The 124,571-nt window shown below is 39.2% G+C and overlaps 8 protein-coding genes and 1 long non-coding RNA gene across 15 annotated transcripts; 4 read left to right on the forward strand and 5 right to left on the reverse strand.

The window, feature by feature from the left end:
• Positions 1 to 1,941: 1,941 nt before the first annotated feature.
• LOC132955205 (mucin-13-like) lies at positions 1,942 to 9,479 on the forward strand. Of its 3 annotated transcripts, XM_061027961.1 has the most exons (12): positions 1,945 to 2,133; positions 3,571 to 3,639; positions 3,766 to 3,852; positions 3,974 to 4,096; positions 4,920 to 5,026; positions 5,238 to 5,296; positions 5,436 to 5,608; positions 5,964 to 6,092; positions 6,233 to 6,275; positions 6,444 to 6,481; positions 7,687 to 7,980; positions 8,359 to 9,479. In XM_061027961.1, the coding sequence occupies exons 1-11, from the start codon at positions 2,079 to 2,081 to the stop codon at positions 7,872 to 7,874; spliced, it is 1,071 nt and encodes a 356-aa protein (XP_060883944.1). In that variant the 5' UTR covers positions 1,945 to 2,078; the 3' UTR covers positions 7,875 to 7,980; positions 8,359 to 9,479. The 3 variants fall into 3 exon arrangements, with proteins under 3 accessions (XP_060883945.1, XP_060883944.1, XP_060883943.1); XM_061027960.1 differs by lacking the exon at positions 3,571 to 3,639 and having other exon boundaries at positions 1,945 to 2,127; positions 3,649 to 3,852; XM_061027962.1 differs by lacking the exons at positions 3,571 to 3,639; positions 5,964 to 6,092 and having other exon boundaries at positions 1,942 to 2,127; positions 3,649 to 3,852.
• Positions 6,489 to 6,876, forward strand: LOC132955206 (uncharacterized). Its single transcript, XR_009665906.1, has 2 exons — positions 6,489 to 6,690; positions 6,734 to 6,876. It is a non-coding gene; the product is annotated as an uncharacterized LOC132955206 (long non-coding RNA).
• Positions 9,480 to 11,198: 1,719 nt separating the features above from the next.
• lrp2b (low density lipoprotein receptor-related protein 2b) lies at positions 11,199 to 55,797 on the forward strand. Its single transcript, XM_061027956.1, has 81 exons — positions 11,199 to 11,280; positions 12,192 to 12,302; positions 12,386 to 12,508; positions 13,032 to 13,148; positions 13,365 to 13,475; positions 14,403 to 14,519; positions 15,143 to 15,259; positions 15,581 to 15,724; positions 16,252 to 16,368; positions 16,697 to 16,825; positions 17,669 to 17,838; positions 18,074 to 18,297; positions 18,871 to 19,077; positions 19,661 to 19,863; positions 20,043 to 20,183; positions 20,504 to 20,713; positions 20,848 to 21,040; positions 21,262 to 21,387; positions 21,510 to 21,640; positions 22,681 to 22,818; positions 22,964 to 23,245; positions 23,348 to 23,590; positions 23,713 to 23,835; positions 24,800 to 24,916; positions 25,195 to 25,572; positions 25,866 to 26,114; positions 26,388 to 26,596; positions 26,770 to 26,954; positions 27,111 to 27,339; positions 27,729 to 27,906; positions 28,154 to 28,282; positions 28,496 to 28,662; positions 28,770 to 28,913; positions 29,274 to 29,383; positions 29,779 to 29,956; positions 30,142 to 30,355; positions 31,295 to 31,531; positions 31,654 to 31,842; positions 32,051 to 32,523; positions 33,748 to 34,195; positions 34,336 to 34,501; positions 34,602 to 34,760; positions 34,858 to 35,147; positions 35,553 to 35,756; positions 35,917 to 36,159; positions 36,343 to 36,468; positions 36,632 to 36,751; positions 37,313 to 37,444; positions 37,674 to 37,875; positions 37,950 to 38,245; positions 39,090 to 39,606; positions 39,698 to 39,853; positions 40,688 to 40,858; positions 40,964 to 41,187; positions 41,273 to 41,450; positions 42,485 to 42,681; positions 42,873 to 43,118; positions 43,588 to 43,716; positions 43,973 to 44,092; positions 44,446 to 44,562; positions 44,655 to 44,771; positions 45,260 to 45,397; positions 45,592 to 45,714; positions 47,636 to 47,764; positions 49,361 to 49,492; positions 49,660 to 49,785; positions 50,096 to 50,239; positions 50,335 to 50,500; positions 50,595 to 50,723; positions 50,977 to 51,197; positions 51,310 to 51,492; positions 51,576 to 51,695; positions 52,170 to 52,257; positions 52,437 to 52,501; positions 52,627 to 52,798; positions 52,977 to 53,040; positions 53,928 to 54,059; positions 54,518 to 54,607; positions 54,839 to 54,913; positions 55,037 to 55,093; positions 55,451 to 55,797. Exons 1-81 carry the CDS (start codon positions 11,214 to 11,216, stop codon positions 55,487 to 55,489), a joined length of 13,881 nt encoding a protein of 4,626 aa, XP_060883939.1. The 5' UTR covers positions 11,199 to 11,213; the 3' UTR covers positions 55,490 to 55,797.
• A 2,367-nt stretch (positions 55,798 to 58,164) lies between these two features.
• LOC132955202 (MAGUK p55 subfamily member 3-like) lies at positions 58,165 to 77,668 on the forward strand. Of its 2 annotated transcripts, XM_061027957.1 has the most exons (20): positions 58,165 to 58,452; positions 63,352 to 63,498; positions 63,952 to 64,070; positions 65,268 to 65,345; positions 65,507 to 65,587; positions 66,159 to 66,296; positions 67,156 to 67,237; positions 67,677 to 67,762; positions 67,847 to 67,921; positions 68,770 to 68,966; positions 69,078 to 69,142; positions 70,349 to 70,366; positions 70,653 to 70,694; positions 72,720 to 72,785; positions 72,940 to 73,098; positions 73,358 to 73,438; positions 74,747 to 74,840; positions 75,001 to 75,109; positions 75,536 to 75,655; positions 76,947 to 77,668. In XM_061027957.1, exons 2-20 carry the CDS (start codon positions 63,462 to 63,464, stop codon positions 77,124 to 77,126), a joined length of 1,827 nt encoding a protein of 608 aa, XP_060883940.1. In that variant the 5' UTR covers positions 58,165 to 58,452; positions 63,352 to 63,461; the 3' UTR covers positions 77,127 to 77,668. The 2 variants fall into 2 exon arrangements, with proteins under 2 accessions (XP_060883940.1, XP_060883941.1); XM_061027958.1 differs by lacking the exon at positions 72,720 to 72,785 and having other exon boundaries at positions 58,167 to 58,452.
• A 1-nt stretch (position 77,669) lies between these two features.
• On the reverse strand, positions 77,670 to 81,217 carry psmc5 (proteasome 26S subunit, ATPase 5). The gene is made up of 12 exons (XM_061027959.1): positions 81,135 to 81,217; positions 80,247 to 80,318; positions 80,085 to 80,154; positions 79,893 to 79,990; positions 79,750 to 79,806; positions 79,373 to 79,603; positions 78,979 to 79,105; positions 78,699 to 78,889; positions 78,407 to 78,505; positions 78,203 to 78,313; positions 78,024 to 78,110; positions 77,670 to 77,841 (listed from the first exon to the last, which is right to left on the reverse strand). Exons 1-12 carry the CDS (start codon positions 81,156 to 81,158, stop codon positions 77,788 to 77,790), a joined length of 1,221 nt encoding a protein of 406 aa, XP_060883942.1. The 5' UTR covers positions 81,159 to 81,217; the 3' UTR covers positions 77,670 to 77,787.
• Positions 81,218 to 81,773: 556 nt separating this feature from the next.
• Positions 81,774 to 91,953, reverse strand: smarcd2 (SWI/SNF related, matrix associated, actin dependent regulator of chromatin, subfamily d, member 2). Its single transcript, XM_061027609.1, has 13 exons — positions 91,423 to 91,953; positions 89,709 to 89,920; positions 88,221 to 88,263; positions 88,002 to 88,124; positions 86,884 to 87,003; positions 86,117 to 86,212; positions 85,231 to 85,332; positions 84,969 to 85,130; positions 84,681 to 84,778; positions 84,156 to 84,291; positions 83,922 to 84,044; positions 83,066 to 83,167; positions 81,774 to 82,981 (listed from the first exon to the last, which is right to left on the reverse strand). Exons 1-13 carry the CDS (start codon positions 91,570 to 91,572, stop codon positions 82,928 to 82,930), a joined length of 1,521 nt encoding a protein of 506 aa, XP_060883592.1. The 5' UTR covers positions 91,573 to 91,953; the 3' UTR covers positions 81,774 to 82,927.
• A 1,431-nt stretch (positions 91,954 to 93,384) lies between these two features.
• On the reverse strand, positions 93,385 to 97,509 carry atxn7l3b (ataxin 7 like 3b). 3 transcript variants are annotated; one of them, XM_061028384.1, is made up of 9 exons: positions 97,422 to 97,509; positions 96,811 to 96,858; positions 96,553 to 96,676; positions 96,250 to 96,382; positions 95,962 to 96,133; positions 95,644 to 95,744; positions 95,508 to 95,530; positions 95,225 to 95,270; positions 93,385 to 94,294 (listed from the first exon to the last, which is right to left on the reverse strand). In XM_061028384.1, exons 3-9 carry the CDS (start codon positions 96,601 to 96,603, stop codon positions 94,215 to 94,217), a joined length of 606 nt encoding a protein of 201 aa, XP_060884367.1. In that variant the 5' UTR covers positions 96,604 to 96,676; positions 96,811 to 96,858; positions 97,422 to 97,509; the 3' UTR covers positions 93,385 to 94,214. The 3 variants fall into 3 exon arrangements, with proteins under 3 accessions (XP_060884367.1, XP_060884368.1, XP_060884369.1); XM_061028385.1 differs by having other exon boundaries at positions 93,385 to 94,311; XM_061028386.1 differs by having other exon boundaries at positions 94,187 to 94,325; positions 95,224 to 95,270.
• A 791-nt stretch (positions 97,510 to 98,300) lies between these two features.
• Positions 98,301 to 103,857, reverse strand: LOC132955600 (nucleolar transcription factor 1-like). Its single transcript, XM_061028509.1, has 16 exons — positions 103,569 to 103,857; positions 103,307 to 103,482; positions 102,716 to 102,802; positions 102,445 to 102,600; positions 102,290 to 102,354; positions 102,116 to 102,188; positions 101,842 to 101,891; positions 100,794 to 100,935; positions 100,626 to 100,667; positions 100,484 to 100,543; positions 100,230 to 100,297; positions 99,924 to 100,116; positions 99,782 to 99,829; positions 99,600 to 99,665; positions 99,097 to 99,159; positions 98,301 to 99,001 (listed from the first exon to the last, which is right to left on the reverse strand). The coding sequence occupies exons 1-16, from the start codon at positions 103,600 to 103,602 to the stop codon at positions 98,948 to 98,950; spliced, it is 1,377 nt and encodes a 458-aa protein (XP_060884492.1). The 5' UTR covers positions 103,603 to 103,857; the 3' UTR covers positions 98,301 to 98,947.
• Positions 103,858 to 104,743: 886 nt separating this feature from the next.
• On the reverse strand, positions 104,744 to 117,140 carry slc4a1b (solute carrier family 4 member 1b (Diego blood group)). Of its 2 annotated transcripts, XM_061028648.1 has the most exons (19): positions 117,036 to 117,120; positions 115,721 to 115,766; positions 113,265 to 113,286; positions 112,896 to 113,067; positions 112,365 to 112,500; positions 111,766 to 111,835; positions 111,166 to 111,208; positions 110,766 to 110,950; positions 109,578 to 109,788; positions 109,272 to 109,475; positions 108,506 to 108,654; positions 108,153 to 108,347; positions 107,804 to 108,052; positions 107,596 to 107,685; positions 107,231 to 107,397; positions 106,892 to 107,133; positions 106,622 to 106,791; positions 105,537 to 105,710; positions 104,744 to 105,434 (listed from the first exon to the last, which is right to left on the reverse strand). In XM_061028648.1, the coding sequence occupies exons 3-19, from the start codon at positions 113,268 to 113,270 to the stop codon at positions 105,354 to 105,356; spliced, it is 2,544 nt and encodes an 847-aa protein (XP_060884631.1). In that variant the 5' UTR covers positions 113,271 to 113,286; positions 115,721 to 115,766; positions 117,036 to 117,120; the 3' UTR covers positions 104,744 to 105,353. The 2 variants fall into 2 exon arrangements, with proteins under 2 accessions (XP_060884631.1, XP_060884632.1); XM_061028649.1 differs by lacking the exon at positions 113,265 to 113,286 and having other exon boundaries at positions 117,036 to 117,140.
• Between the last annotated feature and the right edge of the window lie 7,431 nt (positions 117,141 to 124,571).

Raw genomic sequence — 124,571 nt, forward strand, 5'->3', positions numbered from 1 at the left:
ATGACTCAGATGAGCTGAACTGTCGTGAGTATTACAACCAATCAGCCGGACAGAAACTATTTTGTGGAAATTTAGAAACTCTATATATGTGTTTTTCTTTGTGTCAGCACCTCAACAATGCACCTCGCAAGAATTTAAGTGTGTGACGAGCGGTGAATGCATCTCTTCGGGATTTGTCTGCGATGGAGAGGAAGACTGCTCAGATGGCTCAGATGAACAAAGAACCTGTGGTACGCAGACTGTGCTGTTTAGGCCAGACTGAAAATATGAAACAATTGTCTTCAGGAAGATGTTATACACTCAAACACTTTGACTTGTCAATGAACAAGTAATGTGATTTTCAAAATCTCAATTCATTTCTCCTGGAAATTCGCTCAAAGTGTTAGGTATTTCATTATTTGTGTATCAGATGCTCAGTGCTCATGTTCACAAAATGTTCAGAGTTAAATCATCAGATGGTTTTTAAAATTTTAATTTTAAAATGGAGCATTATCTAAATAATTAAACAAATTGCACACAACATGATGCAATAAATATTTTCTTTTTTTAGAAAACAAATTAATGTAAATCCTAGTTATACTGTTATTTACTATTAAAACATTTTTAACAGGCAAACACATTATAATCCAAACATGGTCCTTTAATCCTTTGCTGAGGTTAAATTATGCCCTTATAGCACATTAAACATTCCATATAACAAGGATTATGCCCAATAGAGCCATTATATTGAAACAAAACCCACTAAAATGGTTTTTGGTTCAGGTGGGCGGACCTGCAGCCCAGACCAGTTCACTTGTCGGGAAGGCCAGTGTATCACCGGCAAATACAGATGTGACCATGTGAAAGACTGCGTGGAAACAGCTTCTTCTGGGGTGTTGTGGGGGCCTTTTAAAACCTGTGAAAAAAACAGAGTATATGAGTTGTCTCAAGGTTGTTCAATAAATTCATAAACTCTTGGAGGAATGTTATCTTTGACCCTCCTTTTCCTCATTGCCCCATATTAGTAACTTATGCAGCCTAATGCGGAGACGTACATTATAATCAGAGATTTTTATTCTAAAAAGAAACTGAACCTTGGATGTAATACATATTTTTTCAATGATAAAGCTGAATTCTACTGTTTTTGTTTTGTTTTGTTATCTGTAGATTTGAGCAAACTCTGTTAAAAACATTTACAGCTGCGGAGATAAAGTTCAGTCAGGAAATATGTTCGTGCCACTTGTGTTTAGTGTGTGATATCACGCTATCATAATAACGTTTGTCTGTTAATGTTCTCCTCTGATTTGGAACAGAGTCTTGACTTGAGTGGATTATATTCATATAATCTTAACATTTATTACTTACTGGCAGAGGCCGATGCTTCCTGTTGTGTTTCTCATCAGTTGGGTCCAATATAAATCCAGATATTAATATAATTTTGTTTAGCTTTTATGGTTTTCAAATTTATCCAAATTGGTCCAACTGTTGCTCTAACTGGTTGCATGAGTGTTAGCAATAACTGTGAACAACATTAATAACATGAATTTAAATAATAGTGCTGAATGCTATGTGAAAAATGACCTGAAGATGTATCATGTGAAAGAATAATTTCAAGCTGCAGATCTTTTGGTATATCTGGCGATTGCAGGCATTACAAATAATAATAAAGAAATAGTCATTGATGGTCTTGTTTGCTTTTCTGGGTCATAAAGAGGCTTCAGGATTCACTTCAGTCTGTTTCATAACCTTTTTAAAAACGTCTCACAGGAGCTTTAATATGATTATTTTGTCAACATTATCTCAACTCATATTTCATGGTAATTTGTAGAGGGTTCATGGGGATTTATTCAACAGAAAGTAAAGTGATTTAACCATGTCTATGTCATGGAAGACTACTAAACCCATTCTTCTTTTCTTTTCTGACATGTACTTTAGCACAGTGCCGCCCTCTGAGGAGTGACTAATGATTAAAACATCCAGATGAGGACACCTCAGCTCTAAACAGCCAAGGTTTTAACGCGAGTGGTGAGCCATCCACTCACAGTCCTGATTGGCTTTTTTCCCCCTGTGTTTACATTTAATCCTTAAATTTTATTCCAATGGCTCCAAACTTCAAACTCTTCTCACTCATTTGGCTAGTTGCAGCCTGTCTTGGTAAGTAAGCCCTTAAGATTTTATTTAACCTTAAATGCTAAATTATTTCAAATCTAGATTTGTTAGATACAAATCTCTGAAAAGGAAATTGTACAGGTGATTAGAAGTTTGGGGGTTGTGTGTTTTTTTAAATTACATCTTTAGATAGATAGATACTTTATTGATCCCAAGGGAAATTCAAAGCATCCAGTAGAAGGTACAAGACGTACATGACATGAAACATTTGTTACAAGGAGCTACTGGATAGGCGGCCACTCGCGTCGGCGCTGGAAGTTATAATATTGTTATATAATATATAATATATAATATAGTTTAAAATCAAGATAACAATTAATTATTCAAGTAATTCCTGACAACCATTTTTACCTGACAGTTTGGTTTGGTGCAGATAATTTAAATTACCTTATGACCATTTTTGCTCACCTACCTTTCTTTCTAAGTCTGTTGCAGTCAGGGAAGTCTCCCTCTCTTCCCCGTAACACCTCTTGTCTGGTTAATGCTTTACTTAAAGTCCTAAATGAGCTCAGGGAGACTGTTACAGGAAGGGTGAGGGACCTGTTTTTTGTTTCCAGGCTCATGAATGGGCAAAAATCATGTAATCTGGATACTTTAAAAGGACGTACACATACAAGTGTGTTTTAGTTTTAATGAATTGTTGGACAGTTTTCTCAAACAATAATTCAACCTGAATTTGGAAATTATTCATCTCCAACCCGTTTTGGCATGAATTACAGGATTGAGACAGTCCGATCATGATCTTAATGTCTTCCAAATCTTGATTTTTACCTCAGTACAAATATGTACATGTGCCTGTTATTGGGTTTAAAAAACAAAAAAAAGAACATCAGTGTGTTAATTCTTTCAATGCATAGTCTCAGCTTTATTGAATGCAACACTGGATTGTCCCATTACCTCCTGTTGGTGCCAGAAGGCTGCAACGTATTAAAGGAGAAACTCTGATAACAATGAAACCAGTGGATCTGTTATTCGGGCTATATGTAGGAGTAAAACATAACATTCCACTATTCTCAGCTTTAAACACAGTGAACAGTCTGGTTTTTTTCTCACAATTTTTATATAAGATATGGCAGGGGTTAAGCCCCCCCAGGATCTGCCCTTTGTTAGACTGTACAAAATTGTACCTTGGCTTCTGTTTAGGATGAGGCTAAACTTTCATTGTTTGTTTTCAAACAATCAGTATAATTTCTTCCTCTCATCTATGATGTCTTATAGATTGCATTGCCAATGCAAGAAAAATCTGTTAAATATGTTATTTTAGTGCAGTAGTATTTTCCTTCTGTTTAATTTGTCAGTATGTCACATTCAGCAGTGGATGAAAAAACTATTGGCAGGTTATCAATGATCAGTGCTACAATTTGCTGCTATAGCCATCCTTTCCTCAAGCAACAACTGAAGCTGATGTGTGTCCATCCACAGCACCTCAAGCGACATCAGCTGCTGATGGTACACCAGTCCCACCACCTCAAGAAACAACAGCCGCTGATGGTACACCAGTCCCAACACCTCAAGCAACAACAGCCGCTGATGGTACACCAGTCCCACCACCTCAAGCAACAACAGAAGCTAATGGTACACTAGTCCCAACATCGCAAGAAACAACGGCAGGTCCAGGTGGTTCATCGGCAACACCTCAAGTAACACCAGATCGTCCATCCACAAAACCACCATTAACACCAGCTCCAACAAAACCACTTCCAGGTATATTTTCCATAGTCAAAAAACTGAAAATTTCAGTTTCCAAGGTGTCATTATTTTATGTTCTTATATAGCGCTGCAGACACTTATTGTTATCTGTATTTTTTCCCCTTTGCCTTCAAAGGCCCATGTGAGTCAAACCCATGCGGCGATGGTAGCACCTGTGTACCTCGTTTCAATCAAATGTTTGAATGCCTGTGTTTGCCTGGTAGGGTTTACAATAAAGACAGCAGCACTTGTGAGAGTGGTAAGTTTTTTCTTTTCTGCATACCACTTTTATGACGTTGATACTCAATGCAAAAGTTTTTGAAGAACACTTAATACAAAACCAAAGTGTATGTATCTTTGGGATATTAGAATATTTGGACAAACAGGAGAAGTGATTTCTCATATGTCCCCAGCAGTCATTTTGATGGAAGCTTATTTATGTGAACCTGTTGGTATCAGAATGTACAAAATTGAAGCAACTTTAGAGGACCTGTGCTACATTAGTCAATATCTTAAATACTGATGGTTATGCAAAATGTTTGGCAGTATCAAAAATTATTATTAAGGAAGATGTTAGACACAATTTTTCTGGTACATCTCCAAAGCCCAAGCTAGGAGACAGTTAGCCTAGTTTAGAATTACGGTGATAGTTTAGGTGTGCTTAACTATTGTGTTTACCATTTTATTTTACACTGTTACAAGTTTGGTAAAATAAAGTGCAATATCTTTGGTGATAACACTCCAGTGAGATGTCTTCATGTAATTGAAGGGGTTTTTGAGGCTTAGTGCAAGATAGCATACCCCCTTGTTGGAGTCTAGACCGGTGTTGGTGCTGGTGCGCTAAGACTGAAAAGAAAAACAGCTAGCCTGCCTCTGCTTAGAGGTCAGAAAATTACAACCATAATGCTAGGCTAAATTGCTGCTAGTTCTTGCCATATATAAATAGGACAGACATGAGTGGGTTCTTCTCATCTACCTATCAGCAACAACAAAAAAAGTGATCAAATGTATTTCCAAGTTGTTGTATATCCTTTCAAAAATGAATCTGACTATACTTCTTCCGACTATATTTCCTGTTTTAGCCAAGGTTTTCCCTGGACAACTGACCCTGACAAACAAGTACAATTCAAACCATGCAGACCCCACATCAGAAGACTTTCTGAATGTGTCTAAAGGCGTTGTTACAGAGGTTGGCAATTATTTCACTCCTCTTTAATCCACTGTGTGTTTATAAGGACAACCACTACAGTATAACAGTGCTTGTGCATCATACTTAGCTGACATAGGTAGTAAACCTGATTTGTGTTGTGATAAATGTACCATGTTGCTGCACAATATCTTTGAAAGTAATTTCATTCAAGTGAGCCTGAACACAATTATGTTTTCTTTCCAAAACACAGCTGGACGATGTTTTTAAGTCAACTACTGGCTACTCTAAATCTATAGTGCTGAAACTGAAGTAAGTGACTGATGATGGGTTTTTTATACCATCTGACTGTCTCTCCATCCAGAACAATACTTCTTGCATTACACTTAATTCCAAAGAACCTAAAAATTACAGAATATGATAATCATTACATGTATTTTTTTCCATAAAGGTCCACTAGTAGTGTCAGAGTGTGGTTCAGGGCGACGTCAGGTATCTTGGCTGAAGTAGAGAACATCTTTGAGCCAGCAGCTGTCATTGATACTAAAACAATTACAGAAACATTGAAAAAGGCGATTAAAGACTCATCTAAAGACTCTATCCTGAATGGGGCAGCTTTTAAAGGTAAGTTTTTTTACTCATATTCAGGTAGTAAGTCTGGGCATTTTGCTTGATGCTGGGAGTTATCTATGAAAAATTCAAGCAAGACATAGATTTTCTTTAAGAAAGACACAAATGAATAGTTTTGATGTGTTGTTGCAGTATAGTCTGAAATAAATTAACATTGACCCATATCAAGTATCAAACTAATTATGATAGAGAGGGGGCATTTTACATTGTTTTAACATTGTCAAGATATTTACTGTTTTTTAAATCACTATTTGAGCTAATAAATGCATTAACGTTTTTGTTGTGTGCGTATTGTATGCCTTATTTGCGTTAGATACTGTATGTTAATCTTATTTTCCTGTATTTAAAGAGGATGACCTGTGTACTTCAAAACCTTGTGATGTGGAAACCACTGATTGCACTGGCAAGGATGGATCTTTTGACTGTTCATGTAAGGACGACTACATTAAGACGAGCTACAGCGACAGAGTATGCGTTGGTAAGGAGGGCATTAGTGAGTGGAAGTGAGACAGAGAGAGAAAGAATGTGTCTGTGTGTCAGTGAGTGTGTGTGTCACAGAATGTAACAACCTTCCTTGGACTAAACTACAAACTATCTCCACTTTTTCTACTTTTGCAGCTTGTCCCAGTGGGCAAAAAGCTGGGCCCAGTGGTTGTGTCGCGTAAGTACTTCAGTGTCATATCATCTGTTCAAAAGGTTAAAATTATCTAGTCAGATTTTCAAAAGTCTAATGCCAAGCATAGTAAGGAGGTAAAAGCCAAGAGAGATGTTAATATGCTCTGTGTTTATAGAGAGTGAAATTGTAAAATGAATGATCTTTTTTTTCCAGTTGTACATTTGGTTATTCTGGCTTAAACTGCAATGAATGTGAGTATACAGTACAGTATGTTTGAATATGAATGAAAAAAAAACCAAACACAAGATGATATTAAAGTGAATCAGTTATGCCTCGTCATAAGGGACTTAATAACTTAAAGTTCCTGTGAGAAACTTTCAGTTTGTGTTGATTTTGGCGCCCCTTGTGGACAGAGCAGTATGTCTAATCTCTATGTTGATATTGTCCTGTACACATGAGTGTCTATTTTATTCCAAAAAAGTCATCCTGATTTATTTTAACAGTCAAATTTCTCACTCATTCTGTACATTTTCTGTAGATAATATAAAACAATGCTTTTTCTTCAGCGTGCTGTCAATTTTCCTGTCTGACATCTACCCTGTGTCAGCAGTTTCAGGCATTAAAAGTTACAATATAAGAAAAATAACCCCTGTCACTTATCGTTTTGTTTGTTTTTGGAGCACATAAAGTGACATTAGTATTAATTTCAGTTTCTTTCATCACCAGCTATAATTTCCATATAGGAGCTTTAAGCTTTCCAAATGTAACTTTCTCCCGACATTCCCTAAAAAAAATCATGCTCATATGCAAAACCTGGCAAATGCAATACACGATCCTGCTGAAATATTTCAACTTATAAAATATCAAAATTGTCAAATTTGATCACATTAGAAGTGAAGGTTTAAATTGCTGTCAGAGACTTTTGCTCCTTTAGAATGAAGATGTTTAACATGAAAATCCTGGACTGCACGGGTCCTTAATATACAATTTTCAGTATTTCAGTGTAGGTCACATGGTTTCTACACTAATACACTTGAATAAAGGGAAGGTAATTTATCTACAAGTCTTCTTTGACTTTTAAAATAAACTCTCTTAAACTCTTTTGAGACCACTACAAATATTTAATGTGTAAAATAGAATGTCATATAAAACTTGGATCTCCTTTTTATGGGTTCTTTTTTAAACAGTTAACAGATTAAAATGAATTCTTGAGTCTCTTTATTACAATTACAAGAGCAAACCAGACCATCAGTGACATGATCAACTCTTTCTTAATGCCTTTTGATGCCTTAAACCACTGAAGCCAGCCAGACAAAGTGAATAACTACCAAAACAGCCTTCATTTACATTTAACTCTTGATTAGTGATACATTTGGCTGTTAAAAGAGAGCAGGATGAGATTGTTTTGAACCTGGCAAAGCCATGTTATTGATCTCCTTGTCTTGTGTTGTTTTAGCATGGCAACTTGCGCTGGTAGTCGTGTCTGTTGTTGTAGGACTGCTGCTCATCTCAGCCATTGTTATGGTTGTATTGGCACGCAGGTACGTTTTCCATCTACTCATTAAACAATTTGTCATTACTTTTTCATCTCTGTCATGTTTTTGTCATATTCTCTCTTCTTCATGCAAGTCATTAACCTTTTAACACCTATGCCTTCCTGAACCGCAGAATGAGCATGAGATGCAGGACCAACATGTAGATGACTCCTAGCAGCAGCCGGCAAAACCTGGTCCCTAATGGGAGGAACCCGGTTAGTATAGCCTTTATCACAAATGCACAAAACTCCTGAAAATGTCACAAAGTTTTTGGATTGATATGCATTTGCAAACGTAAACGACCAAATCTTTCACCCTAACAGCTCTCTTGTACATTTTTTTTTACAAGAAGTTGGGGTTACGCAATGTGAAAACACAGCAGGTCAAATTCAGGAAAATTAATTTGGAGTATGTGATAGCTGTGGCCCTGGGCCTTATAGTACATCTAAGCAATCCCCGCTCCTGAACATTTTGACATTTTCAGGAGCCTACATGTGAAAAGTTATTTTGCCTCTGTTTGTGTTGGATATTGGTCGGTTAATATTTGTTTTGCACTTTACTAATCAAAACTAAATATACTCCTTTCATTGTAGCGGCTCTATGATGACCCTGACGACATAAACCCATACACACAGGCTCGATCCCAGAACAACCCGTACGCCCAGAATCGCCCTCAGAACAACCCGTACTCCGCCAAGGAGGGGTACACCAACCCTTACGTCACCAATGACAATGGAAGACGGTTATATTAATAAGGGTTAAATAACACAACCTCTTTAATTCCTTATTATAGCATTATGTATACAGAAACATGAATTAGATGTCCTTTCACCACAATGACTCGCAGAGCTTGAATGTAACTGTGATCAATTATAAGCTTCCAACAGTCATTTCAATTGTTTCCATGACACATGTACTGAACATCTGAAACTTTGGGATTTGGAAAAATGCAGGCCTATTCAAAGGTGTCAGTCAAACCTGAATTAAACTCAGGGACCAGTATATTTAAGATATAACTATTTTGTCCAGTTAATATCTTGCTCGTCAGTGAATTTACTAGATATCACTTTATATGTCAAATGTTTACGCTGTGTCATTATGTGTAACTCATTAACTCATCTTATTGTGAAGGAGACGAGTTTCTTAAAGTCTGATCAAATATTGTTCAAATGTTCATTATCTATCTATCTATCTATCTATCTATCTATCTATCTATCTATCTATATATCTATCTATCTATCTATCTGTCTATCTATCTATCTATCTATATATCTATCTATCTATCTATCTGTCTGTCTATCTATCTATCTATCTATCTATCTATCTATCTATCTATCTATCTATCTATCTATCTATCTGTCTATCTATCTATCTATCTATCTATCTATCTATCTATCTGTCTGTCTGTTTGTGTAAAAAGTTTATTATATTAAAAATGTTTGTTCTTCTTTTTTTGTATTTCTAAGATATATATTGTGTCGATTTTCATTTTGATTAATACTTAAGTATTATTCAACACCAATAAAATAAAGTTATAGGAAATATTTGATAGCTTATTGTACTGCCTTCATGTTATACACTTCTTATATAAGATAGTCATGTACGGATGTATTGATCAAACATCAATATTTCAATTTAATGTATTTAATCAATAAATATGTCTTATTAATGTGAAAGGATAAGTGATTATTTGAATAAATTACTATCTCCATTACTGAGCAACTTGTCTCTCGATATGTATTATTATTAATATTAATAGCATTATTAGTATCATTATTATTATTATTATTATTATTATTATAAGTATTATTAGTATCATTATTATTATTATAAGTATTATTAGGATCATTATTATTATTATTATAAGTATTTTTAGTATCATTATTATTATTATTATTATAAGTATTATTAGTATCATTATTATTATTATTATTATTATTATTATAAGTATTATTAGGATCATTATTATTATTATTATTATTATTATTGTTATTATAATAAGTATTATTAGGATCATTATTATTATTATTATTATAATAAGTATTAGTTTCTTTTTAAAATTATTAGTCAAATATGTTACCCTGCCCCAATCTGTCTATTTGATTGAAGAGTGAAGTGTGTCTTCTTTGTTGCTACCACTGGAGGGCGCTAACTTTTAACTCACAAACCGTAAAATAGTTCAAAGGAATGAGTAAAGGGTCGCTTTATGTTTATAAGTCTACATCATGAAAGAGTCTATAAACCTGATATCTTTCATTTCATGAAAAAACAGACAAACATCTTTTTAATTCATAAATTATTACTGGGTTTCTATTTTGGACCACTGTGCTTTTGAGAACAACAGTTTATATTCACAGTGTTCCAATGAAAAGAAGAGACATTGAGTCAAGTTGAGGTGATGTGTGACTAAATGCCCTTTAACCTGCTGCATCAGAGTAACACTACAGCAACCAGCAACAATAGCATGTTGTTTGAATGTTACATCTGAAATGTTCAACTTGTTGAATGTCTGACAATTTGTTTTAGGGATGAGGATAAAACTGACTGCAAAGAATTTTCATTATGCCCTTTACTCTTGCAGCATTTCCAATAAACAAGCAAAGCAGTTTTACTTTGGCAAGGTCACACGGGCTTAAATGCCATAAAGAGATAAATAGAAACTACTAATAAGGATTCTCAATATAATGTCTCAGATACGTGGCAATGGTTTGATACTAGCATACCGCATATAGTATTTCTAAATTTATAACAGCATCACTGTCCACCTTAAACACATATGTCGCAGTTGTGAATAACATCTTGAACTAAAACAATGCATGCTGAATCAAATCAAAGATGAATCCTTTAGCATTTAAAAATGTATTTACAAAAAACTTAACTACAATAATACTATGATAAAATGATTGCAGGAATATTGTATTTGGCAGCAATTAATTTACAGCAAGTCAAATATGCAAAGCATGCCTAATGTTTCCAGAGCTTAAAACAATAAAACATTTGGATATAAATGGTTACCTAAGAAGTCTTTAACAAAGCAGCACTGATGGAAAACTGGTGAAAAACCTGCGTTAGGTTATCAAATAAAAAATGCAGGTCACTTGTGTGGAATTTCTAATCAAGACAAAATAATAAAACAATATTGTCTTGGTTTCAGAGAAAGACAGTTTGATCTTCCAGCTACATTGTTACACATAAATGGGTGGTTACTTTTTCTTGCTGATGTAGACAAACATAGCAAAAGGTGAAAGTTAATCTTAGATGAGTTTTATGTAAAGGAGCGAGCCATAAAAAGCTGTAATCCTCCCTGTCACATTGTTGGTCTGCTGGTTTCTCCATGGTCATACATCTCAATCCCAAAGTCAGTGTCTGTCCGAGAGCTCATTTGGATAAGCAGGCTCAGATTTAGCATGAGCGTACAAAATTTGTCAAACTAACACCCAAATTAATTATGGGCCTTAACGGTCTCCACCTTCTATGTCTTCTACTGGTGTCTCAAGGGATTCAGCTTACTCAAGGTATGTGCTTATTCTTGATTTCACATTCAAATGTTTTTTTTCTTTACTTAAAACTTTGTTGAACTACGTATTGAGAGTGGAATAAGACTATAACAATTTTTAAAATAATGTGTTTTTGAACCATTATAGTGCTATTTCAAACACAATATGTACTTTTAAATGTTTAATAAATAACAAATAGGTAGATATAGACTTTCTGAGGTATAGTATAAGGGTTCATGCAAATGTGGCAATTGAGTATTTTGACACTCATTTTAAATAAATAATTACAATGGTGTACATTATAAAAACAATTAAGCAATCACTGGAAATTAAAATCGATTTAAAAAGTGTGCTCAAGCATGAAATGTAAATATGTATTGTGCAGAAAGTAATGGTAAAAGTGTTGCTATTTCAAAGTCTTTGATTACCGCTGTTATAGAAACATTACATTTACAGTACCTTAACTCATTTTTTCACATTTTAAGTCATAAAAGAAGCTATGAATGCAGAAAGATGGTCTATATACAAAGCACATCCCTGTATGCTTATTCAGACATATACTGTATTGCCAGTGAAGGGTTGTATCCTCCAAGGTCATAAGATTGACTGGGATTTCATGGTGAAGATTTAACTATCGTTTAATGGCCAAATCACATGTTTTAAGGTTCAAATGTTACACAGAGCGTGTCACTACAGGTGTCATAAACAAAGTAACTCATTTGTCAAGGAAACAGTAAAATACACTTTATTTTCAATTACATGGACATCTGACATGTTAAAGTGGCCCCCACATGATTTAAACCACTTTGGAGGTGTGAATGACCTCTTGGACTAAAACAATGAATGTTGAGCTTAATCAAAGTCCCTAAAAGATGAATGCTGATGTATGTTATAATGTACCATTCTGTCTTTGTGTTTGTATTTGTCAGGAAGTTGTGGTAGTACAGAGTTTCAATGCACGAGCGGACAATGCATCGACATAGCTTGGAGATGTGATGGTACTAAAGACTGCACAGATGACTCAGATGAGCTGAACTGTCGTGAGTATTACAACCAATCAGCCGGACAGAAACTATTTTGTGGAAATTTAGAAACTCTATATATGTGTTTTTCTTTGTGTCAGCACCTCAACAATGCACCTCGCAAGAATTTAAGTGTGTGACGAGCGGTGAATGCATCTCTTCGGGATTTGTCTGCGATGGAGAGGAAGACTGCTCAGATGGCTCAGATGAACAAAGAACCTGTGGTACGCAGACTGTGCTGTTTAGGCCAGACTGAAAATATGAAACAATTGTCCTCAGGAAGATGTTATACACTCAAACACTTTGACTTGTCAATGAACAAGTAATGTGATTTTCAAAATCTCAATTCAGTGTTAGGTATTTCATTATTTGTGTATCAGATGCTCCTTGCTCATGTTCACAAAATGTTCAGAGTTAAATCATCAGATGGTTTTAAAAAAAATTATTTTAAAATGGAGCATTATCTAAATAATTAAACAAATTGCACACAACATGATGCAATAAATATTTTCTTTTTTTAGAAAACAAATTAATGTAAATCCTAGTTATACTGTTATTTACTATTGACTGTAAATGGAAACATTTTTTTTAACAGGCAAACACATTATAATCCAAACATGGTCCTTTAATCCTTTGCTGAGGTTAAATTATGCCCTTATAGCACATTAAACATTCCATATAACAAGGATTATGCCCAATAGAGCCATTATATTGAAACAAAACCCACTAAAATGGTTTTTGGTTCAGGTGGGCGGACCTGCAGCCCAGACCAGTTCACTTGTCGGGAAGGCCAGTGTATCACCGGCAAATACAGATGTGACCATGTGAAAGACTGCGTGGACAACTCTGATGAGAACAACTGCAGTAAGAGTTTTTCAATTACAATGGATTCAACAGATTACTAATCTAATGGTATTCAGATGTAAGTCCAAGATTCACAAATCTGTACTTTACTGTCAAATGTTTTTTTTATTTCTATTTTCTGTAATAATTACAGGTTTCAATGATCGTTTTATTTTCTTTGTCAGCAGAAAATCTATTGTCCTTCTACTTAACAAAGTGAGCCTGTATTTTTTGCAGATTATCCACAGTGCACTGAGAAGACTTGTGCCAATGGGGCCTGTTACAACCATTCCCAGCACTGTAATGGGCTACAGAACTGCAGAGATGGCTCTGATGAATTCAATTGCAGTAAGTAGACATGATCATTGTATACTTAGCTGTGATGGTTTTGTAGATCATTAAGAATATGCCAGTTTTGTTTTGTAACACTTAAAAACAAAAACTTAAACTTACCTTTAAATACAGTGGTATAGGAGTAAATGTTTAATCTGTTGACTAAAGCATTTTTAGACAAAATGATGGTAAATTGAGTTCCATCAAATCCTGTGTGCTGCAACTATATTACCATTTTAATCATAAACATTTAAATTTAAAGTGAGGATGATCTAATTAAGAACAAGAAGTTATTGTTATTGTAGGGCCTGTTTAAATTGCTTTATTACTTTTCATAAAACTTAACTTATACCCATACATTTCAACACAAGTATCTGCACTTTCTAATCAAATTTTCAAAAAAGACTGTTTTCTTTAGCCATCTAGCTTTATACCATTGAGGAGTTATTGAGTCATTGTTACAACTAATCATTATGATCATAGTGATAATGATTTATAATGATTATGAATTATGTTATTATCATTATTATTATTGTTTTGTTATAATTATTATAATTATTATTATCTTTATTATTAGTTGTATTAGTGTATGATATTTTTTTAAGACACTCATGTTTTGCGTTGTAGGTGCAGAAATCCTACTTCCGCTCGCCATCTTTATGTGATTTTATCTCAGCTAACGTCCTAAACAAATTGTTTTTGAGCAGCAGAATAAACATTTCATATTATAAAACAGTCACTCACGACTCTGTTGTATCAGGGACCTGTGATAGCTGAGCTGTAAGTAATATCAAATGATGTCTGTGGTGTATATAATAGCACAAATTTATTTCCTTAAATTTTGCTATATGAAATTCAAACTTAATAATGTTGCTTTGTTCTAGGCTACCTAGAAACTTCTTTTTGACCAGCTGTTTACCAGTCACTGCGTTTTATTTTCAGCCACACAGCACTGTCCAATTCATCAGTTTGAGTGTACGAATGGTTACTGTATTCCACATTCCTTTGTGTGTGACCACTACGATGACTGTGGGGACAGCAGTGACGAACAAGGCTGTGGTAAGGAAAGCAACACTGACAGTTCATCCATGAAATTATCTTCAATTTTAGTAGGCTATGTATTTAGATCTAGGTTGACAGTGTTACCTTGTAAAAAAAAAAAAAACAGAGTTAAGCCTATTCATGAAAGAAAAAGAAAAAGAATTGTAGTATCTCTAACTCAAAATGTATTTCTCAAAATGTTGATATTCAGACTTCTTATACTGTAATTTTGATGCAACTTCCAACCGTATTCAGTATTCACATTGTTTATTTTAAACCCAGGTAACAGTCTTTAAACATTGGCAGTAGTTGCAAACTAAAAGTTGAATGCATTTGCCTTTTTAGTTACAGTGGGTGGTTATTTCTTTTGAAGAGATACAACTGTAACTTTTTAGATTTTGATAATCTGGCAATGAACCAAAAACCATAGCATACTGTACATCTCAGCTGTTGGTTATTGGAAGTCCTTTCTGTAGTCAAACTTTGTAAAGGATCATTATACTTCATCATAAGTTATTTATTATCTTTAAAAAATAATGTACATTCTGCCATCTGCTTTATTGTTTTAAAACAATCATAAATGATTGTCAGGTTTTTGTCAGAAACCAAAACAAACATTGTTGTATCTTTTTATTTGTTAGTTTACCAAAGCTGTAGCGGCAGTGAGTTCACATGCTCCAGTGGTCGTTGTATTCCTCAGCGCTGGGTGTGCGACCAGTTTAACGACTGTGGGGACTACAGTGACGAGAGGGGATGTGGTAAGAAAACTTACTAGAGAATACACATTAAAAGATATTTTAAAGACTTGATAACAATTTTAGATTTCTATACTTGGGTTCATACAGTAGAGGGTTGTCATTCATTGTCAATATGTTAAAATGAAAAGTTATGGATTGGATTGGAAAAGATTTCCATGAAATGTCATGGTGAGATTTTTTTTTTAAACTTTGTTTTCAAATCCAATCCTCAATACTTCAAGTTAAATTTCAGGCTGAAGGTTTATTTTTTATTTATTTCAATGATGCTGATGGATAATATTTTAAGAATGACATTATCACGGTTGTGTCTGTGGTTTTTAGATAGTAACTCACGAGGCTGTTACCCTGGTGAGTGGGGATGTCCTGGCTCCACGTTATGTATACCAGTCAACAAAGTGTGTGACGGAAAACCTGACTGCCCCGGAGGAACAGATGAGACCAACTCCACGGCACAGCAAACATGCAGTAAGTGACAAACATGTTACCTGTCATTAATTACATATTCTAAGAAACCTATGTATGAGCCCCAAATGAACCACACAACTCTTACAAAAATGGTTGTGTGTGTTCTTTTTTGTAGTCTTAATGTTTAAATTGAAAGCAGCCTTATCACAGGGAAATACTGAACTTAATTCAAGTATAGTGAATTAAATCTTCCCTGTGTGATCGGGATCCGGTCACATGCAGAACAGGGCTATAAATGTAGTTGCAAGAGTTTTAGACTTTATAGTGTGTAAATGTTTCTCAGAAATCAGCTGTTTGGGCGGATATGATTATACCTTAACCTTCTTTATCACTTCCTTCACACAAACCTGGTTTAAGATTAACCTTGTTTAGGAGTCTCTTTGCACTAATGGCCTCCAGAATGACTGAATGATAGCTGTAAAGCTGCTTCATCACTCACAAAGATGACTTGGCAGATAACGCTGTGAAGATGACAATCCCAAATTGAACCTGTATGTTGATTTATATGTTTTTTTTTTAACTCACAGGCCTGGATCAGTGCTCCAGCTTGAGCTGTGAGTACCTCTGCCATTCTTCTCCTCAGGGAGGTGCTTGCTACTGCCCAGATGGTTTCATTGTAGCCAATGACAGTCGTACCTGTGTAGGTGAGTGACAAAACCCATTTGCTTCTACAAAAACCTAACCTCACCTGTGTCATTGCTTCAAAAAAATGATTCACTGCTATTGAAAGCATAGCAAGTCCCTGATTGCTCCTTTACTGTAAATGCATACTGTTTGAGAAAGCTATTTATCAGAAAGCTACTTTGTAAGAAAGAATAGAGATTTGTTTTTCCTTTAAGTTTTCAATATGAGTCAGCCTTGAAAGTCTTCAATCGCGAGTTATAGTTCATGGCGCTCTGATTGCAAATAGCTAGTACAGGCCCTCGTTCTTTGGACTTAAATATAAACAATGACTTCCTTTTCATCATCCAGACTTTGATGACTGTCAGATTTGGGGGGTCTGTGACCAAGTGTGTGAAGATCGTCCTGGGACACACCACTGTAGCTGTGCTAATGGATACTTCCTGGAGAAGGGTCATGTCTGCAAAGCCAATGTGTCAGGTACAGAGAGTCACACAGCACACAGTAGCTTCATGCGTTATGTACATGATACCACATGATCTAAATAGGGTTATTCAAAGATCCTAATGACATAAATAAAGACACACAACATTAAACTGAATGTGAAGATTCTGGTGTGTTGCTCGAAAGATGAGATCATAAGCCAAATTCAAATGAGAGCTACAGATTTAATGCTTAATTTATTTACATAAAGTGCTTTAACATTGCTTGTCACATTCACCAATTTAATCCACACACTGGTGGCAGAGGTTGCTACGTAAAGTCCCCATCAGTATTAACTAATCCATTAATAGACATTCTCATAATGCTGGAGTAGCAGCATGACTCATGAGCAATTTGGGGGTCAGTGTCTTGCCCAAGGACAGTTCAACATGTGACTGCGGAAGCTGGTGATCAAATTGGAATCTTTCGGTTGAGAGACGGCCGACTTGATCACTGAGCCACAGTGTTCTTTATAGAACCATAGTTGAACTTTACTTTATGTCATGTTACAACTGCAAATTAGAAGAAATCTTGTTGGTGTTGCGTGTAACGGGCCAACAGAACATACTGGTATTGCAGTATTTTGAAGTGGAAGGGGGGATAATGACATAATATTACATTTTTTTAAATAAGAAAAATAAAAAGCTTTGATTGAGAGATTTTCTGTGAAACAAAGATCAGGTGCAACTGCCCTCAGCCCCAAACAGGTGTATGGTTTTAGAACCCCTCTTGTTTGTTAGTCAATGGTAACGGGCCTAAATAAATCTATTTGGGTTTCAATCTGTTACACTGTAAAAACTCAAAGCGGGTGAATACCTATTCAAGTACTATTTTTTTCAGGTGGACTTCCGCAGATCATTTTCACCAATGGTGGAGATGTGATGATTGGTGACATTCATGGGCGCTTTGTCAGAACTCTCGTGCCGTCACAGGGAAGAGGTTATTCTGTCGGGGTTGCGTACCACCTGCACAGCAACATAGTCTTCTGGAGTGATACATACACCAAAAAGGTTAGTCTGGATCATTGTCTGAGCCATTTATGGTGGCAGTTTTTTCACTTCCTATCGTCATCATAGTTTTTTAACATTATGTCATACACAAAGTAGTTATTTGTCCAAAATGCACCAGAAACTCTCAGCATTTATGATTTCTGTTTACCACCTAGAAGAAAAGGCTAATGTTCTTTTGGAAGGTAGCAATTTAGTCAGGAAGAAAATCCCATTTCAAAACTCTTTATTTTCCCAGGTTTACTCTGCAAACTTCAACGGGGATAACATTAAGGAGATATTGACTACTGCGGTCCACAATGTCCAGAACCTTGCAGTGGACTGGATAAACTTCAAACTGTATGTCCTAGAAGCCATGGTTGAGCGCATTGACATGTGCGACTTTAATGGAGGCAATCGGGTCACACTGGTGGCTGAAAACCTGCAGACTCCTCATGGGCTGGCCCTGGACCCAACAGTGGGGTGGGTTTGACTTTTTTAGTATGTGAAGCTGCTTTACATGATGTGAACAGTTGTGAAGAATTAGCCATCCCTGTGTAGGATGCAGTCAATATTATCGGATGTGAATGACATTAGACCACAACATGTCTGTAAAGTATGTAAGTATATGTACAGCTCTAACCAAATTCTGTAATATTTCAGATCTTAAAAATGGTAGACAAAAAAAAGACAAACAAGAAAACCATTTGGGTTATGTTGGAATATGGAAGTCTGGCCTAAAGTCAGAACAATTTCATTTTTGGTAACCAATTGTTAACTGGGACGTTCGTCATTTACAGCAGCTCAGAAAGTCTGAGAAAATTAAAATGGTAATCAAATGATCAGAAACAATGCAAATTATAATAATGAATTAATAACAGTTATAATAATAAGAAACACATACATTATACATTATATATAAACATAAACATTATGCAACTTTCACTTAAAAAAAAAAAAAAAGATCAATATATCTTTTCTGAACATCAATTCTACCTAAAGTGTCGACCTGACCCAGCTTCATTTGACTTATTGTTTATGTTTGTCTGTTTGCAGCTACATGTTTTTCACCGACATGGGCATTGGGAGTGAGCAGATGAAGCTTGAACGCGCCTTCATGGATGGCAGCAATCGTCTGGAGCTGGTAAAGAGCAGTCTTGGCATTCCGACAGGAATCACCCTAGATATCGTCACACAGAGGGTCTACTGGTCTGACAGCCACTTCGACACTGTGGAGACTGTCACCTACAGTGGTTTAGACAGGTAAAAGCTGTTGTCAGGCTTTGAATAATTCTTATAAACAGAGGAACTCAAATGTATGTACTGTTGTTCCAAAACTGCTACCAGGACTGAGAAGGTCTCTGAAGTAGCCTACAATAAGGTATTCAGTATTGACAAGTTCTCTTTGCAGCCGATATGGTACCATACATAATTAATCGGCCATAAAAATACACTTCACAACTTTTTAGGCTAATGTTTGTTCAAAACAGAATCCTAAAATGTAGTAAAATAAATTATTGCTGTCACAAACAGCTACTTATTTTGCAAAGAATAAATTATTTCTGGCAGTTTATCATGCTCTGACAGCAAAAAAACAACATTTCGGTTCTAGTAGTATATGTTAAAGCTAGCATGATGCTTTTTTAAATTTAAAATTAAGAATAAAATCTTTCATGCATCAGTCTTTCATATTAAAAATCTACATTTCTCCAACACTCCTGAGTAGAGGCCCACGAACAGAGCTACAGCAAAGTGTTTCAGAGCATCTCCAAATCTAATCTGGAAAAACAAGTCTTCAATGTTGTACTGTTCTTGATAGCTATTCTGAAGTGTTGATGATTCACAGGAAAATAGTCCTCAATGGTGGGACCCAGGCACCACATCCTTTCGGAATTGCTGTGTTTGAAAACCACGTATTCTTCACTGACTGGACCAAGATGGGTGTTGTGAGAGCGAACCGCTTCAACGGTAGCAACCCAGCGCTCCTATATCGTACAGCAAAGCGACCGGGCCACGTTGTCATCTCACATCCTGTCTTACAACCTGTTGGTAAGGAGACTTCCAGAGGTGTCCCAGTGTGTCTGCTGGAAGTAAAAAAAATCTCCTGACCTTAATATTGTGTCATATTTGGTTTTCCAGCTCTTGCTCAGTAAAGATCATTTCAACATTTTCATGAAAGTGCAACACTCTCTTGTCCTTTTTGTAACTGCTCTCTCATCTCCTTTCAGTGATGAACCCTTGCGGTAGACACAACGGAGGTTGTCATCAAATTTGTGTATTGAGTCACCGCACAGACAACGATGGTTTGGGCTACCGATGCAAGTGTCGCCATGGTTACGACTTGCAGTCTGATCGTCGTACCTGCTTTAGTGAGTTTCCATCAATTGAGGGTTCACGTCATTTTTTTTTCAAGAGTTTATTTATTGATAATGTACTATTTGTCCCTATCTGGTTGTTTGACATATTGGAGAGTGTATGGAGGAATTATGAGTTGGTACTACATTCCTGTACGCCCATTTTCACGTAAAAATATTTAGTTATTCACTTTTTTCATTTTGGGTTGATTTTTATCATCGGGCCCAAGGATATTTCACGATTCAGATTTGACCGCAGCTTGGTTCCCGTCAGGTTTTGGCTGGTTCAGGAAGTATGTTAAGCTTTTTGTAACCACCACCGACTGTTTGAACAGAGCTGAAGGACTACCTGCTGTTGGCGACCTCTCTGGGGGTTCGAGGAATTCCACTGAATATATCTCTCCAGGACGACATCACCCTGCCTCTCTCAGGGCTCGGGACTTCTTTCTCCGGTTCTGCTGTGGAGTTTGATGGCAACGAGGAAGCTATTTTCTACAACGACAGGTCCAGAGGCCTGGTCTACAAGTCCAACCTCAACGGCACTGGTAATTCTTTATTATGTTCGTAGTAAAGTGTGAAAAGTGAGATCATGCACAAAGAAAAAAAAAAAAACATTTGTTGGTAGAATGTTGAACTTTATTTGAATCTCACTGTTATAAATCATTCTATGCATTCTCAGTCCAACAGATTTTGTCAGGCTACAGAGTGGGAACGGTTGACGCCATGGCTTACGACTGGACCTCCAAAGTCTTGTTCTGGACCACAAGCACCTACAAGTCGGTGGTGGCCTTCAGAGTCACAGACAAGTCCAGGCGGGACATTGTGACGGGACTGAGAAACCCGAAGGGAATTGCAGTGAGCCCCAGTGCTGGGTGAGCGCTCAGATTTATCAGATTTAAACATGAGAGAGTAAAAAAAGCTAATGCATTGATTATCAAAGCATAGATAGCGTTTAGTAACTGTTTTAAAACTGGTCTTAATAACTGTTATGTACAGAATAGTTCTACTCTAATTAATACATTTAACTCTGTCTTTATGACTTACACTAAACAGATCTGTGCCTCTGTGTGTTTTATTCATTGTTGATCCACAGTTACTTGTTCTGGTCTGACTGGTACCGTCCTGCAGTCATAATGAGAGGCTTCACGGATGGCAGCAATGCTGTTCCTCTGGTCAACACAACACTGGGGTGGCCTTATGGACTTGCTATTGATTATGTGTAAGAACAAGAGGCAACAAACTGCCACTTCACTGAACAACTTCAATGTTATAAAAAGGAAGAGAAACATTCAACAGTATTTGTTATATTCTTTGGTTATCCTTGTGATTGGTCCTTAACAGGATGGACCGGCTGTACTGGGTAGACTCCCAGCTGGACCAGATTGGTCACATTGACTTTGAAGGATATGACAGACAGACATTTTCCAATATCGGCCAGATCACACAACCATACTCTCTAACAGTGTATTCAGGTGGGTTTCATGGTCTCTCTTTTCGTCTCCCATCTATACAATAATACTGTGCACTATTCAGGTTTATGATCACCTTGAACACAACAACAAACACAGCTTAGTATGAACCAAAGTGAGGGACATTTGAAAAAGCTCTCTTGCGTTTGTATTCAGATCACATCACAGTGAACAGATGGTTCATTGACTTCAGTATTGATCAGTATTTAGTAATTCTATAAAGTATAACAGGGCTTCACTGTACAGCAGGGTTTTTAAAGGGAGACCTGAACAAGTTAGCACACAATTACAAAGATACACGACTTGTAAACTGTGATATATCAAAAACAGACACAGTACTGTTAAAAAAAACAGAAAATTCTTCTCAAAACATTCTTCAGTTTGTAATAACTCAGCTCGTGGTTCAAAGCAAAAGATTGTCAGAAGAAGAAGTTTTACCAAAGAAAATGAATATTTTTTTTCAAAGCGAGTTAAATAAATCAATAACAAGAGTTATGAGGTGTCTTGAATCTGGATCATCAGTGGTGAACGTGTGGGCGTGTGTGAGGTGTTGAAGAGTGCAAACGTCAGCCAGGCTTAGGAAGAGGGTGAAAGAGGCACAGGAAGCTGGGTTTTTATATCCTGGGTGGAGCAATGGGCCCAGGTGCTAGCAGGATATGACAACTCCATGGCACCTCAAAGTAAAGACATGCACATGAGCACACACTCTAAGCAGGGGCCGTCACACAGTGACAGTTTTTCAAAATCATAGCTGTGCACTTTCCTAGATTTTTTTTGCTATATGAATAATACTTTGTGTAGTACCTTTGTTACTTTGTCTCTTTTAAGATTTTTTGTTGTTGTTGCAATAATGATAATCTATTTTGCACATTCAAAACAGTTGCACACCATAAAAATTGATGGGCTCCTTTTTCTGTTTTTGGTCTAAATTGAGTGCTTGACAGCTATTTGGAACTTATTCAATCATATTTTTGAATGTTGTTTTGTTAAGTACCTTTGACCGGTCTTTATAAAATGCTTAACTATCTATTTCATGTTTTCAGACTTTCTGTATGTGGCCGATACAAGGACCAGAGCGATATTTCAGATGAGGAAGAGGGATGGGGGAGGAAACATCATGATCAGACAAGGAATCACCGGCATTATGAATCTCAAGGCCTACACAGCTGACCTCCACAGCAGTAAGTCTACTCACAGGGAGGCTTTTAAGTCTGCAAATAGTTTTATTACAACTTGCAGGATCAGAGCTGATAGCTAAGCATTTATTAAACCAGAAATAAATAACCCAGAAACACACTAACTGTCTCTTTTTCATCCTCCTGACAGCATTTACCAGCCGGTGCAATGCTGTGCCCAACGGGCGCTGCAGCCACTTCTGTTTCCCGACTCCATCTTTCAATCGAGTGTGTGGCTGTCCATTCGGCATGAAACTCCAGTCCAATCAGAGGGACTGCATCAAAGACGATTCTGTTACCCCACCACCTGGCAACATCTGTGGAGACTTTTCCTTCGAGTGTGATGAAGGACGCTGTAGACCCAACTCCTATCGCTGTGATGGGATTGTCGATTGCGTGGATCAGACTGATGAGGCCAACTGCACCGACACAGGTGAACATATGCAAGAATGTGTGTTTGAGGAGAGGTGGAAGGTGACTTTGTTGAGCAAAGAAATGTATTTCACCATCTTCCTTCCTCATATGTCTTAACCAGGAGGGACCTGCTCTCCTCGAGCATTCACCTGCAACAACAAACGCTGCATCCTGAACAGTTGGCGCTGCGACGGCATGGACGACTGCGGCGACGGGTCTGATGAAGTGAACTGTCCCACTCGCCGCCCACCTAACACCTGTGCCGCAGATTACTTCACCTGCGACAACTCCAGGTGTGTCTCCAAAATATGGCTATGTGACGGTGACAACGACTGCGGCGACGGCTCTGATGAACGCAACTGCAGTAAGTATGACGTGTGCGTCCACTTTCAGCTCAGTCACCTGACATAAATAAACTTCATAAAGGAATGTTTTTTAAATGTTATTGAATGTAACTAATAAATAAGCGGGATCTGTGATTGACAGATTCAACCATCACTACGTGCCCTCCAAACTACTACCTGTGTCCCAACCACCGCTGCATCCACAGCTCCTACGTGTGTGACGGAGACCAGGACTGCCTGGATGGATCAGACGAGGCAACCTGTGGTAGGAATCATTGTAACTTCACACTGATATAACTGAAATCTTAGCATATTTATCAATGTGTATTTAGCAATGTTTATTTAGCAATGTTTATTTAGCATAGCCTATTTATCATAGCAAATATCTCATCACAATCAATTGAAGTTGCATTCACCTGACAAGTAAAAATACATATTATTTAAATATATTACACCCGTAAGGCCTGAATTGCTTGTAAGTATTTAAAATAGCTGCCAATGCAGCAAGCAGAACTTGTTTGTAAGTTGAAATACAGTAAATATCTCATTACATATCTTGAAATAAGACATTTAACTAATTTCAGTAAACAAGTTAATACATTTTGCCTGCAGTATTGGCAGCTATTTTGCAAATGACACACGTTAAGGTCTTATTCTTTGCTTGGTAATCTTGAAATAAAATGTGGATCTGGATTAGTTAGGGGAATATGGTTTACAATAAGTGTAATGAAATATGCTTTTACTAGAAATTGCTCAGTGATGTCATCCATTGGGTTCTGAGACTTTGAGCCCATCCATAGAGTTCGCTATATTGGAAATGCTGTCTCGATCTAACTTTCAGTCAACCTAGTAACAGACAAGGAGCTGGAGCTGAGGCGGACCTTGAGCCTTCTGAAAAAGAGTTTAACGTGCCCGCCTGACAGTCAGATTAGCCCCACCCCCTTATTATCAATAACTCTTATCCATTATCCCAAACAGGATGGGTATCGGCTTCATTTTTTAAAATAGCAGGTTGCTACTTGACAAATACAGTTGCCATGATTTAGGCTTTTTGCAGTGTAGTGTTGTGCTTTTTTTTTTTTACGTTTTTCACGTTAATTTAGATGAGAAATCCTCCTTAAAAAGATCATTTTTGGTTTATGAAATACCTTACTTGCAGTTGCATGGAGTTTCATTTCTTTCTGCTTACATGTATTTTACCTCTAACTTTTTCTCCTTTTCACCACAAGAGTTTCACTGCGGCTCCTATGACTTTGCCTGTGCCAGTGGGGACCAGTGTGTCAGTTCTAGATATCAGTGTGACGGCGTGTTCGACTGCAGGGACCATTCTGATGAACGAGACTGTCGTAAGCATGAAGCACAGCATTCAAAAAGACATGAATTATTTTTTATTATTATCAATTAAAGAGATAATGTCAATTTTGTTTATAATGCTGTAAAAATGAAAGATTGCAACAAATTAAACCCTTGCTTTTTTATTGTTGATTAGGCAGATAGATATTGTGCATCACCAAAAATCAGTACCTACTAGATATTATATGTCTGGCTTGTATTCAATGTTTCACTTAATGCCCCTTAAACGTCTGCAGTTTTAGTCATTTGTAAATGTCTGTGGCCCCTCCAGCCACTCGAGGTCCAGGCCTCTGCCACGACGATGAGTTCCAGTGCCAGACGGACGGTTTCTGCATACCAGACGAGTGGGAGTGTGACGGCCATCCAGATTGTGAGGACGGGTCTGATGAACACACCTCCTGCGCTCCTGTAACCTGCAGATCAAACTACTTCCAGTGCACCAACAAGATATGCATCCCTACGAGCTGGATATGTGACGGCGACAACGATTGCAGGGACAATAGTGATGAGCAGGACTGTCCCACCCCTCCATTTAGTTGTTCCTCCGGACAGTGGCTCTGCCCGACTGACCAGTTGTGCATCGACATTGACAAGTTGTGTAACGGCCAGAGGGACTGCCCCAATGGAGCGGATGAGTCACCTCTCTGCAGTGAGTTTTGAAAATGTCATGTCTTTTCAACTTTATTGAAAGGGTATACCTAACAATTAAATCAAATGGTGTATACTTACTGCTACACATTTATAATAAAAGGAAAACAACGTAACATGCACTCTTTCATAGTTGTTAAAGTCTAAGAAACTACAGAAAGTTGGCACAAGTATACCGTAATTCTTGTAAGAGAATAATGACAAACTAAAATGAAAAAAAGGAATATAAATCAAGGCCAAAGTTAACAGCAATACAGCATGACGATATTAACCCAGTCATTAAATATCTTAAAGACCAGGATGACTGTGTGCTGAACAACGGAGGCTGCAGTTTCATCTGTGTCCAAGGACCGTTCGGGGCTCAGTGCGTCTGTCCTCCAGGATACCAGCTGCTCAACGACTCGAAGACCTGTGACGACATCAACGAGTGTCTGATCCCGGGTTTCTGCAGCCAGCAGTGCTTCAACGAGAGGGGAACCTTCCGGTGTTACTGCTCACATGGTTATGTCCTGGAGCCTGACGGGCGCACATGCAAAGCTACAGGTAAGGAACATACAACAGGGACCAAATGAAGCTACAATTAAAGTGTGCAGAATACGTAGAAAATAGCTTTTTCATATATACTTGGTGTTCTTTAATGAATATATGTTGTCATTTTGCTTTGTGATACAAAAAGAATTCAAGAAAATATTTAGTAACTTGAATCAAAAATCCCTGTGGACAGAATTTGTAAGATTATTTCTGTTCACTTATTTTCATGAAACTCTTTTTTGTTGAGATGTTAGGAGAAAACAAAACATTTTTTTCTGCCCGTAGACCAACTAGCAGCTGTGCTACTGGTTTCCAAGCGTAGCCAGATCATGGCCAACCGGATCAACACAAAACCACCACAAATACGTCCGGTGATCAGCGGTTCCAGTATCGTGACTGTAGACTTTGATCGCATAACTTCCAGAATCTACTGGGCTGATGCGTCGCAGAAGAAGATATGGAGCTCCTTTCAGAACGGCACTGACAGACGAGAAGTAAGAGAACAACAACTGCAAATGCATTAAGGCAAAAGATTTCAACTACTGTTCATAACAATTCTTTAATAGATAGAATTTAAATGTAAAGGCTGTACAGGTACACCAAAAAAAACAACATAAAGTAAATTGAACTGCAATACCGTCCAGTCAATCCGTCCCTGTTGCTCTAGGTGTTCTCCTCTGGACTGATGGTACCAGAGAGTATAGCTGTGGACTGGGTGGGGCGGAACCTTTACTGGACCGACTCTGTCATGGAGAACATAGAGGTCTCAACGCTGGATGGTCGCTTTCGGAAAGTTCTCCTCTCCAAGAACGTAACCAGCCCACGTGGACTGGTGCTAGACCCTCGTAACTAGTGAGTTGATGTATTGAATAGGGTGTATAAATCAGATATTACATTGGGTTTATTTATGTTAAGTGCCATCCTCTAAAAATTCTGATATTTTCTAAAGAAGGAAAATTCCAAAGATGTTACAAACCTGTTGACAAATCTCCTTGTTCTTCCTCCAAGCACCAACTTCATGTTCTGGTCCGACTGGGGTCAGAACCCCCGGATTGAGCGGGCAGACATGGACGGCAAATCTAGACGAATCATCGTCAGCACTAAGGTCTACTGGCCTAACGGACTGGCCCTAGACTACGCCACACGCAGGGTCTACTTTGCTGATGCCTACCTCAGATATATAGACTACTGTGACTATGATGGCAACAACCGGCATCAGGTCCTGGCCAGTGACATGGTAGGTTTGGTCTGATGATTCAGTTATTTTTTGAAAACAAAGATGATGTTTTACACGTGGTGACTAACACAAACTGGAAAAGAAGAATACAACAAACGCTGATTTAAGTGCCACAGGATGCACCAGAATCAATTACTTTCTCACATTTGCCGTGTTAAGGGAATTTTAACTCTTATCCAAAGTCTTGTTTATGCCAAATTAGTTTTCCTGTCATGGATCTTAATTGAAAAAGACAAGATTTGAGAGATTTGGAACTCCCCAGTGTATATATATATATAGGATATGAGAATGGTCCTTAAATGCACATCTTAGCTTAAGATATAACCTTTCATTGGATTTTAAATTGTATAAAAATTTCACCCCTATACACGCCCACTTAAAAACCCCAGGTTCTCCAGCACCCACACGGTATGACCATCTTCGAGGACAGCATCTTCTGGTCGGAGCGCTACACCAGCAAGGTGATGACGACCAACAAGTTCCACGGAGGCAACATCACCACCCTGATGAACAATGTGTTCCAGCCCATGGGCATCGTGATGGACCATCCCATCAAACAGCAAGCAGGTAATTTCACAGCAAACGTTACCTGTACACTTGTGGTTTTCTGAAGACAACTCAATGTTGTATTCTGATGGCAGTTTAGTCAAGTAAATACATGTATTGTGTGTAATCAGTGAGTTTAAGCTGACCATATTAGAATTGACCATATGGATGACAAAACTCCACCAAGATGGCTGCACAAAATGATCACACATCGTGTCGTATGAAGTGTGATGAGGGTAACACAACTGCACTTTGGTTTTGTGTTTAGCCATCAACCACTGCAGAGAGCACCTGTGCACTCAGCTGTGCCTGCTGGCAGGTCTGAGGCCTCGGTATTACACCTGCCACTGTCAGTCTGGCTGGAAGCTGGATGCTGACCAACGCACCTGTATCAAAGGTCTGCATTTTACACAAGTTCTATTCTATGCACCTGTATTTAAAGCATTCAAACGTGTTAAAAGCTCCAACACATAAACCGCATGGATGGATATTATTTGTCTATTCCTGAATTATTTTTTGGAGTATCTGCTTCAATGGAATTCTTTTAAATAAGTCAGTAACCTGTTATGTGAGTTGTGTGTCATTATGATCCTGTGTACCTTCATTCTAGATGAGACTCCTTTCTTGATGGTGGTAAGGAACTCAGTGATCTTTGGCATTCCTCTGGACCCTGCTGACCCTTCCAACAACGCAATGGCCCCTGTGTCTGGCATCAGCCAGGGGAGGGACATTGACTTTGATGACCTCGAGCAGCTGGTTTATTGGGTGCAAAGCACTGTGAGTACAGGCATAAAATTAAACCTTAGAAAAATGTTTATGATTTCATTAAACGTAGGCTTGAGGCTCATTGTGAAGCACGGTCTCTAACTTTGCTTCAACATCAGGGGTCTATATGGCAAGTGAAAACCAGCGGTACCAACAGGTCTGAGTTTGCTCCAGCTGCTTTCATGGGCTCCCCGTCTGGTCTGGCTTTTGATTGGATTAGCCGGATAATGTACTACACCAATCCAACTGGTAAATCCATAGAGGTAAGCACAGTTGAAGCTGGCCTCAGATGAATAGAGTAGACAAAAATACATAAAACCCATAAAGGTAAACTAACAAGAATTATGCAGATGATGTGAAATAGTTCCCTCGAAATGATTTAATGAAATCTAAAATGTATTCATTTGAGATGTATGGTGGACTTTTATGAGTTCAAATGAATTTTCTTAAATTGCTACCTATGTTGTTTTCTTTGATTTGTAATTCTTATTTCATCATAAATGTTTTTAAATGTTACCTGCATGTTCTTTTTTTTCCTATTGTCAGTTCTTTGTCATATAATGTTCTTGCTTTTTTGTATCGTCATCACATCTACATTAAATCAAACTTGACACTTGACTTAGGTTATCCGTGTGGATGGAAACCAGCACTACAGAAAGACCCTCATCACATCCAATGGTAAACCAGAGGGGGCAGGAGAGCCTTTTGGAATTACTGTGGATCCTGCTCGAGGGTAAAGCATTTTCTCTTGGCTGAAAGAAAAAACAATGGAGTATTTAGTGTGTTACTTAAAATGAGTAACATAGGAAACCAATGGCAGCAATAACCCTCTTAGTGTCCTATTTCTGTGTGTATTATTGTAATTATTGATCATCTCTGCGTTTTCAATTGGCAAACTGATATAAGTTGGTTGACAAGAACTAAGTTGTGTAACTGTTTCAAGAACTATCATGTAATTGCAAATTACCCAATAAGAACCCAACTAAAACTAATGAACAGTTTAAGGCTACACAGGAAGATGTGTGTGCTCATAAATGATCCTTTTTGCACAGTACTATTTTATCAATGCAACAGTTTTACACCACTATAATTCATTTATACAAATAGTACTCTGTCCTCCTTTCACAGAAAACTGTTTTGGACAGACAAGGGGTCAGACAGTGGAGTTCCTCCGAAGGTTGGCAGCGCTGACATGGATGGAGGAAACCTGAGGAACCTCTACACGGGCAATCTGGCTAACATAGGATACATCACTGCTGACATTTCTACCAGGAAACTGTACTGGGGTGTGGCGGGCTCTGGGGTGGTATGTAATGGATAACTATCAATATTCAATTTTTGTCTTTGTCCTTTAAATATTTATCAAAGTCAAGTAAACAACAAGTTAATTCCACCTAAACAACTTGTGAAAATCTTTGCTTATAGTTTTTTTCCTCCCAGGTTCTGATTCAACTACTTTCAGTTACCTCTTCCTCGCTCTTCTTTCCCCAGATTGAGAGTGGCACCATGGATGGAGTAAGCCGGATGACAGTTGTGAGTGGCCTGTCACAACCATGGGGGCTGACAATCCACCAGAACCACCTCTACTATACTGATGTGGACTACGAGGTCATTGAGAGGGTGGACAAGGCAAACGGTGCCAATATGGTGGTGATGAGGAGCAGCATGGCTGGCCTGCGTGCCCTCAAAGTGCACGCCAGAGACAGTATGTGGATTTTTTTATTTTTTTTATTTAGTAAGAGATTTCTGTCCTTGAGTTTTTTTTGTTGTTTTCACTCAGACTGTTACATTATGCAGCAGGTAATTACAGCCACTGAGTAAGCGAGTAGGTGTTCAAGGACAACAAACTGCAGGACTGAGCACCACTTGTTTTTCATGATTTGAATTAAGCTTTTGTGGTGAATAGGCTGTCTTCCCTCACTGTTATCATCGCTCTATTTTATCTTTTTCAAAAAAGAAAAGAAATCATCTGCAACTTTTTGAAAACGTTCACATGGTTACATCTCATCGAGGATAAAAAGCTAGTTAAAACCATTGTTATGAAAAGAGGAATTCAAACCTTTGAATGCTCAGTGCAAAAGCATCTTTTAATAACAGTGCAATTTTGAATACCTTTTCAAAAAAAACATCCCAATGACACAAATCTCGACAAACAAAATACAAATGAAGAAAGACATTTATGTAATTTAAATGTTTTCGTTTAGGTTTTTTTAATGACTCAGAAGTTAAGACAAAAATGAAAGCTCTCGCCTCCTGTCATCACTATTTCTTCCTAATTAAACCAGAAATTATGTCCAATTAACATAATGCACAATAATAACACGAAGTTATTTTTCTTGCATGCTAAAAAAAATGCAGTTACTTTTCCACGTTAGAATGTGGCTCAATAGCAAAGCTGCACGTGATTCGCGTATCAATTGAAAATGTATCATCATGGTGTAAAATAAATGCACTGCCACTTCCAATCCCTGTGCAGAGTCTCAGTGAAAAGAACGTTTTTTGGGACCTTTACACAGAGACGGATCATAAAGTGTTGATATTTTAGGGTGTTCTGTTCCTTTGATTCAATAGTTCAGTTGGATTTCAGTGAGAGCGGGGATCCTATCATCCAGTCTTGATCACCTCCGTTTCTCTCCTTCATCAGACTCAGCAGGGACCACCAATGCCTGCAGCTCCAACAACGGGGGCTGTCCCCACCTCTGCTTGCCCAAACCCGACAATCAGAAGACGTGTGCTTGCACCACAGGTTTTCAACCTTCTCAAGACGGCACCCGCTGTGAACAGTTTGAGTCCTATGCAATCATCTCCACCCCCAAGTACATTCGTGGCTTCCACATAAACAGCTCAGACCACTCCGAGGCTATGGTGCCTATCGGGGGATGTATGTGGGCTCTATACAATTCTTGATCGTAACGTGAATGTTGTACAGCTTTTCTCAACATTTTTAATTTAACATTTACATTTATTGGATTCTATAAGTATGTTTTCTTGTATCTCTTTCAGCTTCCACCTATAAGGGCAAATTGGACCTCCATATCCAATCAGGCTTTGTGTACTGGACTGACAACAGCACCTCCTCCGCGTACAAGGGCATCTTCAGGGCCAAAACAGATGGAGGGAGCTACAGCCGTATCATCAACACAGGCGTTGGAAGAAGAGGCATTCAGGGCTTCGCTGTAGACTGGATTGCAGGTGTGTAGCCGATCTACCAATCTTTTTTTTTGGAGAACATAGAGGCTCTACTAGCATTGATTTAACCTCTTACTTACCTAAAAATGCAGAGATCACAGGATGAATGATCATCAAAGTGTATCAACCTCATGAAATTAAGTCCCTTGGCTTCTCTGAAAAGAATTAAAGATCTGCATTCTTGTCTTTTACATCCTTTTATTCACTCTAGGTAACTTATACTTCACTAATGCCTTTGAGAGTGAGACCTTCCTGGAGGTGTTTGCCATCAACACCACCTACAGAATGATTCTCCTCAAGTCCGCTGAGGACCAGCCCCGCGACGTGGCCGTCAGCCCCAAGCTTCGATATCTCTTCTGGACCGATGGTGGCCAAACACCCAAGATTGAGCGTGCCCTTCTGGACGGCACCAACCGCACTGTGTTGGCATCAGAAAGCCTTGCATCCCCTCGTGGCCTCACTATCGATTATACCAACGATTTCCTCTACTGGACCGATGATGTGCTTGATATGATCTCCAGGATGGCCCCAGACGGCACACAGAGGCAGATCATCCGGTATGGGAGCCGGTATCCGTCTCCTATGGGCATGGCTATATTTGGAAGATACATGCTGTGGGTGGATAAAAAGCTTGGGAAGCTCTTCCAGGCCAGCAAGGACCCAAACAATTCTGACCAGCCAGAGGTGAGAGTCATTTTCACAGTTTAAGCTCTCATGTGATACTGTTGTAACATCCCTAAATAGAGTTTGTTACAGAGATGACAGAGACTCTGTAACTTATGTAATTTCATGTTGTACATACATTTTATCGAACATTGTTCAATGACCTGTAAACAGTCATAGTTCCACGGCATTTGTATTTGCCGGAGCTGCAGCCAAAAACTGTGTGGTTAATGACAAATATGCTAATTCACATCTCAATCCATCCATTTTTTTTTACAACAAATAATTAAACTATTTTTTTCAGTTCATGATGGCTGCATTTGTTTTCTGACAAACAGTCCAAACCCCACAAATATTTAAAAAGCAGAGATATAAAACACAGAAAAGCACAAAATCCTCCCATTTAAGAAGCTTTACAAAAACAATGTTTGTGACTTTTGCCAGAAATATGCCTTCAATTAGTAATAGAGTAATTGCTTCAGCTCTGATCTCCACTTCCTAATCTGACCTTGGTTTAGTGCAATGACTCATTGACAGTAAGCTTTTCAGTCCAATGAGAAAGTAATCTTTCTTTGGTCTGGAGTAGAGATGAAACATAAAGCCTCATTTAGAGAATGGAGAAAACAGATGGCTGGAGGACAGTCAAGAGCACTAAGCATCACTACAATTTAGCAGGTGCAATATCAGTTAACAATGGAAAATGTCAAATTATATTTAGTTTTTATATATATATATTTTAATTGCAGACAGGGTTGGCCGATTCCTTTTCTTTCACTTATTGCCGCGATCTGATTTCTCTAAAGGTTCTAAACGGCTGCTTAATGAGATAATAAATGATATAGATGATAAACTGGATACTTGTTGTCTTTTTAGACATTTGATAAAACAGAAAACCCCAAATAGCTTTTTATTTGATAAAGAAAATAAGCTTTTGTTAACGCCTTAGTGTTCTGTTTTTTTTCTCGTCTTGTTATGCAGTGCCATAATGCAATGTGAAATCACAGACTTGGACACCAATAAAATTAATATGAAGGTACAAAAGTGTAATGATGGCAGAGCTTCCTTATGCTATTGTTGTGGAATCCTAGTCAGTGAAGGGCTATAGCTGTAGGGGCCCGAGTATTCTTGGGTCCAGAAAAAAGATTCACGAAGGAAAGTACTCATCGAGAACATTGAGTGATCCTTTTCTGCATGTGCTGTCCCATGTCCCATGCCAACAAATGATTTTCTTTTCTTTGGTACCAGGTAATGCGAGACAATCTTGACGGGCTGATGGATGTCACAGTCTTTGACGCTCATGTCCAGCCTACATCTGCCAATCAGGTGGGCTTTAACCCTTGTCAGGAGGATAACGGACGCTGCCAGCAGCTCTGCTTTGCCATCGCAGGCCAAGAGAAACCAAAATGTGGCTGTGCACACGGCTCTCTCCTAAGTAACGGAGTAACTTGTGGTTACGGACAGGATGAGTTCCTAATTTTCACTACGGACTACCAGCTGAATAGCATGAGGCTAGACCCCACGGATCACACCCCCCCCCTTCCAGCGGTGACACTGGGCTACAACGTGGTGGCTTTGGATTATGACTTCAAGGAGAGGCGTATTTTCTTCACCCAGTACGTAGGGATTGGTCGGAGTAAAATTGGCTACCTCAGCACCACATCCATCACCAGCCCACCTGTCATTATCGCCGCAAGTGAGATTAACATGAAATGTTTCCTTTTTGTCTTTTTGGCCCCCTATCTTTTGATATTTCTGCTCCTGTTTCTCATGTCCTTCCATTTTTTCCCCCTCTCTATTTATTTTACATTCTCGCTTATCTATTACTTTGCCCAGATTTGGATGACCCAGAGGGGTTGGCCTATGACTGGGTCAACAAGCGTCTGTACTTCACTGACTACTATAAGCGCAATGTCCAGGCCATGGGAGTGAATGGGCAGAACCGCTCCATCATCGCCCATGCGAACCGACCCAGAGGCATCGTCGTTGACCCCTGCTATGGGTAAAAACAGCAGGCCAAGCCTTCACTAGCTTATGATTTCAACACAATGATAATAAATACTGAGAGATCATTACCTTCTCACACTGCTCTATTTTCCCAGTTACCTGTACTGGACTGACTGGGCCTCTCCAGCTAAGATCGAGAGGGCTACACTTGGTGGAAACTTCCGGACCCCCATCATTAACACCAACCTGATGATGCCCAATGGTCTGTCCCTGGATTATGAAGAAAGGATGCTCTACTGGGCTGATTCCTCATTGTATGTTCATTTGTTTGTTAAGATGTTTCTGTATTGCAGCAGATCCCATCACTCAGATGTTTTCATTTATCTTCTTTTCAACTCCTGTTTTCTGCAGAGATCAGATTGAGCGATCCACTCTGACTGGAGCCAACAGACAAGTCCTCGTGCAGGGGGTCATTTATCCGTTCGCCCTTACCGTCTTCCAGCAGGACATCTTCTGGACAGACTGGACCGAGAGAGGCGTCTTTAGAGCCGGGAAGGACGATGGCTCCGGCTTCACAGTGCTGGCCCAGGACCTGCAGTATCGACCTAACGACATCCATGTTTATGCAGCTTCTAAACAGGAGATCTGCTCCAGCTCCTGTCAGCAGTTTAATGGAGGGTGCAGTCATGTCTGTGTTTCCGGTAAGGTTCAATTTTTCTTTATTGGTGCCACTGGTAGAGGCACTGAATGGCCTCTCTACATCAACATAAAAATATAAGATTATAATGCAGACCTCGCCTCAGATATCTAAAACTTTGAATATCCCTACCTGTCGAAATATCATTTAGTTTATTTTTTTAGGTTTGTGCATTGTTGTTTTTGGTGCCTGGAATTATTTCTAAAACCCAATTTAAACAATAAATACAACAAAATATAACATAAACACTCTTGGCACAATAAGGCTAAGTGTCTTACTCACTAGGACTTTCTCTCAGACTTTAGTGCAATTCTAAACACAAAAAGAAACACAGCACTTCTAATTAATCTTATCTCTGTGTTCCTCTTCATCCTTTAATGGCCACCACCTCCCATAATCCCTTCTGCAGGTCCGTTGGGTCCTGAATGCCAGTGCCCTCATCAGGGAAGTTGGTACCTGGCTAACAATGGCAAAGACTGCATCCAAGACAAGGGGAAACGCTGTGAGCCCGAGCAGTTCACCTGTCTCAACGGTAACTGCATCGCAGCGCGCTGGAAGTGTGACGGCCACAACGACTGCCACGACAACTCTGACGAGCTGGAGAGAGTGTGCGGTGAGACATGACATTTACGGTTCCTAATTTTCATTGGGCAGATAAGAGAAAACAAAGGAGGCACGTTTTAAAAATGTGTTGAAGGACACGCAAAAAAAGCCCGAGACATAAATATCAAGGCATTCAACTAAATCAGAACTCTCTTACTCCTTTCGTCCAGCTTTCCACACCTGCGCAGCCATCGACTTCACCTGCGACAACGGGCGCTGCGTGCCGCTCGGCTACATCTGCGACTACACAGACGACTGCGGTGACAACAGCGATGAGAGAGACTGCCCCTTTCCAACTTGTAACCCTGCAACAGAGTTCACCTGCGGAAGCGGACGCTGCATCGACGCAGACTTCGTTTGTGACGGCCACAATGACTGCCGGGACAACGCCACCTCTGATGAAATCAACTGCCGTGAGTGATGACTCGGCTGATTAAGGACCATTTCTCTTGCTGAGTTTTTAGTTCAAACTTCCTTTACAAAAGCAAGAAAATCACAGCTGTAATTTCCACCTCCCAGTTACTATTCTGTGTTTCTGAATAAAAAGGAATTCATGTCTGATTCTGTTCTTCATTTTTAATAATCGCCCCCTCCAGCTGACCGGACGTGTCCTGCAGGCCAGGTCAAGTGTGATAGCACCAACATCTGCATCTACCCCGAAAGCCTCTGTGATGGATACAACAACTGTGGAGACAACAGTGATGAGAATCCTCTCTTCTGCGGTGAGTTGAACATCAGGTGTTTATGCTGCTATTGTGTCAGCGAGAGAGAAGGTTACTCATGCTGGCAACAACAATATCAGCCTTGACGTTTTATTGTATCTGCTTGTAGATCTTTACATGCATGCACATCTGATCAAATGTGGATTGTATTTCTGTGCTACAGCGGGTCGTACATGCTCTCCGAATCAGTTCCGCTGTGATTCAGGGAAGTGTATCCCTGACTCTTGGGTTTGTGATGGCATCGTGGACTGTAATGATCGCACAGACGAGCCTTCCTCCTGCGGTGAGTACATTTAACACGCTGGCTGTATAGACAGGTGAAATTTCTATTCTAAAGCCTTCTTGCCTTTATATGACTGGACTGCTTGAGATAGATCGAGATCGGACTTACTTTTTAATTTTTAGCTGTTACTTTTGTGTCTCTTGTATGTTTCTAAATGTACTGTGAGTTTAGCCATTGCATTGGGGTAACACAGTTTAATATAGTTTTTTAGAATTTGTGTTTTAACTTAGTTGCTTATATCTCACAGCAAAGGTGAGCAAAATATGTAAATTGAATGGTGCTATTAAACCCAACTAACTCTACTTTTGTAACTGGAACAACAAACCCAGAGGGAGTTTGACCTACCGGTAACTCTTTTTAGGATGTCATTACTCCACTATCTATATTCACATAGGGTATATTTGATTTACTCTCTTAATAGTCACAATGTTGCATATTCAGTTCTCAATTTGTAGCCCTTTAAGCACAAATCCAGATAGCCTTTATGTAGTTTTTGTTGCAGTATTTTAGTCTGTAGATGGAGCAGATTTCTTAATATCTCTTTTTTTTGTTCCTGTATAGAGGATCAAATCAGAACATGCAACCCCAGCCAGTTTACTTGTACCAATGGAAACTGCATCCCCCAGTCAATGGTCTGCGATGGCAACAATGACTGCTGGGACAACAGTGACGAGGCTCCCGAGCTGCAGTGTGGTAAGACAGCAGCTTACATTTATTGACAAACAGAGGCTCATAATAGGCCACATAGTTATCTTAAAAAAACACTGTGCTTTATGTTTATTTTGCTCACCTGATGTTTTTCTCCTTGTCCAGTTTCATTATGTCTGTTAAAAAAATGTTAAAGCTACATTTCTGATCTTGAACATGTTTTCTGTGTCATTTAGTCAATCCATCCCTCTTAACTTCTCTCTGTCTCCTGCAGGCCAGCGTACCTGCAGCTCTAACCAGTTCACCTGCCCAACCTGGCACCCTGGTCATTCTCGCTGTGTGCCGTTGAGCTTTGTGTGTGATGGCGAGAAAGACTGCGCCAACGCAGCAGATGAGCTTCAGAATTGTCCAAACCGTACCTGCCACTTGAACGAGTTCGCCTGCTCCAATGGGCTCTGCATCTTCATCCCCTACCAGTAAGTAAGAAATGTGTGTGAGAAATGTGTTCACTGCTTGTGAACTATGTAAACTGTCATCTCCTCGTCCTCAGCTGTGACCGTGTGAACGACTGCGGGGATGGCAGTGATGAGTTGGGTTGCACCTACGACACGTGCAGCAGCAGCCAGTTCACCTGCAGTAATGGAGCCTGCATCCACTCCTCCTACACCTGCGACGGAGAGAGCGACTGTTTGGACGGCTCCGACGAGGCAGACAGCTTGTGCATCACACCGCAGCCCACCTGTTCTCCTCAGCAGTACATGTGCAAGTCGGGCGAGTGCATAGACGCTAATAAGGTGTGCAACGGGCAGAAAGACTGCCAGGACAACAGTGACGAGAAAGGCTGCGGTAAGAGAGATTTGGTAATATTATATAATGTCACAATTAGAGCCCCACCGATAATTTCAGCCGCTATTAGCTTATCCAGTGACTATCAGTATCAGCTAATTTTATCACAGATATTCGCTGATATTTCACAGATTTATTTGATTATTCATGCTCTTTAAACTCAGGTTTGAATTTGCGTTTATTCTGAAAAAATTAAACAAAAAACTCAATAATTATTTTTTTCAAATTTTATGACAAATGTTGCTAAGTGCTTTTATTTCCTTGAAAAAATAAATCTTTGTGGAAAGTTGAAATATAGTTAAAATGTTAAAGTATGCAACAGAAAGGGTAAGATTATATAACTTTTTCTTAACTAAGAACTACAAATAATCATCATTATTCTTTCTATGTTTGTATGTTATACTATAATAATAATATTTGATTGTTTTTATGCTGAAACATCATCAGTTGTTGACATATTTCCTACATTTATTTTTGCTGTTTAAACACAGTACAGCAGCCCTAATGATACATGATAACAATAATAATAATAATAGAGTTAAATGCTAGATATAAAATTGTAATTAAAAAAAAACTTTATTTATTTTGCACCAGTCTACACCCAGGTTACAAAGTTATTTAGCACAACAAAGTTAGATAAATGGAAAAAGCAAATGATTATCTTTAATGAATGATTATAATCTGGTTTTCAGTTAATTGACATACTGTTTCATGGTTTATTTAGGTTCATCCTAATCTCTGAGTTTGGTTTTCACTCTTTTGATCATAATGAGATCTCTCAATCTTATCTGTGTCAATTTTCCTGTTCTCATTAGTCATTCTTAATCTCTTTTCTTCTTTTCAGGAGTCAACGAGTGCCGCAGCCCTTCAGTCCATAAGTGTGCCCAGCTCTGCACCGACACCCTGACTGGTTACTTCTGCTCCTGCTACCCCGGCTACAAACTCATGCCAAACGGCAAAGCCTGCGCGGACCTCAACGAGTGCATCAGCACGCCTTCTGTCTGCAGCCAGATCTGTGAGAACACTGTGGGATCGTTCCACTGCAAATGTGCGCCTGGATACATACGAGAACCAGACGGACGCACCTGTCGTCAGAACAGCGGCATCGCACCGTACCTGTTGTACACTAACCGCTACTACATCCGCAATATGACCACTGATGGAACACAGTTGAGTATAGTCCTGCAGGGTCTGTCCAACGTGGTGGCGTTAGACTATGATCACTCTGAGAAGAGGCTGTACTGGCTGGACGCAGGGGCAGGAAAGATTGAGAGGATGCGTTTTGACGGGAGCGACAGGGAGACTCTGGCAGATGAAGATGTGAGAGGAGCTGAGGGCCTGGCACTGGACTGGGTGGGCAGGTATGTGAAGAGGAAGGGTCTTGACACTTTGTATATGCATTCAATCTGTCTGGCTAACTAAAACAAATAAAACTTTGTGTGTTTCCTGCAGGAAGTTGTACTGGGTCGACGGTTATTACGGCTCGGTTCATGTCATGGAGCTGGATGGACGTTACCAGAAACGAATGGTTTCAGGAGATTTCACAGATGGAAATAACACGTACCTCATCAGCAGACCTCGTGCTGTGGCTGTTAACCCTAAATATGGGTACTTAGACACACACACACACACACACACACATACACACACACACACACACACACACACACAGACCAAAACCATTGATCTGATTTATTATATTGAAAAAAGCAAACACAATGGTATTTGCCTATTTAAAGGTTTTTACATAGGTTAGATGTAATTTTGACACTTAACACTGGTCTTGTTAAGCACAGAAATGTTATAAAATCTCACCAGAAAGAGAAGGATTCAGCACTATATCATTGTCTGGACTCATGTGTTACAATTATTGAATTGCTTGTGCCAAATATCAATCATTTGATGAAAAACGGGGATCTAAATAGATTTCCCTGCCAGTTCTCCCTGGAAGCAAAACCCTTGAAGTTACCAGTAATTGGCCAAAGAAAAAGTTGGCAGCATAATAATAATGGACAACAGTGAAAAGAAGCTAAGGCAAGGAACGTGATGAGAGGGGAAACTCACACAAGGCAGTGAATAGATACATGAATCCTTCACTTGGCTTATTTAGGGATGTTTTATATTCTTCAGTTGATCACATCTTTTCATGTATCATTATATTATTGTCCTTAAAAATACAAGTTATTACATAATCACTGTGTGATGATTTTAATGTTGTCATGGGACACGTCTCCTATCGTTTTGTATCATTTCATTTTGTATTGTTTCATATGGTATTGTACCATATCATACTGTACTGTTCCGCTTTGCATTGCATGTCCTCATCTCATCGTCAGAGATTCCCATCTTAATGTATCCACTGTGATTGATTCTATGTTGCTTTGTTCAGAATTTCTCATACATTTTTCTGTTCCTCCATCCCGTCCCCTTTTTTGCTCCCAGTTGGCTGTACTGGACCGACTGGGGTGATGAAGCATATATCGGCAGAGTTGGCATGGATGGAACCAACATCAGTGCCATCATCACAACCAAGCTGGAGTGGCCTAACGCTCTGACCATAGACTACACCACCAACAAGATCTTCTTTTCAGATTCCCACCTTAACTTTCTGGAGTGAGTTTAGAGTCCTGAATCTTTATTTTGTTTTTAAAAGTTGCTGTAAAATTGTATTGTAAGTTGTATTGACCCATTCATGTAAAAAAAAAAAAAAAAATTCAGCTTTGCAGACATGGACGGCAAGAACCGCCAACGGGCCATTGCTGGTTCCCTTCCCCATGTCTTCGCTGTTTCCCTGTTTGAGGACTGGGTCTACTGGACAGACTGGAACACACACACAGTGGAGAAGGCCCACAAGTACACTGGTGAACAGCGCACAGTCATGGGCAACAACACACATCGACCCGATGACATTCATGTCTACCATCCCTACAGACAACCTCGCAGTACGTACATTTGGACTTTAGCTGTTTGAACTTTGGCTTCTCGTCTCAAAAGACTGTCGCTCAGACTTAACCATTTTCTTCCCAGGTGAAAACCCGTGCTCCACCCATCACCTGACATGCAGTCATTTGTGTCTGATTGGTCCTGGTGGGCAGCGTGCCACCTGCGTGTGTCCAGATCACTTCATCGGCCTCATGGTGGGCTTCAAAGTCCAGTGTGTCGCTGACTGCTCCAGCACACAGTTCCGCTGTGGAGACAATGAGAGGTTGGAAATAGAACATCAGGCTGTTTATGTTTCACCTCACAGTCATTATACGTTCACTTCTTAATGTCCGGATACACATATCGGTTAATACACATAAAATCCTATGAATCTACAGATAAACTGCTTTATACCATCATAAGCACTAACTCATATATTCATTTTTATTTTGCATTTCAGACATATTTACTTTATTTCAAGGGCAGGACATACAGCTCTCTTTGTGTATTGAGGATTAAGTTGCTACAAATATGGAGAAAGAGAGAAACTATTTTGACGCAGTTAATTAGAAGTTTTCAATGTGCAGTTTTATCGTCATTGTGAATTATTAGAATTAATCACACTTTGGATCCTTTAGAGGAAAGTCAGCGTTACTCCTGAATGTCTCACATTTACAGGTTTTTCTCATTTAAAGTCCTGATTTACTGAGACAAGACTTGAATATTATAGCATATTGTAGGTTTTCTATATTTAGGGGTCAGTGTTAGGCTATGTAATCGGCAATACGTTTTTATTATCTTTCTTGTTCTGGTTAATTGACTTCATCGTAAGATAGCTGACCTTTGTGACACAGCCCACTATCCTTGCCAAGATGAAGGGAGATGTTTAATGTCTGCCAGTAAGCTGAACAAAAAAACACCAAAAGAACTAGAAAACTGAATCATACTGACCAACTTTAGAAATAACAGATGAATCAGAATCAGCTTTATTGTCTTTTTAAGTATAAAATTAAATATCAACAATAAACATAATAAGCAAAGACTAATATGTACAAGACTAAATGAGAAACAGTGCAGTGGTGAATAGTGCAAAAGATGCTGAAGTGACATTATAATAAAAAATGCAGTTATGTGACAGATGGGTTAATTTACATGAGGTAGAGATGGCAAGATGTTTTACAACAAAAAGACTAAAATGGTTATGAAAGAACTTAAAGATTCAAATAACGATGAAGTAGGCTATTGAATAACATCCTGCAGATTTATTTTATATTCTTTTTCTTTTACTTACTTGTCGTTCCTGTCTCTCGTCTAAAGGTGTGTCCCCATTTGGTGGAAGTGTGACGGACAGTCAGATTGCGGCGATGGCTCAGATGAACCTCAGACTTGTCCGCCACGCCATTGCCCCGTTGGCCAGTTTCAGTGTCAGGACGGTAACTGTACTTACCCCGGCTTCCTCTGTGACGGACATGCTGACTGCCCTGACAGATCAGACGAAGACGCTGCTCTCTGCAGTAAGACGACTTATACTTAATTGTAACAATAATAAAACCTGATAAGAATGGAATAATGTTCCATTTGTTTGGATTTCGCACAGAAAGTCTTAAAAATGGCATTTTATGAGCAAAACCCCCCAAAAAACTCAGAATGTCTGAATGTGCATCAAATTTTCAAAGACAAATTGACCTTTGGTCCGTCCCTGCAGGTGACCACCGATGCCAGGAAAACCAGTTCCAGTGTAAAGACAAGTTGTGCATCCCAGTATCCTGGCACTGCGATGGGGTAACTGACTGTTCAGATGGCAGTGATGAAGACGCAGAGACTTGTTCTCAGAAGACTTGCAGACCAGGACAGTTCCAGTGTGCTAACGGACGCTGCCTGCCGTCAAGCTACGTGTGTGACGCCCAGGACGACTGTGGGGACGGGTCTGACGAGCCGTTTGAGATCTGCAGTAAGTGCCACTCTACCTGATTGTATTTTAAGTGATTAACGCCAGAAAGAAACAAGACCAAATGTACTGCTTGGAGAGGCAAGAGAGAAGCATGAAGTATTTTTTCAGATTCTGTGTAATAAATCTGTGATACAATGATTTTCTGGTCACATGTGTCTGTTATGATTTAGAATTGGGCTCTGCTTAGTTTGATGTTACCAAAACAAAGCCAGAGCAGACAGCTTAAAAAAGCATAGACCTTTTTAATGACATATAATTAATGTTGAACTGTATAATTAATGTCCACTTAGTCATGTCCCAAGAGTAATCAGACTAAATGAATTAATTGGGTGTGTTTCTTTCCCCTCCCATTCTTTCCCACCTGCTCTTACCAACTGATCATTTTCTCAACTTGTATCATTTCATTCCTCATTTCTGCCTCTAATCATCTTTCCAATGTCTCTCTTTCTTCCTTTTTGTCTCCCTCCAGTGGGTCCAGAGTACAAGTGTGATGAGGAAACCGAGTTCTCTTGCAAGACAAATTACCGCTGTATTCCTCAGTGGGCGCGCTGTGACGGCACCAACGACTGCATTGACAACAGCGACGAGCAGGGCTGCGGTGAGTGCTCGTGTCAGCAGATTTGTTTGATATGTGAAGGCTGGGTGCGCTTGTTGAGAAAAAATAAGGCTTTAGAGCCATTTGATTGCATTCAATTGCGTTTAATACTGAAAACTTCTCTCCAAATGCTTAAGGGTATGAATTTTGGAGAAAGTTTTAAATGCAGCATTTCTAAACTTAGTTCTCTTTCTCTTTGACATGTTGAATCACCTTTATATCCATCAGTGTCAATGTTTCTGACTTTGTTTTCCCACAGAGGAGTTGACCTGTGATCCACTGGGAGACTTCCGATGTGACAACCACCGCTGTGTCCCCATCCGCTGGCAGTGTGACGGCACCAACGACTGCGGCGACGGCTCCGATGAGAGGAACTGCGGTGAGTGTCACACCCCATATTTTTCACCTCAGTCCAAAACAAAAACAGCAAGAGCTTTATGTCAGCCAAGGTTACAGAATGATTTTTGTTTTTTTATCCCTTTTTTTAGGTTATCATTTCATTGTAGAGCTGCAGAAACATCACATTTACTGATTACATTTTCCTAAATGCTGACCTGCTGTTTTACTCAAACTAAATACTGGGACAAAAATCCCACATTAGATATCATCTATGTACAAAACTGTGTCTCTGGTAGATTTAGCCTGTGTGTTTGTATGTTAGCAGTAATACCTCATTCTGGTGTCATACTGAAGACATTTGTGTGTCCCTTTTGTGATGGTTGACGTGAGTAGAGCCGAGGCCTTGCTCTGAAAGTGAGTTTCGATGTGACGACGCACAGTGCATCCCTGGAAGCTGGGTGTGTGACCATGACAACGACTGCGGGGACAACTCAGACGAGCGGGACTGTGGTGAGTGGGCGCCACACATGAACAAAATACCTTGAAGTATTCTCTGTCATAACAACACTTACACACACATCGCCATCCTGGCTCTCCTCCAGAGTTGAAGACGTGTCGTCCAGGTACTTTCCAGTGTGACTCGGGTCATTGTATCCCCGCTGTTCTGGAGTGTGACGGCCGGGCTGATTGTCAGGATCTGTCAGATGAGACCAAATGTCGTAAGTGAACAACATAAAAAGTAATGCCTGCCTGTTGTTCGCAGGGTTTAATTTATTGTGTTTTTAATTTGTTTTGTTTTTGTGAAAAGTACCAAAGCTTTAAAAAAAACGACAGCTCTTAAATGCTGTGAGAGAAAGAAATAGAATAGAAGTTGTTGACTCAAATTCACACATCTTGTATTTGTGCAATTTAGACTTTAGACTTAGAGTTTAGCTGAAACTTTGATCATTTTAAAACAAGAAATTCCCAACCCTGGGTTGCCAAGGACTTCTACTTCTGATGCTGTTATTGAAACAGGAATGGCTATCGTTTAATTCGTACTCCTATCAAATTTAAGATTAAAGATGATAGTGGAAAACCTACTGGGGAGCTACTAGGTGTGACTCTTTTTACACAAAGGAGAGTCACAGAAAAATCATGAACAGAGATCATCCACAGGTCTTAAAGTCTAAATAAATGACATAACTTTTTTTCCCCATCCCGGCAGCTACTCGTTTCCCAGGAGGCCGTTGGTGCCCTCAGAGCCAGTTCGAGTGTGCGAACCGTCTGTGTGTGAGCCAGAGCTGGGTGTGTGACGGCACCGATGACTGCGGGGACCGCTCCGACGAACAGCTCACTTTATGCTGTGAGAATCATTTACTTTTACACATTTTGTTTTAAATCACAGGCATGTAGAGAGACTTGCATTGATTTGATAGGCTGACATGATAAACAGCTGAAGTACCAGTCTGAACTGTGTGTGTGTGTGTGTGTGTGTGTGTGTGTGTGTGTGTGTGTGTGTGTGTGTGTGTGTGTGTGTGTGTGTGTGTGTTTGTGCAGTGAACGTCACCTGTGAGATGCCATCTAAGTTCCGCTGTGCAAACGGATACTGCGTCTACTCCGGCCTGCTGTGCAACCAGAAGGACGACTGTGGAGACGGCAGTGACGAGAAGGAGGAACTCTGTATGACTCACACACAGAAAACACGATCTTTAAACTGTAGTTCATTGAACAGAAAACCTGCCTCTTACTCTATGTGGAACCAATTTAAAAGTCAAAACCTTTTAAAAAAAATTGCTTTACTACGACTATGTCTTCTTCAGTTGGGGAAACTAATAATGAAGACTTCCGCCACAACTTGCAATTTGAAAGAGGACCTGTAAATTAAAAACAAAGATTACTAAGTGATGAATCAGATTTACGTTTATTGGCCAAGTACATATAAATAAATCTGAGTACAGTTGTTATTAGCGTATAAAACAAAACACTTCAGAGGATAAATGTACAAATACTAGGGCTGTGCTGGACGCTTCAAAGCCTTAAAACTTCTACTGTTGCCAAGGTAACTGACGTCTGAACCAGTATTGAATGCGGTGTCTTGCAAACAAGTAATGGGCTTGTTGTGCATCTCTGCCTCAGACTTCATATTTTTCTTAGCTGGCTTTCTACAGCTACGTTCAACATGTAACGTAGGAAGACTTCACCAATCACAAGCATGAGATTATCAGTTTTATCGTATAGTTTGTGTAATATGGGAAATCTAACATTGAGAGACTGCAGTAGGCGATGGAAGGAATACAGTTAGTAAGCTAAAACAAGCTTGTGGTGGAAAAATCAATGCTTATTTTATTTAACCTTTAAAAATCTAAACGCCAAGTAGCTATTTTTATTTCATCTATAGCAGTAATTTAGTGACCCCTAATATCTGACTCATAAAATAATGAATAATAACTACAACTTTGCTGAAAGTATGATTAGGATACTGTCTGTGTATGTCCCCATGACAAGTTAACACAAGCTTTTCAGCTTTTACCCTCCGTAAGAAAATCCAGAGTCCCTCAGACCAGGCTGAACCACTATGAACATTCATTTGTGCTGATGTCCATTCATATTCTGAAAAACAGGCAGTGTAGGATGTGCCAAGGGGCTGTGCCATATGTCAATTTGCTGCAGGAAGATGTTTTTCAGTGTATATGTCGAACTGTTTCACGTTTATTGTGATCTCTATTTATGTATTTTTAATTAATTCTCTTGAAACTGCTGGACAGAGTCCAACATAAAGCATTAAAGATTTCTCATCCAAAAGTTAAAAACACACAGATACAAGCATGATTCAAATATGCAGCTCATATAGAAACAGAAGAGATATTGTGTGTAGACGCACTTCCTTTATATACAGTACATTTTTGTACACAGTATATTACAGTTGTTTCTTTTAGATTAAACATGTTGTGTTCTCATCCTCCATTTAAACATAACAATTGCTCATTTGTAATAAGTTCATGTTCAGTAAATGAACCACTAGTCATCAGTTTCTGATTCACGTAGGATTAATCTGAACATCACTAATGCCTTGTGAACTTTCCCCTTTTGAGGCCTGCAAAATGAGAAATTCCAAAATCACATCAGGATATCTGCTCAGCACACAAAGCCTGAAACATACAAGGGATAAGGAAATAGTCTGTATTATGGAATTGTTACACAATCAGCTTACACATCAATCAGAGCAAATTATTTTGAGAGGAGATTAAATAGTTGCTGGACATTGCCTGGCTCATCTAAATCCATTTGTTGTCAGGGAGGAGAGAGCCAAAGAAAACACAGGGGAGTCTGTGAAGAAGCCTTCCATTGAAGGAAAGATTTAGTAGATATAGGAAATATATTGTTCTCTATTGTGTGGGATGCTTGAAAACCGTTTATTTTATCTGCCAGTGTGGGTAGTCGCTTTATTTTCTCATATTTCTTCCCTTTCTTCGTTTAAAAAGTTGTCTGAGCTCTGAAATGTAAAACAGAAGTGGAGGCGGACATGTTCCCGCGGACACACACCCATCGACCTTCACTGTGTGTCGGTACTGATGACTCACTCTGACTGTGTCCTTCTCAGGCCGTGAGCCCACGCTGCCCCCCTGCACGCTGGACCAGTTCAAATGCACAAACGGACACTGCGTGGCCCTGCTGTACGTCTGCGACCACAACGACAACTGTGGGGACCGCACGGACGAGTTAGGCTGCAGTGAGTAGCAGGACACAACACGACAACACATCCTGACGGTGTTCTGTTTTAATCAGACAATATCACGTGAGAGGTAGCACTGCTGTACTTAATGTGAAAAATGAAGTCAATGGGGAATTACAAAGAAGTGCAGTTCCTTAAGTGTTAGCCTCATATTATAATGCCCATTTAACAGCAGAAATAAACATGTTTACAGCCTGGTTAAAAAGAGGCTTTGGTCTCTAAAGATTATTTCTTTAGTGGTCAATCTTGTACTTGAGGTGAATTGTTTTATTACTCATCAGTTTTGATTATATTGAGGCTTGAAGTTTTCTATAATTAGTTATTATTAAGAGCGGCATTTCTGATTCGACTGACAGTGGTTGAGTTGTATCGAGGAGGCCAGGCTTCACTTGATTAAAATCCTCTTACTAACAGTAACCTGTCTGCTTTGTTAGTGCAGTTTTTCTTATTTGGGTTTTCGAAGAGCTAGACATGCAAGATGGGCATCATTCAGAAAGACAATCATTCCACCAGCCTCAACTCAACCTCTCTGCCTGCTTCTCAATTCTCCAGAAGTTAGTTGGAGTCGGCATTTCCAATATAGTGCGCGCCCATCGTTTGGCGCATCTTAAGAAATGGCTGGCCCCCTTAAAGGCCAATTGAATGGGCCGTCTGCAGATGTCATTTAATATCAATTCATGTGTGTTGGATCATTAGTGCTACACTCTTGACAAACATGTGCCTCCTCAGCCAGCCTCCCATCAGCATTTGGAGCTGACTGAAAAAGCTAGTCAATAAGTTATTGTTGGGGTCGAAACCTAACCATAAAAAAAGAGGCAGGCTCAGATGAGGGGATTACATTTTGATACAAGCAACAATAAATAAAAAGTGAGTTTTATTCATACTGGTTAATATTCGGGAGGGGCAGTAATGGGAGGCCTTGCTTAAGAAATCAACACTACTGAGACTACGTCCATGTGTTATACAGTCTAGAGGTGATAGGCATGATGCTGAGGCCAAGTGCTGCACATACTGTTAAAATGTAATGTTTCGGGTTGAAAAAAACTACAAAACTTTATCTTGACAGAAATAATATCTAACAGTTATACATGTATACTCTTCATTTTAGAGAAAAGATGAAAGATGTTTCGGTGAGGTATTGAAAACAGAATCATACTAAAACTGTGCATATAGATATATGAAGGTCTAATAACTTCATCAATGCATCACATTATTTAGACAAGTTTTGTACAATACCTTTAAACTATTACATCACATGCCATAATTATGAAAGTAAATGTGAAACTTTGTGTTGAACATTTTTAAACCTTTATTTATAACAGGTTAGTCCCATTGAGATCACGGGAGGCCTGGACAAGAATAGCAGCAACACACAGTGAATAACACTTTGCATTCTTGGACACGTCTACTCAAAATGACCTCAATATCTTTAATCTATTATTCATCTATCTATCCCGCCATTTTGCAAGTGTTGACAAGTATTGTCAATAGCTAAATTATTCTGCCTACGTAAACAGAGTCTCTTTAATTTAATCCGCAGTAAGCAGCTGTTTGGAATTTGTAAATAACGTGCTCTGTGTTGTCTGGCAACAGATTTTGGCCAAGATCGAAACTGTGACGAGAAACTGTGTCAGCACGAGTGCACCAACCTGAACGGCACTGGTTTCATCTGCTCCTGTAGACCTGGATACAGAGTGAACCCAGAGAGCACCTACAACTGCCTGGGTACACACACACACACACACACACACACACACACACAAAATAAATAATGACATATCTTTGTTCCAGAATCAGATATTATGGTTAAAGTGAAATCTCAAATATGAACAAAAGGGAACCTCTGCCTCTCTTTAAACTCTTTTCTCACAAAGCTCTCGTCACTCTTTCAGATATCGACGAGTGTGAGGTGTTCGGCATCTGTCCTCAGGTGTGCAAGAACACCAAGGGCGGCTACGACTGTGAATGTGCGCCTGGTTACAGGAGAGTTGGCGACGGCAACATGTGCGAGGCTCAGGGTGAGACGTGAGCAACACAGAACAGATCAGCACAACTTGAGTCTTCTGTCTGTCTTTACTATGATAATGGTTTTGTAAATTAAGTAAGAAGCTTGGCCTACTTTCATTCTCCTGTTGTAAATTTCTCCTTTTTTAAGAGTTCTACAAAGTATAGCATGTGTATCAAATATAAAGACAAATAAAGATCTTATAAGTTGAGGAACTTGTCTTAAATATCTAAGTTTTGATCTAACATGTTCAAAAAAGACCAAGACTGGGCAAACAGTTTTATTTGGATTTAAGAATGTGTTTATGTGTGTTTCTCCCTCAGGAGCAACTCCCATGCTGCTTCTACCTGAAAACATTCGTATCCGGAGGTTCAACCTGCAGGCAGAGACTTACCACGACTTTCTCCAAGAGGAGGAGCACATCATGGCGCTGGACTACGACTGGGACCACAACAACACGGGATACAGTGGGTCACACAGAGTGGGAAAGATAGAAGACAATTTTTTCCCCCCCACAAAATTACAGAAATGACAATTCTTTGGAACTGTCTGCGTTTGTCAGGTATGGTGTACTTCACTGTAGCCGGTAAGGACTCTGTCCCGGGTGCCATCAAGAGAGCGTACATACCTTCAGTGGACGACGGCAGCAACAACATCGGAGCTGCTGTCGACCTCGGCATCAAATACATCACCAAACCAGACGGCATCGCTGTGGACTGGGTGGGCAGGTGTGTTTGAACGGACAGTTCTGAACCTCCTTTCATAAACAAAAAAAAAAAGGAAGACGTTTGGTGAATATTGTTGCATTTCTTCTGCCTGTAGGAACCTTTACTGGGCCGACTCCAGACTGAAGAGGTTAGAGGTGGCCATGTTGGACGGACGCTACAGAAAGCACCTGGTCAAGACTGAGCTGGGACACCCATCCGCTGTGTCTGTTAACCCACGACTGGGGTGAGACAGACACACCACACCTGATTATAAAGAACTAAATCACAGACTATAATACATTTAAGACGGCAGTTAATAAAGTTTCTTGTTACTTTGTGGCTCACAATCAGTTCTTGATTAACTCAAGCAACAAGTTTAACTCTTAGTGGGGAAAGCCAATTATTGTTTAGATTGACCAACTTACCAAGTTGTTCCATGGCACTTCAAGCTTCTTATATCAGGACTCGGACCTTTGAACTCTGTATTTTTTCTGCAGGATGTTGTACTGGGCCGACCGAGGACAAGCAGCCAAGATCGAGTGTTCTTGGCTGGACGGTCAGGAGAGGAAAGTCCTGGTAGCTGATGGCCTTGGTTGGCCCACTGGCCTGTCAATCGACTTCACTAACGGGGACAGAATTTACTGGTCTGACTCCAAGGAGAGCCGCATAGAGTCTGTTCTGCCTTCGGGAGAGGAACGCAAAACTGCTGTTTTCATAGGTGAAGAATATTTGTCAGATTACTTTTATTCACAAAGGGTTTAAATTTCAGTATTTTGATTTTTTTTTGTAATCTTGAGTCTGGGTTGAACTTTCTACATTTTGTTGCCTAGACGTGAGAAATCCGTTCAGTGTTAGCGTATTCGAGGACCACGTTTACTGGAGCACCGAGGAGAAAGGCGAGGTGTTCCGTCAGGACAAGTTCGGCCGCGGGGCCAAGACGAAGCTGCTGACTGCCGGGCCCTGGCTGACCCAGGTCTCTGTGTACCAGCAGCAGAGATACAACTCCATCGGCAGTAAGCTGTACACTGAAACACATGATCATGCACTGTGCTGTTTTAAGCACGCAGGATATTAATATTAATCTTTTTGTCCACAGTGAAGAATCCGTGTAAGGGAACCTGCAGCCACCTGTGTTTGCTACGGCCGGGAGGTTACACCTGCGGCTGCCCCGAGGGCACCAGCTTCATCCCCGGCAGTGACACTGAATGTGATGCAGGTTGGAAAAGATAAACAGTTAAAGCCGCGCTTATTAAACAGACTGAAATTAATAGTAATGCATCTTTAGGACCTAGAGAAGCAGATCATTAGCAAAAAAAAAAAGGTGTTAGACGAGGCGAATTACAGCGACTGAATTCACAATGACTGAAAAATGTGACTATTAAAAGAAAGCAGGATGAGGTTTTTTTTTTGTTTTTGTTAAAAAGAGGTAAGATTAAAAGTTCCTCACAGGAGCTTTAACTTCCTCTGTAATGAGGATCAAAGTAATGAATCAGTGACCTATACTGCAGCAACACAGACAAACACAGAGTAAGTGTTAGAATGAGAGAAGAGGAGGAAAAAGGGAGGAAAGAGAGAAAGAGTTTTGAAGTCGTAAATCTGTAGTTTACCTCTAAATGTTCCAGTGACACTAAATGATGTTCCTGCTTAAAACATTTTTTATTTTGTTTCGTAAATCTTTCAATAATTTCAGGATTTGATCCGCCACCCACCATGCCTCCACCGTGTCAGTGTTTGAATGGAGGCACATGCTACTTTGATGACAACAAGGCGCTCTGCAAGTAAGACTTTTTCTGTGCACATAGGTTGACATAGACTGAATGTAAAAACTCTACTTTTGCAGCAATAATTAAACTACTTGAAACCGATCAAAGAGAGATGCATCACTCATCAATAGATGACTGAATAGGCGCATACTCTGGAAATGGGTCATCTCACATGTTTGTATTTTGTCTCACAGATGCCCTCCTGAGTGGCAGGGAGATAATTGCCAGACAAGCGTGGCCAGCCTGGTGGCATCCTCAGGTTTATTTCATTTTACGACTTAAAACTACATTGAAACATTTAAAATCCTTTCAAAGGGACATTTTGAACTTTTTTTTTATTAATGAGCTGCTTTTTCTTCCCTCTCTGCCCCTCTCTGGTCTCAGTTGGGATAGCGATTGGGGTGACGATAGTGATCGTGGCTCTGCTGACTGCTCTGGTCTACGCTGCCAAAAAGAAGTCCAACATACTGGAAACGCTACGAGACAAATTACCCAGCATGCCCAGTATGCCATCCATGCCATCAATGCCCTCAATGCCCTCAATGCCGACCTTTAGGTGAGAGAAGAGACAGCCACACTAAATGAACAAACTTTTTCAAAAGTACCAACTTCTGTAAAATAAGGCTAAAGAAAGAGACATTACTGTGTGCTTCAGACTATTAGGCACACGTGTAGGTTTTCTATGTTACTCTCAGTATGTTTGTGCATCTTATGTGTGCCTTTATTATTTTCAGAAATGGAGTGTCTCCAAATGCTGCGAACACAGACGGGACTGAAACCATCCTGAACTCTGAAGCAGTCAGTATCAAATCACTCATCGATGACTTAACAAATATGATGATTTGATCAATACTACTGCTCCAGTCGATACTCTGCCAATCCATCTCCATCCATCCATCTCTTTAATTCTTATCAAAGCATTTCATTTAAAAGTAAACATTCAGAACAGGATTATCATTTATTCATTTTCTCAATATTAATTAACATGTTTCCAAAGTGGCAGCAGCAGCATTTCACCAGCACTCACTATTGAGCTTGTTGCACACATGCACTTCTAAAGATTCCTTGAAATTTCATTGCAGCCTGAACTCGTTCAAGTTAATTTCTCCGTGTTGGGGGGGGGGGGGATATGATCCCCATTTCAAGCAAGGCATCAGTTGGGCGCCAGTCACAGGATGTAAACGTCATCTTGCAATCTTTTGTGCATGTGTGAAAACACCTAAATAATAGAGAAATATCTCCCTGGATGTCATTGAAATGAAGCTATCGACATGAAAACTGGAAGTACATTAACCACTTTAAATCATTCATCCTGTCCTCTGATGTCTTTCTTAATGAAGAAAACCTGCTTGGCAAAAGACGAGCTGGTTTGTTATTAAAGTCTGCTGTCTGAGTCATAGACCTCAAGGAAATTGCTTAATGTTTAGATTTATGAAAAGATACAGCTCAACCAATGACGAATGGGATACTACTGTATTAACACACAAATGGAAAATAGATCTTTTCAGCATGTTAAACATGTTTTCATAAATTTTGGCTTTTTAAATGCAGACGTTTTGAAAGACATTAGAAGCTGCACCAATGTCCATAAATAAAAACCACCAAACATTAAGCAGGTCTTTGACGACCGTTCATTCTGACAACCAAAGAGCTGTTGTTTTGATGATGTGCTTGTCTGTCTTCAGGTTCCCTGTATGTCCGTGTCGATGGTGGACTCAAATGGGAAGAATTTTGAGAACCCGGCGTATGAAGCTGGAGAAAATCCTGCAGCTGAAGGCGATGTGACAAACACCTCTGCTCCTGATGGAACCAACAAGGTCAATCCAAAAAAACACTGCCCGCCTGTACACTTCATTGATTCTTCTTTACCTCCTGGGTGGCTGTATATATACACGACAGGCTGCATGGCAACAGTTTCAGATTTTACACACAGAAGGTCCATTCGTTAAGACAAAACAAACTTGGTGTTGTTGTTGTTTGGTACCTATAAACCCATAGTTTTGTAGCAAGACATGCAAAATGATCCAAAAGTAGAGTGCAAGTAGTTTGTGGATGAACGCTTACATATGTTGAAGAATGAAGTACAAGTGAACTGGTGAAACTACAAATTATTAAGTAGAAAAAGATGAATTCAGACTGAGTAAGTCTGTGATTCTTTGCTTCTAATGAGATTTAGTTACACAGCTTGTGATAAATAAAGGTTTATCACAGGCTTGACAACCCTAGTTTATATATAGATGAAATCATTCTGATGATCCTGTGTTTCCCTCCTCAGGAGTATGTTAGCAACCCCCTGTACGTGGAAGGAGTTCAAGTTGTGGATACTCCCTCAAGAAATGCAGCCAAACCTGCTGCAGCGAACAAAGTCAGATTCACGTTCATCAACCATTCACATTTCACACCACATTTTTAGACCTAATAACTAAAAAAAATGAATTCTCTAATATCAAATGGCACTGAAAAAGCATAGATTGAAAGCTGTTATTACATAATGATCGCTATTGTCCCAGCTCTGAACTTTTTCTTGATGAGATGTTCAGTTAGTTTAATATTTCTTAATGCTTTGTTAATTGTTCTGCCTTGCTGCTTTCATTAGGAGGCTTTTGAGAACCCGGCATACAGCTCAGAGTCAGACGTCGCTGCTGCACAACCAGCTGCTTCAGGCGCACAGGTAACCATGGAGACACATGTCACAGTTCTACAACACAATGTTATCTGGTGGTTTTCCAAAAACATCAGTAATTACTTGCTCTAATTGTACGAACAATTCTCATTTGTCACTTTCTCCCCCCAGCTCTTTGAACCCATTGTGGATGACAGTTTGGCGTCTTTCAAAAACCCAATATACACGGTGAGTCCATCATGACAACAAACTCAGACTGAATGTGTTTGGAGGATAAAAAGGCCTCAAACAATCTGTTAATTGTTCTGGATTTCATTCAAAATGCTTTTTTTTCATAGAGCTATACAATTCTTAAAGGTGTCTGTATGCATTTTAACTGCATTTTTACAGTCTTGGAGCCGTTGCTACGGGAACCTTTATTTGTAAATCATGAAACATGAGTCTATCGATTGCAGTGTTACATATTCTGGTTCTACAGCTTTACTTTGTCTCTAAATATCAACGTATGAAAATGATATAAAAGGTTGGAAACATTACATCTCATTGCTGCCATTTATAAGCAAACCGTTTGTGATCTTCTACCAGGAGAACACGTTTGAACCAGCTTCACACTCCGACGCTTGACGTGAACTCCTCAACAAGGACTTTAAACTCGCTTTGATTTGAGGATGCTGAAGAGAATTCAACAAATCCACCAAAACTGTCTGTGAAAGAAGAACATTCTTTGTGCTACTACATGCTTACATTTAATTTTTCTGTGAATTAATTGTCTTTTTTTTTTTTTGACATGATTTTTTGTAACTAATGGGACTTAATCAAAACCAATATAGCGAATAGAAACTTGTAAATGATGTGTTTATGATTCAAGGTTTTTAATCGTTATGTACATTTTGATTGTAAAAACGTTGAATAATAAAAGTACTATTGTCATATTTTTTGTGCAGTAAAAATGTACTGATTTGACTGCAAATAGGATAAGATGTGACACATCAATTCAGACACAGGCCCTTTTAACTACTGGACATAATTCCTCTCTTATCTTTTTCTTGTGCAACAAATCACAGAGGGATCTGTTGTTACAGCAAAGCTCTCTGCTTTTATCCACTCTTCTCATCACAGACAGGAACCCTGATCCCACAGCTCGTTCATCTGACCCAGTGAGCTGAGATGAAATGCTTTGTCACCATCCATTTAATCACACACAGACACAATTTAAGACCATGATCATAGTTCAACAGCTCCTCTTCTCTCCTCCTGTCCCGACCGTCGGAATGCATCAAGGTCTCTTTTTGAGCGAGCAACAACCAGATTAACAAGAAAGCAAAGGGACAGAAGAAGAGAATACAGTTTAAAGGAGTGAAGATAAGTGGAAACACAACAGGGAGGAATGCAAAGGGAGTAATAGCGTTCTGTGTTAAGGTCAGGGATGATTCATAGTCCATGTTTTCAAAGCTTCAGTCCCCCACAAGGCATCTCTGAGCATCAGCCAAAACATGTCCTGAACCCGCTCGCTGGGAGACATAGACATGGAGGGAGGGGATAAATAGAAATGCTTAGTTTTGAGAGGGGCGGGCCCGAGGAGGCGTGCGGTTTGTAGCATGTGTGCACATTATGCTGCCTTCAGGAGCTGTCGGGATCTTCAATGATATATCGAACAATGGGAGTACATACATACTAATGATTGGCCAACAAGGTAGGCTATTGTTTTTTTTTCAATCACGTGATGTGATTAATATTTGGAAAAGTGAGGCTTATACTTAAGCTTGAAAATTAAATCATAATCGTCATTTATTGCATGTTTTAGATAAATATCTTAAAATAGTATTTGAAAAAATGAAGACGAGTGATCCTATAGCATACCCATAGAGGCGAGGTCATTACTCTTTTAAGCAGATTACCGTTTGTATGGAAATGTACTTTTGCCAGGTACAAACAAATATGAAATACTAAAAGGATATTCTGATAAAACTTTGGATTATGACTGTCCATAAAATCTAAACTATGAGATACAAAGTCATTTGCAATGAGGTAGGCTACACATTTTATCCCAGAGAAAATCATGAGAATCTCAAAACTGATGTACTTGTCTGTCAGAGTTTTGAGTTGAAGAAGGGGAACTAGTACACAGTTTACGTGTAGCTGCAGGGCACATATGGGCTTGCCTGCACACTTAACAAAAATATTTTAAGTGGTGCAACATTTGGATTGCTCTTTAATCTTTGCATGGCAAAAGGCTAATGCCTGATTTTTTTTTTAAAGCTGTGGAGTAATAATAATAATAATGATACATTTCATTTGTAACACACTTTACATTTTTGCAAAAAAATCTCAAAGTGCTACAGGAAGAAAAATAAAATAGAAATAAAAACAAATTTAATCAAGTAAGCAACTAATGAAACTAAAGGCACAAGCAGAAGGCTTTGTTAAAAAGGTGGGTTTTTAGGGCCCTTTTAAAAGCGTCAGCAGACTGTGGAGCCCTCAGCTGCTCGGGGAGAGCGTTCCACAGACTGGGAGCAGAGGAGCAGAAGGCCCGGTCACCCATGGTGTGGAGTTTAGTCCTGGGGGGATGGAGGAGGTTGGTGTTTCCAGAGCGGAGGCTGTACTTCATGTATTTTCCCAGTTACACAGTTTTGCCTAAGAGCATTTTTACATAAGCTTTTTTTTAATTTCTTACTTCCTCGCAGCTACAGTATATGCTGCTGTATGTTATAAATATATATGTTGTGCTTTTGAGTCTAAGTAAGTTTTCAGTTTGGATTTTTAATTCCAGTTTTAATTTATCTGTTTAAGTGAAAATTGTATTTTGCACAATTTATAAAGACCATGGACATATTATTCAGAGCTTATGCCATCTAAGGACATTTCTAGGGACCACTGAGGAAAAAGTAACACCTGTTTTTGGGTATCAACCAATTGAAATATTAATAGTAATAATTATTATTAATAATAATAATAATAATAATAACAACTGACTGAAAAAAGTACTAAAATTAAAAAAAGTGAGGAAACAAGGTTTATTTGGTCAGGAGGGTCCTCTCAAATTCACATTATAGTCTATTCTAGGACAAACTTTTATCAGGTGTCCAAGAAAAACAAAAAATGAGTGTAGGCTAACAGTTTTTGATTTGCCTGGTTCTGGTCCATTCTTACCTTACACACATTTTCCACTCTTTGGTTTCCATTCAATTCAAATCTTTCACCGACAGTAAAACATAGGTCTAGCATAATATCATTTTTTTTTTCATGTTGATACTTCGATATTGAAGATTACGAGGAGCATTTGAAGGCGGCACTGAGAGAGCGAGCTAGTGAGCGCGAGAGCAACCTGCCTGATTGACTGACTGACAGACGGAGGGGGAAGGGGCGTCTCTTGAAGCGACCAACTGGACGGAGAAGGTAAATTAACAGCCCAAAGTGTGCACCGTCAGCTAAGGGCTGAAGACAATACAAAGAGGAGGAGAAAGGAGGGAGAGGAAACACAAAGGGGGAGGAAGAGTCGTGTTGAGACAGCGGTGTCGGTGGGGTTCAGCGAGGGACAGACAACGGAGAGAAGCACGCACTCGGAGGCTGAGGGGAGCCCCAACAAGGTGAGGATGCTTTTCTTTCCACTTGCAATGACTGAACTGTGTTTACCTATGTTCATTTCTTTTTCTTTTTGACTATGAAATGATACCTTCAGGGACACTCTTAGTTAATGTTCATGTACACATTTGCTGACTGAGATTTATTATTTTTATCATTATTTTTTGTGTAGCTCTAATGAAATATGTTTAATATCTTGAGGTTTTCTTTAATTGAAGGTTTGAGTTAAACATGAATGTAAATGAATTGTATTGTATGTAATTTTCTGCCAACTCCTGTAGGACAATAAAGCATGAGGTCATACATCTCCATACACTCATAGGCTGATGAAATAATATATATATAATATAATTCTACCTCTGATAAATAAGAAGAGGAAAGCTTTTGTGATAGAGTAGGTTGACAGCTTTGCTGCAGGGCAGGGCTGAGGGTTTCTATTTTATGGCGTCTTCATTGGCTTTCAGAAGAAGCAGGGCAGCTAGAGGGAAGGTCACTGTTTATGCACAGAAGATGATTTATTATACAAACACGTTTTTTTTTGGCAACAATGGCTTAAAACCCAATAACAAGTTAAAAAGGAAGTTCAGCCTCTAAAAACAGATTTGTGTGATAATTCTGCCACATTTTTGCTAAAACTGTAGTGTTTTTCATGTAATTGACTATTCAGAGGACATGTTTAAAGTCCAGTTTTAATTTTAAGCCTAAGGTAAAAAAAGATCTTATGTTTTGAACGTGTTCGGCTGATGATATTCTGAAATTGTGACAAAAAAAACAAAAAATGGTGTAGAGACAGAGGTGAATTCAATCTCCCAAGTGATTCTCTCACTCCAGCTGCTGTGTCTCCGAGTGGGCGTGTTGAAGGTGTTCAGAAGTGATGTTCGTCTTATAAGCCTCTTAAAAGCCGTCTGGCTGCTGACCTCATCTGCACTACGTTTTTTAAATATTTCCAGCATTTTTGGGAAAATTAAAATCTGGACTAAATCTCAAAGTAGCTGCATTTGAATTAAGATGAACTTTTTAATGCTTCGGTTGAAATGGGAAAACTATTCAAGGGCAGTTTTGGGAAAAAAAAATGTTACGTCCTGTCTTTGATCTGAATCATACACACTATAGGGACAAGACAATAAGATCTAAGTTTCTTGTTTCAGCTACTCAGTGAAGAGGATTTGCTGTTTTTCTTCATCATATATCATTTTTTACTTCATATCTTTGAGTGTTGGACAGTGAAATCCAAGGCTTCTACAAAGTATGTTTGGTATTTCTTATGCAACTTTTTTGACATCTTGTAGACTAAATTACAGCATTAATGAAAGTAATCTGGATGCAGGCCTGTATTACCTCAGCTTTCTGTCGTGGTAGAGAGTAGAGAGCAGAAAGCATCTCATTTTTCAAATGAGCAACACAACAAATAAAGCCTTCATGGAGTTGTAATAGATTATCTTAATACCCTCGCAAAATGTACAGCGGGGAAGTTTATTTTTTTCGCCGAACAGATATTGGACTGAAATATGTCAGATCAGCCATGTTGGGGGGCGGATGGACTACACACAAGCAAACACACACACACGCTCACACACATTCACACAGAGGGACGGGCAGATGGCATAAGCAGTGTGTCGGCGACCTCGCCCCTCTCTGTCTTCCTCTCGGGACACGTCCAACAGCAAATGAGTCTGGCTAACAGGTGGCGTTAGTGCGTGATGGAGTGTGTTTGTGTGAGCATAGAGGACAGTGACATAAGGTTAAGCTCTACGAACACAATGTCAGTATGATAAGTCCTGCGCTCAGTTGACTCTTGATTGTTTTGTTAAAATAAACGACAAAGAGAGCAGAGAAAAATGTGTCGAGTTTTAGTAAAAATGTCAGCTCCGAGTGTTTCCCTACAATCTTATGTGTTTCTTTATCACACAAAGGTTCTTATTACAATTACAAGTCTCGGTTGTTGGTTCTGTGTTGGGAGGGATCAATAGGTATCAAAACAATGACAAAAAGTCAATGTATAAAAGGGCCGATAAGTGAGGATATTACTGTCAGTCATAAACTGCATGCTCGGTGATTCACAGCACCTGAGACCTGAAGAAGAGGCACGTCGTGAATATACAACGTGGTCATGATCCAGCACACATAGCACTAAAGGAAGAGCCTGCAGAGTTTTACAACCATACATACAGAATCACGAGATACATGTCAATGCTAGAGAGCCTTCAGCAGGTGTAGTAGTAAATAAGATCAAGAGATTAGCAGACACTCCGCATGTTAAGTCTACCTTGACCAACTCCCAGGACCTTTATGGCACTCAGAGGAGGAGGGGGCGTTGACAAAAAGAACGGCCAAATTGTTTATTTTAAATTAAAAAAAATATGAATCAGTTACACAAGACAGACTCTAAAACTGTTAAAGCTGATATCAAAGTAAAGCTAAGGAAACGGGCGGATACATTTGCTGCTGTTGTTTCTTGAAAGCAATCTCTTACGATGAAATTCGACTTTTCAGTAAATTTATTGGTAACAATATACACAAATAAATACAATCACAAGTTTTCCAAGCCCTGGATGCAGGGATTGTCTGAACATTCGTGACAATGAAAGTGTCCAGCCATGCTAGCAGCCCTGCCGTGTTGTGAGCTACATGCTAACACCAACATGGTTACATGATCTCGACCTTTCCCAACATGCGGACGCTAAGCAGATTCAATCAAGTATGAGAGAAAATCTTTGCTTAAAGTTTCTCTTTATGGGCGCTGTTAGGTTTAGTCGTTTTTATGCCTCTGTACCTCTGCAACTCTCTCAACCTTTCAATACTGTGCAAAAATCCACCTCAACACAAAGATAAACTGATTATGTTTTGCTGGTCAAACGTCTCTGTGACCTCATGTCCGACCTGAAGGGGATTTAAATACATCTGTTTAACTTTAATGTCTGAAAGATTTCAAACCATGGTCTCCATGATTGACTATTGAACACCCCTTCATTGCTCTATTATAATTTGCTTTGCCAGTTTCAATACTCTTACATACTCCCTGTCAATGGTCATTGCGTGGGAGCAACATGGATTGATATAAAGATAAATATGAACTCGTCTGCAGAGGTTTACAATTATATAGGGGGTCATTCTAGATCTAACAATACCCAGTAGGGTTGGGAATCACCAGAGTCCCCAAGATACGATATTATCGCAATACTCGAGACACGATACGATTCTATTGCGATTTTCAACATTTTGCAATATTTAAGCATATCTAAAATATCATATTAAAAATATCGATACTTGACGATATAATATCGCCACACAAAATATCGCGACACTATACTGTATCGATTTTTTACCCCAACCCTAATGCCCGATGTATTTGGTTAAACCAAAGTGTCAGGGGACCTTTAGGATTATCCCGATTTAATCTGAGGGTGATGTGTGTCTGAACCAAATGTTATGTCAATCCATACAATATATTTTTTTTTTACAGTTAATGCCATCCCTACAACAAACCTTCATGTGGCTAACCCCCCCCCCCCCCCCCCCCCCCAAAGGGATTCACTTTTTAATGAAATGAGATGCAGAGGCTTCAAATCCTTGCACCAGTAAGCAGGCCTAACATGATATTGCATGTTAGTTAATATGATATGTTTTCTCAGTCAGTGTTCATTTCATGTGCTGCAGAGTTGTTCTTCTTACTAAAGCATGCTTTTCATACCGGTCCATGTTTAAAAGGGAAACAAAATGCTTGGGTACAGTCTCTGCTTCATTTTTTGCTGCTTTAGTTTCTCTTCTAATCTACCAGTCTTTTCTAATCTGCTTCATTGTATTCATTGAAATCCTCGGCGATGCACGGAGCCGCGAGCAGTCTTAAATGAAGGAGGCTGGATAATACCACCATATGGCCAAGGGGAACCTTAAGTATTTACACGACAGACTCAGTGAGTGAGTGGGAAAAAAACTGAGAGATGTCAGCTCTAAGCTCTTCACTGCCTCTTGCAATTAGAGACAGAGATAGTCCAGTGGAGGGGGAAATGCCGGAGAGAAAGAAGGTCAGGAACTTGGGCCAAGTGTGCAGGGCGGAGGGCTGAATGAAAGCAGGGAAATACAGAGAAGGAGGGAGATAATTTTCCTCCCCAGAACCGTCAGCTTAGTTGTTGACTAGTTTTCTCAATGGAGGGGGATTAAGTGACGGCCAACAGAAGGAATGAAACAACTGTGGGACAGAAAAAAATAGTTGATAAATCTGAACTTTAAGACATGCTTTATGTTTGCTTGGCCTGCATTAAGATATGATGTTAAACTCTACATGTGCTGCTGATGTAAAGCAGCAGCAATGTGAAACAGACAGAACTCCAATTATGTGTAACAGCCCTTTTTAAAGCAGCTTAAAAATCCTTTTTTCATCACCACTCAAGAGTCAAGCCACATTTGAATGCATTACATTTGAATCATGTCTCAGACCTGGGCTTCATGAGCATTTGGGTCTGCTTGTAATGTGGCTGCTTTTTCTAATTGCCACTTTGGCATGATGCCATCCTGTCGTCAGTCTTTTTTTTTTTTCAATCCAGGAATTTCTTTGGCAGCTGTCGGATATTCACAAGCCAGGGCCAAAAGTGACCTTGAAGAGACAATACATGACATCGAATCAATGTGAGACAATTGTCAATTAGTGTTGCTGATAAAAGAAGTTTCACATATGATGACAGAAAAGCAAAGAAATGTGGCTTTTCTGTTATCAAATGTCATCATCTTTTCTGAAAAAGAGGTCAGATTGTTGCTTTTAAAGGCAAACTTTGCAACAAACGCCCTCAGTCTTTTTTCCTGCCAGGTTTGTCAGTTAAATCTAAATCCCTTGATATCTAAGAAATGTGAGTTCATTTTGATTCTTAAAACTGTTGTTCTAAGACTGTTTCTATTTTCATTCCCAGCTGTTTCTGGTATTTCACCTCGTCCACGGACTCCAGTGGAGGAAATTCAGCAGCTTTGTTTCCCCTCCCTCCCTGTTCTCCCCCGTCTCTGCACCCTCCTGCCTCTGTGAATGATTGAAGCCATGCCCATCGTGTCAGCAAGCACAGGTACGGCCAAACATGTCGTCCAGCTACTTGTTCACTTGCTCCCTGGAGTTATATTATACAGTATGTGCTTATGAATATACAATACAAGGACAGTAGTAACAAGCTGGAGCTCCTGGCATGTTTAATTAGTGCCTAAAATCTGAAAAAAAGGTATCACATTATATTTAAGAGAGAATCTTTGAAACATTGTTTAAGCCTTATTTTGGATATCGTTACAAAATTATGTCTAACAGTGTTTAAAAAAATATTATTTGTTTAAAGGAGACAAGTCAAAAGTATACAGCATACATATAAATGTCTCAGTTACAGTTATGGTTCATTTAAACCCTATTTTCATGAGCCACAGTGGCTTCATATATTTATTTATTTGTTTTTGTTCATGATGGAGAATTATTGTTTGACTGAGTAATGATCACATAACTCCTGTTTTTTTTTTTTTTTGATGATTCATAGGGCTGCATGAGACTCTGGCCCTGCTCACCTCTCAGCTCCACCCTGACGCGAACCATAAGGAGGACCTGGTATTCCTCAAAGATGTGTTCAGTGAGAAAAGCCTGGGTTATCTCATGAAGGTACTGCAGATATGTCTGAGCAGAAGTCAATACTAGAGCCTGAGAGAAAAGTGACAAACTGCCAAAAACAACAACACAGCTTTGCATCATCTAAAATGTTAAACCAGTATTATTGAAATTAAACCTTCTGATAAAAATGCACTTACAGCTCAGAAACAAATTTAGAAACCCCTCAAAATGTTCTTGAATCAGCATCTGTGCATGCATGGAAACCATTCTATTCTGTTTGAACACAGACAACAGCTCGTTCTGCTTAAGTGTTTAAGAGGAAGATGGATGGCTACCCAGGGATGTGAAAAACTGGTGGAGAGCATGGCTAGACACATGAGAGTTGTAATACATAATCATTTTCTACCAAAAACTGATTTCTGAACTCTTCCTCAGATTAAACATTAGAATTTAATTGGTAAAGGATTCAGAACTAGTTCTCTTTGCATTATCCGAGGTCTGAAAAACACTCTGGCTGTGTCTGAAACCCCATACTTTCATACTATTCATACTCAATGTGACGTTATATTCAGTATTCAGTGTGTTCCAAAATCATAGTATGCAATTTTGTGTATGCCAGATATACTGGGATCTATACTGTATTGGGCCCAAAATGCACTGCGGCTCTCAGACTGTCCAATCACGGAGCTCAACAGCCAGCCTTCTAGCTGTTTAAAATAAAAGTTCTGTGCTGAAAAATATTTAACATGTTGCTAAATAATATTAAAATGACTACGTAGTTGTATTAGTTATGAGGGTTTGCATATTCTTGTTGAATTAATTTTACGGACGAGCTCGGACCAGAAGTATGTAGCGTATTTAAGTATGTAATAAGTAAATAACCTGTATTTAAGTATGTTGCTGTCATGTTGCTATATATTTTGAGTATGTAGTATGTAGTATGCGTTTCTGACACAGCCTATATCTTTTTGTTATCTTAATCACTTGTCAATTTCTGCAAATGAAAGAGAGACTGATATTATTTAATTTGGAAGTTGGGAGAAATGTTGTATACAATAATACATAAATTTAGAAAAAGTTTTTTTTTTAAATATCCAATGTTAGAACTCCCATACTTTTTTTTTCCTGAACTTAATTTGATGAATCTTGGAAAAACACATTCTGTCCAGAAAAGGATATGCAGAATTTTTAGTTTTTTAAGTGAGTGTGTTTGTGAATATGTGTCTTTGTGTTTGATGTACCATTCAGATCCATGACAAACTGAGGCAGTATGAGAAATATAGCCCGACCCCTGTTCTACACAGCGCCTCCTGTCTGGCAGAGGATGTAGGTGCATCCTTTCCATCATATTACAAAACTTAATATTATATTTCATTGTAATGAGATAGCATATAATAGTATCAAGCAGAAGCTGGTCTGTGAATGTTTTTCATTTTATGGTGAGATGTGGTAAACATTTTAGATGGTTAACTTATTCAAATCATCAGCTGGCAGAAGAGCTTCAGAATGGGCCCCTGGAGGACGACGAGAGAGAGCTGCTTCTCCTGCTGAGCACTCCACACCTCAAGGTACACACATACACACACACACACACACACACACACATACGTGCAAACACAAACACTCACATATACACATATACTCTGTTGTCTTTAGTCATGACGGTGTCTTCTTCCTTTCATCAGCCTCTCTTTCCTCCTGAAGTTTGATCTCATTAATTTTGCTGTGTGTCAGTGCTTCCCCCATAGCTGCTCTGAATTTCCTCTTAATTTGATCATTTATTACATAACACCAGCGTCAGAGCTGTCTGTAACACTTCCCCCTGCACCTTGACACAGACGAGGCTGCCTAATTACTCTTATCAAGTGATAGCGTTTAATTTATTGGCTTTCTTGGGAGCAGGAAGAGATGGAGGCTATGAACTTGGAACACTCATTCATTTCAAAAGCAGCAAAGGAGAGAAAGGCTACTTTTCTGTTTATAATCTACCTGATGTAGCCCATCACCAGATTTATCATGTTTTTAAAGCTATTCATTTGCTTTTCTTTGGTGCCTTTTTCCCTGTAATGTTTTCTTTGTTGCTGTTGTTCTTCTGCCTCTGTACATGTCTGTTCATTTGTCTGTGTATCTTTTTTTAAGGCAGTGCTGTCCGCCCACGACACGGTGGCCCAAAAGAACTTTGACCCTGTGCTGCCGCCACTCCCGGAGGATCTGGATGACGATGTGGAGGAAGAGTCAGTCAAGATTGTGCGCCTTGTGAAGAACAAGGAGCCTCTGGTGGGTCTTCCCCTCACACACCTGAGAATATAACAAAATAAGAACTCTCTCTCCCTCAACAGATATGCCTCTTTTCACATTTGGACTTCCTCATCTGCCTGATAACATGTTCCATTTCTTACAGCCTTCATAGTCCTGAAGGAAATTCTAGTGCCAGATTATAGATATATAGAGATAAAGGAATATAGATACAAATAAACATGATAAGATTAATCAGTTTTTTCACAATAGTAGGCCTCAAGTAGAAAAGTCTCGACAAAACATTGACTGTTGTAGTTCTACTGACAGGCTGTTAAAACTAGAAGACTATTCTAGTTTATTCTTCGTCTTATAGGGTTGGAAAATAAGAACTGCATTTATCTCTACAATAGTTAGCTTAGTTTAGATTCAAGTCAGTTTGGCTTAATTTAGCATACTTCCCTGGAATGGGACCAAATGAGCTTGTTTGAAGCACACAACTAGTGTATACACTTCAGTTTTTCAATCTTTTTGAGGCTTTTTTTTGTCAACTTTGGAAAGAGCCCAGTTAGCTTTTAAAGAAGCAATATGTAACTCTGACACCTAGCGATTAAAATGGATACTGCAGTCCAAATTGAAAACTTGGAAGAACCCCACCCCCGTGTCGAAATGCAGACGGGTTGCTATGTCGCAGACACAGAAATTTAAGTATAGTAGTAAGTAGTCTGCATCTGTCTTGAAACCTTTCTGCTTAAGTTTTGCAACTCAGCCAATTTTTTAATTCAGCAAAACCCACAAACCTTCACATGAAGAGTAGCTTTAATGAGCATCAGAATCTCCTATCAGTTCAGCGGCAGATTAGATCTCAAAATCTGATCTATTGTTGCTTCTTTTACTTCAGGGAGCGACTATACGCCGAGATGAGGTGACAGGAGCTGTAATCGTGGCCAGAATCATGAGGGGAGGAGCAGCTGACCGCAGTGGTGAGACAAACATGTTATCACAGAATGTAAAAGTCATCATTTGTTGAAGAGAATTGTCTGGAAAGAGACACAGATGAAGTTATCTGTCCTCTGACCTTCCCACCAAACCAGACTTTCTTGTCTTTGCTGTTATACTGACAGAGAAGTAAGGGGGATTACGTTGTGTAACCTCATGAACTGGGAGATCAAATCCTTGAGATTAGTGCCACGAGATTGCATATTTTGAGATTACAAATGAGGGATGCTCCTGGCTGTTGCCATAGAGATGTTACTGACTTCCCTCCAACAGATCATTTTGTCCTTTTTGTCAAATCTGAGCCACAAACTTTTAAAACAATCCTTTTGGTTCCACATGTTTGGGATTTTTCACGTTTGTATTTTCCATTATTTGTAGAATTGCTTTCAGATGACTCATTTTGTTTGTGTGTTGTGTTTGCAGGTCTGGTTCATGTAGGGGACGAGCTTCGAGAGGTCAATGGAAACCTGATAACCCACAAAAGGCCAGAAGAAATTAGTCAGATTCTGGTAATACACCACACAGCATCATGCTAGTCCCTGATAGATACGTTGGACAGAGAGTGACTCTTTTGATCTCATGTGTTTGACCAGTCCCAGTCACAGGGCTCAATCACACTGAAAATTATTCCAGCTGTTGCAGAAGAAGATAGACTGAAGGAGAGCAGGGTGAGCACATTTTACCCTCCTATACAATCAATTTGGTTCAGAAAGAGTCAACCACTTCTGAAATGTTAACCAGAAAGTGGGAAAATTGAACTGAGAGATTGATGTTTGTAATACTTTTTTCAAATGAAAACATTTCTGTTGTCATTATTTTTGACCTGTGTGTGAACTTTTAGATTAGTTACTCTCATGTCCATTTATTCAATACCAGGTTACAGCCAGCTGTCAACCTTGCTTGACTCGGCATTAAGGAGGAGACAGCTAGTGTGAATCTGTCTGAAAGTACAACAACCCACCTCTGTTGTGAGGTTGAGGCTGAGTCGCTTAGTGCCTGAATGAACTTGAAATCAAAAGTGAAATTTGTTCCAAAGGGCTTCTCTGGACAGAAAGTCTTCTCTGGACTAGATCACAGTGATTCATTCAGTCAGTACCAGAAGAAGTTGTATCAAGAGTGCAAATCCTGGCTCCTTTGTCATTATTTAATTGGCCAGTAACACCATGTAGGGCGTGTGAGTGAGTTTTTGGTTTTTCAGAAATAGTTGGATGAAGCCTTCCCTTATCCTTCTCAAACATTTAAGGGAATCCTGGCACTTAATTCTTAATTGATGTCACATTATTTAAGTTAATAAACTATTAATTATTTTATTTATAAATAGGTGGTCATGTTGACAGGAAGCATTGACTTCTTGAAAAGCCATAAAAGATGTTTTCCCTGTTTCCAGTTTTTATGCTAATCTAGAATAAAGAGGTCCTGGCTGTCATGACAGTGCACAACATTTACATGTTACTGTCATCAAGAAAAGCTTTTACTAAAGTTATCATTGCTAACTGAATATTCCTGCTCTCTAAAGGTATATCTTCGAGCTTTGTTCGACTACACGCCCTATGAGGACAAGGCCACGCCCTGCCAGGAGGCGGGACTTCCTTTTAAGAGGGGCGATATTCTTCAGGTGGTTAGCCAGGAGGATGCCACCTGGTGGCAGGCCAAGAGGGTGGGCGACTGCAACCTGCGTGCTGCTCTCGTCCCCTCTACACAATTCCAGGAGAGGTCAGCATCAAGTCTGCTGTCTAAATATTAACCGTGTTTGAAGGTTATAAAACTTTCTCAAAATGTTAATTTAGATAAATAATCTTTCGCCCGTTCATTTTTTCTTTGCAGGCGGCTGAGATACAGGATGAAAATGGCTTCTTTCCCCGCTCCTATTTCTCCAAAAGCCACTACATGTAAGCCCATTTCTGCTCTGCAGTCTCCGACCCAAAAACTACAGAATCCCACAAATGTACAAGAAGCTCAGATCTGTTGCTGTTTTTGGCTGAATCCAATCTAGCCAAGAAGATGCAGATAGTGAGATTATGAACACAGAACAGGGAATCACAGAAAGGTTAATCCCTGAAAATAAAACATAATCCATCATTTTATTTTCTAATCAAATTTAAAAGTAAAACAAAAATGGTCAGAGAAACGAAGAGAGGAGGGCAAGCCAGTTATTTTATGTATCCACTTTATTCACATTAAAGCACCTGTGAAGAGTTTAAGATGGTTATAAAATATTAATATTAATGCCTCTTTACTCGTTAGAAAAACAAATTGAACCAACAACGTAAGGCCTGACTTTTCTATAAAGTTATTTTTTTATACCTGAAACATCTGTGGTGGGGTAGGTGTCAAATAAAGTGATTAACAGCATGCTACAGAAACAAACTGTATTTACATTTTCTACAGCAAATGTTCAAAGACAGCAGGTTGAGGTCTTTTGAGACAAAACACTACCTATACATGTAAAGAACAAAACAGCAAAGTGATAAAAGGGACTGCTTTGCGCCAAAATCAACACTAACCCAAAGTTCCTCACAGGAGCTTTAAATCCAAAATCTGCAACGCTCAATAGGCTGGAAACTGTAGCCATAGAAACAAGATCTACATTGATTATTATAAAAGCAATGACAACCAAGATAAGTAATCTCCAAATATTTTGATAACCAATTAGTTGTTTTATTAACTTTTCTTTTTAACATTAACTGGACCAAGTTTCTCCAATGTGTTGATATGCTGCTTTTGTAATTAGTTAATGAGAAGTCTTGGGTAAAGAAACCAGTTGAAGACATCACTGAGCTTTTGGACATTTTATAGACTTTTAACGACTTTTATGTGAAAGTGTAACTTTTTGAATTAGATGTTAAAACTAAGGAGTTCTTTTAGTTTTATGGAGAACACAGGATCAGATAAAGATTACTTGGAGAAAATCCATGAAATTTAGTTTAAATTTAGATACCACTTGACAGCACTGACGTTTGTTATTGTGAATTTGGGAAAGTTTAACTTATAAGAATGATCACTGGGAGCAACACTGTAGTAATATGATAATGCAGCAGTTGTAACATTTTGTCCATGGTGATGCTTTGTGTTATTTTTTGCATTGCTAACCTCAGATGATCGTGCTGAGAGAGGTATGTGCATAAATTCTCGTATTAGAAAATCATCCCTTCATTGACTACATCGTATCATTGACAGAATTTCTAAATGAAATTAATAGTCATTAAGAAATTGAAAAAAAGGTACATTGTCTTTCCTCCACATTTTACCCATTGTTCCCTTTATGGACATCTTTTACACTAGAAGCCTTTTGTTTTGTGGTTACTGCACATAACTTGCTGTGTTCTGACTTCAAGGTAGCCTCAAAATCCTCCTCTCCTCCTCTTACCCTGTTTTCTCTTCCTGCATGTCACCCTACAGAGGACTGTGACAGTGAGGGTGCTCTGAATGGAAAGGAAGTAGGTGAGGAGGCATGATCAATTATTTATGTGAATCACATTTTTGCTCATATGTGTGCTAATCCATCTGTTCTTTAAGAAAATATTCTCAAGGTGTTATCGTGGTTGTACTGCTTTGGATGTGATTGACTGGTCAGGACTGGTGTCAGCTTATGTAGTTTGTTTTGACTAAAGAAAAACACTTTACTGTTCACCTGACCAGATCTAGACGTGTCCTAAGTAAGCAATCTCACCAGTTTGTTCATTGGGCTTCCTGGCTGCTCTTATTTGCTTCATGTATGCTGCTTCTGTTTAGACCTGAACCTAATTTTCACATCTTATTCCATCATAATCGTATAAGAAAAACCCTACACATATTTTAAACAGTAGCTTAATAACTTTTTGTGATGGCAATTTTTTTTCGAATGTTTTGTCGACGTCTTTTCCCCAAACTGAACTTTCTCTACTATTTGATCATGTCTACACTAATACAAGTTGGAACAGGCATTCATGGTTCTCAGAGGATGATCCACTGACTCTGTTAAGCATCATATGAAATGACTAAAGTTTCTGTTGTGGAGAGAAATCTCTAAATCTTCTCAATAGACTGCAAACCAAATTATTCTGACATTCAAGGTTTCCGTATGACACATCTTTAAGATCTTCCCTACCTCTCTGCCCCCAACAGAAAGTTGAAAATTTAGTTGTGATTTGAAAGTCTCAACAATTATAAAACAGATTACCATTACATTTGGGGCAAACTTTCATGTTCCAGTCAGGATCAGTAGTTGTGAATTCAGCAACACCTAAACTTTTTTAGTTCTGTAATCCGCCTAGAATGTTGTACTTGTTAACATGCTAACATGCTAAACTCAGAGGATGCACATTGTAAGAATGGCAGAGTAAACATCACAACGCTAACAATACTGCAATGAACATACCAATGCTAGCATTCAGCTACATTTTGTTGCTTCGTGTAGTTTAAGCTTTCTTGTTTTTTTCCCCCAGTATGCTTTTAACCAGGGGTGAAACTAGTACAGGAATATAGTCCTCAAGTAAAAGTACAGTTACTGAGTAAATGCACTTGAGTAGATTCATAAACCAGTTATTTTACTTCTACCTAAGTAAAAAGGAATTTGTTTGAAATGTACTTAAAGTTCTGACGAAGTGCAATGCAACAGGAAATTCTAGCTGTAATGTGGAATCATTAATCTGGCTCTTATCCTTTGTCTTTAAACAGAAATATGTTGTTAAAGTGTCCATCTTTTGACTACGCTTTGATTTGACTCATCCATCCTCATCCTCTGATTTAAAGGTTCTTCTTCTCCATAATCTATCTATCGTATACTCCTGACCATCATGTGGTACTTGTAAGCCAATCAACTGGCCAGTTTCACATAGTGCTGAGAAAAAAAGAGGTCCAAGCTTTCTGTCCGACTGTTTCCTTTTTTTTTTAAATGTAATTTTTGAGTCGTTTTTATAATCAGTAATGCACTTGGCTACAAGTACACTAAAAATGCGACTCAATGACAGTAACTTGAGTAAATGCTGTTACTTTCCATCCCTGCTTTTAACAAAATAAAGCCATGATCACTGAATTAGTTAATAATAATAATACAAATGCTTATAAAACATGCAGTGTCAACAGAATCAAAGACAGTCCCTGCACTGTGAAACACAAGTGATGATTTCCTTCAGTTGACTCAGAGTGATGGAAAATGACATGAAAACTATTGAAGTTAAGCATTTATCAATTGTAAGGATTGATAGGTGTCGCGGGTGTTTCTTTGTGCCTTTGCTTTGCGTCTAAAAGCTTTCCGCGTTCTGTGTTTGGAGTAAAGCAGGCTTTTTGTGCTGTATGAGCTACAGCTACAGAACTTCTCCCCGCTTCCTTGTGGCACCTCATTTCTCTTAACGTGCTTTATGCTACATGCTAAAGGTGCTCTTTTTGTGTGTGGTGAGGCGGTAGACACAACATGCATGGCTGCCATGCTTCTATTCTGTTGATAAGATCCAACTGGTTGAATAAGTGGTCTAATACGAGCTGCAGTCTCTCCCAAGAGTAAGGCAGCCCCTGTCTTCTGTGGCCAAGCTTTCTCATGGGATTTTTACTCAGGTACTCTTACTGATTTCTACTGGTGTTGTTCAGTGTGTCTGTGTTGTGTGGGCTTGATTTTTACTCGGGGAGAACAAGAAATCCTCTGTGAAATAGACTTCTTTCTAGGTTTTTAATGTACAAATCTCAAACATCTTTGTGTTTTCAACCACAGCTGGCCTGCGCAGAAGTTTTCGTGGGAGGAAGGATCACCCGGGTTCACCAGGAGAGCCTCACACTCCAGATGCCAATCATACCGATTTCCTGATTTATGAAGAAGTAACACATTATCTGCCCCGGCCTGGAGAGAGGCCTCGTCTTATAGTTCTAATAGGTAAGTTCCCGTCGGGGTTTGGTGACATGAAGAAATGAAGGTATCCTAGTTATTTAGAAAAGTAGTCGAGCTTTGTGACACAAAAAAGGACATTTGATAAGGCTGATGAAAACTACTGTTAATATTTCTTTATGTTAAAGCTTCAATTCTGGTTGAGAACAATTAGATCTTTTCCGACCACAGTCTTCCTGCTTGTAAATATTTGTTCTCCTCACATAACTTTTTCATCAGTTTTTATTCTCTCATGTTTTGATGACAGGTTCCCTTGGCGCTCGGCTCACTGAGCTCAAACAGAAGGTGATTGCTGAAAATCCCCGACGGTATGGTCTAGCTGTGCCTCGTGAGTCTTTTTTAAAATTATTATTATTTCTGTGGATAAGATTTTGTGGCTTTGACCTGAATACCTGATGCTAATCTACAATTACAGATATCATCAACTGGATATTTTGATTTAAAGCTACACCAAAACTATTTACGCCCATTTTCCACTTGCTTCTTCTTGCATTTGAAGGGAATCAATTTGAAATGATGATACAAAACACAAACTCAGTGTCTACAGTATGACCCCTTGATTTATGCGGCACATCATCCCCCGCTCTCTTCTCAAATAATTTTCTGTCACTCTTGGTTGTCTTATCCAAAGAAAGGGAGAAATGGCTAAAAAAAAGAATCATTAAAAAACTTGAGTGGTGTAAAGAAAGAGAATGCCTCAACCCCAGAGTTACTTTATGCTTTGAATAATGGTGCGTTCCATTTACCCTGGAAGTCGTATGTCAGAGCTGGGGATGACATCACACTCAAGTTGACCGCGTTCCAGTTTGCAAAACATCGGATAAGCAAGAGGCACCTCCAGTAGTACTATTATTTTATTAGCTTATACCAGGTGGTAACAACACACATTGGGATAGTTAGCGCTCGACAGATAGAAAAAGGACTATGTTGTTAATAAAAACTAAAGTGTACACCTGAAACTTTACTTACTTAGTTGATGCGTGTAGCAGCCATGTTGGATTTGAGCTCGGCCTACTGAAGTTCCCCAAAGTCTCCGAGTCAGAATTCTGAACTTTAGGGGGCGTTCCCGATGATGTATACGACTGGCAACTCAGAATTTTCAACTCCCAAGATCAAATGGAAGACACAATTATATGCCATCAATTAAGCTAGGAACAGGTAAAATGGGGAAAATCGTTTTAAATGAAAGCTTGAATGTCTCTTTTTTATGTAAATTGTGCAAAAGTGTTAAAAGAAAACAAGTGCTTGACAACAAAAAACTAAAGACAAACATTGTCAGAAGACAGTAAAGACAGTTTCAAAGTCAGACATCAGACGTAATGGAGGCAGGAGTTTAACAAATAAAGAAGACAAACACAAACAAAAGAAACAGAGAGAGAGAGAAGAGGAACAAGTTTTGTTCGATGTCTCCAGGAGAGAAGAGAGCGTTTATGTGTAAATTATATCTTCTCAATAAGTATGCAAAAAATGTTCTGCATCAAGAGAGGCTGATCAAGTAAGAAATCATCATGACTCATGCATTAGGGAAGCATGTGTTTTTTTTTAACCTTGTTATATAAAGTGTGGCCAGAAAAATAAACAAAACACTCAGTGATAATCTTTTCTTGCTTTCTGTAATTGAAAATGTGACCTAAAGACACCACTCGAGCCAGAAAGAGTCACGAGAGAGAGGGAGTGGAGTACCACTTCATCTCCAAAGCTGCCTTTGAGGCCGACATCCAGAACGGCAAGTGAGTACTGGACACTGAAAACAACACCATGTTTAAAACGTATGAAAAGCAACAAACGATTCACTTTATATTTGAGAAGAAAAATGTCTTAGTTCTTGCTTTACCTCATTGGCTTTCCTTCATTTGTTGGAATAATCATGATGGTGCTGAACTTCTGCAGATTCATTGAATATGGAGAGTACAAAGAGAATCTCTACGGCACCCGTTTGGAGTCCATACAGAAAATTTTGGATCAACAAAAGGTCTGCCTGGTGGATGTGCAACCAGAGGTTCGTAACTTAACTTGCATTCAGGGCCGCCAAATAAACAATTTTTTTTATCTATTTCTGTATTACATGATGTCACGTACCTGTACTTTATCTAAAACCTGTGCAAAGACTTATATGATATAAGAACAGGGATTTACTCTGCTCACTTATTGGAGATATGCCACAATAATCAGGATCAGTATCAGTAATGCTGTCTTATTTTTCAACTGCACTATATTTAAGAATATAAATAAATAAAAAGTTGCACCAATATCTGTTTGAAAGATAAGACTCTGGTAGTTCATAGATATTCTGCCAGAACAGAAGCCATGTGATTCCACAGTTTAGCGACACTAATATGACAGTAATTAAGAATTTAAACAGCAGGCTTAACCTCCTGTTTGTCTTTTGGGGAATACCATAAATGTTCCACTTTCCCACATTCAGGCACTGAAGACTCTACGCACAACTGAGTTCAAACCGTATGTCATCTTTGTAAGGCTTCGAATCCTTGATAGTAAAAGAAAACTGCTCGGCTCGTCCTCCTCACTCAGCTCAGGGATCACGGTGAGTAACCTATAAACGCAGCTCAGACGAAAACGTGAATGTGTAATTTCTGCTTTTGGAATCACAGTAATTTGTGCAATAGCTCGTTCTGACCAGGCTATTTGTTTGGTGAAGAGACATACCATGAGTGCTGATACACTTCTCAGTGAGCATTTTAGGTTTAAAGATGTTAATTACTGGTTTGAGTAAATGTTTGTTTAGACCAGATTGAACCTGCAAATCTTCATGTTTCAGATTCATCACACATATTTATAATAATGAATGATTTTCAAGACACATCATTGTTACAGTAGCTCAAATGATATACAAGAGAGTATTGCATCACAGTCAAACAGAAAATATGGGTATTGACATACGCTAAGTCTTTGACAATGTTGACTTTTGACACATGCTGTCAATCGACATTTATTTACTAACAAAAACAGCCAAATAGATGGTTAAATAAAAATAGTATTTATTACATTAAACTGTGTCGCTTCTGAACTGTTACATAAATGCAATATCACAATCGAGGATGTGCTGTTTTTTTTTTAATATCAGCACTCAGTTTTTTTTAAGGTTTATTTTGGGGCTTTTTCAGTTATTTCATAGGACAGTGTAGGAAATCAGGATGAGAGCGAGGCGGATGACATGGGGGAAGCCACGGGTCGCACTTTTACCGGGGGCGCCTGCTTGGAGGACTGAAGTCTATGTACAAGGGGCACGACCTAACTGCTAGGCCATCCGCACCCCAGCACTCAGCTTTTACCCTCAAGACCTGACCTTGTACCTGTTGAGGAAATTACTAAGAACTTGACTTCACACAAGAAAGATTCAGGAGACTCATATGGCTTAAGTTGAAGAAAGTTTATACATACAAGAGTACTCTGGAGGAGAGCTGGAGTAGCACAACACTTCTGATGCTGTGTCCCTGCTATGCCAATTCTGCTAGACTCTCCCAATGCTTTGCTCTATATGAAAGAGACGTTATTGACGTCAGGGTCATATTGACCCACCTCAACTAGTCTGATGTCTAGGACAATATGGAGCAGACACTAAGTCTACCAAACAACATTGCAGATAAAGGGGAAGACCGTTGACACGTTAAACTGTCCTTGCTTTCTAGTCACAGCTGAACTCAGGTCTGACTGACATCAGAGAACAGTGAAAAAACAAAATGATGCCTATACAATTAAATCTAAATACATAGGTACAGAAAATTCCACCACAGTACTTATATAAAAAACATCACTCCCTCTCTTTTAATATTGCTTAAAGTTAAAAATAGTTTTTTTTTCTCTCTGTTGACCAGGAGGATGATCTTCAAGAAATGAAAATATCAGCTGATCGGATGGACGAGTGCTACGGTCATTTAGTCGACTATGTCCTAGTGAAGGAGGACCCGGTCAGTGCCTTAGCTGAGCTCCAGGTGATACTGGACAGGGTGCAGGTGGAGCCTCAGTGGGTCCCCGTGTCCTGGGTGAGGAGCTAGCCTGCTTAAATGAGCGTGTCTGGTTTAAGTTGGACCAGTGGACCCCTACGTGTGGAGGACAGATAAATCTGCTGATGTTGGAGTGATCCAGTCTTTACTGCCATATTAACACTATATCAGGTTTGTGATAGTCTGCTGAATCAAATCGGTATCATACAAGAACAGGTGCAGCGACCCAAAGCTGTTTCTCCATCAGTCTGAACATCAAACAAGCCTGTGTGTTGGATTCTTCAATGTATAGTGAGCAACTGTATTTGTAAGTGTACATCGGCAGTATCAAAGCATGTCGTACATGCATGTGGGACCAAGTTCCTAAAGCAAGCCGTAGTCAGAGATCTGCACTCGGTAAGATCAGTAATGTGAGACAACTTCTGTGATAGCAGCTATAATGTCAAGTGCCATATGGAGCATTACAAAAATAATTGTAAAATGAATAAACCTCATGCTGGAGACTGTACCTCTGTTTCTGTTACGTGAGAGTCTGAAAGTTCTTGAATGTATCTGATGAACTACTGAGAAATAAAACTCAAAAGCCATCCAGTTATTTTGTGGGGAAAACCTTTACTTTAGAATGACTTATGCAACAATTAGAAACCAAACCATAAACAAAGAAGGAAAATATACATATGTGTTTGCATTGTGTGCAGGGAATACAAGGCCTTTACTTCCACAGCTTCTTGATGGACATGTTCTTCTCACTGTCTTTCTGCATCACCTGGTGAGGAGAACAACAACAACCGTCTTACTTATAGACAAATTACAAGAATGAAAACTGATGCAAGTTTAGTCCTAGATTTGTTGATTTAAGGAAGTTAGAAGTAGGCAAAAAGGGAGCAGTGTGGCAAAGTAAGGAAATATTTCTGGGCCAGGATACAAAATTAAGTGAGTTACACAAACCTTGGCCACAGCCATCTCAAAGTCCTCCTGGTTGACGTGAACCCTCCTTTCTCTCAGAGCATACATCCCTGCTTCAGTGCAAACACCCTAAAAATACACACATAGGGTTAATAACATAAAGGCCAACTGTGGACTACCTTTATAGACAACCGAACAGCTACAATTTAGCTGATCCTCACCTTAACCTCAGCACCAGAAGCTCCAGGCATCAGCTCTGCAATCTTCCTTAGATTAATGCCACGTGTCAGGTTCATCTTCCTCGAGTGGATCTTCAGAATGTCCAGACGAGCCTGTTTGTGCAGAATAAGGAGATGCTCGATAATAAGGCCCCTAAAGCACATGTGTACAGAAAGTATATGTTAAAAGCTGTAGGAGTGATGTACCTCTTCATTTGGAGGGGGAAACTCAATCTTCCTGTCGATCCTGCCGGGCCTGAGCAGAGCTGAGTCAAGGATGTCGATTCGGTTTGTAGCCATGATGACCTGAGAGAAAAAGTCATTTATGTCAAAATGTAGCAGGTACAAATAGGGAAAGGGGTTCTCATACAAGTAAAAACTGCTACTGCTTTTATATTCTGAATTGAAAACATGGGTACAGATTTAAGGAAGAGTAACACTTTCCTTAAGCAACATGTCCATCAAACGAAACAGAGTTATTTCCTGGTGTGTGTGATACCTTGATATTCTTTGTAGCCTCAAAGCCGTCCAACTGATTGAGCAGCTCCAGCATCGTCCTCTGCACCTCACTGTCACCGCCCGAGCCACCCTCCAGGCGAGACGACCCGATGGAGTCGATCTCGTCCATGAAGATGATGGAGGGAGCGTGTTCTCTGGCCATAACGAACAGCTCACGCACCATACGGGCACCTATCATAGGAGAGAAAGATAACGGTCATACAAGAAAACAGATACAACAATTAACAATTAACTTAACTATAAAACACAGAAAATTTCACCTTCCCCGATGAACTTCTGGACCAGCTCAGAGCCGGACACCCTGATAAAGGTGCAGTCAGTGTGGTGGGCCACAGCTCGGGCCAGAAGGGTTTTTCCTGTTCCCGGGGGACCATACAGCAGCACCCCCTGCACACATTCAAAGAAAAACAGAAATCACAACCATCAGTACTCCGACTTATTGGGTAAACAAATGCCCTCGGCTGCAGCAATAACTTGATTGTCTGTGTTGTATTACTGTTTGAAGGGTATTTTGGACTTTGTAAGACATTTGAAACCATAACCTCAGACTCTAGGATACGGTGATGGTACTTTTGACACTGAAGTTATTTCTTTATTTATTAATCTGCTAACTGCATTACTTACACACTATCAGTTCTCTTGTCAATCACCCACCTTGGGCTGTGCGATGCCTAACGCCTCAAACAGCTCTGGATGCTTGACAGGCAGCTCGATCACTTCCTTGATCTCCTTGATCTGCTTATCCAGGCCACCAATCATTTCATAGGTGGAGTCCGGCACCTTCTCCACCATCATAAGAGACACCAGAGGGTCCACCTTGTTCGGCAGTATCTTGTGCAAGGTGTAGCTGTCATTACGCAGAGCAACACGGCAATTCGGAGTCACCTGTCAAAAGGGGACAGAAGGACTATAAATACAACTCCCCTCCATTTGTGATAACACATGGGTGACTAAAATTGAAGTGAATATTTGTTTGTAAGAGATGTGTGTTTGTTTTGTAATGATAACAATAAAGACACTGAAATACTAACGTCATTGATGTCAATGTTCTTGTCCACATCCACAACAAATTTTCCTTCTGGATGCACCTAAGGAAAAGATGACGTGATGTGTTAATTTAATCCATCAACCAATAGTCAAAATAGTATGTGCTTCAAAGAAGAAAAACTCATACCTTGACCAGCACTTTCTTTTTGTCCATGACCCTAACCACTTCTCCTACGTAGGAGCCCTGCTCCTGTAGTAACTGCAGCTCCTCACGAAGAAGACGCACTGAAAGACAAAAAAGAAAGAATTTTTTTTCTCTTCGGGAAATGCTTCATTTGTAAAAGAAAAAGACCGGACTAATTCAACTTTAAAAGTGTACCTTTGGCATTGAGCTCATTCCTCTGTGCCTGCAGACGCCTGAGATTCTGACTCTTATCGTTCACTGTCAGCTGTCAAGAAAAACAAAAGTTCAGAGTTAAGAGGCAAGCTAAACTTAAAAGTAAAATAAAAGTCCCATTAATTTAGAGAGACATTAATTTACCTGTAACTCTTCTATCTTTGACAAGTAGTACTGTCGGAGCCCTGAGCCACCTTTACTCTCACCCATCTCCATCTGTCAAAGGAGAAATACATTAACTTGAAAATCAAGCATCAAAAGCACCTGAAGATGATTAAATAACATCTCCCACTTGTCTGACTGTTACTGTGTGTGAACAAGCAAAACACTGGGGTCCTCATATTTAAAGGTGTAGAATAAAAAGGTTAGAAACTGTGTTAAATAAATCACAGATGAATGAATTGCTGTCTATTAAAGGAGTGAGTGTTTACTAGATTAACTTTTTGAAGAGTCAGTGGAAGTCTTTTGATTAAATGTAAAGACACTGCATTAGTGTGGTAACCTGAAGGTATTTAAAGTCAACATAAAAACAACAACTATCCAGAAACTGTTCGTGTAATGAAACAATAACAAAGAGGGATAAAAGTCTTTGTTTACGTGTTTTATCACATTCACGGTTCGGTAGCTAACTAGCATTAAAGTGGAAACGCTTCGCCTTTCTCAAATTATTAAGCCTTTTTGGGGGTTAAATTAACCACCGTGTACTCTTAAAATATATTAGGGAATGATTAGACTGTTGTTCACACATCGTATTGTATCATGGTATATCTCAAACAAGCTGCATGTTCATTGAACAGTGAGTCCAAGCTAGCCGGTTCTGTAGCTAGGTTAGCTACAATGAGACAGCAAACCGGCAGCATACTTTTCATTTAATGTTTTCAATGATGTGACGACTCGTTATTTACAACACATTCATACACACATCTAATCTAACACATAGCAGAACGAAACCATTCGACTCTACGCATATTCGTGACGTTTCTTCGATAATATTATGAAAAATTCAACAAAACGGTAGAAAAATACACCTACATGATCGATCCCGTCCACCTCCATCTTGAAATTTTCTACATCCGCTTGGGACCGGCGTTTTCCGGCTGACTTCTTATTCGTGGTTTGTTTGACAGTAATAGATACGCACATTGCCACCTAGCGTCATTTTTTTTTTAACAAGTTCAACATGTTTTTCAGACCACACCGTTGTATCGTTTCTCATTTTCTCTAAAAAAAAATGACTCGATTCTTTATTTATTATTTTAGATTTAAAAAATAATTAATCAAACGTATCCTAGACAAACCTTTTGGAGTATTAGTATTATCAGAATTAACTTTACTCATATTAGTTATTGTCATGTCATAAGCTGAGACACATATTTGTGGATATATTTGCTTCTTCTTTAACTGATACACAATAATAATAATAATGTCTAAGCTGTTAAGAGACATATATTATCAGCTGTACCTGTTGAAGCTGCTCCTCGACCAGCCCTTACATACACACTCGTGAACTGACTTATATCTGATTACACTGCTGAGGCTGTCTGGTATATAATGAGAATGAGCCCACACTATTAATAATGATAAATACAACACGGGAAGTAGTTCATATAAAATATTTACACTTTTGTAAATTGTATCAGTGTGAAAACAATAGGAAAAAACAGTAAAACAAACATTTGTGAGATGTTTATTGCAAAAAGGAATACTCAAAATGTATAAAAGATAAAGGCTTTTGATGAATGCGTAACATGCAAACATTTTACAAAGAGGCAGTACAAAAATATTTGTACATACAACATTTCTCAAACTGTGAGTGCCCTCTTCAAAAGACACATTTGGCACAGTGATATCTATAACATGGAATGTTTAAACCAATCCCCTCATACATAAGCTTGACAGAACAGCATTTCAATATTATAAACTGTACACAACAATTTGGTGCATTGTAAAGTTGACACACAACATTTTCATTCCTATTTTCTAAATACCAGTTAACCATGTCAAAAGGAAAGGAACTCATACAAAAACCCTTGAATTCAATCAGCTCCAGAATTCATCTCCCTGGCATAAAAACAAAAGAACCAAGTAAACCCCCATAATAAAATATGAAATACACCATGTAAACATTCGAGAAGTTCATAAAAGCTGCTGACGTTTGTTTGGACACAACTGTAAAAAAAGAGGCTCAATATTTTCCCAAAGCAGAACTTTTCCCGGAACTACTCTCTCATTAAAATATAAATCCATATTTAAATAGGCTCATACCACATATTGCTCCTTTCGTTTTAGTTCATCAATAATTTTCTAAATATATTTTTAAAGTTCTAAATACATTTTTGATCAAACATTTTTTCAGTATGGTTTTTATGTTTTTGGAATGAAAGTCTTTGTTCTACCTCTACCAAACTGCTACCAGACACAACATATTATTTCTTTTCAAAGAGTATGGCTTTAAGTATGAACATAAACAGACACAATGTAGCACAAGCGGTCAAACATCTCCTGAACAGCACCAACACCTAGAATATTTTATGCATTTTGTACCATAAGCAGAACAAATTGAAAAAAAGGCCCCAGGCTCAAAAAGGAAAACAACAACATTGCAAGGCAATCTATGTAATATGTAAATCACCACTTTGGTCCCATATACTCGGCTGTATTCAGAAAGATTATCTATGGGACAGAATAAGATATGTATGATATTCCATTTAGAAACTGCTTTTTCAACAACAATAACATAAGGATGGCTTCATGAACATTAGAGCTCAAGCAAACATTAACATTTGATGGTTCAAGTTAAGCTGTGACTCCTCTGGATGATGTCTTTAGGTGAGTCGGATTCCCAACACCTGCTCCAGCTCTTGTCTTCTCTGCTGCACCTAAAAAACAAAACTTGCATTAAAAAAAAAAGACTTTTAAAACCTCAAGATTAGTATCTGCAAACCAGCTTTCTTTTTCCTTACCTTTGAGAAAACATATCGGCCCACTGCCTCAGGTACCCAGGGCGCCTGGTAGAACTCGGTCCTCCTCTCCTCCTCTGGGTTTCCCGTCACATCGGTCATCAACTGAGCACACAAGAAATTAATCTCTGATTATTCGGGAAACAAAAATTTGATGAATGTAGGGAACTGCTTTATTCCCAAGAGTCAAAATAAGGTTCTTAATAGTGGATTATTAATTGTCAATTTACTTTGCCATTGCTTAGAGAGGGAAGACGGATTATTTATTAAATTAAGGAAGCACTGTACCTATATGAGCGCATCAGCCCAACATCAAAGTCTTCCCCTTTAATTACTACTATTGTTTCAATCACAATCCGTCTATTGAAGCTCTGTTTTTAACACAGGTGCAGAGAGTTATGGAGTTTGCCAAATAAAACCACTGCATATAAAATAACGATATTTAGGGGCAGATTTTTATGAATCCTGGGAAAGAGTTATACTCTATTATTATTTAGAGGGAACAAGTGACTCCAGAAAGATTTTAAACAAAAACAAAATCAACTGAAGACAATTGTTGGTGGACTGAAAACTAAAGATAATTGAGAACTACTCTGAGTTAAAGAAAGAGCAGAAATTGTCATCTAGTAAAAATCTCAGGTAGACCAGAGCCCTCTACAGTGACGTCATGAAGCCAAGTGGTCATTACGCCTTTGTATTTACACATCGCATCCATAACAGTGTAATATTTGTGTCCTAGATCAGGGGCAGAACGCCTGCGCCCGGCCATTCCGCCACTGTGAGTTACACTTTGCAGGCGAGACTTAACAGGCTTGAACTGGCGGTGTTTCAGAGCAATAAGTTGGTGGTAGAATCAAACCTTCAGATCTCTGCTCTGAGACTTGAGCCAGTCCTGGATGAAGTCCTGTGGAGTATTGCTGAAGCTCAGCATGAAGTCTCTCTCTATCTTCAGCTGGTTGATGTACTCGATGGTCTCATGAATCTATCAAGGATACAACCAGTACAGAGAGTGTTATTTTAAACAAACTACATCTTTGTTTTTCTCCTTTGATTACCACTGCCATTAGAGCCATTAGTGAGGTGTAAGCCTTGCCTTCATCTCCAGAGCAGCAATCTCCTGCTGGTTGGTTGTAGAGGACAGGAAACTGTTCATTTGGCCCTTCAGAGGGTCATCCACCTCCACATCGATGTCATAGCACGCCGTCTTCTTCTGGTCTGTGGGGTCCACACTGCTCAAAGAGGACAAGCAGACGGCACAAAGAATGAAAGTTAAAGAAGGAGATGTTGATGCAAACCTGTAAGAGCAGACCAGGAATTATTCATGATGGACCAAACCTTTCACAGAAAATGTGTTTTACACTACGACGAATAAACCACCGTTTCATACAAAAAGAGACAGAAAGAAAAGAGCGCCATAATAATACAAATAATTATAATAATCAGAAAATAATAATAATAATAGTGAAAAAGGTCATTAAAGATATTTTACATGCAAAAACGTAAATCTTTCCAAATACTCTGTAATACAATAAATAAATAAGTAAAATCCAGAAGAATTACCGGCCAACTCCCATTTTCACTAAGACAGAAACGGAGCTGATGGTCCACACTCCCTTACCTAATCATGTGATTGATGATGATGGGGTCAGGGTGCTGCAGCAGGCCGGCCAGTTTCATGGGGATCTCAGAGAACCTCATGCGGGAACAGCCAAATATCTGAACAGCATTAAGTGAGAAAACAGAGAAAGTGTTACAGGCAACAAGTTATCAAGATAACAGCTCAACATTTGCAGGGCTCTGCACATTTGATATAATACATGTAAAAAGCATTTCTTAAGCAGTGTTAATGCAAAAGCACAACTGTTGAGCTACAGTAGCATTTTGCTGCTAAGTTTAGCTCCACTACCTGTCTGAAGTAGCGGTTGCAGTTGATGTACTCCTTCTCGTGACTATCCTGCAGCTTGTTGTTCTTGATGTAGAGCCACAGAGCTTGCATGATGCTCGCCCGCGTCTGCGTGTGCACACCCAGAAGGCGAGCCAGCCGCGGGTCCAGTTTGTACTGAGGTGGCTAGTGGACAAAACAAAATATAGATGGAGGAAAAAAACGATGCGCAGATAAGCGCGGCTTTCAAGCCGGCCAAACACAACAAATGGCAGATGGGTGCTACCTGGTGGTCCAGCATGAGCAGGAGGGTGCATTTGACATTGACATCGCCGGGACGTTTGACCTGGAAACCATCCGTCTCCTGAGTGGTGGGCATTCTGTGCCACTGAAACAAGAAAGTGATCAAACGTCGCTAAAATGAATTTAAAATAGACAAAGTTCTACATGTAAACATTCTCCCCATAAGCAAACCATTTACTTCATCTTTTCCCCCCCGCTGTTTTACCTGACTTGCATTGGTGTATAAAATACATTTAAAAGGCTGGTTTCACCCTTCAGTGCTCTAACTGTAATACAAAGATAACATTGGTCCATAGCCTCAGTTACAAGAAGCACTAAAAACATAAATACAAGAATACATTAAGGGACAATCGAAAGTCAAACTGAACTAAAAACAATCAGCTGTGAAGAATAAAAAGCTTCATACTGGATCACTATTAAAAATGTTGTTGTATGAAGGCTTGGCTGATAAATACATTTTTCAGAGGGTAGGAGCTTGAATTCACAGTGGAGAGGATGCTGAGGACACTGTCTGATGTCTTGAGCTTTAGACGTCACTCTCTAATGGTGTGAAACTAATCAGGTGGCTTAATGTTACTGACACTACTGATGTTTCTGTTCTGACCTCTTTATCTCATAATGAAAGGCTACTATCTCATTTAGTTGGACTGTGCTTGTATAATAAAGGTCTCTCTATCTTCCATGTCGGAGAGAGATTTTAATAATCACTCCCTGCTCTGTCAAACAAGCTCAGAATGGTTCCAACAGTTTGAATGATTCCAGCTGAACTCCACTTTCTAACTAAAAAAAAAAACGTCCTCTGTATCAAACATGTTGGTCTTAGTGTGCCCTCAAATGTTCCATCAAATGCCTTTTGTGTTACATCATACCTCGACTAAGTGGTTGTCAGGTCCGTAGAGCTCCTTATCGAGCTCGATCACCAGACTTTTGAAGAAAGAGGAAAACTTCTTCTTCTGCTTTCCAGGCTGAGGAAAAAAAGAAAGGACGTTATAAAGCGTGAGAAAAGACAGAGATAGAGGAATGCTTTCTATCTCTGTCTTCTTGTTTCGCTGTGTCAGAGTGTGTGTGCCGCTGCATTGTTGAGCTCTGACCACATTGGGGGTGGTGAAGCATATAAGTGTAGACAACTAGAAAAAGCTGTTTCACCCCCGCCCTGACAACGTCTGTTTGCACAACATGACCCCATTCACTCCTTCCCTCATTTTTTTTTTTTTGTTGTCAGTGACTCCATGAAAAACTCCTACACACTCCTCAACCAAGGGAGAGAAATTATCAGACAAAAAAAAAAAAACCCTCCTTCATGTGGCCTCAGATGACACAATGAGTGGAGCTGGAAGTGATAGATGGAGGGAGGGGATGGTATGTAACGGCCAGTGGTTTCAATTCCTTTTTTCCAAAGAGAACATGAGCTTGTGCGTGTGTGTGTGTGTGTGTGTGTGTGTGTGTGTGTGTGTGAGGAGCTGTGGGGTTGAGTGGGGAGAGCTGTAAACATCTGGCTGCATGGTCTGAGCCAAAAGACTCTGGCCAGCCAGAGCTGAGAGACTTTCAAAAAACACAATAGCCGAGGCTGAAACGCTCGAGAGTCTGACCACACAAGGACGATGAGGAAACAGACGAGGACGATTTCTCTACTTACTTCCTCCAGGAGTTTTCCCTCCACTCTCAGCTCCCAGGAGGACACCTTCTCGGCCTCCTCGCCTTCCGGCTTGCTTGGGGTGTATGTGTTGGAAATGTAGATCCTGAGCTTTCGTTTTTGCTGTGTCAAAGGAGACGAATGAGCAGATGTATCAGGAATTGAGTGAAAAGTAGCGCTCGAACACAAAAAGCAGAATGTTCATTTGACAGGGAGACTTTTTCTGAACAGATGGGTGGAGGCAGCTGCTCAACAAAAGCTGGAAGTCATGGGTTTGAGAATCTAACCTATCTAAAGTTTAAAAAAAACCGATTATAACGTTAAGTGTTTCAGAATCAGAATCAGCTTTATTGGCCACGTATGATTAGACACACAAGGAATTTCGCTTCGGTGAACTGTGCTCTCAGTGTACAAAGGTGTGTGTGTGTGTGTGGCTGCATCGTTGAGCTCTGACCACATTTCACGAACAAAATGTTACGGTTATAACGATGACGGATCTAAAGACGTCCAGCAATTTCAATCCACACAGAAAACATCCTTAGACGTCACAGAGTGGAAGATTTATGGTGCATGAGGAGTTGTCAATGAAGGTGATGAAGTGAACCTTTCCCCTGCCTGGGTCACATTGCTTCAGGATTATCAGCGTGCACGTAATGCAGATTTAGTTTGATAAGTTTCATGTGCACCTTTAGGGTCACTCTCCTCTCTGCCTTTCAATGTGAGGATGTCAGAGTAAACTGGATTCATTTGTCACTCTGGTTCGAGTTACTTGTTGTTATTTTCTCTTCCTAGAAATGTGGAGACAAAACCCGCTTCTTTTACAGTCCCTGATGTTGTGTGCAAAGAACTACCTTACTTCTTTACTAAAACATCTTGGGTTTTGTTTGTCTGCACGGTAAACAGAGAGTAGCTCTTCTTGTATTTCTGGAAAAGTAGCTGCTCAAAAGGTTTTTTTTTTTTTTTTTTTTAGCACTTTGCTCTTTTGCCGCCAGTGAACAAAATGAAGCACTTACAGCATCTTACAGCTTAAAAGGATACGATGAGTTAGAGAGACTGAGAGCTATCTGACATGATCATCTCATTATCGTAAAATCGGGCAATGTGTTATCATGAAGAGGTACCATAATGGGCTTCTTGATGGCCTCCTGAATCTCCATACGCTTCCGGGCGATGGTCTGATCCAGTTTCCTCTCGAAGGCAAGGAGATCCATGTAGGCCTGAGACTCGGGGACCAGGTCTCGGATCTAAAGAGCCAACAACAGCAGTAAAATATTAAAGGAATACGCCTGACTGGATTCATGAAAGATGTTTCAGAAGGGGGGGGGGGGAAACTTTCTTACCCTCTGTGGGAGAACTTTGTCAGCCATCTTGCGTCTTTTTGGACTAGATGACACAGAACACACTCAGCTAGATGACTCAGAATACTATCAATGTGAGTTTAAACTAGGAGGGTCCGACATCAAACATTATTTGAAGAAACAACAACATGCTGCATTATGTTGCCCACATTGTCCCAGCATTTAGCATGTTGTGAAGTGTTGAACATAAAGGCCTCATTTACTTCCTCTGATCTTCAGTCATTTGTGAAATCTTCGCAAAGCAATTGGAAAATCTCGGCCATTGCGATGTCTTCATTAACACACCACGCGATCACCTCAGGCCCACAATTATCGTCGCCACGGACTTCACAAGAGCGGCTCTGTTTCTTTGATTATATTACACAGTTCCACCTCGTTATGACTTCATTTAATTCACGAGCTCTATAATGAGAATTTAGGAAGTTGCTTCTGGCCCTGTGGCTCACTAATCCTCCTTTTCTGGGAATTCTGTTACGAGATAAAGCATAAAGGACACAAGAGGTTCATTGTGGAGCAGACTGTAAATGCCGCCTCACATCACGGCTCGCCACTTTTACAAGCGTGGCATCACTAAGCAGCTTGAAGTCAAAAATAACCGCTCGCGTTAGCTGCTTTGAAAGCAAAGGGGCCGGTCATGAGATACTCCGACCCTCGTGTCCGCGCGGTTCTGAGCCGCGCTTTCTAACAAACAGTAACTTCACGAACAGACTGCAGAGAGAAAAACACTCCCCGAGGGGAAGCAGGATGTTGTTAGGTCAAGACAACTATCCAAAAAACATCTTTTAATGGACGTGGTTAGATTTACATAGCATCCATCAGTACTTAATTCTCTTTTAAATTGTTCCTCTCCTGGCTGTGGGAATCATCTGAAGTTATTTCTTTAACATAATGCTGTTGGTTTTAAAAAACAGTCACTTCAATAATTCAAGGTTCGTCTTTAAGTCAGAACACGAGATGAAAAGTTTCTTACTCGTAAGAACACAGTTGTGTGTCCTCATAGCTTAAACAGGAACAACAGATAAGCATCACTATGAAGACATCTCAATGTTTATCTGAGCCTGGACCAGTTTGATGAAGGCAAACAAGTGAATTCAGTGGCTTTAAGTTTAGAAGAAAAAAGATAAAATAATTGAAGATTTAAGTGTTTTATGAAGAGATTCATTTGCTCAATAACTGATTACTTGAACAAAATGTGGACAATTTTGTTGTTCTCTCAAATGTGTAGGATTTCTAATTTTTTTGTTCCATATTAAACAGAGTTGTTTGGACTGTTGTCGAACGTCACCTTAGGCTCTTGAATTTCCCCCTCTTTTTTACATTCCATTTTGCATTGAGAAAAGAATCCACACATTAGTAAACAATGAGAAAAACTGACAGTTGCAGCCCGTTCCCCTCGCCTGGCCCCAAGCTGTCCTTGTCAATCACCACCCCCACCTCCTCTCACACAAACACTCTCACTCCTCACTTTACCCTCGTCTGAGGCCCCCCAGCCCCTCTGGCTGCTGCTGCTGCTGCTGCTGCTGTTGATGCTGATGAAGGAACCTCTTCCTTGAGGGGTCCATGCTCAGGGGCCCCATGCCTGGCCGCATGGACATGTTCCCACCGCCGTAAGAAGGACCAGGCAGCTGACCCCCCATCGACCCCATGGGGCCCCCTACTCTGCCGGGTGGCATCCCTGAGCGCTAGAGAAAAGAGTAGATGCTGAATCTTTGATTTCAGGTTCATAGGAACTTAACAACGATAACATAGACGTGTGCTCCAGACCTCCTTCATCTCCCAAACTGACTTCTTTCCTTTTAAACTAAATATTGAATATAAAGAAGAAAAATAAGTGTGTTTTCCCAGCAGTGGTCTGTGTTTTAATTCAAATTACTTTATTTATCCGTTAGGAACTTCATTTGTGTAAAAGAGCATCAGTACGCATACAGCTAGACACAAAAACAACAGCAGAAACACACACATACAAGTGGCTCTATTAAAAGCATGATAAATAGGTCATAAATAATTATTATGAGCGGTTAAATGAGTTGTCTTAAAAATAAATAAGAAATAGATCATTTGTTCATGAGCCTGATGGATGTGGGAGCAAAGCTTGACATGGCTCGATTAGTCCGGAAAGTGAGAGATCTGTATATGTGGCCTGAGGGGAGACGGTTGTAGAGAAAAAAACATAGACCTTGGGTTTATGTTTGATATTTGGTGCTTATTGTGATATCCAACAAATTTCCGAATTTAAACAAGATAAAGCATAGAAATAATTTTCTCCTGATTGAATTAAGGACATCATTTTACAGAAAATCAAATGATAAGATTAAGATATTTATGGCTGCAACAATGTAAATAATTACTAGCTCAACTAAACAGGTGTGCATATAAATCTGTAAATGATATGAACCGCTCTTTTCAGAGCTGGTTAAATGATTTTGGACTGACTTTTTTGAAAATGACTTTTTTTTTTTTACAATGCAGCTTTAGTCTGTAATAAATTAAGTTTCATATGAATTTGAATCTGTGTACTTGGTTTGGTCTCTCCTGCACCAGAAAAAAGGAATGACCAAAACCCATACCACTGTAACAACACACAGTAAATGCAATAGTGCATATAATGAACTGAAGAGAACATAAAGGTGCAGCTGGTGGTGATTGAAGTGTGTGATAATATATGCAGGCTTAGCTCTGACAGATGGGGGGGATCATGAGAAACTTACTCTTGTTTTCCAGCTAACTGACAGAGGGCTGAGGGCAACCACGTGATTCTGTCTTTCACACATGCAAAACAGCATTTTTCTATCAAACTATTTTAATTAAAGAAACAAATAATAAAAGGTACACATGGTTATGTCACTGAAAACCCCCCGGTGAAAAAAAAACGTTTAAATAAATGTATTGGTGTTATTGTGTAATTATATACAACTTTATAATGCGGAAGTAGTCTCCGCACCTTCACATTTATAAAAAAAAAAAAAAAAAAAAAAAAATTATTGAGGGTTTTACTTTATCTAATATCCGTCAGATTCTGGATATCTTAAAAATAAATAAAAAAAATAAAATAACGTTAAGACAGCAACTAACTTTTTTTTTTTTTTTTATCAGCTTCAGTAACATAACTTTTTTCTAACCCTTAATTTAAGTCAGACAAACTTCTCCTCATACTTAACAAAGACAAATGAATCAGTAAACCTACCTGTGGATACTGGGGAGCGTTGTTCATGCTGCGCGGATATCCCGCTGGAGCTTGCGGCATGCCTGGCATCCTCACGCCCGCAGCATGCCCCACGTTCATGGGGTGCAGATTCGGATTCATCGGAGGACCCGAGAAACCTCTTGATGCCATTTTTCCAAGATCCACAAGTGGTCAAAACTTACACAGGTACAAGTACAAATAAAAGTCTAGCAAACTACTAAAATAAAAGTCACTACTACTCGTCTCAAAGTAGCCAGCGAGCTGAACACATCGGTCGGCTTCTGGTTTGACAGCAAGCACACTGTCAACAGAAAAAGCTAGCTAATGTTAGCTCGTTTCAAGTTCCGGGGTTTGCGTCTCCCTTACTTTGCTTGTTTTTTTTTGGACGCCAAATAGTGGTGGCTGGAGTTTGTCATCCTCTCCCTGTGTCTTTCCTGCTTAACATCGTTGCAGTTGCACCGTGAGGCTGATGGAAAACATGATAACTTTCTTACTTTACGTCAAACTGAGAGTCTGAGGCGTTTATTCAAGTAACTGCCTACACAATGCAGGAGGATGCTGCCTTCAGGGGGGCTCGGATATCACGAAGTTCGAAATTAACGGTTTCTCTAGCTTCTAAAAAAAATCACGCATATTGTAAAATATTTACTTGTGAAGTGCGTTAAATCGTTATCGAGCCCAAGTATATAAGTGACAGATTAAAAATGACTGATAAGTAAATAAAAGTGAAAGTATGCAAATGCTCACCTCACAGCATGGCCAAAAACATGGACATGCGCTCCTGTTGACAACCCATAATCCATCGACCAATCTACAATGCACTGAAGGCCTATACCATCCTCTGCCTCCAAATTTCCTCTAACAGCAGAATATTCTGAGCAATTTCAACTATTATCACCTATTAACGACAAAAAATCCATATACCAACCAGCATTTTCACTCTTGAATAATTTGGCTCCTGGTTTTTTGTGAGTCAATTAGGCTATAGGTACTTTGTGGTGATTTGTCACATAATTATTAAAGAATATACGATGTGAGCATGAGGTAAACCTCATTTAAACTAGGGGCCACATAATAAGACAACAATGTGGAAACTAGTAAGTGTCAATGTTGTGGTCCTTCTGGTTGCGGTTAACACAAATCATGAACACAACAGCGCTGGTGCATATTGCATCTGAACACAGACTGATGAGGGCGGAGATGTGGCCCACTGTTGAAGAATAACCTTAATGAGCTTTAAAGAAACAACCAGTTGTGGAAGAAATATTAGTTCTAACACTTACATAGAAAATACATGACTGTAAAAAATACTCAAGAAGTACAAGCACAAGTCCTGTGTCTTAACCTGCTTCAGCACAAAGTAGAAAAAAAATGAAAGTTAGAAAAGTAGAAGCACGTCAGGTGACTACAGTACAAACATGTATTTAATTATAAGGTGTTTTCTGCAAATTGTATGTTCAGATGCATCAGTGTTGAAGCAGCAATGTATTAATGTAACGTTTGTGATGGAGTACTGCTATTACTAATATTAGTATTATTACTAATGATTGAGCTGCTTGTTAGAGCTCAGTTGTCAGACTTTAGCAGGAACACGTGAAGGCAGCATAACCGCCTCCCAGGGCAGTTTTTCTTTTTACTTCTAGAAACAAAATGTAGAAGATTTGACTTTGGTTACAGATCCCTACACCAACTGTACTAACTTTGTTTTTACCCTCCACTCATTCTACTGAGATTAAGATCTACGACAATATATTACTGAAATGACTGTAACATTTAATGATTCATAAAAGATATGAATTAAAATAATCCAAAGTGAAACATCTGTAGTTTATTGATCAACAGCCTCCCCTGTTGGTCAGTTCATCTTTACCTGTATGAACCTGAGCAGGGTTACTGAGTTTATTCTCAGTCCTCTCAGAACATCACTTTTCAGTGCCTGTGTTAAAGTGAAGACAACACATATTGACAGGTAACAAATCATTTATTATGCTAGACAGATGAAACAAACTGAGCCATGATAGCAGCAATTCAACTATTGGAATATTTACACTATCACTTCACACTAAGGATATATGTAACCCTTTACAATGTAAACACATGATACAAAGACATTTTTGAATGCTAGAAAACAAGCTGATCTATTCACCAAAAAAAAAAATGAAACAAAATAAACCTGCTTTCTGCAGCAAATGCCTGCTTGAACAGTTAAATCAAGTTTCCACAGGTGAATGACGAGGAGAGCTGCTGGAACTAAAGCCTGATAGTGAATGTGAAGTAAAAGACAAACCATTAGTAATGATTGTCTTTGAAGTTACTATTTTCAAAAGGTGAGGAATCATATGTACACCTACTGGCTAATCATTTCAGTACTTTATAGAAATAACATAGTGTACGTGCACACGTCACTCTTCACACAGCTGCCTCTGCTCGGCCGCTGAATTCATTTCACAAGAATCTAGCTCTGTGCAGTGCCATTATAAATGGTGATATTCATTATTTTGGACTCCAGCATAAAAAAAATCTGAAACAAAACAAACTATAAAGTGTTGGTATGAAGATATTGTGAAAAAAAAAAACAACAACTGTCAAGTATACAGTGGGAGGTCTAGACTGCTTTTGCAGAGCAGCAAACGCCAATAATGTCACCTTAACATCGACGTCCATTGATTTCACGACATAGAGAACCAAAAGAGAAGTGTTATTGGTCTTCCCGTGTGTGTGTGTGTGTGTGTGTGTATGTCTGTGTGCCGACACGCGACGCAATGAGAATGTGTGTTTTGTGGCTGAGTGTGTTATTGAGGGAATGCCTCATCTTTCATCAGCATGCGCGGGCTCTCTTGGTTGTCGATGCGACGTCGAGGACCCATCATGCCTATGGGAATAAACAGGCTGGATGTCACAAGCCAGTTACAGAAAAAGATAGTTATAAAACATAGAAATACACTTAACAGTACATAACTTCTGTTGTGAGAGGGTCTGTCAAATAAAACAACAACAAAGACAAAGTTTGATGAGGTCATAAAGTAGCATTGGATCATGGGAGTTGTTGTTTTCATAGCTAAAGAATCATCATTGTTGATAAATGTTTTATGGACTCAGGCAGAAGTCAAGATGAGTCATTATGTTCAAGTTAATATCAGCTGATGACATTTTATTATAGGATACAACCACCATTAAAGTCCGCTCATGTAAACAGTTCATTATTGTCCTTCTTCACTCTCTAATGCACACAGATCAACTATACTCATATGACATACCAGTAGGTCTGTTGATTTTTAGAAATGTTGCATATTGTAGCTTTAAAATCCATGTGGAATATCTCCCTCATTTTTTTTTTTTTTTTTTAAACAGCCGATCTCATTCTTCTATTCCCTGTATTTATCACTAACCAAGACCCGCTGTACATAAGCAGCATACCATTTTTTGTTTATTTAATTCCAACTATTCTGATATGACAATTTGAGACCACAAACATGCTAATGAGTTCTACAGAAAATCTGATTTGTTTTGTACTTTAGAAGAATTTCTACCTACTAAACAATTAGTCTTTTAGTGTTTAAACTAAATGATGTAAAATGTCTTACATATATATATATATTCAGTGTTCCTGTGCCTCACAGGTTAGATTAATATTTAGGAATGTTATATGAACTATCACGTGTTCCTGATTTGCTGGAAATTCAAGTATTTCCACCCTTGTTGTGAAAGAACCAACAGGGTAAGCTTCTTGAAAACGTTGAGTATCTTATTACAACACAAAGTTTCTCCTGATACACCTTAAAGGAAACAAATGCCCACTTACTGTTCTTATGTTTGAACGATTTGGATCTTCTGGGTGAGTTTGGATTCTGGGAGGAAAAAGAAAATGTCTTCTGTCAGTATTTGAGGTATATTCCTCCATGTGTTCATAATACTTATTACTTAATGATCAGATATAACTGATTTGGATCAAATTCACACCGTACCGCAGCATACAGTCAAAACGGTCCTTTAACAGTTATAAACATCATTCATTTACTTTCCTCTAAATACTAAAGGTTTAATTCTGTTCACAGTTAGGGTGTTAGAAGAAAATAAAAAGATACCTTATCAGATTTCCTTTTCTTGGCTGTGAAATGAAAACAGAAATGTTTAGAATAAAGACATTCTAGTTTAATGTATTTAATGTCCAACGTCTGTGGATGATTAAGTTAGATTAGATATTCAGCAGCGGTACATCACCTTTCTTTTCTGCCCCGTAGGACCAGTCATTATCGTTGACGTCGTCGTTATCCTCTTGGTCACTTTCTGACTTGTTGTTAGTGTTGTTTCCAGTGACTATTCTGTAAAAAGGGAAGAGTAAAGCCTGACACACACTAACTGACTCAGCATTCATCGCTGCACATAACCATGGAGTTATAAAACAAATACACTCTGAACTGAAACTGTTTTTTTAATCGATGGAGAAGGAAAACCATTTCTGCGGTATTTCTATCCAGGAAGAGTGATTACACACTCATGCTCATGGTAATATGTTTTCAAGAGATTTGACTTTGATACCTTCTGTTGGCTATGCGGCTGCTGTTGCGGCCCATTCCCAGACATTTCTCCAGGTGTGGGGCAAAGCGTGAAGCAGCGATGCTTCGGCTACAGTTGGGGCATACACACTCCTTGTTTTTCCACTGGTTGTACACCTGGCCGAATACATCCAGTCCTGGCTGGTCCACAATTTCTGCAGATATAAGACAGACACGTGCACTTAATAATCATGGTTTCTTAGGCCCCCCCTTTTTTTTTTTAATGATTCAGTGTCATTTGATTCGGCAGACAGAACAACTTTATGCTCACCGAAGTCCCTCATGCTTTCTTGGTCCGTGTCATCCAGGAAGAAATAGCCCTGCTTGACGGCCCGGTGGACCTCAAAGCAAAGACCCAGGCATGCATCCTCCACCAGGTCAGACAGGATGTCCTGAGCAAGGCCCTGGAAGGGGAGGGGAGGTACAGGGACACACACACACACACACACACACACACACACACACACACACACACACAGAGACACAGACACATGTCAAACCATGTGTGTTTGCATCCTACAGATATAAAGTGCATGTACTACTATTATAGTGTTGCCTGTCTCTGTTTATGTACCTCCAGCTTGCTGTTGTCCAGGCTGGACATTGAAACCTCCTCCATTTTCATTTGCCAGAACTACCAGATGAGCCGACAGTGCTGTGTTCATGCTGTAGCGCAGCAAGCATTGAGCAAAACAGGGCTGCAGCAGCAGGGGGGGGAGAGAGAGAGACACACACAGTTAGGAATGCAGTGGCATTAGTGCTCTTTGATTAATGAGTGTAAATCAGCTTAAGGGTCGACATTTGACGCATTGACTTTGGTGTGAATACTTACAAACTGCACGGTGAAAGCTGCCAGGGAGACACTTCCCACGTTTATAACCTGTGAATCACAGAGCTGAAGCGTTGGTTGAGCAGGAGGCTACAACATCTCAATAAACAACACACAAAGCAAAAATGTTAGCTCCGTTGTTTAAACACCACCCTTTTTTTTTTTTTTAGCTGGAGCATTGAAGCGTTCAGAAAGTAGCTGAACCCTTGGTGAAGAAAACAAAGAGCGGTGCGATGAAAGGGGCTGCTGGATTTCTACACACCAAGAGGTTTGAGAGCGGCGGTGTCCTCCGCACAAAAACCTCCACAACAACAGCTATCAGCTAACAATACGACACGTAGAAAGCTTGACTGAGTATATAGAAACTGTGTAGCGAGTTTGCGGGTGACTGAAACGGGTTTTGTTGTTGAAGAAATTACATTTGACTACAGCCGAGGCTTGTCCCCGAACCCAACACCGCTGCTGCTGCTGCACTGCGTTTTTTACTCTCTGAATTCCTCGTTCAAACATCGACTGAGGGAAAAACAAAATACCCCTGTGTCCATGTATAACATCTATCATTGATACAAAACCGAAATCACAGCCAAGCAAACGGGCTAATTGTGTTTATTTACCTATTTCGGCAGGCATCCATCTTTACATCACAGGGATCAGACAGTAGCAATCGATCGCTGCACGAGTTTCCACAGAGCGCTTCCTTTAGCAAGCCCGGCCGGGGACTCTCCCTCCTCCTCACACCTTAGCCAGCGCAGCATGTGACTGCGAGTTCACCCGAGAAACCAGGGTTAAAATCGGCCTTTCGGTTGACAATATAAATGCAAACCAACGCTTATTTTATTGTCAATTAATCGAAATGTTGAAAAACGTGAGAACTGTTGATCAGTGTTTCCCGAAAGTAAAGTTGTATTCATGCCCAATAGATTTCAAATTCTCTACCATGAAGGAGTGAAAGAAAATATATCAGACTTTAAGAAGTGGCAATTAGATGTCTTAATAATGGATAAACAGTTATCAAAATGATCTGCAGTTAATTTAAATGAGCAATCGATTACCCCTTGCAGATATAAACTATAAGCCTAATCATAAATTACTTGTTTTTTTTTTCCTGATCTGACTTGTGCAGTGTAGTTTATACTTTTATGTATCAAGCACTCCAGGATAAGTCACACGTGTATACAAAATGTTTATCATTAAGGTGTTTCTCCTCTCAATCCAAACGAGAGAGTTGGCAATCCCATAAACCATTTTTTTCAAATAATCTGCCTGAGTGGCGATTAAAGTTTCTATTTTACCCTTAGACTGTATTTCTTTCTCTTCCACGCTGTCTTTGTTTAAAAGGACAGACATGTAATGGTACAATGAAGAGTGTTTGTTGTTGATGACTTGATACATTGATTTACCTCAGACGGATTATGTTGTATGGGCCAGATTAAAATATATATTTTTTTTTAGCCCTGATTCCCCCCCATCCTATTTTATGCATTGTTAAGTACTCTTAATTAATACATTTATTAAATATATTCAGGATTGCTTTGATAAAATTGCACGTAAAAAAAGGGGATTAAGACCATTTAAGGACATGTAGGTTGGAAAACACCAAGTCAAATTCCTTGTATGTGTAGATGAACTCTGCAGTAAAAAATGATTCTGATTATGAAATAATGAAGGCCCTGAATTTAGATATTAGCAGAGGAATCCTATAATCACAACAATCCTTTAAAACAAATCTCTCCCAATGAGTTTCTTATAATAGAACCACAAACGCACAGCTTTTTTTCAAAGTAAAAACAGTTCTGGACATTTTGAGAAAGATTTTTTATAGAAAGTGAAGAATGAAAATCCTGTGATAACAAAATAAGGCCGTAGATATTTAAAACCAGGTGCTCCAGGGATTAAAGGTCTACAGTCACATCAGTTGATATTGCCAAACGAACACCCACAAATTGGGAAACCTAAAGCTCATGTTGTCCTTGAGGCTCTGGGAAATTCCAATTTGTACTTTGCATGGGAGGACTGATGGTGGCATCCTCACTGCTGTCATTAAATGTAGCATTTGATTCAGCCATCGTCTAATGTCTTACATGCGGAAAATCCCAATCTGAGGTCGATGTGTGAATGTCACCCATGCTGTCGGTCCTTTTTAACATAAATATAAATCAAACATGTTGTCATCTCCTCCCTTCAGCTCCTCACCCTGTGGACCAAAAGATGATGTTGAAAACTCCTGAATGTAGAGGATGCAAATTAAATGTGCAAAAACAAAAAACAACAACAACGTAGCATTCAAACCTCCAGAACGATCACTTCTTCATCACTGCTGCTGCTGCTTTCAATGTTTTCGTCTTCTGAATCCTGTGCGACAAACAATAAATATGAGCTGAAAGATAAACTCAAACCTCATGTACAGATGGATGATTAAATAATTGTAGTAATAAAGAACAGTTACAGATATATGGTAAAGACAGTCTTATGTAATACAAAAAGTGTATATAGGATGTATGATATAATATAACATAGATCATATAATACACAACCTAATAAATGTACATAGGATATGTTCAGGTGTAAAAGCAGTGAGTTATTTTTATTCTTTATGAATTATGTAATATTATCCAAATTATTATTTATGTTTACCCCCATTATAACTGTAGTCACACTGTAACCAGTCAAGTCAAATGGACTACAAACACACGCGCAGAAATTCAAATAAATGAAAGAAGCCAACATCATCATTAGTGAATGTGATGGAATAAACTGAAGGCACGACTTCATTGGTTTGTATTTTCACTTACTGATGGTCTGTGGGAGGGATCTTTACGGTAAGGAACTTTTTTGACGACATTAAGGTATTTACCTTTCTGCAAAGGAAAGAAGTTTATTATGAATCTTGGAAAACGGTCTAAGAAAAAAAGACACATTATATATCTAAAACAAAAAACAACAAGGTGCTTGATTTCTTCTCGCAAGTGCTTACACTGGGGTTAACCAACAGGTAGTCTTGCTGCTCCGCTGGCGTCAATTTCTGAAGAATGTGAAAGGCGAAAAAAGTTAAGGGAGCTTCCAGTTTTAAAAAAAAGAAAATCCTAGACAATAAATTAACAGAAGCCGAATGTTACCTTGAACCACTTCTGCAGCTCCTTTGCATATAGTCTCATATTGTCATCCACCTTCACTTTGTAGCGATCCTTCTCCTTTGTCGGGAGGTCCTTCCACATTTGGCTGACTGTGCTGAAGAGCTCCTTTGAACTTGATGATGATTTCTCCTTAAGAAGTTCCATTTGCTTTTTGGTGAAAATGGCATTACCAGATCTGTGAGGCAAGAAAAACCTCCGTCAACAGTAGCCGAGGCAAAAGAGAGCTCGACGTGTTGACAGATCAGCTTATCGTGTAGTCTTGTGAAGTTGCTGAGGTTATTAGCTCACCGAGAGGGCATCTTGGGCTCGCCTTGAAATGTCTTCACACTCCTCTTTACTGTTTTAACCTCAGAAACCTGCAAATCAATGATATGAATTATGTTCAAAGACCAGATCCGTCCGATGTACTTCTTTGACACAAGAAGTCCACAAACAATCCAACACTGGACATCAACTCTTGTTTGTATGAATCACGGTGAAACAGAAAAAGACAGAATTGGTAGCTGAAGTGAGTTCAATCATAATCTGTTACTTCTTCTAACCTTGGGTCTTTTGATGCCGTGCTTTTCAAGGATCTGCTCCTGCTTTTCCGTGTCAAATCCCTGAGAAACACAAACATCACCGTTACACAAAGTCTGTCAGTGTCGGCTCAATGCTGCACCTGCGGTCTTATGAACAACTGACCTTTAGATAGTCCTCCAGCTTGACTGAGAACTCCCTCCTCAACTGAAAGAAAAAGAAAAGCTTTTCATTCTGACTCAACATCACTTCACTGGAACGTGACTGTTTAGTACAGCAGGTAATGAAGAGGGTTTATGCCCCCCCCCCAACAGTGTACATCTGTGTTCATACCTCACTGCAGCGTTCTCTGTAATCGCCCCTCTGCTTCTCAGTCAAATCTCGCCATCGCTGAGCCCACACAGTCACGTTGTTTTTTCCAGTGTCCCCCTCAATAGATGCCGCTTGCTCTTTGCAAAACAGATTGTAGCCATTTCTAAAGACACAAACACAAACACACCAAACATTCAACCAGCTGCCGGGGAAGTTACTGTTGTCTCAAGGTGGATTAGTTAGGTCACCGGTTTATCTCAGCAGTTTCATGGTGCGTACCACGTACAGAGGCTGCGGCCCCTCGAAGCGGCAGCCCCAGGTTTAACTCCCACCCTCAGTCATTTACCACGCCATGCCCCACTCTCTTATCCCCGTGTCCGACTTTATTCACCGTCCTGTCTTCTCAATAAAGGCATGAAAAGCCCAAACTATAATCTTCAAAAAAAAAGATGGATTATTTAAGTTATAAATAAAAGGTGATCAAATCTGTGCAAAGCCTAAATCTTACCGCTGACGCCCAACCACCACCATCGCACTGTGTCGTCCCCACAACCATCGCTGTCCTCATTCATGCACGGCCTGCTCCGACCCTACCTCAGCGGACAACAGGAACGCGAGGAATACAAAGGATATTATCCCATATGCTCTTTTGTAAAGCGGCTCGAGATGACACTTGTTATGAATTGCCGCTATACAAATTATGATTGATTGACTGATAATCCCCCAGACTTTTGTGTTCCTCCATAGGGCTTTCTAATATGTAATCACGAAAGAAATAACGACGGAAAGAAATATTCAGTATGTTCCTTTTGGAAATACAACACTTCCCCCTTAGTGGATGAAGCAGTAAACGTAAAAAAGGGCGCCCTTTTTTTTTTGCACCTTTTCAGCGACAGCCCTTCTCATTGGCTGAATCTAAACGTGATTATGTTCTCAAACCTTTCGTTGTTGTACAGAAGTGTATTGTATTCACATGAGGAAATTAAAATCTGCTGTTTTTCTGAATTAACTTCATAAGTAACCTGTGTGTGTGTGTGTGTGTGTGTGCGTGTGTGTGTGTGTGGCTTACACAGGAGGCTTGGGAGGAATACCATGTTCACCTTCAATGTGCTCTTCATCCTGTTTTTGCAGGTCACATATTTAAAGTTAAGTTCAGATCTAAAACCAATCACTTCTATATGATATATACTGTTGTTAATCATTGAAATATTGTGTACAGGTTTTGTCCAGGGGAAACAACCGCACACAGTAAGACAAAAGCTTCTGCTTAATGAATTGTAGAATTGTAGTAACCAGTACATTGTGGTAAATGACTACCACTAGCTGATGTGACCTTCACATACATCTGTGTTGTCTTCTAAGACCCTCTTCCTCTTGCAGCTTCTTTTTGGCATGGGAGGTAACTGATTTTTTTCCCTGAAAGACAGAAACTTTGGCTTGAGACTGGAGATGCACAGACAGCAGAGGTCATATAACATTTGATGTTATACACATTGCCATTAATGCACATTTACTACCTGAACTCCTGCATCTTTGTCCAGTATTCTTCAGCTGCAAGCTTGTATTTCTCCGTATACAGAGCCTGAAAAAAAATGTTGGTAATTCACCATTATTTCCAAATGACTTTAACCAAGAAGTTATTTTTTAGACAGCAGCATCTCCATAACTTTACCTTCTCTTCACGTGAGAGATTTTTGAACTTCTTGTTTAGGGCCCTCAATACCTTCTGGCTTCTCATCTGTGGGTGCTTCTCCTGATACTTGGCACGGTTCTCTTCATAAAAGACAGCATTTGGAGGGCTTGGTCTCTTCGGGAGATCTGGGTAGATCTGCATAAAGAATTACACCTTGAATCCAACTGTTTCAAGCTTTTTGGTAGGAACCCTTCAGTCTGCAAAAACATCTAGATTACGGTCTTTATCAGGAGGGCTGGCGGAGGCGTACCTTTGAGATGCTTTTCTTCTTGACAGGGTTAGAAAGGGCGTCTTCAGCTTCATCCACAATCTCTGCAAGGGTCCGCATCTTGCGCATCTAAGAAAATGCAACAAGGATATTTGACTTCACGTACAAAGAAATATTCTGACACTCTAAATTGTAGATTGATGCAGTTTTTTTTTTTTATAATCAGAGGGAATGATCCCATTTAGTTATTTTATTAATGACAACAAAACAAAGTGTTCAGCGCTGTTGGAAGCATAGGCACCTTCCTTTCAATGGAAAAATAATATATAATCTTTAGTGATCACCTATGTGTATTACTTTTAAAAATTGTAAACCCATCTTGGTTTTCATGCCATTCCTAACACTATTAGCCTGTTGATATATGACCATGTGCAATAATTCTTTATTCCTAACAGTTCTGAATTGTAATGCGCTTTGTGAGTTAGGAAGTGACCCACATATCTGGATCTATAACCAAAATGCCTTCATCATAGGGAGCTGTGTGCAGGTTTATATTGCGTCTTAAAGCCTCAGTTACTGTGAAGTGGAACTCTTCTTGTCTACTAAAAAGGTAAGAATGACACTGTGACGTACCCTCGACAAAATCTCTGTCCACTTTCCTAGGCATGCCTCGGGAGAGAAAGGGGCGAAAGCCACCTTATTCCAGTCCACAGCTTTCAGTCCTTTGGTGTATATGCTACACTTTTCGTTTTCTGGGATGCTGGTTTTCAGTGCAGCACAAAGCGCCTGCAGGTCTTCTCTGGTCCACTCTGTAGTCAGAGTTACACTGACACACTTAGGGGTCTTCAGATATGCAAGTTTAATATCAGATTTCACATTTGTTAGCGGTACTTACCAGGTTCATCAACATTACTGCTGTTTTTACTCATATTTCAAAGTAGAAAGTTCACCGCACGTAAACCGGGCAGAACCACGTGACTGCACATTAGCTACTTAGCTAAACCTTTGAGCCTAAATTACCGACAGATTTTCAAAGAGCTCTTCATATTTTACCCTATTCAATAACTACAGTCGTTAAAGTTTTGTCCACCAGAGGAAAGAAACACACAAAGGACCTTTAGAGAGACCTTTACAGTTTAGTTATTGTGGGTGTGTGTGTGTTTTTTTTTTTTAGCATGCATCAGGAAACAAAACAAATAGTCCGGAAGGCTTCGCAGCAACCAATCAGACAGATGAGCCCGCCTCTCACTCTTCTTCTGTAGGATTTCCGACAGAATGTAGACTGGAGAGTGAAATGCTGCCCTCTATAGACTATAGGCGGAAAGGTTGGAACTGCGTCTCAGACTAATAGTTTCAGAGACCAGAATGGATTTGAAATATCAGTAAAGAGGCCCTGATCTGATAACACGGATTTCCTAAATTGGTTTAATCTGCAATGTTTTTTCATCTTTACTTATTATAAGATAATTCAACATGATGAACTGTTTCCAAACTCACCCTGGCAAAGACTGTCTGGATGCTTGCCTATGACGTTAAGAAAACCAGTCCCAGCCTGTTGTGAGAACATCATCCCTTCTCCTGAAATTTAATATCAACTTACCTTGTTTTTAACAGAGCGTAATTATGCCTATACCCTCATTTTCTTCTTTCCACTGTTTTTGCCACTGAAGCTCCAGTTTTCCTTTGACAATAGGCCCACTAGAACAGCCTTATCATTGTCTTCTTCTTCTTCTTCCTCTACTGTATCAAATTTAACAGTCTAAAAATCAGACTGAAAAGGCTGAAAATGATAGGTGATAGAATCACCTGTTTATACATCATGTCTGTCTCTGAAACAGATTTATTTTCTGCATTTTTTCCCCTGTCGGTCATTTAGCCCCTTGAATATTAATTCATAATTTAGAGTCATTAAAACGATTGCTCAGATATTTGATTGTATTGCAATTCTGATTGAATGAATAACATCTTGCAGAAAATAAATGAAAAATGGTCATCAAAGCATTTTAATATCCTCTACTTTCATTAACTGTAATATTAAGATAACCACACCCAATGTAAGTAAGTCGATGGTTAATTTGGAAAGCAGTTTTTATTTTTGTAGGGAGACAACAAGGAGAAAGCAAAAAAGAAAACACAAAGTACATATTTGACAACAAATCAACATTTGCTCTCCCTGTATTAAAGTTTGATCTTCCTATCTCTCATTCAGTGGATGCAGCAATAAGTTAATGTGTTATGTTATGTTACATAATTACATTTAGTGTTTCACTAGAGAACGAAGGAATATCTTTGGCTTTAAACAAGATTGTACAAGATTGTACACTGATAATTATTATTTCATATTCATTTTTCTTGATTGGAATGCTGAAAAAACATTTTCACATTCATTTTTTCTGAAAACAGCAATATCATATTCATGTTTATAGCTTCAGTAGTATGTAAGGCACAAGAGTTAGGAATGAAACAAAGTAATGCAAATAATTTACCTGAGTAATTGATAGATTCCTCAAAGGAATGTTCAACCAAAATGTTGTTATAAGATATTCATTTTATCCATCTTGATATAGCCTAATAAAGGTTTTTGCATTTGGCATGAGAAAATTGCTCAAGGGCAACAAATTTGCAACAAGGGAGATGATTTGAGCCACATTGATTAATTAAAAGCTGCCGTAAAATACATCTACAACGGCATCTGGGATTCACAGTATACATCCTGCCCTGGCTCCTCCTCAAATGTCACTTTGGCATCATCAGCATCCAACTAAAGCAAAACAGACACAGACACAGATGTTTTACACCAGCACACACATTCATCATAATCTTACTGCATTTGTTTATGACATGACGAGAGGTACCAACTTACACATTTCATTTCAAGTTCTGTGAAGAGATGCCCAGTCATACACATGCGTAGGGGAATGGTGAGGATGAGTATGAAAGGAAGTGCGAGGGATACTGGACTGGATTTAACAATCCATAACATTGCGAGGCACACAATCTGGATGGCTGTGAACAAGTGCATCCGTCCTGTGCTCACCTGGAGCAGACATGAAGAAGTATTAGTCAGGAAGAAATAATTAGAAACATGTCAGCTTTTAATGTTGGCAGTTCAATTTATGATATTTACACCCCTGTAATGTCTTGACTTCAATATGAATGTCACAGAGGTGTGATGGTGGTCCCAAGTCGTCCAACCTCTATGCCGGTATTAAAGGTAGTAACAGAGGAGTTGCCAGCTGGAGAGAGCAGCACTGTGTGTGTGTGCATGTCTAAATGTGTGTGTGTGTATGTGGAGCTCTCACTGTTTCTTAACACTCGTGCTTCCGCAATGCCGCAATGCAGTGTGAAATCACAGACTGAGACACTAAAATTATGATGGTGCAGAATCAATAAAGAACAATGGCATAATGATGGCGGAACCTCTGCGCTGTTGTAGAATCTCAGTCTGAAAAGGCTATAGGCATGTTTTAAGCTACTGAAGAGATTATGTCAAAAATGTGACACAATATTAAGAGCTTAGTAAGATGGCTCAACCGCCTAAAATACTGTAATTTGGAGAAATGTGCTGGGAATTTAATTAGTCGCTACCCATGGCATGAAACTTGTGGCTTGGATGTTTTGATCTGAGATTGCTTTGGAATCTGATATATTTGAGAAGACAGAAAATCTGCTGATTCCAGTCACCAGCCGTTCAATCCGAGCGCCTCTATTTTTCATCTGTTTTGATTTTTTCTTTTTCTGAAGCCTGTTTCCCCAAATGCATTCCCTCAGCCTTTTAAGATGGTTTATTGTTTTAGGCAATTGTGGTTTTATCTTAAACTGAAGTGGCATCAAGCCCTAACTAATAAAACCATAAGATATTATTTCACATAAAAAACATAGAAAACAAATTTTCCAAAAAGTAAATGCAACATGAGTTTTAGCTATCAGTCTCTATGGGGCTCTTACTCTGGTGGCGTAGGGCTCATCAGGATGGTATTTCTTGGGGATAAGCAGGAGCAGTATTCGATCCCACAGCTGGATGCCGTTGAGTGATGTAACTCCCATGTAGAGAAAAATCCCAAACAAGGCGGACATCGGGATCATCTTTAAAATCGGCTCCATGAGAATGGATAGACCTTGACACAAATACTCAGTCAGATAAAGGAAAGCCTTCTGTCTCTAAAGATACAGCTGTATTAAATACGGATTAAGATTAGATGATGAGACAGCACTGACCAACCAGCAAGGCAACCACAATGCCACTGATCCGCTGCTCCATCACCTTCTCAATCACAGGTTTTGGTCCTTTGCTCATCACTGTGAGGGCGTTAGCATGGGTGACGGATCGCACTGTGGCAGCACTTAACCACGGTACCCCAAATATTGCACTCAGTCCTCCCATGCCAACTAAAACCAGCAGGTCAAAGTGGAACCCAGAGCCTTTAACCATCTTCCTCTCAGGTTTACTAACAATCAGCCTGTTAAAAAAAAATCCAATAAATAAAATAGTTGGGTTAAATTGCGAAAATGTCAATTGTTATTGCCATGGCTATTAGTTTAGATTAAAAGACTTACGTGGTGATCTGAGACTCCAGGAAGATCAGAATGAAGACGAGCATGGCTGGGACACAGCATGCAAACATCAACCACACAGGGAAGGTTTGGTGTTCTCCAAAGGGGTTGATAATCCAGCCTCTTTTAGCTGGGTTGGACACCATCAGACCTTTGGGAACCACCAATTTCTGCAAAGCCATAAAAATGTTTTGCATAAAAATAAGGACAATCGCTTTGGTACCTGTTGACTGGAAGTATGCCAGGGTTCTTTAAATGGGCAGTAAAAACACGAGATAGAATTACAAGCAAGCGGAATTTCATTTCAATGTTCATATGGGCATCTGACTGTTTTCAAAAATATCGTTAACCAATGGGAATGGGCCAACCTGGGTGTAGGTATCGTCTATGTTGTAATCCACAACAACCATGAGGAAAATGGAAATAGGCACACCGAAGTCACCAATCAAACGTCTGACCTGGAAAGACCAAAAAAATCAAATATAAAATTTCAGTGTTCAAAATTCAATCATAGAGTTTATAACATGCATTATCTGCTCTTTAATAATTGGCAGGAACAAAAAAAAAACAACTCACATTTCCAGGAAGGAAAGTGCCGTTCTTGAACTGTCGCAGGAAGAAAGCGATGAAGAAGCAGCCTAACATGAGGCACATGGAGAGCAGGGCTGTGTTGGGGTAAGGCGGCTTAATAGTGTTGACAATAATGGTTGTGTTGCCAGTAGCATGGTCATAAATCACTGTCTCCTCCACCCTTGGGTGCCATGGATTTTCTATAGTTGTATTCAGATGATCGTAATTTAGTATCAGCGGATGGGCCTTGAAGGTCTAAAGAGCAGTCAGGAGAGAGCAGTTAAAGAGGTTATGATCTTGTCCCTCGCTTTATTTGGATACATGATGAGTGAGAAATTGATTAGGATGATTTTACCCTGACTAGCTTGGCAAAGGTTTCATAGATGAAGATGAGGGATATGAGGATGGAGAAGATTTCCTGGGTGAAGCGGGAGATGAAACGCACCAGGAAGCTGCCCTCGAAGGCCACGATGATGACCACAATAATGACCAGCCACACTCCAACCCATACTCTGCCCACAATATATTCAATGCCCTGGGACTTACAGAACTGAATGAAGGAAACAGAGAATGAGTTGAACTCTGACTATAAGCACCAACAAATTAGAGATAAAAGATAGAATGCATGATGACAGAAATCAAGAAGAAGAGACTATAAAAACTCTACATTGCGTCTATAAGTGGACATGATTTAGTATTATAACTCACAGCAAAAAAGGCCTCCTCAAACACCAACAGAGGACCAGAGAAGCCAATGACCAGGACAGGCTGAGCAGCAACGAAGCAGAAGATAATCCCCTGAATGCTGGTGGATATGAGGAGCTCTGGAACGCCCATCATGTTGTCAACCTTATCAGCTGCAATGTAAAGGATCATCACAAAGTGTTACAGGATCCACTGCACTCAACAGCGAAACCATGTTTCCTTCAAAGACTGCATTTATATTAATTGGACATATTCCAAGTGACATCGCCCATTGGTTTGTTGACTAATGTTCTTATGCCTTGTTTGTATCATTTTGACCACTTCTGCCTTCCTTTAGGAACTAGAAGTGGCCATATTTGGATGAGAATTGGGAAACACATTTCTACGCCTCTTTTCTTATTGACAAGGTCACCATGATAAGGACTTTTCACTCACAAGTAGCCACACCCTGCATTTCCTGGTTTATCATATTATATAATAAATGGGACCTTTATTAAACAAAAATAACATCATGATGTATTGAGGAAGACTTAAAAGTAGGATTTGAAACCATATACTCATTAAAAATGTTTACTAAGTAAGAAATCAATAGAAAAGTAATCGTTTTGTCACAGACTATTGGTGGAACGGTTTTTGCTAACAGTGGAGTTGCCACCTGCTGGACCTGAGAAGGATGTTAGAGGCACTTCTGCATTGACTTCATGTTTCAAACCTGGAGGCTTCACCCACTTCTTGTTAGCAGTTTATGGACTTGTATATAGGCTCATACCGAGCAGTCCTCCGAAGGTGACGGCAGGAGACAAGGCTGCAAAGTAGATGAAAATGATGGCAGCAAGGACCTGTGCATTGAGAGCATCTGTGATGTCACTCTTGTAATACTGGTAACGCCTCTTTATGTCTTTAATCATTCCACCAAATGGTTGCCCTGTGCGGCACAGAGGGTCTTCAGGAGGAGGCCCTGAAGAAATGGAAACTGAAAGAAACATGGCATTGTCAGTACATAGACTATATCAGAAAATAACTCTCACATATTGGTATGATTATGCATGTGCTGTATAAAATCCAAATTTTTCACCCTTGCGTTGCTTGGAGTCCAGATGGACAGACGATTTAGAGGACTGGAATCTTTCCTGAAGCAGTTTCTTCTGAAAGCTGATAATCGATGAAAGCATGGCTTCATTCTGGATCTCAGTAGGCGGGATTACGATGCTGCAGTCCATGAAGTCGACCACAGCATCCGTGAGCTCCCGGGCGCTCTTTGCCTGTAACGCTGCCTGGTTGAACACCTGGGATGGAGAGAATAAAGGAGAAGTTAAAACTTCAGCAGGTTTAGAGAACACTGACACACTTCAGTTTGATGCAGAGGCCTGACAGTACACGTCCCCTTTTTGAACATTGTGAACAGTAAATCTGGCACCATCTGCAAATCTAAGCAAATTTTGAGTCAACTGTGGGTTAAATTATAAAGACATAAAATATACTATCCTTTTTTTCCCCATTGAAGAACATTCTGGGATTTATACCTAATCATTTTAGTTTTGGATTACACTGGACAATCACTTAATCTTACATTGAAAATATGTTGTAAACATTTTATCCTATTAAAGGAAAAATGTCATAATTGAAGCGTCAAGTAAAGATGCTTCCACCATTACATCACTTACAGATCGTATTAAGTTGTGTTTTTGTATTGTGTAACTTATAATTAGAGGTTTAGAGAGACACCACTATCTGTTTTGTCTGTCTCTTTGATCTCTATGATCGTTCTCTGTATCTGTATTAAAATACAACACCACTAGTGGACGGGGTTAACTCCAAACGACAAGATAAACTGGGCAGATGTTGTATTTTGAACCTTGTATTTAATTCGTAATGCAGTTGATGGGTCTTCAAAGTATCAAATGTTAACATCGTAGCATATGTTCTTTTCCATTACAACTGTCTCTAATTTTAAAGTTAAACTCAAAATATATTCTCCCAGGCATACGAATAGTTACTCCACACCTGTGTGGTTATTATATGTGCAGTATTTAGATTTTTTTTTTGCTTTTGGTATTTGATGATTGCTACGTGGTGTGAATGACTTGATTGATTTCATTTCTGTATCTTATTCATGACTGTGGAAACAATTTCTAATCATAGTATATCTATGTTTTTAACATCAATTTAAAACACATTGAGCTTACGCTTTATAAATTAAATTGCTATTGCTATTTTCGAATAACAGGTTTTGGGTTTGGTATTATTTCTTCATTTTACTCACTTTGTCAGCCATTAGCGCTGCCATAGCACGGCCAGTCTCATGGTAGTCCATGTCAGACTTGCTAGGGCCGACCAGGACAAACACAAAGCGTACAGGAACTGGGGTCTCCAATGCAGAGTCAAGCACCGTTGCCTCCTTCAGACGCACAAACACAACTGTGGGCCTTTCTAGAAAGTCCAACGCTCCTGATACAAAGAGAAATGCAACATTATCAAGTTAAAACCACACACTCTTACTGATGAAAATGTGAATCCAAGCACCTCTCCAACACACAAACACTCACACACGCGCGCGCGCGCGCGCACACACACACACACACACACACACACACACACACACACACACACACACACACACACACACACACACACGCACACACACAATGAAAACACTGACATACCTACGAGCACCATAGAGGCCTCAACCCGATCAGATTCTTCCCTCTATAGGAAACACAGGATGAGACGACTAAATTAGCTAAAATCAGATTTTCCTGTTTATATCAATATCACCATTTAAAATATAACTTTGTAAAAATGTAACTTGATTTGAGAGTCTACGTAAAACAAAGGAAGTCATACGTTGAAATAATCTACTGTAATCAAACATGAATCATATGAATTTCTTTTTGCTCTTATTTCCCAATATAAATTACAGTTTGAGCATCACAGCAGTTTGCATATATTTACCTTTACATGACCTTTACATATAATATGTAAATACTTGTGTTATGGCCCTTCAACTTTAAGAAGATCCACCAAAGACTTACACAACCAATATGTGCAGTACTGTAAAAGTCAAAGTAATTAAAAAAAAAGAAAATCCAAAACCCAAAATCCTCTGTGGCCTCTACTCCTCTGAAGTATATACCAAAGTGGTTGAGCTCCAGAAGTCACTTTCACCTTTAAGATCACAGCCATAGTCTAGCCTTTGTGAAGATATCAGATCGTGTTATCATCGATGATTAGTTCATATTGATTGAATCAGTGGAAGAGCTTACCCTTTCCTTGACTGAAAACTTGTGCAGGTCCAGCCCGTCAGACAGAGCTTGTCTTTCTGGGTCTGTTTGGCTGGAGAGAGAGTGAGAGAGAGAAAAGAAGTGTGAGTAGTTTTTATGTCTGACTGAAGAAGGTGTCGCTATAGACAAACTATTCATAGCAGTCATTTACCTAAATAGTTAAATAGGTAGATAGTTAGGTCAGACTTTTATTTCATTTTAAATATTATATATATGTGTGTGTCATTTTAATTCCACAAAAATATACTCCTGGAGGTTGTAATATAAACAAATTGAATTATTTAGACACAAAATGTAATATTTTTTAAAATGTTTTTCTCCCTTTTTAGCACTTTAATGAGAAGAAAATGCCAAAAAGTTCCAGCAAGCAGACATGGTAGCTCAAGGGAAACCGTTAACCTAGCTTTGTCAAAAGGTCACAAAGAAAGTTAATAAGGTTCTCTGAATCTCACAGATTAACACGTCATATCAGCAAAGGAAATTATTTTTCCCATAATTCTATTCGTCATATTTGGGTAGAAATCAGTGTATGTCCTGGGCCTGTATGTTTGAGTCATTTTGGGTAACGACTTGGAGGATACCTTTGGTTTGGAAGGAGAGAGTTAAGCAGTCCTTCACGGTCTCCAGGTCTGATTTCCTTTTTGTTTACCATCTCGTTAACCATCTTCTCAGCTATGCTGGCCAGAGTCCGCTCTTCACAGTCAAAGATCGTCACACCTTGAAAAAGAACACATTGGGAAAAAACACAGATTTGACAACAAAGAGGGAAGGGTTATAGGGTTTTATGTTTGTAACCACCAGTGTAATTTACTGTATGAAAACAAGTAGGGAAGCAGGAAATGAACTCTTTGTTTCTTTTAATCTAACCCAATTTATTAAAAAATAATGAAAAGTGGAAATACTCTTAATTAACTTCATGATACAATGCATAACTACTATTTTAAGTAAACTTCCATCATCAGGGAATGGATTTCTTTACTATTAATATTCTTTATATTATACTAAAACAGTTATGAAAAATATGATATCTAAGTCATATACAGTATGTCATATTATTAGTACATCTATAAGGTACTTTTCATGCTCCTGTTTTCATTTGTTCCCTCTCTGACCTGTGTTCAAGGTGTGTCGGAGCTGGATGAGGCTCTTGAAGGTGAGGTAGGAGATGTTAGAGGATGTCCACACTCCAGCCTGAGGGTCAAAGCTCTCCTCGTAGCCCCCCCATCGACCTGTCTCCTGCCAGTAGGCCTCCTGCTTCTGGTCCTTCATTTCCTCCCTGTTTCTCTGAGGGCACAGAGAGCAACAAGAGAGGCTTATATATATATCATAAATATATGTTATGGAAATGTTCAGGTTAAAAAATGATTTCCATCTACAAACACAGTTTTCAACCTTTTTATAAAAGTGTGTATTCTCTTTAATGGGTCTTTTGTTTCTTTTGTGTGTCTTTTGTTTACTATGTTGTTTGTTTCTTACTATACCTCCATTGAAGCTCATCAGTATCTATGGAAACACAAATGGGGAATTTTTCATTGTACAGTGTAATGAAAAAAAAAACAGCTACATGATTTTGGTTGTCTTTAAACAAAGTAGCAATTATTTCAATTTATATTCAGCATAATCAGTAGCTGATATCCAGGTGATGAACCAAAATCTGTGTTAAAGGTTATAATAGTAATTAATTTTTGTTGGTTTTAATTTTTTATTAATTTTGAGTTTTTGTTTTCAATTTCAGTTTAGTTTTAACTAGTTTGAAATGCTGGTTTGTTACTTTGGTTTAATTTTCATTTTGTGAAAATGCTTTTAGTTTTTGTAAGATATATTGTCAGTTTCAGTCTTTTTTTTTCTTATTGTATATGGTTGAGAGAAAGATATCAAGCAACATATTTAGAGATATAAAATATTGTTTAAGTTAAGGAAAAACTTTTTTTTTTCTGCAATCGGCAAGCCAATCCAAAATTGGAACAGATTTACCCGAGACAAATCGTTGGGATAGGCTGTGTGTCACTCAGTATGCTCCTGTCCAACACTTAAGACATTTTCTCTATAATTATTTTTTTCTAGTCCGTTTTGTAAACACACAATACAGTTTCAGTTAGATAAAGTTTTTGGTAATGCCTCGTTTTTTATTTTTTATTTTGAGTTAACGGAAAAAGTGAGTTTTTTGTCTTTATCTTGTAAGTATCTGTTAACGATAAAAAACATGATTTGTACCATAATGGAAATGAATAAATACATAAAACAAACTAAAATGTTTCAAAGATTTGTTCAAAAAGTCTGAAAGATTATGTGCAAAGAGTTAAAGGGTAAACTTTTGGAAAGGTCTAACTGTTTGTGTGTAGGCACAGCACAGCGCCCCTTACTGGACATTTACAGTTCAGGCATTATTGTGGACACCTGATTTGGACCCCTTTAGGACTTTTATGTTGTATTTCTCTGCAAGTTCCTGTGTTTATTTCTTTTCAAGCTGCTTCTTATTTTCAGATGAATGTCTTTACATGTGACTGAAGGTATTCCAAGTTAATGAGACTTGCCATGCTGGCTCAGTCATTAGTTTATAGGTAGCTAAATGTATTTGTAAGCTATTGTGATGATCTAAGTCCTCCACTTCACAGCAACTTCTTTCTTTGATTTTATTGGTGATATTTATATATATTAGTGCAGATTGCAATGTCTCAGTACTGATGTTATTATGATGTGCACTTCCTTTGTGTTCATTTCTTGACTCCTCTATAGAAACCAAACCAACACTAAAAATGAAAACAGAAGGGTTTCTTTGGCTTTTTACATTTAGTTACACCTGAAGAAATCGTTGTTTTCTTACACGTCATGCTGTAACTGTTAGTCAGTATCTGGGACACATGCACTGAATTCCAGAAATTTCACTTTAAACAACCAATGCAGGAGAAAAATCAGAGAGTTGATGAACTATTTCATTAAATGACCAGCGATTAAGTTTTAGGTTGCTCCCCCAAGCATACGGAGCTTGCGGTGGACGTAAAACACGTGCAACATTGCAAAGGTTATTTTTTAAGACCAGGTTTTTTGAGGTGGTTTGTCAGTTCTGGGCTACCATAGACACATACTTATGTGATATGGCAGACGGCGTGGAAGAGTAACCTCTGTTTCTATTGATATAAAGAACTCATTCTAAGGTATGAAAAAACTGATTTTTATGTGCAAGTATTGATGATATACTAATGAGGACATAATTTAAGACTTATTCTGCATTTTTTCTTTTCCATTGCATCAGTCGTTTTATTAGAAAACTAGGTTACAACAGAGTGATGTGGTCATGTACTGATAAGAAGTTATAAGTGAGTTTAAGGAAGCCACTTCAAAGATGGCTTACTTGAGATTTCCTATAATTTGCATCTTTATAATGTTGCAATTTCATTTTAATTGAACTTTTTTGTTGAATCTCTTATCAGGACAAACTGTTTAATGAGCACATTACAAGAGAAGGCTAATGACCCCCATGTTTCTGTACTTTACTTTGTAATTTCCCAGAAGATCTTTGAACAAACCTAAACTGAATAATTGACTTAAAAGGACCACAGGTTAAGAGAGCGATACAAATATGTTTTGCATGAGTAGTAGCTCCTGAGAGATATCCAATCATCAGATAAGATCACATTCATGCTTCACTGCATTACAAAAACACTGATGATGTTTGAGGTGTTGTTTTCCACTGAAGCGGCCAGACATTAGGCCCCTGTTGTTTCTTGTACTTGGCAGCTCTGGTGTGGACAGTGATTAAGCTACTGTGGAAACCTGACGTCCAGGTGAGACTTTGTGTCTAAAAGGTAAACATGACGGCCGTCCCCTGATCTGGGCCACTGCTAGTTTCCGGTGTGGACATGAGTGATGGCTCCACTATCAATACATGTCGTGTGTCTGGAGTGTGTCTGTGCCCATATGTGTGTGCGGCCCTTACCTGCACTCTGCACTCGGGTTGATGACTGTTTTAATGTTCCATTCAGCTGTAACAGACATAATGAACCGTATTACAAAGACTATACGTTGTTTCTGAAAAACAAAGAAAATAGAATTAACTTTTAAAAAGTCACAGTTTTCATGCTTGAATTTTTTTCCAACAAAATGTAAAGTTGGATGAACACTGTCTGTTTGGCTTTATTTAGTCAATCCAAAAAATCCATCTCCAACTTGTGAAGAATAACTGAATATATGATCTAACTTTTTAAATAAGCAATTTAGATGCTAACTGTATTGGAAATGTGGCCTTCAGCCTAAGAGATGTCCAGAGTGTCTATTTTTTATTTACGTAGATTAGACCCGAGAGTTTTCTGTCACAACATGATTTATTTCCAAAACACAGCTGAGGAATGGGGCAGAAGATTTGGATTAGACCGACTAGACAGCCTGTCTAGAGCCCATCCTTGTGTTTGCACAATCTTAGATGTATGATTGATAAATATACATTAAGTTAATTGCAGTTTGCACAGACTGGTGCATGTGTTGACTCTGCAAAGTGTCAATTTTTTTTAAGATAACAGAGTTGGCTGAATGGAGCCGCCTTCTCCGGTGTAGTTTTTGCAAAGGTGATAATGCATCTTACTCAATTTAGGGAAAAACATAGTGACTGGTGATTGAAATATTACACGTGTGACATTTGCAAAAAAGTTCATTTTTATTTAGTTAATTTTCTCATTAAGGTGAACCCTAACACAATGTGAACATGCAAATGTTCCTCTGCAAAACAATACAATTTTTCATTACTTTGCATATTTTTTGTGAACACAAACAATTCAGGTCTTCTACCCTGAATGCTACATTCAAAATGAGCAATACACTGACACAACAGTCTTCATAAGGTCAATTGAACGTGACCTGCTCTTTAGCTTTGAAGATGTTTTGTCTCAGGCTTTATCCGTTTCGCTGACTGATGTTTCTCCCCATGATTTGGATTGCTCACAACGTGCATTTTCCAATGCAGTCAGAAATCCCTCCGAGTTTTTGCACACTATTAAGTCATGAAATCTGCAGGGTTCAATTCTCTTTTTGACATATTTTTTATGTTTCGATAAAATGTTTGCAATTCTCTGTAGTTCAAGTGACTAAACAGAATTTCTGCATAAATCTTAAAATATCATCTGGCTGCAACAGCGACCGACAGCAGTAAGTGTGCAAGCTTTCAGAATTATTTATTTAATATATTTTTATTCTACAAAGTTACAGCTTTGCTTGGCTTATTGTATGAAAGCCACACTAGCAGAAAAAGTGACACTTACCTCCTGACAGCAGTGACTGAGTGACTGAAGTGACTGACCCCAGAATGACATAAAAAGCACGACTTTATAAACACCAGCCCTTTAAAGCTGTCTCTGTGTGTGTGTGTGTGTGTGTGTGTGTGTGTGTGTGTGTGTGTGTGTGTGTGTGTGTGTGTGTGTGTGTGTGTGTGTGGGTGGGTGTGTGTGTGTGCATGCTGCCTGATAATGGGTGGGACTTGTACATGCACACTGTAATTCTCTGTGAAGCACACGTCCAAAGGAGTGGTGCATTCTGGTCTCACCCATAATATTGATAGTAAATACAGTGGTGTGGTATGTAAATACACTGGGGTGGTATGTAAGAAAAGTTACCAAAGCGGTCTAAACTAGTATATCGTGTTTCTTTAATGGTGCCATCTAACTGATATTTGATCCATTATTTTTAGTGCCTGTTTAAATGATACCCTGATGTGTGTTACTGTTGTTTCGTTGGCAAATGAGAAAATATCATGACATGCGTGAACTGCTGTGCTGCTTTTAGAGGTATACCTGCTGTCTGATTAAACGGAAATAGTTTATATATATTTATTGGTTTTGCATTACCTCTTCACATGTCAATCAAACTGAAGTTGAGAATCTAAAATACCACCTTAAAATATCAAACTCTTTTCTCTCTCTCTCTCTCTCTCTCACTCATCAACTTTTCATTCACTTTTGTTTTATCATAGCTTAAGGTCAGATGAGTATTTGGAGCCAGTGTGAAATACTAGACATTTCTGAGTGGCATGGTTGTTGGGAAGAGGAACATTTGAGCTCTTCGGCCAAAATAAAGACGCACCAACTTTTAAAACCTGGCAACTTCATTGAATAGAAAAAATCCCACACACTGCCCTCGCTCATTACCAAATTGGAAAAATCAAGTTCCAATAAATTGGTGATTTGGAGCAGGAGTAATGTGCAGGGATTTTTTTCTTTTCAGTGTGTTAGTTTGATGTCCTACGCAGCTTCTTCATGAGATAGCTGAAAATGTGAACACCCCCTTTAATACCTGGCAACCAGAAATTGATGATTTACTACATACTGAGAGGGTCTGCCACAGTGTCTCTCTCAGCTCTGCAACCTTTGACAAAATATGGTTGCTCACTTTAACCTCAAGTGGGGTGTCAAAGCCTGGATGGCCTCAAGCTTTTTGAATTTCAATAAAAGTAAAACTGAAATCGTAGTCTACTATACGACCTACTTGCATTAGCATATGTGTACATGAACCATTATGTTTGTAGTCCCAGATTGCAAAACTGTGCAGCGCCAAACTTTGAGAAGCCCTTTAAACTTCAGGTGGACGCAAGTGGAGTTGGTGCAGGAGCTGTATTGTTGCAAGAAGGGAAGGGGGCTATTGATCATCCAGTCTGCTTCTTCTCCCGTAAGTTCAAACGTCATCAGTTCAATTATTCAGTCGTGGAGAATGAGACCTTGGCACTTATTTGGGCTCTACAATTTTTTGAAGTGTATGTAACTTCGGGGTCTGCACCAGTTACTGTATTCACTGGCCATAACCCTCTGACCTTTCTGTCCAGCATGCAAAACAGCAATCAAAAGTTGATGCGCTGGTTGTTGTTTTTACAGCCCTACAACTTTAATATCTGTCACATCAAGGGTAGGGATAACGTAATGGCAGATGCTCTTTCTCGGGCAGTAGTTTAATGTGTACGTACACCCAAGTGTATGTTTTTTTATGGGGGGAGGTGTGACGGCCCTGGCCATGGTGTTTGGCCTGGTACTGCTGTTGTTTTGTGTTTCAGGGTTTGGCGTCATCGGGTGGTTGGTGGTGGCATGCCTGCTGGTCGTTGGGAGACCCGCCCACCTACCTGTTGATTGCAGATGGGCTTCACCTGAGTGGAAGGGCATATAAGCCAGGCTGCCACAGTTTTCTGTCTCTCTTCCTCTGGACAGCATAGACTAATTTCCCTCTGCGCTTGTATTTTTGTGTTGTTTTGAAATAAACTAAACTTTAGAAGGAAGTTGACTGTGTGGACCTCCATTGAATGTTAGGGCCTACACGAGCTGGTCATAACAGCACACGGCCTACAAATCCATGGGCACTGATTGTAAACCATGGCAATGGATTTGCTAATACATTTTTTTTTCTTACCTGAGCCTAACGATGCTCTGTAGTAAACAGCTACTCATGTTTGGACTTATAGCTTTGCCTATCATGCAATTTGACAGCATTGGGACCATAGACTGTCAATAATAATTGGGACTAACAGAAACATGTCAATAAAACCATCTGACAAGTTCTTCTGTAGCCTTAAGCACAATAAATCTGCCAGTTTAATACTTTATGATCAATTGTTTTATGACTTTGTGGAAACCCTTTAAATCTTAATCTCCTATTAGTATAGTTGTCAAATTATTAAAACACAGCTGAAGGGGAACAATTTCACTCTGAAATGTAGTGAAGTAGAATTATCAAGTCGCACAAAAGTGAAATACTCCAGTAAAGTAAAAACACCTTTCATTTGTACTTTAGAGTTTACCTCAGCATTCAGAACTCTGATTGTGATTCAACTGATTCAGTTTGATCTCATCGGCTTGGCATTTTAAGCTCCACCAACTGGTTAGCCTGAAGTTAATAATGAATAATAAAAATAATAACCTAAAACAAATTCAAATTCATCAGTGCATGTGCTCTGCTTTTTTCATCACACATCCTTCTTATTTAAAAGTCAATGCAACTACAAACACAGGAACCAATCACATTTTATTCTTAATCTATTTATTTTTGATGTGTGTGTGATAGAGTGTGCATAGTTGTGAGAACCTGTTTAAGTTCTACACCAATAAAGTCGAGTTGTATGTGTCCCCCTTGACTGGTCTTAACTCTCAAACAGCCCTCTACGAAGCACTGTTAAGACTGACAGATCCTCACAAATATAAAGGTGTGTGTGTGTGTGTGTGTGTGTGTGTGTGTGTGTGTGTGTGTGTGTGTTTGTGTGTGAGTGCCAGGAATCAGAAGCACATGAGTCTTCTGTACCACTTCTTCTGTTTCTTTTTAGTGATCTGGCTCTCCAGTTCTTCCAGCTGTGCCATCATGGAGCCGTGGGCCTCCTCCCACGCCTGCTGCTTCTCCTGCAGAGTCTGTTTGAGTCCTTCTGCAGCTTGAAAGAAGGATGATTTGTCCTCCTGCCATTGGTGTTCTATAAGTCTCCAGCTGCTGCTCGGCCTCTTTCAGAGCGACAGTGACTTCACTGTTCATGCGTCTCTGCTCCGCCAGCTGACCGACATAGGAGGCTCTGGTTTTGTCCATCTCCTCCTGGGAGGTGCTTTTCTCTTGCTGGAGGTGGAGGCGCTCAGTCTCCAGGAGATCCTCTGCCTTTTTCAGGGCGGACGCAATCTCCCCGTTCTCCGCTCTGCACTCCTCCAGCTGGACTTGATGGGACATCTGGCATCTCTCCACAGCCTTCTTCTGCTTCAGGAGAGCTTCCTCCATCTCTGCGATAGTGTGCTCCAGTTGGGCTTGGAGTTCATTGTAGAGGAACTTCTGCTGCTCGAGATCAGTCTGAGCTCTCTGCAGCTTGCTGTCAAAGCTCAACAGCTGTGAGACTTTCTCAGAGATGTCCTCTTGGTGTTCTTGGAGCCGATAGAGAACATTAGCCAGACACTCCTCTTTAATTTCCAAGAGGACTCTCCCATCAGTCGTGCTCTCAGTGAGCCGGGCCTCACTGTCCTCCAGCATGCCCCTTATTTGTCTCTCCATCGAAGTGAGGTAGAAATTAAACGATGGATCAACCTGTGTGGAGATGTCCTCCCTGTTTGTGGTCTTCTGCTGGACCTCAGTTTTTTTTCTCCTTTGTCTTCTTTGTCTTCTCCTACTTTGTGTCACATCCATCGCTTCAGTGAACTTGTGTCTGAGCCGGAGACTGTAAGCGAAGACTTTAACTTGTCTCTGAGTATTTATAGTCTCCCAACATTCCACAAGAATCTATGACATCATTGATTCTGTTCCATTTAATGCCAAATTTGTTCTGATTCTATGCAGTTGTTGCTGATGGATACCAAACATGTAAAAATATGTAAGATTTTGTAAAATGAATGATCATTACAAATGTAATGAGTAACAAAAGCCTCATTCATATAGCTAAAACATTGCACAGAAAGAATTGAAGGATGATCACAGAAGTTCTTCATTGTGTTTGCTCCAAAAACAGGCAGGCATTGATGCTATTAGTTACCTCTTAAAAAGCCCCCACATAAAAAAGGAACATTGCAAGCATGCAATTAAATAAACAAACAAAAACACAAGAGTGTCATACTTTAAACAGGTAATGTTTTTTTTGGTAGTCTCTCCTGTGGATCCATTTTTTTAAATCCAAACTCACAAATACGGTTGGAAAAGCATATATTTGTGTTAATGATGGCTGTAGGCTTTTGGAACCAACAGTGGTAGAATTTAACAACGTAAATTTAGTCAACCATGCATTTAAGTAGACTTTTGAAGAAATTGTAACTTGTTTGTATATTTTTACGTGTGCTACTGTTTTCTTCTACACCAGGGGGCAGCATTGTTCAACCTACAGCAGCAACAACTCTGAGAGAGCAGAAACTGTCACCTATGGGACACACAGGAAGTTCTATTTTCTTCTTTTGTCGATAATATCCAAAACTAGTCTTCCAAAGGATAATATGTTATTACAGAAAATTCCCCAAACCCTATTCCTGTTCCCTTTTAATTCCCTAAAATACATACAAACCTTACAACTGTCAAACGAAACCAATGTTCCCTTTATAACTTTGAAGCCGTTTTACTGTTGATACTGATGATCATTTTCACACCTGGGCATTAACTAACCCCTAACCCTAACCCCAGAAGTGAAATCCACCTGCATGCAAAGTAAGAGCCAAACTTTATGACCTAATAGGTTTCATTCTAACTTTGGTGTAGACAAAAAAATATATAACCTAGATGTTCATTAAAGCTGCATTCAGAACTTACTTTCAAGGTTTTGACTCTTAAGAAAAAAAAGTCCTTCTATTGGACCTTCTCCATCCCTTTCCCCTCTCTTAGTTTGAAGTTAAGGATTTTAGCCCATATGCATTTGTGCGACTTTTACTGGCTCATACATGTATCACCGTTTAGGAATCCCTAACAGATACAACTCAAACCATCCTGTACCTGTGTGATCTATAGGTGAAATGAGAAGCTTTCTGTAGTTACTGTAAGTTAATGTACTTGCTTCATATCAGCCAGATCTGTGTCTCTGAATGCATAATGGGCTGCATTGACAGTTAATGGCCTGAGGCTCATTTTTACCCCAATGTGTTAAACTGAACTGTCTTTACCAAAAATCTGTTCAATACAAAGGCCCGTTCAAAACCCATCCCATTCAAAATGTCCCTGAAATGTTTGCTTTATTCATAGTATAAACAGAGAAACCAGAAAGTTTAAAATCAATACTTTTATTATTTATCAGCAGCAGAGCATAGAGTGAGCGATGTCACCCATCTGTTACTGCTTTGGAAGTGCATCGAAGGCGGCTGCCATGCTGGAAATACTGTCTCAACCCAACTTCCATGTCAGCCACGCGCCTGATTATGCATAACTCATACCCTTTATGCAATCAAAGTACAGTGTGTGACGATGAAGACAATAACTAAACAGACCAAAATTGTTTTTAGTACCAGGCTGTAATCATGTTAATTTATGCTGTAAAAATGTTTCTTGGAGCCAGCGTCAAGCGGACACTTGAGGAACTGCAGTTTTTGGCACTTCCCCATGGGCTTCATTTTTCAACAGTGGAGGTTGCTGCTTGGGGTGGAGGAGCAGAAGCCCAAGCACTTCACATACACACATAAACATCATTCTGACTGAGTGCAGACATTACTGTATATACAATTTGATATGAAATCATATCATATCATATTACATCTTTCAATATGTCCAAAACAGTACTTTATACTACGATATACCATATACAATATACCATCATACCATAGGAAACCATAGGATATGATAGGATAACATACAATATGAAACAACACAATGCAATACTTTGCAGTACAATTAAGAGAAAATATGATAAGATTAAAAAACAGTTCCATTCAATATGATAATGTACAATGTAAAACAGTATGATATAATATACCATACATTATAAAGCAGTTCGGTACAATATGATACCCACTAATATGAAACACAAGGGTAGAAAACAATATAAAAGCATGCAACACCATATACGGTTTAAGACAATATGATACGATGCCACAGCATAGCATATAGAACAAAACTACACCGTACAATACTATTTGATATCAGTGGTCATGATATGAGATAATAACCTACAACATGATACAAAACAATACAATACAATATGATAGAATACCATCAGATATAAAACATATAATACAGTACATGTAAAACTATGTGGTACAATAGGATATGAAACCAATACAATAGAAAACTCATACAGTACCTTGATATGAAACAATGCTATATGAAATGATACTGTACAATATTAAGCAATATGCAACTACAATTGACTGTATACACATTCTGTATATGTGTCTATGTGTGATACCATACAGTTTGAAACAAAACTATGCCACACTGTACATTTCTGTCTGTATGCATCTGTCAGATTGTGTTTTTTCAAACAACTGTTCTATGAGATACAGAGGTGAGTGAGCCAAGGATAGAGATTAGGCTGTACAGTAAAGAGAGATAACAGATGATAGACAGATTAGATCAATAAAGCACAGATGAGGGACTCCCAGGGGAAGAAGTGGGGACTGTTGCCATCTGGCTAGTCCAATGTTAAAAAAAAGAACCTGAATCTTATAGTTTAATCCCTGCAGGAGAAGCACAACAATAAAAAGGAAACCTGCACCATCTCACTGGCCTAAAACTTAATAGCACATAATGATGCTGTTCCTAAGTTGTTTACCAAATACAGAAATGCACCATTGGCACTGCACTGCTCAAAAGGTTTTATCCAAACATGATAGCACTCTCATGCCAGTTATTGGTGTGAGTGCTCTCAAAGTAATTTAAGGGCTTCCTCAGCTCGTCATATGATGCCTCTCCATCTATTACATACATTAGAAGGAGAGCTCGCAATGAGACTGCAGATCACATTGCCCGGGTTGTTATCCTCTGATGCTGATGTTGTTTTACTAGTGACGGGTGGTGTCCTTCTGCTCTGTGGGTCAGGGCTGGGTGAAAAAAAGAAAACATTTAAACATGTTGGAAATGAATAATACTCATGCAATATTGTCTGCTATTTCTCTATAGCACACAGTTGCTACAAAAACCACACCATTCACACATCAATTAGTGATACAGCTCTTACCACGGTTATGAGAGGACTAACTGTAATCATATCAATCTGCAGAAGAACACCCTCATCTGTTCTTCTTTTTAAGAGGATAAAAGAACTAAGATGTAGACAGAAGAGAGAACAAACAAAAAAGGCAAAGATGTCATTTAATAAAAAAAATAGTGGGCTAAAACATAGAATTCAACTTAATTAAAGATGGCAAAAGAGGAAAACCTATACGGTA

The sequence above is a fragment of the Labrus mixtus genome, chromosome 21 (assembly GCF_963584025.1).
Source record: "Labrus mixtus chromosome 21, fLabMix1.1, whole genome shotgun sequence".
Classification (NCBI taxonomy): domain Eukaryota; kingdom Metazoa; phylum Chordata; class Actinopteri; order Labriformes; family Labridae; genus Labrus; species Labrus mixtus.

Coding starts and splice junctions, on each gene's coding strand:
- LOC132955205 (XM_061027960.1), top strand. CDS start 2,079: ATGGCTCCAAACTTCAAACTCTTCTCACTCATTTGGCTAGTTGCAGCC. Junction 3,853..3,973: donor TCCAACAAAACCACTTCCAG/GTATATTTTCCA, acceptor TTGCCTTCAAAG/GCCCATGTGAGTCAAACCCA. Junction 5,027..5,237: donor CTAAAGGCGTTGTTACAGAG/GTTGGCAATTAT, acceptor TCCAAAACACAG/CTGGACGATGTTTTTAAGTC.
- lrp2b (XM_061027956.1), top strand. CDS start 11,214: ATGGGCCTTAACGGTCTCCACCTTCTATGTCTTCTACTGGTGTCTCAA. Junction 24,917..25,194: donor TTCTGATGAACGAGACTGTC/GTAAGCATGAAG, acceptor TGGCCCCTCCAG/CCACTCGAGGTCCAGGCCTC. Junction 27,340..27,728: donor AGGTCCTGGCCAGTGACATG/GTAGGTTTGGTC, acceptor TAAAAACCCCAG/GTTCTCCAGCACCCACACGG.
- LOC132955202 (XM_061027957.1), top strand. CDS start 63,462: ATGATTGAAGCCATGCCCATCGTGTCAGCAAGCACAG. Junction 64,071..65,267: donor GCCTGGGTTATCTCATGAAG/GTACTGCAGATA, acceptor TGTACCATTCAG/ATCCATGACAAACTGAGGCA. Junction 65,588..66,158: donor TGAGCACTCCACACCTCAAG/GTACACACATAC, acceptor TCTTTTTTTAAG/GCAGTGCTGTCCGCCCACGA.
- psmc5 (XM_061027959.1), bottom strand. CDS start 81,158: ATGGAGGTGGACGGGATCGATCAT. Junction 78,111..78,202: donor CTTCTGGTGCTGAGGTTAAG/GTGAGGATCAGC, acceptor GTGTATTTTTAG/GGTGTTTGCACTGAAGCAGG. Junction 77,842..78,023: donor TTGAGATGGCTGTGGCCAAG/GTTTGTGTAACT, acceptor TCTCCTCACCAG/GTGATGCAGAAAGACAGTGA.
- smarcd2 (XM_061027609.1), bottom strand. CDS start 91,572: ATGGCATCAAGAGGTTTCTCGGGTCCTCCGATGAATCCGAATCTGCAC. Junction 89,921..91,422: donor ACGCTCCCCAGTATCCACAG/GTAGGTTTACTG, acceptor TCTTTTCTCTAG/CGCTCAGGGATGCCACCCGG. Junction 88,264..89,708: donor CTGGGGGGCCTCAGACGAGG/GTAAAGTGAGGA, acceptor TGTGTCATCTAG/TCCAAAAAGACGCAAGATGG.
- atxn7l3b (XM_061028384.1), bottom strand. CDS start 96,603: ATGAAAATGGAGGAGGTTTCAATGTCCAGCCTGGACAACAGCAAGCTG. Junction 95,271..95,507: donor AGAAAAGGAAATCTGATAAG/GTATCTTTTTAT, acceptor TTTTCCTCCCAG/AATCCAAACTCACCCAGAAG. Junction 94,295..95,224: donor ATCGTTCAAACATAAGAACA/GTAAGTGGGCAT, acceptor TTATTCCCATAG/GCATGATGGGTCCTCGACGT.
- LOC132955600 (XM_061028509.1), bottom strand. CDS start 103,602: ATGAGTAAAAACAGCAGTAATGTTGATGAACCTG. Junction 100,544..100,625: donor AGCTGGAGGACTATCTAAAG/GTCAGTTGTTCA, acceptor TGTGTTTCTCAG/GGATTTGACACGGAAAAGCA. Junction 100,298..100,483: donor ACGGCATCAAAAGACCCAAG/GTTAGAAGAAGT, acceptor ATTGATTTGCAG/GTTTCTGAGGTTAAAACAGT.
- slc4a1b (XM_061028648.1), bottom strand. Junction 108,655..109,271: donor CACCTTCGGAGGACTGCTCG/GTATGAGCCTAT, acceptor TTTACATTGCAG/CTGATAAGGTTGACAACATG. Junction 107,398..107,595: donor TAGACGATACCTACACCCAG/GTTGGCCCATTC, acceptor ATGGCTTTGCAG/AAATTGGTGGTTCCCAAAGG.